The sequence below is a fragment of the Sceloporus occidentalis genome, unplaced genomic scaffold (genome assembly GCF_023333645.1).
Source record: "Sceloporus occidentalis isolate IW3139 unplaced genomic scaffold, rSceOcc1.0.p SCAF_40, whole genome shotgun sequence".
Classification (NCBI taxonomy): domain Eukaryota; kingdom Metazoa; phylum Chordata; class Lepidosauria; order Squamata; family Phrynosomatidae; genus Sceloporus; species Sceloporus occidentalis.
Window position 1 is genome coordinate 110628 of NW_028317020.1, and position 120748 is coordinate 231375.

Genomic DNA, 120748 nt, shown 5'->3' on the forward strand with positions numbered 1-120748 from the left:
CCGTAATCAGGAGAGGCGGCTGTACACTTTAGGCTGGATTTCTCTGCCGTAACACATACCCTGTACAAAATATCCTCAGAAACACAGAAGTGTTGGTGAAAAAAGCGCACGAAATTAGAGCAACGGCTGACTTTGGCAGTGATTGGCGGCCAAATGGTTGCATGGAAGTTGTCCAAATGTTCTTGATGAGATACACTGGGTTGTCTGCTTTACAGAAATATATACTTTTATGGGGGTATTTATAATTAGGGGGGTGCTAAGCAGCCCCAAATGAAACATAGGTCTACTAAAGCAAAATGTGAAAATTCCCTTTTGTGCCCTGTAAAGTCCAGAAAACCACAAAAAAACTAGGCATGTGGGGTATTTCCGTAATCAGGAGAGGCGGCTGAACAATTTAGGATAGATTTCTCTGCCGTAACACATACCCTGTACAAAAAATCCTAAGACTACTACAAAATACTAAGACGCGTTGGTGAAAAAAGTGCAGGAACTAATTTCTGTGGCCACATTTGACAGTGATTGGTGGCCAAATACCTGCATGTAGAATGCCCAAATATCTCTGATAGGATAGCCTGGATTTTCTGCTTTACAGAAATATATACCTTTGTGGGTGTTTTTGTTTTATTTGTTTAAAATTAGAGTTGCAGTCCCATCATACCTAATGTAAAACTTTAACGGCTTTGTATAAAGTAATGTACACCTTATAGTATGTTGCCTATGTGTGCTGGGAAAATATGGAAAATCTATATAAATTAGGTATTTCTGAAATCAGGACACCTGAATTGATAAATGTGGATGGAATTTTCTGTCTCTTTACCTAATTTTGTGAGGATTCAGAGGGAAAATGTAAAAAAACTTAGATGTTTTTTTCTAATTTTTGCTAGTTTTTACTAAATTTCTAATTCTAAATTTTCAGCTAATCATCCAACTATGGTATCAAAAGAAAGCTCTATCTCTCTTGAAAAAACAATATATAGTTTATATGGGTACACTATTCACAGGAAAAGAGAATCATCGCTGAACCGACATAGCGCAAAAATTGCTCCGGGCTTTGAGGTACCAAAAACCCCTGGGATTGAAGGGGTTAATAAGGCCATGACAAGTGATCAATAAAAGGAATACCCTACGCTTTCATATTGTTTGAATCTACATTGGACAATGGGGTGCTTTTCAATGAATACTAAACATGTTTGTTGCAATGGACAATTTTCATACAAAACTGTCCACACCTCACCCCCTGAGTATCTTAGTGGTTAAGTTCTCAATATGATGTTAACATATGTGTGTAGATTAAGAGGATAATTGTGTATCAGAGCATGATACTTAAATTTTCATAAACACACATATTCATTTAAAAGTCTATATTTAATAAACTGATATTAATAAAGACTGCAAGGCCCATAGCTACCTGATTACATTCTTTTAAAATGAATTAAATATTATATATTTTAATTTATACTTATATTTCCAGTTTAAACTGAATCACATGCGGCTTTCCAACTTCCCATAATATCCTTGTTATCTATTAATCTAGACTGTAATCTTATTTAAGAAAGCCCCCCTCACGTCCAAGTCCAAATTGTTAGGGGCAGTACTCTTAATATGAAGTGTACTCATACAGAGCTGCAGAATACGATGGGGGGTATAAAACAATAAATATTTCTCTTAATCTGTATACCGTAAAAATAGGCACATTACATGTGTTTTGCTGCACTTTTTAACATATTGACACACGTACCTTTGCTTGTACAGCATAAGAGGCCAACAGCACAGAGGCTTCAGGTGGACAATAGATTTTCTCCTCAAGAATCTGCTTTTTAACCTGTTAAAATTAAATTAAGAGAGATGAGTTCCGATACGTTAAATATATACAGAGCGGTGGAGGGATGAACATTTGTACCTGCAAGAAGAAGAGATGTTGGGTTATCTCCTGTACAAGCTCCTCCTCCACATTTTCAGGGTAAAACTTGGCAAGAAAGTAGAAGGTAACAGGTTCTTCTTTAGGAACATCATGGTCCAAGACCTGAAATATAATAAATAATTATATAGGCAAGAAAAAAAATAAAAATAAAATTATATATATATATATATATATATATATATATATACACACACACACACACAAAACCATTATAATATTATTCACCTTCTTATCCATCTTAAGCCATGCGATAGTATCCTTTACAGTATACTGGAGTCCAAAAAACCAGGTTTCCCTTAGACCAAGAGTACGGCACACTTGGTCAAATAGGTCCTTCCCTTTCCAGTTGACCTGCGTGAAGGAAAATGTCCTTATTAATTAAAAAGATCAATATTTTTAATAAATGTATATTGCCCTACCGACGTAACAGCTTGACACATTGAATACATCCCACAGTGTGCTGGCCAGCGTCTCTACAGAGAAAAGTATGAAGGTCAAACCGATACCCAACACTTATTGCTAGAAGTCATCAGCTAACGTCTGGAACCATTTAGACATTTTTATTACTATTTGGGGATTTATTTTTTTTTATTTTTTTTTTAAACAGGAACTATCAGCATTACAGCTTTTAGCATAAATATGTTCATTGATCAATATTAAAACTGCCAATGTTTCCTCTTAGATTGTTAATAGACGTAGTACCGTATTGGTTCAATTATAAAACGACCCCCTAAAATTTGAATATTAATTTGGGGAAAAAAGAAAAAGCCTAAATATAAGACTACACTATAGGCAAAAAAGTTTTATTAGTAAATATTAAAGTAAACTTTTCATATTTCATAAAAGCTATGATTGAGAAAAATTATTTTTGTTTCCTTTTATTTGCCACTCTGCCTCCCAGATATGCCTTTTAACCCCCTATTTGCCACTCTGCCTTATACACCATGTGATGCCGGCACTCCGTCATAGAAGCCCCAGAGGAAATGCCGGCAGCAGCAGATGTTGTCTGCACGCATCGCACAGACCTCCACCAGCTGTCAGAGAGGAGGATTCAGGTCCCCTGCAGCGCTGCGGGGGAAATCGGGATCTTAGTCTTGTAGCCAGACCTCTATTTGAGGTCTGATTAGAAGACGACCTCGAATATAAGACGATGGTTATTTTTCAGAGCATTTGCTCTGAAAAATACCTTGTCTTATAATCGAGCAAATACGGTACTTTCATAGATACATATGGTAAAAAGTTTCCACAGGGAAGCTGAGATCAGTGTATAAATACCGAACAGCTAACATTATCTCATCATTTTCCTGTCCTGAAATGCTTTCCATTCTCTTTAAGCAGCATTATAAAGGCTGTATGGACCAATCAACAGCTATCAGAAACTTAACAATAGGGTAGATATAACTTAACAGGGAAAAACAACAGTGCAGATCGTGAGAACAGGACGTTAAAACAACTGATCCCGCGATAAACAAATGAGGCGGGTTATCGTAATCTGTTTGCACACATTTTTATAGTGTACAGAACTGTAGCAGACCCAATTTAAAATTAAGGCTTAAAAATGTGGTTTTCAGGAATGAATATCTGCTCATGTTCACAGAGAAGTTGAAGGACTTGATTTGAAGGAAGCCTGGCGGTAGATAGGAGGACTGGCCTTCCAGCGGAAGCGATGGAGTTTCTTAGGCCATGAGAATGAATGCATGGTTTGGATAGGCAAAGGTTTCCCCAACAAGACCAACAACCAAAAAAGGAGAGGCCTCACAGTCGATAGGAAAAAAGTAGGTTAGATTGGCCAAATAACTCTAATCTACTCTCAAATTGTATGTTTTTGCCTCCGGAGTAACAGCTGAATTGATTTATCTGTTTAACTAGATCCCTTATTTTAAGTCACCACCACCTTGAAAGAAATCCACAAGTTATTACTAGTAATAGTAATATCATTGTTTATGATTCCTCCTCATCCTGATGTGATGAGACTACACGCTCTTTGATTCTGGCAAGCAAGAATCCAAAAGCCGTAAATGTATCATGTGCTGTTTCACATCGCGGACCCAAATGTTAGTGTACCTCACAGTTAAACTCCATCTCAGCATCCATGGTAATTATTCTGACATTGAAAGTCTTAGGCTGCTTTCGTTTCAGTGAACTGAAACTCATTTTCGATGCAATTGCCCGTGCCATTTTTTTGTTTTTAAAATACGTCCATCAATCGCTCATTACACCAAGAGCAAAGACAGCTTGAAAGCAAAAATCCACGAGCGCAAGAATCCTCCGCGTGCAATGTGTCTTTTTGGATTTCTTCTCATACAAGAAAGTTATCCTCATCCATGTTGAGATTATATGCACAGCACAGATGTCGTCACTGTTGGTCCACCATTTGCTCCATAGCATTTGCTGGGATGTCGTTATTACATATATATTCCAGGGTCTTCATCTCTATAAGAATCTACAAATGGAAAGCAAAAACATGAGTAAACAGGAAAGTGTGGATAGGCAGTGTATAAACACTGCATGTGAATCATGGGGGATAAAGCCTTCAACAGCAATTCTTTTTCATCATTGATAACATTCACCAATACCTAGCGTGAAAGCTTGCCTGAGTAGGACCCACTTAACCTTTTGTTATGTGGCCTACTACTTTTTATTTAGTGCTTGCCCACCGTACAGCACTATGGGAGATAATGATGACATATAAATCAATGAACGACATATTCCTCCCATATTCTTTAGTTCACCTTTCATAGTCCCTCTCCTGCAATACTAGCAGGGCTGGTCCCTCCCTTGTACAGCACTGTGGAATATGATGGTGCTATATAAAACAAAACAACTTATATACCACAGGATTGAACAGGAACAGCGTATACGGCATCCCAAGGTGTGTGACTGGTAACATAATATCCTTTTTAAAGAATTATATATTGCATTAATGTCCAGCTGGCACCCCTCCCGTCTGTAAGAAAACACCATGGGTTCTGCTGCATTACATCATTTAATACGGTTCTCCCCCTCCGACTATACTTGCGCACAGAATGCATCTGAAGTAAGAACGTTGGCCGAACGCCAGTATCTTATATCAATACACAAATAAAGTATGCTGTAACAATCGCAAACAGTATAGCGAAGGTAAGTCGTTCTGAAAGAGTTCGAGATCTTTCTGCATCTGGCCCGCAGATGTAAAAAGTTTGAGATACACCAGCAGAGACAATAAAACTCCATTACGAAACATTTACCCCCTGGTCGCTCCCAAGTAGTTTATTATGCCTTCTTTTCTGATCATGATAGCACATAATATACAGAGTCAGTGCAAGAATTAACCATTTAAGGCAAAGCCTTCAGGTCCACTATACTAAGTGCCCTCCTTCCATTTAATAGGAATAGGAGGCCCTATGGTTGTGATATAGGGTACACGTTCTTCTACACGAGCTCCATAATGAATGCAAGACACTGGCAGATTAATAGCCCTACTGACTACCCTGGGGACCTCTAGGTCACAGCGAATAGACTACCCTAAATAAAAAATCCCAGCGGAAAATGCATCATAAACAGACTTGCTCACAGATTTCAGGTTAGCAGAGAGAACACAATGCTCTGGAACACAAAGCAGCACAACGGTTTGGAAGGTGCACGCGATGGGCCAAAACACCAACTTAGCTGCTTGTACGGAATCATCAGCACCATAAACTTGCCTCATATGCAAACCGATGTCTAGTCTTTATGGCTCCTGTAACATATACTTACTTCTAATCTGGAGGGGAGCTGTCTCTTCCTCCCACTTACCCACAATGAGGGGAGCTGTCTCTTTCTCCCACAATGAGGGGAGCTGTCTCTTCCTCCCACAATGAGGGGAGCTGTCTCTTCCTCCCACAATGAGGGGAGCTGTCTCTTTCTCCCACAATGAGGGGAGCTGTCTCTTTCTCCCACAATGAGGGGAGCTGTCTCTTTCTCCCACAATGAGGGGAGCTGTCTCTTTCTCCCACAATGAGGGGAGCTGTCTCTTTCTCCCACAATGAGGGGAGCTGTCTCTTTCTCCCACAATGAGGGGAGCTGTCTCTTTCTCCCACAATGAGGGGAGCTGTCTCTTTCTCCCACAATGAGGGGAGCTATCTCTTCCTCCCACAATGAGGGGAGCTATCTCTTCCTCCCACAATGAGGGGAGCTATCTCTTCCTCCCACAATGAGGGGAGCTGTCTCTTCCTCCCACAATGAGGGGAGCTGTCTCTTCCTCCCACTTACCCACAATGAGGGGAGCTGTCTCTTTCACCCACCTACCCACAATGAGGGGAGCTGTCTCTTTCTCCCACTTACCCACTATGAAGGGAAATGTCCCTTTTCGCATATGCACAAGGAGGGGCTCGGCTCCATCACGACTGGAGGGGTAACTGTCTCACAGCCCGCTCCTTAGCGTTCACTCACCTTACGGCTCGTAGTATGTATCATTCCGTAGCGGCCATACGTATTTCCTACCCTACTCCCTCAAGTACATGCAATCGCTTTCAAAACAATCTTCCAGAATAGGCGATTAAATTTTAGGCCCACATACACAAACAACTAGCCCCGTCTCCTACTGGCTGAGCGGCGATCAATCACGTAGGCCCCGCCCACAAGAGTAACTCGTAAGCATTCTTTGTTCTGATTAGCTATTTAGGCGAACGTGATTGACAACGTTTCAGGAATGCCCTCCTTCTGGAACAATGCCGGACACAAACCAAAAGTAGGCGGAGCTTTAAACTTAAAGGGGCAGTTATACTTTTTATGATAGTGTAAAGGTTTTTTTTTTTTAAAGGTGCCGTTCCACTTGGACGGTAAAAATATCTGCAGCCTTTACTATGTTGAGGAAATAAACCCTAGAAAGCTTTCTTTTTGATCACATAAAACAAAACAGATTAAGAAACAAAATTACACATTATTAAAGAATACTTTCTGGGAAGGGTTCAGGCTTGCACTTTTCTTCAGGTATATTACCAGTACCCCATGCCCAAGTTGTTGGTAGTCTTAGAAGGCAGCACGTGTCCGGTCAAGTCCCCAGGTAATCTGTTCTAAACTATTCTGAGCTGGTATGAGGAGACAGGAACTAGTGGTCACAGGGGTCGCCCCAGGCCCCCTAGAGGCGCGGGCCCTGACGCAGTCGCAACCGCTGTGCCCCTGTTCCCACAAAGTTCGAAGCATAGCATTGTCCAAAATGTTGGATTACTGTTGTGTGCCAGGGTTGGAAACATGAGAGTCATGAGGAACCAATAGTAGTCGGGGCTACATTGTCAAGAGCAGAGATGAGGGTGGCGTTGTAGAGAGGCAGCACGGTTAGGGCATGATATGTTTGAGATGGGAGAGAGGAGAGCAGTGGCGTCGGCAGGGGGGGGCCAGAGGGGGCCATGGCCCCCCCTACATCATGCTGTGCCCCCCGGTGTGCCCCCCCAATTGAAACGCCGTCTTTTTTTTTTTTTTTTTTAATAGACCCGGAGGAGAGAGTGAGAGGCGCCGAGCGGTTGCTGAGGAATAAGTTCTCAGCAACCGTTTGGCGCCTCTCACTCTTCTCCGCGACCGCGAGGCCTCTTCCTGGTTCGCAGTGCCGGCATTTCAAGCCGAGCGCCGGTATATGTCGTCATATCCGGCGCCCAGCAGTGAAGCCGGCAGAACCAGGGATACAGAGACCTCGCGATCTCACCGCTGGACAAGCCCAAGGTAAGTGAACTTCAAAGGGGGGGTTAGAAAGTTAGGAGGGGGTTAGAGAGAAGAGGTAGATAGGAAGTGAGAAGGGGTAGATAAGGATAGATTGGGAGGGAGAGGGGGTAGATTGGGAGGGAGATGGGGGTGGATGGGATACATTGGGAGGGAGAGGGGATAGTTAGGATTGATTGGGAGGGAGAGGGGGTAGATAGGATAGATTGGGAGGGAGAGGGGGGTACATAGGATAGATTGGGAGGCAGATGTGGTAGATAGAGAGGCAGATGTGGTAGATAGGGAGGGAGAGGGGGTAGATAGGATAGATTGGGAGGGAGAGGTCTTTATGGGACAAAAACGGCGTACGTTCAGCTGTTTGGGGACAAAGTTGACATAATGTGTAACTTAGGTGCTGGTCAGGTTCTATGTGGGCAGTGTGGACACCAGGGTTGGCTTTGGGGTGTGTGACCAGTGATCTATGCCTGTAATTTAGGGGGGTTTATCTATACCTTTAATGCAGAGTTTATATGTAATTTCCAATTGATTTATATCTGCAAAGCTGGGTTTTGTGTCATTCTGTTCATCTGTATCGGCTATATTTCCATACATTATTAATGCTTACCTGCAAATATAGGATTTGCATGTCTTATTCAGTTGATCAATACCTGGAGTGCTGTTTCCATGTGTTGATTATTTGATCTAAACCTTCAGTGCTGAGTGTACATGTGATTTCCAGTTGATATATACCTGCAATGCTGGGTTTGTGTGTTCTGTTGGTTTATACCTGCAATGCTATGTTTCCATACATTATTTATGTATACCTGCAAATACAAGTTTTTTTTTTATCTCATTCAGTTGCATGTGCTGTTTCCATGTGTTGTTTATTTGATCTATACCTGAACTACAGGGTGTAAGTAAAAGAGCGCTATGATTTAGTGAATGAGGGGACAAAGGGACTCTGGGGATGATTACAGGGGAGAGGACCTCTCAATGTCACGGTGCAGTCAGAAGGAGGGAACACTGCACTGACTCTCACTGTCTTCCCCTGATCTGCAGTCAGTGTGGCAAATATATTGGCAGCAGGGTCTAATATTAATATATATTGGCTGCAGGGGCTAATATTAATATATATCGGAAGCTGGGACTAATGTTTATATATATCGGCAGCAGGGGCTAATATTAATATATATTGGCTGCAGGGCCTATTATCAATAAATATTGGCTGCAGGGGCTAATATTTATATATATTGGCTGCAGGGACTAATACTATATATCGGCAGTAGGGGCTAATATTAATATATGTTGGCAGCAGGGTATAATTTCTATGTATATCGGCAGCAGGGTATAATATAAGTATGTATCCGCAGCAGGGGCTAATATTAATATATATCCGCAGCAGGGGTTAATATTAATATATATCGGAAGCAGGGTGTAATATTTCTATATATCTGCAGCAGGGTCTAATATTTATATATATTGTCAGCAGGGGCTAATATTAAAGAATGAAAAATAACTGTCACTTTAGCTGTTATTTTGAAATCATATTTTAATCACAGTCTTTACTTCAAAGAGAAGTGCATATTATGTAGTTAAAAATGCACGTCTAACGTGTGTGTGTGTATATATATATATATATATATATATATATATAGTGTATATGTACCGTTTTATAATTGGCCCCCCTACTTTGGTCCCTGGCCCCCCATAAATATGAAACCTGGAGACGCCACTGGAGGAGAGGGAGTAAATCGGTTGGGAATTTCTGAGGATTCAAAGGTCTCTGGTTGGGTGAGGTTAGTATGTGTAAGTTTGTGTTAGTGTAAGTATGTGTGTTAGCGTGAGTGTGTGTAAATATGTGGTCCTGTATGTATATAAGTTAATTCCAGAGGGGAGAGCAAGGGACCAATGGGGCCACTTGGCTTTAACTGCCCCCAGGGCTAGAAGGTGCCAGCCCTCCCCTAACAACAAGATGGCTACATTAAATGTGTCAAGATACTCCCAGAGAAATACTGTGGATTGTTTACTTTTCTAAAATATGATTATCGTGTGCGGTGGTTATCATGTGCATATGAGCTTTCAAACACAGCCATAAAATAAAGTCAAACCAAACAGTCCTGCTTTGGGGTGCAAATCCCTCTTTCTTCTCCCGCTTCTCCCCCTTGTTTAGGAGCTCGTGATGTTTGGGTTTATCACAATGTTCTACAGCCCAAAAGTCATAATTAAGTCTCTAAAGGCTTGATAGGGCCGGCCTTCTGCTGCCACCCAGCTTCAAGACTTCAGTGTTGCTTTCCTTATTCCTTTAAGTTTTGAGAAACGGGCTGCAAGAAGAAGAGCGGGGATCCAGTTTCCACTGTGACTACACCAGAGTACTTTAATCTGCATTATTCTAGAGTGGACCCTTTAAGGGCTGCCTTAAGGCCTTGTTACTCTCTAGAGCCTCTGATGCCTGAAGATAGAAGTACATACACACTTTACAGGCAGTGGCCCATTTTTTTATTATTTTTTTTAATAAAGTAGCCAAAGAGGCGCTTGCCAGCCCTCCCTTGATATTGATCAATTAATATTCACATTGCACAGTTAAAATGAGGGTATATTAGCAAATCCGTTTAGATTTTATAATGGATATATTGAAAACTATAAAAATATTGCATGTTGTCATTACATTTCCCAGGAGTCTGATTGATATTTCTAAACCAAAATACACACAAATCACAGGCTTATTCCCACCTCCAGCCTAAGCCCCGCCCACTAGCTCCTCCCACCCCGGACAGCACGGTAGTGGCTGATCGAGGCTTCCTACTGCGTTCGCAGTTCGGGAACATGCTGATCCGAGTGACCCGAATACCGGGCTTGCTTCAGAGCTCAGGGCCGAGCCTGGGGCTTTGGCCCCAACACCTGTGTTGGTAAGCTATACGTGATCTTTCATATGTAGCTGTCACGTCAGACTGCAGATGGTTGCGCCTTGTCTTCTTGGTGTGAAACTGCAGCATATCGCATGTTTACCTTTCAGGGGGTTTGCAGGTGATCGTCATGATTTGTGCACTTATGGAGCTTTGTGTGTTATTATTGTTAGGCGAGTATGTGCCGCGTTACAAATGATATATAAAGGCACCTCCAGATTCAGTTGCCGGGTTATTGAACCCTTCCTACCAGATGTCATGGGGCTGCAGATTATCTCACCTGTCTCATCATGATGTGCAGGACTCCATTTCTGTTTGATTTCCCTTACCGCAGTGCAGGTGATTGCACTTTGACATGGGCTTGTTTATATTGCTGTTTTTGCATCACATGCTACGTGATTAATGTGCATTAGTGTTAGTTTCTTGCCATTGACCATGGAGCTGATGGATCCTTTTTAATTTTTCAGGTTGCTATTACCAGGCACTGATACTCCTCCTCCCTCTAAAGATATTTAGGCTTCCGTCAACCATCACCTGCCCCCATAATTGCTAAACTCTGTACATAGGTCTCCTGATGCAGGAGGTGGAGAAGGATAAAGGTCGTGCTTGTTTCGCAGTCAACAAGATTAACCCTATAGCTTCAGCATCTGTCGACTACTTCTTAAACGGTTCTTTTGCACTCAAATCAATTGGGAATTAAGAGGGGTTTATTCACTAAATGGGAGTGTTGTGGTTTTAACTTGGTCTCTTCACTATGCATCATGAAAGGCCAACAGGGCTCTGAGTAATTTAAATCGGCTGAAATCTCACTGATTTAAGTATACATTAGACAGGGTTAGTCAAGTCTTCCTGCCGCAGAAGGCCCCTCATAACTTATACAGAAGCCAAGGAGTTAAAGCCACAACTCTCCCTTTAGTAAATAGAATTAGGTGAACAGTCTTGTGTTCCTCCTAAATGCTGAATTATGAATTATTTGGTGGTTTCTTACATAAAAAGCCCCAATAATATGCTGTTTAGGTGATAAGATGACGAGATAAGTAAAGATGAGCTCTTGCACTGAAACAATAGTGTATAATGTATAAACCTGAATTGCGCATGCAGTACTGTTGATAGTTACTGATGTGGCTGTAAATATCTTTATTTTTTTTATTTTTTCTGTTTTAGGGCACGCTGTGTCCGCATTACTATATCTCTTTTAAAATATCATTTTTTGCATGTGACTGTCAGATTCTGGATAACATTGCTAATGCTTTCTGCGCAGGAAAGGAAAGGCATTTGCTCCATATGTATTTAAGTGTCATTTTTTTTTTATTGCTTATGTAAAAAGTCTAGACAGTAGGGTTTATTCCCAAAATTTTATCACTGAAATTAAGCCTTTTAGTTAAAAGCGTGCATTATTAAGGACCTACCTAAAGAGTATCTTCTATGAGCTGGGTCATCTTACTCACCAGGGTTAGCCGTGTGTGTGTGTGTGTGTGTGTGTATATATATATATATATATTTGTTTGTGGAATACCCTGTATTACATGGTGAGTTGTTTTCTTACTAAACATCTGATCCTAAAAGTTGAATTTTTACTGCATGTTTTATTTTTAATTTTTGTCAACCAACACCGCAGAGTTCAAAAGCAGTAAACATTTTTATTACCTATTTGTCATTAACATTCTCCCATTCAATTCTGTATTTTCAGTTATTCCTCGGACTCCAAAGAGAGCGGCTGGCTCCGTTCGCTATTCGTGCGGAAGGTGGATCCTCGCCGAGATGCACACTCAACTCTGCTGTCCAAGAAGGAGACCAGCGGCCTCTACAAGATGCAATGTAAGTATGTCAGCAAGTTTCATTCCTATGTGCGAAGACCTATTTCAGGGGTGTCCAACCTGCGGCCCTCCAGCTGCTGCGGGACTACATCTCCCATACTCCTCAGCCAGCACCTTAGCTGAAAGAGCATTATGGGAGATGTAGTCCTGCAGCAGCTGGAGGGCCACAGGTTGGACACCCCTGACCTATTTGGTACTGGGGTTTACTTCGTGCCGAGATGTATGTACGTGGCTTTGTTTAAGTTCAGTATTGGAAAACTTCCTAGTAGGTTATGGGAAGTGCGAATGCAATCCGCGGCATTGTAGGATGGACTGATCTGTCTTAAGGGCTATTTAACCATAAGACTTTTTATCTGGAGGATTTTATGTGAATCGTGATCTCATTCTGTGCAATCGCAGGCACTGTTCGGTTGCATAAATATATGGGATATGAAGTACTTGAGCTGTACTTCTTTTTCTCTTTGAGCGTGTCTAGCTAATGATAGGCATACATTTTGCAGGGACACAATTTCCTAATATTTTCTCTACTAAAGCACTTTTGCTATGATGTTCCTTACATCCCCTTGTCTCTGCAATGTATGCGTGTGTAAACGACTAAAATGCTGTATGCTGTAAATTGCTGGACGCGTCTTTCAAGTTGCCCACCTGCACTAATCCCTATCTGATTTCTTTCAGTTCATAACGTGAAACCCGAATGCCTGGACGCTTATAACAAACTAACGTGAGCATCCTTTAAAACGTTCCCCGCTCTGCCTTCTCTAATGAGCCGAATGCGTTCTCCTGATTGTTTAGTAGATCATGCGACAGAGTGGTATAAAAGTTGGGGGTTATGTGTGAAAAGTGACACTTATGCAAACTTTGAAAAGCGGGCTTGTTAAAAAAAAATGTTTTGGTAATGTGTTATACATTAGCAGATTTTGTTATAATTGAAACAGATGGCACTTTTAAAATCTATACTTTTTTTTTATGCCATTAAAAAAACAGGAAAAAATATATATATAAAATAAAATTGAGCGAATTCTCATTAGTTTAACTACAAAATAATTAACCAAAAAAATCTCAAGTTGATTTTTCAACTCAATCTCAAACTTCAAAGAAATTATCGGGAATTCCATCTTAAATGTTATCAATATTTAGTAGACATTTTTAGCAGTATAATATAGGTAATTTTCTGCAATCATTTTTTCTTTGAAAACTGTTACATTGCAAAAGCCTTGTGAATATAACTAGTGACTTTACACTGAACACTTACACGTGTACTATGTGCGAAAAGTAACCTGAGTAAGTTTTAAATTATACACTTTTCTAAGGTAGTACAGAAGACGTTAGTGATATATGAGCTAGTGGGCATGTAAGCATTCTGCTTGTTGCTTACTTAACAGCATTGGTTCCCTCCTGGGTGTTTATGTAGAGAGGAGGTGCTACCAAAGCTCCATCTGGACCCGGATTATCCCTGTGATCTTGTGGGCAATTGGAACACTTGGTATGGGGAGCAGGACCAGGCAGGTGAGCTGATGATGAACTGAGTTGGGGCAATGGGGACATTTGGTGCATACTTATCACCTGTAACTGTGCAACCTTCATTGCAGTTCACCTGTGGCGCTTCTCTGGGGGTTATCCTGCACTCATGGACTGCATGAATAAATTGCGCAATAACAAGGTAATAGAGCTCTTTGGCCAGTATTAAATTTACCGTCTATTCCGAGGTCAAACCAGCCATTCTTCAGCAGAACTATGATGCAGACGTGACCATTGTGTGTGAATAAAATGTAATATATCTGCTCTACAGGAATACTTGGCTTTCAGAGAAGAGAGGAGCCGGATGCTTCTCTCTCGTAGGAACCAACTGCTCCTCGAGTTCAGTTTCTGGAATGAACCTGTTCCCCGTAAAGGACCCAATATATATGAGCTGCGCACCTACAGATTAAAGGTCTGTGATAAAGGGGGGCGTGAGAGAAAAAGCTGGGTTCCACATGCATTAAGCTTTAACAGGGGATCATGCTAACTCTAAATGCAGTCATAATATGTGCAAAGTAATGCACCTAGGGCATAAAAATCCAAGGACAGAGTATAGAATATTTGATACTGTCCTAACCTCAATATGGTTTATTTTGGTACCCTTTGTGATGCAAAAAAATAAAACGCATAAATTAATGTAACCTCCTTCCCTTTCAGCCTGGAACAATGATTGAATGGGGAAATAACTGGTTAGTCAGATTATTCTAGTATTACTTTTGCTGTTTAACTCTCTCCATTCACCATCTTTGCCTTCCTTCTGTACCCCTTTTTACCTAAACCAAAAGAGGAAAGAAAGGGTTCAAAGAGCAAGACACAGATATAAATGATAAAATATAACTTCATTCATAAAGCTAAACGTTAAATGAATGGAATGAAACAATAATGAATAAACTCTCCCAAATGTGTATGAAATAAATCACTAGACACTGACACGAGAAATATGCACCGGGTGTATAATCAGGGCTGCATTGCCAAATTCATCTATTTTTAGCTATATTAATAAAAAGTAATATTTTATTATATAATTTATATCTGGGTTTTGCTCCTTGAACCCTTTTCTCTTTGGTTATAGTATCTGGTTGAAAGGGTTATCTCTGTATTCATTATCTAGCACCTCTTTCCTTTTTTATACCCATTTCTACTTTGTTTCTATGCCTCTGTTCACTCAGGGCACGTGCTATCAAATACCGCCAGGAGAATGAGGAGGCAGTGGGTGGATTCTTCTCTCAGATTGGAGAATTGTATGTTGTACATCATCTTTGGGGTAAGTATTAACCCCTTCGCGACCTTTCCCGTCAAAAAATTAAATAAGCTTAGAAAGTGATCAACGATCACTTTCTTCGCTTAAACGGCGTTACTGTAATGCCTCGATGTCGAGGCATTCAGTAACGCCGAGATCGGCATCGGGGGCCATGTCTGGCCCCTCCCCGGGGCGTCAACAGCCGCCATACATTGTATGGCGGCGGACGCCCGTTTTAAAAGCGTTTGAAATTCTAAACTTAAATGGTGTCGCTCGAATGCCTCGATCAGGAGGCATCCAGCGACACCAAACACTTACCTTTGGATGGGCTGTGACCGCTCCGGAGAGCGGTCACAGCCGCAGCTGCCGGTGATCTTCGCCATCAACAAGATGGCGGCGGCCCGGGAAAAAAAATAATAAAGAAGAAAGAGTTCGCTAGACGGTCTCCAGACCCTCTAGAGAACTCTGGCTCCACTTGCAGGTTAAATACAGGTACTGCATTCAACCAAGCAAGTCAATGGAACCCAGCTTTCTAATCACTATGTGATTAGTAAAATATTCAAAAAAAAAATAAAAAATGGAAGAAAAAAAATGTGCTAACATTTAAAAATAATTATGCAGTGATGTCACTTGATGAACCATCCAGTACCAGCAAAATGTATTATTAAAAAAATAAAATAAAAAAATAAAGTTTATTATTTTGAGCAAGTGCTAAAATTTCTCAAAAATCTCAACAAAGAGTTAAAATAAAAGCACTTCAAATACCCAAGGGGTGTCTAATATATAAAAAAAATGGCTGATGGGGTAAATTGGAGTGGCCGAGCTCAAAGATAGGGCATAGGTACAGACTGAACAAAATGGAGAAAAAAAAGCGCACTTCCCAAATGTGGCATTTTAAATCTCAAACAACCCAACAAACCCATGCATGTCGGGTATCACTGCACTCAGGAGATGTTTCTGAACACACATTGGGGTGTTGTTTGACAGTGACGTATACCAGAACCTGTATATCTATAACTAAAGTACAATTTGTGTGAAAAAAAAAATAAGTGTAGTTCTATAATTGGTGCATGGAAAGGGTTAAAATAACAGCATTTGGAATACCCTGGGGTGTCTAGTTTTCAAAAATATATGGTTTGACAGGGTTAAATTGAGTTAACCGGCTTCAAAGATGTTCCAAAGAGGAGATGGAGGCAGACTGACCAGATTTGTTAAAAAAGATTTGGAAATCATAAAACGCTGCTTGTACTTATTGCCCTATAACTTACAAAAAACAGCAAAAAAACATAAAAACATTGGGTATTTCTAAACTCAGGACAAGTAGTAGAATCTATTTAGCTAGTTTTTTTTACTTGCTTTTTTAGGTGAGTAAAAGATTTTTCAAATAAAAGTCATAAAATGTGTTTTTTTTTCAATTTTTCACCATGTTTTTTTTATTTTTTTTATAGTAAATAAGATGATAATGGTATCTGAAGAAAGCCCATCTTGTCCTGAAAAAAACAATATATAACTTATGTGGGTACACTAAATGGGTGATGAGAAAATTACAGCTGAACACAAGCACCACAAAAGTGTCAAAACAGCCTCGGTCCCACAGGGTACAAAACGAAAAATGAGCCCGGTCCTTAAGGGGTTAAAGCATTGGAAACCCAGAACTTAAGTTGACATTTTTACTGATACTGTATTTGATTGCAACTTTATAGAATCTTCTTAAATATACCGTATTTGCTGGATTATAAGACGACCCCGTGAAATTTGAATATTCATTTTGGAAAAGAAAAAGCCTGAATATAAGACGATGCTATAGGAAAAAAGTTTTATTAGTAAATATTAATTCACATGTAAACTATTTAAAAAAAAACACAAAAAACTATGATTGAGAAATCTTGCTTTTTATTTGCCAACCTGCCCCCCCCCCCCGTTATGCACATCTGCCCCTCAGGTATGCCTTATGTCCCCCATGCTTCAGACTCCCTGGTGTCTAGTGGGGGCAGCCGGTGGACGTCTGGCCAATGCTTCCGCCGGGGCTCTATGAGCACAGGAAGGCCATGTCACACCGGTGCCCCGTCATAGAAGCCCCAGAGGAAGTGCCAGCAGCAGCGGAGCAGCTATAGAATCTACAGGTGCTGTATAAATGAGATGTAATGTTCACTGTCCTATATTGTTTTTTATGCTCGTAGCATACAAAGATCTACAGTCCAGAGAAGAAACCCGGAAAGCCGCGTGGACCAAACGGGGATGGGATGAGAATGTGTATTACACTGGTAAGGTTGAAACCCCCTGTTTTCTGTTTAGGAGGACGTTCCCTTAGCCTGTCTATAATGGATCACTTTAGGGCTGCAACAACTAATCGATATAATCGATAATGAAAATCGTTGCCAACGAATTTCATTATCGATTAGTTGAATCGATTTTTGTCGATTATTAAATGAGGGTTTTTTCAGAGCAAACGCTCTGAAAAATACCCCTCATTATATAAACCGTTTCAGTGACTCACAGCAGCAGCTCCTACTTACCAGTCCCTCCCTGTAATCACTGTGACAACTGGCCCCGCCCCCTCCCTTCTCCCAGAAGGCCAGAACCACATGGCTGTGACACTCATCTAACTGTAAGTATAAAATTAATATTTGGGCTGCTGAAAGTTAGGGGAGGTGGGAGTTAATTTAGGGGCAGTTATGGTTAATGGGGTGTTTAGGGTTAATTTAGGGACAGTTATGGTTAATAGGGTGTTTAGGGGCAGCTATGGTTAATGGTGTGTTTAGGGTTAATTTAGGAGCAGCTGTGGTTAATGGGATGTTTGGGGTTAATTTGAGGCAGTTTTGGTTAATGGTATGTTTAGGGTTAATTTAGGGGCTGTTGTGGTTCATGGGGTCTTTAGGGTTAATTTAGGGGATGCTGTGGTTGATGGGGTCTTTAGGGTTAATTTAGGGGCAGTTATGGTTAATGGGGTGTTTAGGGTTAATTTAATGATGAGGACTGAGGGTTAATTTTATTAATTTATTAAAGTTAACTTAAGGTGCAGTTAGAGATAAAGGGGGGCAAACTAAGGGGAATCTAAATCCTGGGGGCAGTGAAGACTAACCCAGTACTTATTTATAAAAGTATGGTCTGTGACTCTATGAGGGGACTATGAGATATCTGGGGGGTATAAGGCATATCTGGGGAGGACGGAGTGACATATCTGGGGGTATAAGGCATATAGGGTAAATAAGGCATATGTGGGGAGGGCAGTGTGGCATGTCTGGGGAGGACAGAGTGGTGTATCAGGGTGTATAAGGCATATCTGGGGCCACAGTGGCATATCTGGGGGTAGAGTGGAGTGGCATATGTGGGGAGGGCAGTGTGGCATGTCTAGGGAGGATGGAGTGGTGTATCGGGGTATAAGGTGTATCAGGCACAGTGGCATATGTGGGAGGCAGCGTGGAGTGGTATATGTGGGAGGCAGCGTGGAGTGGCAAATGTGGGAGGCAGAGTGGCATATGTGGGAGGCAGAGTGGAGTGGCATATGTGGGAGGCAGCGTGGAGTGGCATATGTGGGAGGCAGCGTGGAGTGGCAAATGTGGGAGGCAGAGTGGCAAATGTGGGAGGCAGAGTGGCATATGTGGGAGGCAGAGTGGCATATGTGGGAGGCAGCGTGGAGTGGCATATGTGGGAGGCAGCGTGGAGTGGCATATGTGGGAGGCAGCGTGGAGTGGCATATGTGGGAGGCAGCGTGGAGTGGCAAATGTGGGAGGCAGAGTGGCATATGTGGGAGGCAGAGTGGAGTGGCATATGTGGGAGGCAGCGTGGAGTGGCATATGTGGGAGGCAGCGTGGAGTGGCAAATGTGGGAGGCAGAGTGGCAAATGTGGGAGGCAGAGTGGCATATGTGGGAGGCAGCGTGGAGTGGCATATGTGGGAGGCAGCGTGGAGTGGCATATGTGGGAGGCAGCGTGGAGTGGCATATGTGGGGGGCAGCGTGGAGTGGTATATGTGGGGGGCAGCGTGGAGTGGCATATGTGGGGGGCAGCGTGGAGTGGGATATGTGGGGGGCAGCGTGGAGTGGCATATGTGGGGGGCAGCGTGGAGTGGCATATGTGGGGGGCAGCGTGGAGTGGCATATGTGGGGGGCAGCGTGGAGTGGCATATGTGGGAGGCAGCGTGGAGTGGCATATGTGGGAGGCAGCGTGGAGTGGCAAATGTGGGAGGCAGAGTGGCAAATGTGGGAGGCAGAGTGGCAAATGTGGGAGGCAGAGTGGCAAATGTGGGAGGCAGAGTGGCATATGTGGGAGGCAGCGTGGAGTGGCATATGTGGGAGGCAGCGTGGAGTGGCATATGTGGGAGGCAGCGTGGAGTGGCATATGTGGGAGGCAGCGTGGAGTGGTATATGTGGGAGGCAGAGTGGCATATGTGGGGGGCAGAGTGGAGTGGCATATGTGGGAGGCAGCGTGGAGTGGCATATGTGGGAGGCAGCGTGGAGTGGCATATGTGGGAGGCAGCGTGGAGTGGCATATGTGGGAGGCAGCGTGGAGTGGCATATGTGGGAGGCAGCGTGGAGTGGCATATGTGGGGGGCAGCGTGGAGTGGCATATGTGGGGGGCAGCGTGGAGTGGTATATGTGGGGGGCAGCGTGGAGTGGCATATGTGGGGGGCAGCGTGGAGTGGAATATGTGGGAGGCAGCGTGGAGTGGTATATGTGGGAGGCAGCGTGGAGTGGTATATGTGGGAGGCAGCGTGGAGTGGCATATGTGGGGGGCAGCGTGGAGTGGCATATGTGGGGGGCAGCGTGGAGTGGTATATGTGGGAGGCAGAGTGGAGTGGCATATGTGGGAGGCAGCGTGGAGTGGCATATGTGGGAGGCAGCGTGGAGTGGCAAATGTGGGAGGCAGAGTGGCAAATGTGGGAGGCAGAGTGGCAAATGTGGGAGGCAGAGTGGCAAATGTGGGAGGCAGAGTGGCATATGTGGGAGGCAGCGTGGAGTGGCATATGTGGGAGGCAGCGTGGAGTGGCATATGTGGGAGGCAGCGTGGAGTGGCATATGTGGGAGGCAGCGTGGAGTGGCATATGTGGGAGGCAGCGTGGAGTGGCATATGTGGGAGGCAGCGTGGAGTGGCAAATGTGGGAGGCAGAGTGGCATATGTGGGAGGCAGAGTGGAGTGGCATATGTGGGAGGCAGCGTGGAGTGGCAAATGTGGGAGGCAGAGTGGCAAATGTGGGAGGCAGAGTGGCAAATGTGGGAGGCAGAGTGGCATATGTGGGAGGCAGCGTGGAGTGGCATATGTGGGAGGCAGCGTGGAGTGGCATATGTGGGGGGCAGCGTGGAGTGGCATATGTGGGGGGCAGCGTGGAGTGGCATATGTGGGGGGCAGCGTGGAGTGGCATATGTGGGGGGCAGCGTGGAGTGGAATATGTGGGAGGCAGAGTGGAGTGGCATATGTGGGAGGCAGCGTGGAGTGGAATATGTGGGAGGCAGCGTGGAGTGGAATATGTGGGAGGCAGCGTGGAGTGGTATATGTGGGAGGCAGCGTGGAGTGGTATATGTGGGAGGCAGCGTGGCATGTCTGGGAGGCAGCGTGGCAAGCCTGGGCTCAAACGTGCATAAATTGGGGGGGCTGGTTGCGAAATAAAGGCAAGAAATGCATTTTATCAAAGTTTTTTTATTATGCTGTCTGTATTTAATATAATTTGTTTATTACATTATTTTAAATAAATGAAAAATTTACATTCATTTTTTTTTATCCGATTAATCGATTAATTGAAAAAATAATCGGCCAACTAATCAATTATGAAAATAATCGTTAGTTGCAGCCCTAGATCACTTCCTTAGCTAACCAATCCTTAAATCTATTGACTAAGTGGGACAAGTGTGACATTCGAATAAAAATACACAGAAATAACCACTAATCCTCTGCTCACATAAAAACAGTATTTTCTCATGCTTGTAACGTACGTCTATTTTCCTCTTTTCAGTACCTCTTATCCGTAACATGGAGTCTCGTATTATGATTCCCCTGAAGATCTCCCCTCTTCAGTAAAGCACTCGTGCTCATCTCCAATTTTCTCCAGAGACCCAAGTGCAGGTTTCAAATATCTGACCAAATGACTTAATTTAAAAAGATGTTCTATGAACTCAAATATTAGTAATAAATGAAAAGGTTGCTGTTTCGACTGTACTCAGGAATCAGCTGTCTGGGGGCATTCTCCATTTCATGCAGTAATAAATAACTTGAACACAATGTTTCTGTTTTATTTAAATGTTATGATGTGTTCTACAGTGAATAACTGATTGATTTATCGGTTCTGAATGTGTGTCTTTGCTCCTGCTGTCTTTTACCATTTGCTGCTCTTGTAATGTTTAACAGACAATGTAAATAATAAAACTACTGCACTGTGTCGGCAGGTTTCTTCTTCATGTTGATGCGCAGTGGCAGCGTAAGCTTATTTGTAAGCCAGTTCTTGAACTTGTTTGCACAGCCTGGTATGTTCTTCATCGTGTATATGTGTTTTAAAGTATACAGTAGATCTCTAGTGGTCATTGAACTACAGCTCAGTTTCACTATGCTCAAAATCGAAAGAAGTACCGCGGACAAGACGGCTTTCTTCAGGGTAAAAGTACAGACCATTATCTTTTAATGCTGTCTGAGTATGATGGGAGATCTACAGCTTCCCCTGGCACCATCCAGTGTTATTTCGATAACACACACTTAAGCTCTGGGAGGGATGTGGACTTTTAATACAGCAAAGAATAGAACAGAGAGTAATCTATAGGTAGAAAGTCAGAGGATAGAAAAAGAAAAAAGTATTAAATGGTTGATATAGGGAACCCGATAGGTTCCAGGTATTGTTGAGAGTAGAAATGAGAATGAAACTGTGATAGATTTAAAAACAAATGATGCAAATGGAAACTGGCAGAACATAAGATGAAAACAGAATGCAGATGTCATAATGGTGCAACAGATTGATGGAGAATAGGCTTACTATGAACGGTGGTGGACATGTACCGAACCTGCAGTTCCAAAGAAGCCTGCAACTAAAATCATTGTGGGCTGTTGAAGCTGCTGTTATCACGTCTGATCTGGCATCTTGTGGACCCTAGATAACATGGCACAAAAAACAAGGTAGGTGGTCTTTGGGTGAAGCCCCAATATTTTGAACTCAAAGGAACTTCATTACGTTATTTCAGATTTGTTCTCAAGAACTCCATATGGTGGTAGATTGGGACCAAGTGTAGGTTCCCATCCGGCACAAGTAGGGCCGCTGGTTACCGAATCAACATACATACATACCTTACTTACCAGCCCATAGAGCATACTGGCAAGGATCCTATATTTGTGACAATACCTCTTACTGTAACAATAAACATAAAGCCAATCCATACAATAGAACAGCACAAAGTGAACAACCAGAATGTGTTAAAAGTTATATTTACTGCAAAAACATAGGTAACAAAAGAAAATGCCTATTAACTTTTGAACATAGTTTCATAAAAAGATATTTACAAATATTTTAATCTATACACTATGTATAGTCTATAGACTTATTACATTGTGTATTATATTACTATTGCAATATGAATATACACATTATCTATACACTATGCAAGTCTATAGACATACTGGATATACTGCAAAATATGTCACTAAAGGCAGGCTCATGCTGTCTCTCCTTTGCGTGTGCTTTGTGCCTTCTAATTTTATTAACTGCCATTTTACATCTCTGTAACTCGGCATAGTACCTGGGAACTTCTTCGCTCCGGCTACCCGGGGCCTTCCCTTGCAGTCCCACTGACATTGATGGGAGTTCCCGCTGACATCGGTGGGCGGTCCCTCTGATGTCGGGGGCATTCCCTCTGATGTTGGGGGTGTTCCCGCTGATGTTAGCGGGAAACACCAACATTTAAAGGGAAAATGGGACGGGAGCGAGCGTGTCAAGGCCTTGCTCCCACGACCTGGAGGATTCGGGTCTTGACTCGAGAACCAGAGAAGCGGTGCTTCACCTGGAGAGCAGGGGGGGTACATAGTGAGAAGGAGGGGAGAGGGAGTAGATAACTACATAGTTCATAAGGTTGAAAAAAGACTTAGGTCCATCAAGTTCAACCCTTCTACCTAAACTTCCTATTCTTGATCCAAAAGAAGGCAAAAAAACCCCTAGTTAAGCTATTTTAAATTCTGCCATCAGGGGGAAAAAAATTCCTTCTTGACTCCAAGAGGCAATCGGATTTCTCCTTGGATCAAGAAGCTCTAAAATATTAATATTATTCTATTTATATCCCTGTATATCATGCCTTTCTAAGAAAATATCGAGACCCCCTTTTGAAGGTATCTAATGTACTGGATAACACCACCTCCATTGGCAGTGAATTCCATACCTTTATTGTCCTCACTGTAAAGAATCCCTTCCTTTGTCGTATATGAAACCTGCGCTCTTCCAGTCTCAGAGGGTGACCTCTTGTTCTTTGTATATTTCTGTTAATGAACAGGTCACTGAAGAGCTCTTTATATTGGCCCTGCATATATTTATATAATGTTATCATATCCCCTCTGAGACGCCGTTTTTCTAGTGTATATAATTTTAACTTTTTTAGTCTCTCTAAAAAAGGGAGGAGAGGGGGTAGATAGTGAGAAGGGGGTAGTAAGAATATTGAAATAAAGAGTCAGAATTAATTAGAAAATTAATTAATGTGTGGATGCATTGTGTGAATGAGTGAGGAAATAAAAAATGTATGTGTGGATGCATTGAATGCATAATGAATGAAAAAATTATTGTGTGTATAAATTGTGTAAATGAGTCAGAGAATGGATTAATGTGTAAATGATTTGTGTGAATGAGTGAGAGATTAAATGATTGTGTGAATGAATTATTTGAATGAAAGTGTGAATTGGTGAGTGACTGTAAAAGTGTTTGTGTGTATCATAGATGTATAATTGATTTGTGGAAAGGCAGAGATGGCACAAGCAGGGTATTTGAGCCTTGGGGACCAAGATGGCACAGGCAGGGTGTTTATGGGGCAAAGATGCAACAGGCCGGGCTGTTTGGGGACAAAGTTGACTCATGCTGGGCTGTTTGGGGACAAAGATGGCAAGTCTTATGTGTGTTATCTGGGTGCTGGTCAGGATCTATGTGGGCTGTGTGGACGCTGGCTTTGGGGTGTGCAACCTGTGATCTATAACTTTTAATGCTGAGTTTTTATGTGAATTCCAATTGAGCTATACCTGCAAAGCTGGGTGTTTGTGTTATTCTGTTGATCTATATCTGCTATGTTTCCATACATTATTAATGTATACCTGCAAACACAGGGCTTGTATGTCTTATTCAGTTGATCAATACATGCAGTGCTGTTTACATGTGTTGTTTATTTAATCTATACCTTCAGTGCTGAGTTAACATGTGATTTCCAGTTGATCTATACCTGCAATGCTGGGTTTGTGTGTTCTGTTGATCTATACCTGCAATGATATGCTTCCACACAATATTTATGTATACCTGCAAATACAGGATTTGTATGTCTGATTCCGATTCAGTGTGGAAAATATTTTTTTTTATGCTGGAGCAAAGGGAGTGTGGAGCGGGGTCCAAGGAAATGCTTGCCTAGGGTCCTACTTTTTCAATGTATTGGGAGCAGGGTCTAATATTTATTTATATTTATCTCATGCGCTTCATAGTGCGTCCCCAAATGGCATAAATTAAATGTGGTCACCTTATCTGGGTATAGGCCAAGAGCGTTTTTGGTTATTGTGTTGTTGGTAAACTAAAAAAAAGAAAGACCACTGCCTGTTTTAACCAAGTTTGTTCCCATGTGTTTTACTTAATAAGCGTTACCACCTCTACTGGGAGAGTGTTCCACTTATACTCTGCCCTCTCAGTAAAATAAAATGAATGGGGTGTATGGTGACACAAGCGAAAATGGTTACATTAGTGTTACACATATGGACATTATACTGATATCATTCCTAAACGCTTCCCTCCTCATCCACAGATTCCACACTGAAATCTCATTTACAAGAGCGAACCCTTCTATCCACTGCCCTGCTCTGTGGTGTTGAGCACGTGAGCCTCGGGTGCTTCCGGTCGTGTGGTAGCGGCGACCCGGAAGGAGTCTTCTGAAACCCAATGAATAAGAGACTGTGAGGGCCACCGAGGGAACTGAGAAACGTAAGAAAATAAATGTATAATAATGGCTAGTTACATATTCTCTCGGTTTAGGTATCTCGTTTCTGGGTTCCTGGCGCCTTAAAGAATTCGTTTAACTCGCGCGTGAAAACTGCAATCTACTCATATTGCTGAGAATTACCGTATATCACCAGGTTCGGTTGGAAATAACGTCAATCCACGGGTTATCGTCGTCAGTGACGTTCTAGCAGCTAAAGTAGTACTTCTATCCTCAAATCCGTTCTCATACAAAGTCGTGGGTGGCAACGTTCAGGGCGGAATTTCTAGCGCGCATTGGCTAAACAATGTTATGTCATTAAACAGTTGCTGTAAGGATGCACAATGTATCCATCACAGCAGTGTAAAGGGGATCAGATGGTAGCTGAACAGGGTCTGAAAGAAAATGCCTGTAACTATGCCTGGCTGTTAAAACAAATGGTTAATGATTAAGTTCAGTACCCTCAACCCTGTCATGGTAGCTTGACAATAACTAGCCGTTGTAAACTATATCTGGTGACTTTTAATTACAATATTCTGGTAATGTATATGTATAGTAAGAAGGTATACGGACATATTTTTTAAATTAAAAAAAAACAAAAACCATTAGTACAAAGTACTAGTTTCAGTCTAATTACAAACTAAATTTTTGCCCCAATGAACAGCATTCCAAGGGAGAGAGCCTTGTGATGTTTAGGAATTGTTTTCTAGAATGAACGAGGTTGTTGGATGTTATTTTGCGTCCATGTTTGTTTCAGTAGTACTCCGCAGACATGTCTTCAGACACATCCAAGAAGAGGAAGCCCAAAGTAATCCGGACTGAGGAAGGAAAGAGAAGCCGCCATGATGAGCAGGTCATATATAATGTAATGATTATACCAAACTGGGCAGAAAAATGTATTTAAGGCTTGCCGTGTGTTATCCATATCGTGTTAAAAATCTCGGCTTTGTGCTTGTGATCAGGAGGGTCGATATTACAATGAGGAAGGAGAGCTGGATACCAGAGATCCAAGAAACGATTACGAGCTTTATAAAGAGACCTGCCAGGATTTGCAGAGACTTATGGCTGAAATCCATGACCTCAAGACTAGAGGCAGCAAAGATGGGGTATGTGTTGTAGAACAGTGTGCTGTAAAAAATATACATGGCCAACTATTTCCACCCCTACAAACTATCTAACAAACACAACTGTAGTATTCTAAGTATTAGCTACACTGTGACATTAACACCTGGTGTGCATGTGTTGCACAGTACTGTTTAGTAATACAGTAACTTTAATAACAAGACCATGCAGTGTGATATTTACCACATTGTATTCAAATCAAGCAGGGATTAACTATAGAAACATAGAATTTGAAGGCAGATAAGAACCAGTAGGCCCATCTTATCAACCAGTTTTTTTCCTGCTGTAAAAACTACAAACCTTATTTAACCATGACTTTTCTAGATCTTAAGGTAGACTTGAGGTAAACTACCACACTAAGTTATATCTACCCAGTATTATTCCCAACATAAACCTTTACAATATTCTCTCCCTCTCCAAGGCTGCAGAAATTGAAGAGAAAAAGATACAAAGCTGTGTTCATTTTATGACTCTGAAAAAACTGAACCGCCTCGCACACATCAGACTTAAGAAAGCACGAGATCAAACTCATGAGGTACCAATACTTTCTCGGATAACCACATTACTATTAATTTGTCAGCTTCCTCAGGGGGCAAAGGCAGCAATAATTGCTGTGCTAGTGGTTTAAGTCTCATTTTTTCTTCTAGGCCAAGCAGAAAGTGGATGCATATCATCTACAGCTGCAGAACCTTCTTTATGAAGTCATGCATCTTCAGAAGGAGATCACGAAGTGTCTGGAATTTAAGTGAGTACCAGCGAGCAGATGCTTAACCATTTATACAGGGATGTTCAGTTTTACCTTCAATGACCGGTTACATTAATAGTAAAGTCTCTATAAAAATACGAACAATATTAATTGTTGGTCTTAATCTTCAGTTTTGCGTGACCTCTGTAAGAACCACTTACAGTAGCGACACTGACCTCTGGCTACTTAAAAGCCAGTGGCATGACAAATGCAAGCTATGTGATATCTGTATGAGGCAAAGGTGTTCATTTTTTTTTTAATTAAGTGGCTTTATAAATTAAATAGAATGCAAACCAGGAAAAAAATACGTAGACAAATATCAAAATATTTATTTTATTATAGCCAAATGCCATGTGCTCCTATTCTCCACACTCCCTACCTATGGCATAGACAGACTAAGAAGCCAATGCACCTAAAGTTTGGAGGGCAAAAAAACCCCAAAACAACACTTGAGTACCTTTCCTGGTAATTCCAATCCTATTTCTTCTCTTTTGCTGATGGACTTTGAACTTGCTGATAAAGTTTCTTGCAATATCCCCCTATGCAGATCAAAGCATGAGGAGATTGAGCTGGTAAGTGTGGAGGAGTTTTACAAAGAGGCTCCAGCCGATATCAGCAAACCAGAAATTACAGTTGGTGATCCTCATCAGCAAACGCTGGCACGTCTAGACTGGGAACTGGAGCAGCGGAAAAGGTATGTGTGACCTCTATGACACCCATAGCACACATGCTTTTACAAACTTGTTACATAATTATTATTTGACACTTTTGTTTATAGGACTGGGTCATGTATCTTTGTAAAACACAGCTGTTCTGAGCAGCCCTGGCTTTTTAAGCTGTCACAGTCTATGTCCCTTTTTAGGTTGGCAGAGAAATACAAAGAATGCTTGACCAGTAAGGAGAAGATTCTGAAGGAAATAGAGGTTAAGAAAGAGTACCTAAGCAGCTTGCAGCCTCAGCTACAAAATATCATGCAGGTAACAACATATGTTGGGGCAAAGGAGATCAGTCCCAGTCTTCTAATGACTGCTAATTAAATGGGTATTAATGCAGCTGCAACCTCTAATAGTGTCCTCAGGAAAATTAATTAATATAACTATCACATGTTTTAGAAAGTAAATTACAAGAATATAGGTTGATGTATATAGCCTTAGTTCTTCATGTTGGCTTGGATACCAATACATATTTCTGCCCCTTAAAATACCTATAATGCAAACCTTTTAATGTATTCTTGTATTGCTAATAATGGAGGGAAACCGGACATTTGTTATATTAAATGTTTCTGAACAAATTAACATATATTGACATGTACAGCAGTGGCATATGTGTTCTTTTTTTACAGCTAATAAATAAAAACTTGCGTAGCCCTTGGAATCAGCAAAAGTTGTATTTTCTGTTTTCAGGCCTCGCTACCAGTCCAAGAATATCTGTCTATGCCTTCTGACTGCATGCACAAACAGTATGAAATTGCAAGACACCTTCCGGCACCCCTTTATGTGCTCTTTGTCCAGGCCAGTGCCTACAGCCAAGCATGTGGTGAGCTTTTGTTTTTATTTTGAGAATATTTGTGTAAAAGATGCTGAATCCATTGTGATAAATACATTTTTTTGTTGGCTATTATTCAGAAAGTCTGGCAAACCTACTCATCCTTATATTTAAGGCATGCCGTAGTGAGCCCTACTTGGGATCTGTGTTCTTCTCTGCCTCCTAGAATAATTATCTTCTACCATAAGCTCAATTATATGCAGAGGGCTTAATGTGCCTGCTTAGGTCCCAGGCCTTCCAGTAAAACTCTAAAAGGTCCTAAACTCGTGTGTTATAAAGAGGTAGACAAATAGCAGTTCCATATGTCGATGTGTGATATGCTATAACGGTAGAGATTATGCAAGTAAAAGTGGTGAAATTTCCAAAACAATGAGAGATTCTATGCAGTTTTACTTTATTTTTTTTCCTTCATTTTATATACATATATTTTTTTTTTTTTTATTAAGCTCTAATTCTAAGTGGGTTGCCCCATAATCAGGGTTTTAAATATACCTGACGCGGTGCCAGGTATATGTGCCACTTTACTATTACATGTTAGAACATAGATGAGAAATATTAACCTTCAGCATGTGGTACATACGATGGTCACATTTCTGAGTTACAGCAGCTTGTCAGTGCCGAAATGTTTCTCAAAAATTTGGCCTTTTCATCTGGAGGCGCGAGGATTTTAAGGGCATCGTTCTAGTCTGTCATTAATTTAATTCTGGCTGATCCACTGCATGAAAAAATCTACCCAGTCCTCATTTCCCATGGGTATGCATTTCATGTGCAGTGTCTTTACTGTTGTCACATACTCTTCTCGTCTTCTCTTCTATTTCTACCACTGCATTTTTTGTCTTCCCTTCTACATTCTTCTCCTTATTTATTTTTTGTTCTCTCCTGTGTCTGTTTCCCCTTTGCCCTGGTATTAGCTCACATGAAGAGTCCTGCCCAGCCCTATAGGCAGGGTGAGTACAGTTCCTCTGTAGACCACTTTTGTCTATAGTTTTAGCTCTGTGTGGTGTGGTTCTGTAGATGGTTTCCATTTCACTTGAAATCGCTTATGTGGCTGTCTGGAGGATGAATAGAGTGGACCTGGAGATCAATGCTTTTGGTGTTCAATTTATACATGTTTAGAATTAAGGATGCAAACTTGCTAACTTTCTTAATGTTTGTTGCTGCTTTTTTTCCATGTTTCAGTCTTAAAGGGGAAGTCCCGTTGGAAAAAAAACATGTTTTCTACTTGAGAATAAAAATACATTGCTGAATACAGAAATACAGCTTAGTTTTATTTCCTTTTGTAGTCAGTCCTGTAATATATTGGCTGACTTCCTTCTCAAACCCCAAGCTTCTGATGCTGACAATGCTAATGAATAGACTCCATAGACTTTCTTTAGACAGTACACCAGGCTGTGTGATTAACCCCTTGATGACGATGTGCACGGAACATCAATCAAGGAACTAAACAAGCTTAGTAAAGCGATCAACGGCTGGTGGTAGTCGATGGAAAGTGTTAAAACCATTTGAAATACCCTGAGGTGTCTTTTCTGGCTTGGTGGGGATAAATTGAATTGGCCAGCTTCAATGATGTCCCTACAAATGTAGTCCAGCCCTTAAGCCAACAAACCTGCGCACGGGTAGTATCACTGTACACAGATGTTGCTGAACACTTATTGTGGTGGTGTTTTTTAGTAACCCTTTAAATTCCCTGTAAATATATACCTGAATTGAAATCTATGTGAAAAAAAATCACTTTCCGCTATGGAAAAGATTGAAGGTAAAATGGGTGCTTGAAAAGTGTAAAAATATCCCAATTGAATACCATGAGTTGTCTACTTTTGAAAATCATGTACATGTGAATGGTGATTCAGGGGTAAATGACAGATATCAGTGTTTGTAACGTCACTATAGCGAACTTTGAAGAAGAAAAAATTAAAAAAGCAATACACTATTTGTACTTATTGCCCTATAACAGTCTTGTCACAAAGTGGGTAATACATTTATTTTTTTACCACAAGGCAATATGGTAAGGAGGCAGGGGGTTTTCCAGTAGATTATCCAAAGTTAACACAGCTTGAATACATGAAATAACTGATATACAGCTGTCTGAAAACAATAGATTACGCCGTAAATATATTTAGTGCCCAGAACTTATTTTCATCTGATCGTAGTAATAAGAGTAAATACATGTTGGAAATTTCCCTTTAAGAAACCCCATAAATTGGGGATTCCTTGCTTCTCTTTCCCTCTTTGATTTACTGTATTTGAATGTATGAACTGGTTTATCTGATGGGAGAAGGTTTCAGTGTTTTCGGTGTCCTCATTTAAATTGTTGAGAGGTGACTTGTTCTTCTATGGCTTCTGTACCTCTAATTTGCTAAAGTGTGCATTTTTTTATTTCTTACAAACGATATTTTGAAATTCCCTGTTTTGTTCTGTTGTAGACAAGAGGCTCGTTGTCACCATTGAAGGGAATGTGGAAGAGGCAAGAGCTTTATTCAAGCCTACAGAAGAATCACAAGGTGATGGCAGTACATCCATTATTGCTGTTATGGTGGCTTTAAATTAAAATGTCCAATCAATTATCCTGTAAAGAAGCTTTCTTGTACTGCTTACTGCCCCTAAAACTCTGTAGTTAAATATTTTCTTTTTTGTACTTTTGTTCCTGCAGATGATGAAAGCGATTCCGATGCGGAGGAGGAACAGACAACGGTGAGGTTTCTACAGTAAAGGCATTTGTTAAAGTGAATATGAAGGCTGGAGTGTCCCTTTAATGACCAATGATGTGCCAGGCATATTATGGAAAAATAGTTAACCACCGATCATGCCAGGCACGTCGTGGCATTAAATAAGATTGGTTTCTTTGTTTAAACAGCGTTGTTGTAATGCCTTGATGTATGGTGGGGTAAATTGAATTGGCCGGGTTCAAAGATGTTTCAAATAGGAAATAGGTGCCCAGGCTGACCAGATGTCAAAATGAAGGAAAAAAAATTCCCACCCCTAAACAACTCGACAAACCTATGCAAGGGTACTATCACTGTACTTGGAAGATGTTGCTGAACACATATGTCTTTAAAAAGGTTAAAAAAAACACACACAAAATTACCGCAAACTTTGACAAAGGCTGGTGGTAAAGTGTGTGGAAAGAGTTGAAATACCACTATTTGAAACACTCTGGGGTCTCTAGTTTTTAAAATTATATGGTTTGATCGGGCTGTTGAAAATTTGAATTGGCCGGCTTCAAAGATCTCCCAAATAGGACATGGAGGAAGGTTGACCAGATGTCAATGCTCCAAGTTGAAAAATGTGCACTTCCCAAATGTGGCCTTCCCAAACAACCCACAAAATCAATTCATGGGTGGTATCACTGTACTCAGGAGATGTTGCTGAACACATATTAGAGTGTTTGGAAGTGATGTACCAGGAGCTGTAAATTCATACCTAAAGTACAATGTGTGGGGTGGGGTGGGGGGCGACAACACAAAACATACTACTGTAAACTTTGTCAAAGGCTGGTCATGGAAAGTGTTAAAATACCACTATTTGAAGTACACTGTTTTGATGGGGTAAATTGAATTGCCAAGCTTGAAAGATGTCCCAAATAGGACATGGGGGCAAAAGGACCAGATTTGAAAAACACATTTATGATTTGAAATTGCAAATTATTGCCCTAAGGCTAGGTTTCCACTTGGGTTTTTGTCCTGCGTTTTTTTTCTTGATGAAAAACGCCAAGAAAACTGCCACTGCATTTTCCTGCGTTTTGGCGTTTTTTTCTGGAGTTTTTTCTGTGGAAATTGCTTTTTTTGACCTTAGGCAGTTTTTCCAGCCTTTACAAGTTAGAAGTTTCACCCAGCTAAAAAAGGGATTAGGATAAATGGCAAGTATCTGCCCCCTGATGTCATTTACTTGGTAGAGTTCTACTTAAACGCCCCGGCGGACCCTTTTGTCACTTTTCTGTGGTTTGTAAGGCATGCTTTATTCCGAATGTCTGCTCCTCTAGGAAGATTGGCCCCAAATGATGGTGCAAATTGTTTGCTGTTGCTTTTGGCACGCAGGATCCAGTTGATGCGTCGCGTATGTTTGTTTGTAATGGCATGTTTGTTCCAAATGGTGTAGAATTCAATATGAACTTTGTTTTGTGTGAAACTGTTTGTTTCCAGCCTATTTCTCGTAGGACACACAGATACTGGGTCCATCCTCTGCATTGTAACTGTGGAAAAAACGCCATAAAAAACGCCAAGGCAATAAACCCACATGGCTTTTTCATGGCGTTTTTTCTCTCCCATACACTTCTATTGGAGAAAAACGCCAAGATTTCCTTGCAAAAAATGCCAGAGTGTCAACATGCTGAGATTTTGAAAAACTGCCACAGAGCCCAAAAAAGCAGAAAAACGCCAAAGAGGACTGAAAAAACGCCAAACAGAAAAACGCCAAGTGGATATGGCATTGTGCGATTTCCTATTGAAGAACAGCTAACATCTGGCTGCAGCGTTTTTTCACTAAAAAAACGCCAGGTGGCGCTATTGGCGTTTTTTTGGGGCGTTTTTAGCCAAAAAAACCCAAGTGGAAACGTAGCCTAAAACTTCCAAAAAAAAACCTCATAAAAACTTTGGGTATCTCTTAACTCACGACAAATAGTAGAATCTATTTCGCTGTTTTTTTCATTAGCTTTTGTAGATGTGTAAAATATATATATTTTTTTAAAAATGTCACCATTTTTTATTTTTTTTACAGGAAATTAGTGGATATGATCAAAAAAATAGTATCTGAAGAAAGCCCTTCTGGAAAAAAAATATAAAACTTAGTTAATAAACATAAGCACTGCAAAAGTGTTTAAAACGGTTTCAGTCACAAGGGGTACAAAAAATGAAAAACATAAAGCTATGTAAACAATAGCAGACTTAAATAAATCATTGAGCCCATGTAACGGTGGGTCTCAATTAAACCGTTTGTTCTTATCTGCATGTTTCAGCCTTGCATTATTTAGGTGCTTTGGAAACTTTATTGCATATATGTGTAATGTATTTTTTCTTTTCTCTCAACATATTTACTTTTATCATGCTTTATTTGAATCAGAAGCGTCGAAGACCAACACTGGGAGTTCAACTGGATGATAAGAGGAAGGAGATGCTAAAGAGGCACCCACTGTGTGTGACACTCACAGTAAAGTGCAAAGGTAAGGGGTATATGAGGTATTTGGTGTAGACACAATGTGTGACTTGAATTTAAAGGTGTCAATATCGTTCTGTCTTCTTGTCTTTAGATGGCAGTTTTTTGAACCTGACTTTCTACTTTCTCATGAACCTCAACATCCTCACCGTGAAGGCTATAATCACCCCGGCCTTTGAGTTGTCCACCGCCATCAGTGCAGGGTAAGAGTCCAGAGAAGCCATGGAGAAAGGGTTTGACTATTATAGTGAAATGATTGTTTTTGTAATAGAATGTGTATTACCGTATTTGCTTGATTATAAGACACAGCAATTATATTCACAGCAAATGCTGACCTCAAATAGAGTGGCATATAAGGCATATCTGGGAGGCAGATGTGCATAACCGGGGGCAGGTTGGCAAATAGGAAATAAAAAACAAAAAACATTTTCTCAATCTTAGTTTTTATTAAATATGAAAAAAAAAAAGATTTGTATTAATTTTCACATTGTCAAATCACACTCTAACAGCTTGATGTTTAAAACGGTTTTTAAAACATTGTGTGCTCTCACCTTGTGTATTGTGGTGTTTTCCCAGATAGCAAATGCTGATATACTTGCTATCTAACAAGAAACTGGGTCTGTTAATAAGCTTGGTCAATTTGACTTGGGCTCTTTGGTCAAAGTATACAGTTGTCCAAGTGCCATGGACCTGTCTGTATTGGTAGCTTACACATTATAAGAATGTGATGTAATCCTGTTTGGTTGGAAATCTTGATATTTTATTTTGTTTATGGGTGAAGATATTTGTTGCTGTCTGGGTAGATACAGTCTACAGTCTGCAGAGTTCCAGATTGTTTTTCCGTCAATGACACATTAAAAGGAATTGACCTGTGTATGTTACAAATTATATTATATCAAATAAACCCGCAAACAATATTTAAAAAAACGTACCTGTCTTTCCTATCAAAAGGGATCTCTTGAACCCAGAGTTGATCTTGAGCTGTCTATATCCTGGTGACGATGGCAATAAAACCCCAAATCCTGCCAACAGATATCAGTTTGATAAAGTTGGGTAAGTTACATAGCTTTACTATTTGTGACAAATTAGAGTACTGTAAAAGCTTACATTACATTTATACTAGCATATTAGCCCGCCATTAAAATTAAGTGCTAAAAGTTTTTTCCCCTTGACATCTACAATAATGGAATTATATACATATAACACCTGCTTTTCTACATATCCTACACAAACATGGCTCCCCACTATCTCGCTGCTCCAATCATGCAACCGCCAATTTATCAGTCATGCTGGGAGGCGCTTTATGCACCAAATTAGTCCCGGTCTGGCAGCTGCATTGTTATTGGGCCTTTACCATAAATCACACAGAGAATCCCTACAGTGACATACCCTTTTATATTTAGAGAGATATTCGAGACATTGTTGTAATGAGCTGAAGCATGTGTTGTAATGTATTGATCACCAATGGAACTTTAAAGTAACTCTGATGGAATATATAGAATAGCTTTAATTATTTCCTATTTACTTGCAGCATCTTGTCCCTGAGCGATTACATTTCAGATCTGGGACACCCTTATCTTTGGGTGCAGGCAATGGGTGGGCTTCATTTCCCTACAGATCAGCCACAGGTAAGTTTATGTCGCCTGTATTTTGCATAATCCTCAAGCGAGAAATCCAAACTTTCATTTTAATGTAGTTTGGGATGTATTAACTAACGTATAGGGGTTTGCATGCAAGTTAAACATTTGGAGTCTCACGGTTTGTGAACGTACCTCTTGTGCATTCACAAATGTGTAGTATGCCTGAACTGGCCTAGGGAGAGCGAGAAAAAAAGTTGTAAAGAAAGTGTTGACTTAAGCCAGTTATCTTTTTTTATATGCAAGTCAAAATGGCATTTTTAGGAGATATTGTTTGAGTGTGACATTATACACACCTTGTGATGATTGTCTTCTCTGCATCTCTCCAAACAGCCTGCAGTCATGGCAGACAATGCTCTCAGTGCTAGTCACATGGAGAAGACCATTAACCTACTGCGTTCCAGATTGCTGTCACGTTTTTCTCTGCATCGGCAGTTTGCATCTTTAGGTATGTGTCCAAGTCTTTCCCTGCCTTCCAATTGCAGTTGCTGTGCATGATGTTACAGTACCCATCTCTTGCCATTTCAGAGCATGGTATTATTCCGGTATCTGCCGAGTGCCAGCACCTGTTTCCGACAAAAATAGTGTCAAGGCTGACAAAGTGGAGCGTCATCACATATGAAGATTACATAGTAGGTGAACATAGTTTTCCTTTTCTCCATCAAAATTCCTTTGATGGAGAAAAAATGTTAATATTTCTCTGAGATAGTACTAGCTAAGAGGCCATTAAGTTGGTAGTGAACAAGTTTTTTGAAACTGGTATGTTATGCTTTATATAGTTGCAAAATTTCATAAAATAAAGTTAAATAATCCAACTATATAACTACCTGTGTGCCTCGTTAGTCTTTTCAATGAGCTCTTTCTGCCAGAATATAGTTTAACATCCACTAGTAGGCTTATTGTTTGCAAGTACTGCCTTAGAGTTGTATAATAGTTAACCTATGAGCTAAGCTTTTTAATTGTCTGACAAGTGTTAATGATTCCTTTTCCTACAGGCATTGCCTTACACAGCAGAGGTGGTAACATATGGATTAGCAAAACCCACTGATCAATACTATTCCTTAATGATTGAGAGAGGAACAGGTACGAAACATGCAGTTATTTGCAGTGTTAATGCTAGTAAACGTAAAAGTGCTATTACGCAGAAAACACATAGTCAACCAAGTTTACCATTTTCACAGATGCTATAAAGCTTCTTCCTAGTGTTCCTTGTTTATTAAGTTAATTTCTTGATTTAGTACTGTTATATTCCAGTGCTGTAGAATTTTCTAATGTTAGCAATGGTTTGATTAGATTATCTTGCATAATTGGTATTTGCATGTTGGGCAAGCTATCTACACATGTGTGGATGGGTAGGGCAGGGTGTGGATGGGTAGGGCAGGGTGTGGATGGGTAGGGCAGGGTGCACCTGTTAAAATAAGGTTGTTATGAGGCGGCAGAACTTTCTGGTAGTGAAATCAGTTCTCATTGGGGATTTTATATTGTTACTGGTTTTCTGAATGTCTTTGTTTGTCACAGCCAAGCTGCATGCAGCAGTGGTTTTGAACCCTGGTTACTGCACTGTTCCTCCAGTGTTCAGTCTCTTTCTGAATTGGAAAGGAGAACGCAGCTCCAGCAATGATGAGAATATTCGAGTAAGTATTTATACAAGCTATGGTACGCCTCTTATTGTACAGGAGTGTCGTCGGTGTATTAAATAGCAAAACCTGTCTTCTTTTCTCAGGTTATGGAGAGTGAGATTAATGTCTTCTACAAAGAGCTGCATGGTCTTCCTCCAGGATACCAGCTCCTGACCAACCAGCTGCAAAGACTCTCCATGCTGCTGGACGTTTACCTGGAGACCGAGGGGCGTGATAATAGTGTGGAGGGACCACATGAGTTTCCCCCTGAAAAGATCTGCCTGCGTCTAGTAAGGTAAGGACAGGGATATGTTTGTCTGCAACTGGAGCTTTTATGAGCGTCCGTTTATAGCTTCCTCCTACCTTGTAACTTATTACTAGTTACAGTGGGGCAAAAAAGTATTTAGTCAGCCACCAATTGTGAAAGTTCTCCCACTTAAAAAGATGAGAGAGGCTTGTAATTGTCACCATAGGTACACTTCAACTATGAGAGACAGAATGAGACAACAAAGTCCATAAATCACATTGTCTGATTTTTAAAGAATTTGCAAATTATGGCGGAAAATAAGTATTTGGTCAATAACAAAAGTTCATATCAATATTTTGTTATATACCCTTTGTTGGCAATGAGAGAGGCCTGTAATTTTCACCATAGGTACACTTCAACTATGAGAGACAGAATGGGGGGAAAGAATACAGGAAATCACATTGTAGGATTTCTAATGAATTCATTGGTAAATTCCTCGGTAAAATAAGTATTTGGTCACCTACAAACAAGCAAGATATCTGGCTCTCACAGACCTGTAACCTCTTCTTTAAGAGTCTCCTCTGTCCGCCACTCGTTACCTGTATTAATGGCACCTGTTTGAACTTGTTATCAGTATAAAAGACACCTGTCCACAACCTCAAACAGTCGCACTCCAAACCCCACTATGAAAAAATCAACTGTGGGAGCAATTATTCGAAAATGGAAGACATACAGGACCACTGATAATCTCCCTCGATCTGGGGCTCCACGCAAGATCTCACCCCGTGGTGTCAAAATGATCACAAGAATGGTGAGCAAAAATCCCAGAACCACACGGGGGGACCTAGTGAATGACCTGCAGAGAGCTGGGACCAAAGTAACAAAGGCTACCATCAGTAACACACTACGCCCCCAGGGACTCAAATCATGCAGTGCCAGACGTGTCCCCCTGCTTAAGCCAGTACAGGTCCGGGCCCGTCTGAAGTTTGCTAGAGAGCATTTGGATGATCCAGAAGAGGATTGGGTGAATGTCATATGGTCAGATGAAACCAAGTTGGAACTTTTTGGTAGAAACTCAACTCGTCGTGTTTGGAGGAGAAAGAATGCTGAGTTGCATCCAAAGAACACCATACCTACGGTGAAGCATGGGGGTGGAAACATCATGCTTTGGGGCTGTTTTTCTGCAAAGGGACCAGGAAGACTGATCTGTGTAAAGGAAAGAATTAATGGGGCCATGTATCGTGAGATTTTGAGTGAAAACCTCCTTCCACCAGCAAGGGCATTGAAGATGAAACGTGGCTGGGTCTTTCAGCATGACAATGATGCCAAACACACCGCCCGGGCAACGAAGGAGTGGCTTCGTAAGAAGCATTTCAAGGTCCTGGAGTGGCCTAGCCAGTCTCCAGATCTCAACCCCATAGAAAAACTTTGGAGGGAGTTGAAAGTCCGTGTTGCCCAGCGACAGCCCCAAAACATCAGTGCTCTAGAGGAGATCTGCATGGAGGAATGGTCCAAAATACCAGCAACAGTGTGTGAAAACCTTATGAAGACTTACAGAAAACGTTTGACCTCTGTCATTGCCAACAAAGGGTATATAACGAAGTATTGATACGAACTTTTGTTATTGACCAAATACTTATTTTCCACCATAATTTGCAATTTTTTTAAAAATCAGACAATGTGATTTATGGACTTTGTTGTCTCATTCTGTCTCTCATAGTTGAAGTGTACCTATGGTGAAAATTACAGGCCTCTCTCATCTTTGTAAGTGGGAGAACTTGCACAATTGGTGGCTGACTAAATATCTTTTTGCCCCACTGTATGTGTTGTTCCTTTGATTCATCCCCCATTCTATACACAATAATTCAGGGGTGTTCACTAATTATAGTCATAGGCCCTAACCCTGTCTTGAAACTCATATCTGCCCAAAGTATATAAAATTCACAGTGCAGGGGCGTCCAACCTGCAGCCCTCCATCTGCTGCAGGACTACACCTCCCATACAACAAGCCCCTTAGCTGAAAGAGCATTATTGGAGATGTAGTCCTGCAGCAGCTGGAGGGCCGCAGGTTGGACACCCCTGACATAGTGTATACTTCTGCCTATTTCTGCATCTCCCATCTCAATCCTGTGTCTTGAGTCTTCATTCATATCTTACCTCTATTTATTTATCTCACACAGGGGACCAGGCCGTACAAAGCCATTCAAGTATAACCACCCTCAGGGGTTCTTCAGTCACCGCTGACTTCCAGATACCTCCAAATGTTTGTCCTCTGGACTTTAGTATAATTTTTGCCTCTCGACACAACGCATTATTAATATCTGCCTATTTTCATGTTAAATAAAAATGTTTTGCAAGGACAACTGGCTCTTAAATTAAAATAAACACAGCACTTCAGTTAGTATGTCTTGTGATTATATCAACAGGAAGTTTGGTGCATGGTATCGGTTAATCTTAACAATGCACTAAGAAGAGATTGTCTTAGAACGGTCAAGTTTTCTGGACACTTGGGAGTTTACACCTGGGTAGGTGGCTGAGGCATGATCAAGGTTGTGACTGCATGGTGGGGTGGGTTACAGGTGTCAGCTAAAAGATTAAGTAGAGGGGGGCACATGAGAGAAAGGAAAAATAATACAGAAGAAAGAGATGTAAGAGAGACATAAGAAAATAAACGTGACGAGGGAGAAGAGATGAGAAAGGAGGGGAGAAGAGAGACATGAGAAAAATGAGGGAGAAGACAAAGTAGATTAGAGAGAAAATAACAAAAAAAAAAGTATATAGGAACAAAGAGGGGCAAAGCCCACTTAAGAGTGATGTGATTTTGACACTAAGCAACTCCATCACACAAATCTGAAATATACTTACTACGTTTTAAAAGGAAGCCAAACCTGGCCCAGACAGTTTGTCAATATCTTCTTTCAACAGAATCTGCCCTGAATGTATAAAGGGTTCCGCACCACATTGTCTACAAATATCTATCACATTTAGATATTGTAGCTCAACATTCCTTCTCCACACTAGCACCGCAAGAGGGTGTGCACACTTATGCAACCAGGTTATTGGGAGTTTTTTACATTTTTTCCCCCTCAAAGATTTCAGTTTGTTTTGCAATTGAATTGTTCACGTTATAGGTCACATTAAAGGTGGAAAAAGTTCTGACACGATTTATCTTTGTCTCATTCTTTAACATCACAAGAACCTGACATTTTATCAGGAGTATGTAGACTTTTTATATTCACTGTATATGTCTCTATATGATTGTGTGACATACGGTAATAACAATTTAGTCCTGAATTAAGGGTGTCCAGGAATTCCCCATTAATATGGTGACCCTCAGGTCTTTGTTACCGTGTCAAATTTGGCAGAAGTGGTCTCATACATGTGTGTTTTCTGTTTACACTATGTCTTCGATTTTGTCCACTATCTTAGGGTCTGGCCTAACTCGTAACATTTGACACCTTTAATTCATGCTTAAATTGCGATAAAACATTTTCACACTATGCAAACATGGTCTTGGGGCAGTCTACTTCAAAAGACTGCCTGTGCCAAATGCTACATTTCATTCCAACACACCAAGAAGACACACAAGTGCTCTTTTGATCTTGTTTCACAAGCTTTGTATCTTGTGATTGTCTGCATGTTGCTGTATAAATGGTCAATGTCTGCTTCAAATGTGTAACAAGCCTGAAGAGGGGACCTTGATAGACCATAAAGCTTGCAATCTATTACCTTTATTGGCCAGCTGGCTAACAGACGTATTGTCCTGAATATAGGCTGCACCCCTAAAGTTTGATGTTAAAGAAAATGTAGTCTCTCTCTCACACTCTCTTAATGTCTCCCTACCTCATTCACTGTCCTCCGACTCTCCCCTTATGTCTCCTGGAGCGCTTCTGCAAAAGGGCCGAGCTTCCAGGCTCACCCGTTCCCCTGATTGGAGGAACAGGACAACGCTGCGCCTTTGACTTTGCTCTTTTGCGGAAATGCGCCAAGAAGAAGACAGAACATGATGATACAAAATAAAGAGCGCAACCACTAGAAAGGAGACAGGGACATGGAAAATATCTAAACCCTGACTATACGCTGCAACCCTAATTTAAGGGTTTAAATTAGAAAAACATGTGGCCTATAATGGGGACAATATGGTATATCAGCTTTACCAGTTCTGTAACAGCATTTTTTGGAACACAGAGCAAGGACACACATAGTGTAATCATTTTATTTATGTATATATGTGTAGCACAGATTTATAAGCAAGGTCTTTAGTGATGGAACAATGCGTCATAAACTCCCTTCTGTGCTAAACAGGTCTACTGATATGGACCATCAGTAACCAATAACAGAAGGTATTACATTTTTCTATGTCTAGCTGTCTGCTGTGAGTATATGGCTATTTAAATACCTGTGTTTCCTCCCTGATTCATTACATTCATTAAACCTTCTACAGATACCGGTGCTTACAAGGCAGTGTAGAGTAATGCATCACAAGTGCCCCACACCAGTGGAAGATTTAAAAGGCCTCTGTAACTGGTAAGGTCTACTTTATACCCTGAAAACTACTTATGTTAAAAGCTAAGAGAGCAGTTATTGCATGTGTGACCCCAGTCCCACTTTTGAATATACTTATCCTATCAGTGCAGTGCTATTAATATTCAGATCTCCATATAACATTACATTCTGCTGAGGCTATAATAAACAATACCACCCTTGTGTCGGCACCTAAAGGGCTGACAATGTATCACAGAGATAACTGACTTGTCCAGCTGGAGTTTTTTTATTTATTTCAACCTCAATCTTGGCACACTCCAAATTCTTGGTCATGTGGGGAAACGAGGCAATACATATTGTGATGGTTCTTTAAGATATGTCCACAATGTGTTAACAAATCTCAGAACTCTGGCATGTTAGGCACAGGGGTTGATACTAGCTGAATACTAGTGGATTAGAACTTGCAAGATTTGCAATAGCAGCATTTGAGTGTAGACATGGAAGCCCACATACTATGCTTCTACTCAGTATGTCTCTTCCCTGAAATGTTACCTTAACCACATCCTTAAAAGATCCGCTAACCAACCCTGTAATTTAATTTGATGTTATGATCCCCCCCACTTAATCACCATTAATATTATAACACATTGAACCAATGCCTCTTCTCATTGCAATAAGAGATACTTTTCAAGTTAGTCATATCAGTTATATATATATTTTTAGCTTGTCATTTAGCTAAACCTCTCTCCTCCTACCTCCATCCTATTACCACTAAAACTAGTTCTGAGCAGGTCTTTTGACTTATTCCCCTAGCACCTCCTATAGCGCAGCTTTTACTTGCACTCTTAATATACACCCCCAAGTATATTTGTGTGTTCTTTTGCACATAATTGTTCAGGTTTCTTTAGGTTAGGGTTGAACCACTACTTTAGAGAAACCTGGAGAGCTGCATCTGCTCCTAATCACTCTAGTATGCGGTTTGCTTAATGTCCATTTTGCATTGCAGTACAGTGGGTTCACCATTTCAAAACAGTCTCTGTGGTTGACAGTTCCAGAGTAAAATCATAGGCAGCTGGTGGCCTCTGGCCGTTTTCACCCTCTGTATGCTTTCATCAATAGCTTTATTACTTATCATCCTTTGTTTCCAGACTAGAGTGGGTCTCTGATGGATCTGTTCCAGAAGATTTCTCTGTCTTTGATTTTCCTTTTGGTGTAGGTTCCTCTTTTATTACCTTTGCTTCCTTGCCTTTTTGTTCTAACTTCTGACTCTCCTGTTCATCTTCTTTTTGAGGCTTCTCTGTGACTTGTGACTTATCTTTTTGTGGCAATTCTTCTGTTTTTGATTTGGGCAGATCCTTTGCTTTTATCAGCTCCTTATTTTCTGCATCTAGGGACAACTTCTCATCTGTCTTACCTGATGGCTTCTCTTTTGCTTTGCCTGGCTTTTCAACTACTTTGGCCGTTTTATCATCTGCCTTGGCAGGCTTGGTCTCCTCGGCCTTGGCAGGCTTGGTCTCCTCGGCCTTGGCAGGCTTGGTCTCCTCGGCCTTGGCAGGCTTGGTCTCCTCGGCCTTGGCAGGCTTGATCTCCTCGGCCTTGGCAGGCTTGGTCTCCTCGGCCTTGGCTGGCTTGGTCTCCTCGGCCTTGGCTGGCTTGGTCTCCTCGGCCTTGGCTGGCTTGGTCTCCTCGGCCTTGGCTGGCTTGGTCTCCTCTGCCTTGGCTGGCTTGGTCTCCTCGGCCTTGGCTGGCTTGGTCTCCTCTGCCTTGGCTGGCTTGGTCTCCTCGGCCTTGGCTGGCTTGGTCTCCTTGGCCTTCGCTGGCTTGGTCTCCTCAGCTGCCTTTTTTTTGTCTGGTTTTGGAAGCTTTTCCTCTATTTTGGGTGGTTTCTTCTCATCTGGTTTGTCTGGTGTCTCCTTAGCTTTTTCCACTTCCTTATCTGATTTATTTCCTTCTGCAATGGAAGGAGTTTTTTCTTCTGCTTTAGCTGGCTTTTTCTCATCTGCTTTAAGAGGTTTCTCACCAACCTTTGGTGTCCTTTCTTCTTCCTTGGCTGTTTTAATTTCTTTCTTAGATTCATTATTTTCTTCTTTCGTTCCTACCTTTTCTTTCTTTTCTTCTTCCTTGGAAGGCGCTTCTTTCTTTACAACCTCTGGTTTTTCCTCCTTTTTTGTAGCTCCAGACTTCTTTTGTTTATCTGACATCTCTTCATCTTTAGTAGACTCTATATTGTCTTCTTTTTTGGGTGGCTCTTTCTTTTCATCTTTAATGTGCTGCTTTGTCTCTTCTTTCTTGTGTAACTCCTTTCCTTCATCTTTTCCAACAGTCTCATCTTTCTCCTTTAACTTAGAAGGTTTAAGATCCGCTGCTGACTCATCTAGTTTCCCTGGCTTCAGTTGTTCCTCTTTCTTCTCTTGCACATTTGATGGTTTATGTTTTTCATCTTTGACTTGTTCTGTCTTATCTTCGGTTTTAGCTTGCCCATTTTTCTTGATTGGCCCTTTGCCTTCAAGTTCTGTGGGTTCTTTTATCTCTGATTCCCCTTTTGTCTCTTCTTTAGATGGTCCCTTCTCCTCTTTCTTAACTGGCTCCTTTTCCTTTGACTTTTCCTCCTTTTTGCCAGGTTCCTCTTTTCTATCTACCTTCTGTGTCCCAACATCTTCATCTTGTACCCCCTTAGGAGAGCCAATTATTTTCTCTTCCTCTGTCACCTCTTCAGTAACATGTGTTTCCTCGGTTTGTTTTTCTACAATAACGGTTTCTTTGTCTGATTTCTCAACAATTTTAATTTTCTCTTCCTTCTTTACTTTGACATGCTTTGGGGTACTAGGGATCCTCACTGTTCTATCATCAAATGGATAAAGATCAAATGCAGATCCAATTCGGCTTTCCTCTCCTTCCAGCAACTTTCTGAAGAAAAGCAAGTGGAATGACGAGCATTATTGAAAAGGTTGCTTATTAAATAACATGTATATTCTTAGTGCTAAAGCTATAAACATGACAACCTTTGCTTGTTCAATATATGAAAATAATTATGCCCATTAACCATCTATAACTTAAAAGTTAAATGGATTCTGTCACCTAAGCAACTAACATGATATCTAAATTACTAATTTTCCATTCTATTTGTTTATTTGCATCTGAAGCTATCCTGTGATGTCACAAGGTAACAAGCTAATAAATTAACTACATTTGCTTATGCTAGAACTGTATAGATTAGTTTTGTAATATTTAAATGTACAGCTTAATTAACATGAAGGTGCTTCAACCATGAGTAAAAATTGAGACGTAATTTCTTGACATATTCAGTTATTTTGTATATATCTGTACAGCAACATAATTCTTAAATTAATAATAATAGTCACAATACATTTGTCTTTTTATTTAGAAGATATGTACACTAATAAAAGGGAATCAATAGGGGCTGGATCTTTTATTCTATATGTTGGGAATGCTGAAAAGAATGGTGATCAGAACCCTAAAAGACATTGAAAGTAAACTTCTCACCTATATGCTGCAATCTCAATGTCCAGAGCCATCTTGACATTTAGCAGGTCTTGATACTCTCTTATCTGGGTAGCCATTTCCCACTTGGTATTCCTTAGTTCATTTTCCAGCTGTTGCAGGGTGTCCTGTGAATGAGAGAGAGATTTCAAATTGTGGCCATATTTCCAATCCAACAGAGGCTCTAAATTAGAAAAAGTTTACTGCATCTAGTTTGTTTTCTTTTTTGTCAAAGTTCTATTATATTTGTGTGACTTTTAGAGGAATTCTTGTCTCTTATTCCTCCCACATCCTTTCAGGGGTATTTTAGAACAATGGGAGCTTATATGGTATATAAGGTGCTTATACAGTAGCAAAACCTATGCCTTGACAAATAAAGACATCTGGCTACCAAAATCTTGTTTCCTTCCACTTGCCATGGCCCTTTTGAATCCTGCCTTGGAGGGAATAGTATGTTTTGTCACAGTTTTATTGCAATCATTATCCAGCTGGTGCAGAAACCCAAAGAATGAGAGAAGAAGGAAGTTGGTGTTAGGCTTACTTCTTATTTCATATGAGTCTATTGAATATGCCCCTCCAATAGCATCTAAGTGTTTAATCCTATGGCGTACTTTTTGGTCCTGTTACCTGGTATGATGCCATTTCAGCTTGGTGGCGGTCTTCCATATCCATGCATTGTCTCTCCAGAGATTGTTGAGAACTCTTCAGAACCTCCAGTTGGGTAACCTGGCTCTGAAGTTGGTGCCGATAAGTGGTGATCTCGTCGCTGGCAGAATGTATGGCTTGAGTATTCACATTGGAGGCCTCATTAAGCTTATCCAGTTTTTCTAAAAATTTAAAACAAGGACAGAAACAAGGAACATGTAAGGTACATCATAGAGAAGGGTCAAAGACTTAGGTAAACAGTGTAACAATTGTTTACACTAGAACAGTTGCGTACCTAAAGGGGGGCGGGGTGGGGCTTTTCCCCCTGGGAGCCACTCATCAGGGGGGGTGCTCGGTGGCGTGACGGCTGCCTAACGCTGGCCCGCACCTTACTGCTGTGGAGCTCGCACACTGTGAGAGGAAACTCTTTTCCCGCCCGGGTTCCTGGACCCCCTTGGCGGGAAAAGGGTTTCCTCTCATACAGTGCGCGGACGCCACAGCAGTAAGCTGCGGGCCTGTGTTAGGCGGCCGTCGGGCTGCATAGATGTCTGCACGGCCGCAGTGATGCTCGGCTGGCCCCCGGACCAGTAAAATCTGCAAGAGAGGTAAGGGGTTGCTGGAAAGTGAGTGAATGGGTGAATGAATGAGTTTTAAGAGGCAGAAATGGGACAGGCCAGCTGTTTTTAATAGGAGCAGAGGTGGAACAGGCATGCTGTTTCAGGGGCAGAGATGGAACAGGCATGCTGTTTCAGGGGCAGAGGTGGCACAGGCAGGCTGCTTAAGGGGCAGAGGTGGAACAGGCAGTTTGCTTAAGGGGCAGAGTTGGCACAGGTAGGCTGTTTGAGGGGCAGAGTTGGCACAAGTAGGCTGTTTGAGGGGCAGAGTTGGCACATGTAGGCTGTTTGAGGCATACAGTTTTCAAATTTGTGAAATAAATATTCTTGCCAACATTATTTTTTGTGTGTGTGGGGGGGTGCCACATGCAGGATCCGTCCCGGGTGCGTCCCTGGACTAGAGATATACAAATGAGTAAAATGGGATGTGTACTTCACTAGCAGGAACACCATCTTAGGTCACATTATTATTTATTTGGGCTTCAGTACTCTTCAGAAAAAAACAAGAAATAAGGTTAAAAACTGCTGGTGGGATGTGGATCAAAAAGGTCTTTAAAACAGGTCACATTCTTACTGTATATGGGAATCAGAACTGTGGTTTCACAATGCTAACTGCCTATAGCACTCATAGGGATTTCAAGGACAGACTTTAAAAAATATAAATTTCTACTTGAGCGTAAAATGCAGTGCTGCATATAGTAATGTAGGTTAATATTGAACAAAACTCTGGTTTCATATAATTTTCCTCCTAGAAACTTGCAGAAGTAAAGGTGGTATAGTCCTAGTCGACTGTTGTATTGACATCTGTGTACATCTCTGTAAAACATACACAGCAGGATGGAATTGCAAAGCCCTAAAAACGCACATTTTAATAAGTTAAAGGGGACATCTATTTACCTTAACACCACCATGGATATATACATATCAATAAATAGCACATATAGTTGGAGCTACCATATATTCAACTTGTGACGCAGGCTTGTCCTGATGATGTATAACTAGAATTTATTTTATTTTATTCTCTCTCTCCCTCATTAATTACCTTGCCCTGTTTTGGAAAACACTCTATATGGCTAGGATTTTCTATAAAACTACATATTAGTGAAAAGAACCCAGGGTGTTTTACATGGACCATTTTTACACTTTTCTGGTTTTCAAGCATGCTTTGCAATTTTGCTTTGTATTTGTTGCCCAGAAAATGGGCAGCTGCAGAAATCCACAAAATTTAGTAATTTGTCCCTCATTTCAAATCACTATATATTTTATATAGGTTTTTATTTTTACTTATCTATCTATCTATCTATCTATCTATCTATCTATCTATCTATCTATCTATCCAGTTTTAGGCAGATGCTATAAAGTAAGAAATACTTTCAAAATAGACATGTTAATAGGTTTTTAAAATCATTTAGCAAATTGCAAAGTGAGTGAACAGAAGAAAATTTAATTCAGTCGATATTTGGTGTGAACACGGTTTGCCTTCAAATCATTTCTAGGTAGACTTGCACACAGTTTTTTAAGGAACTCGGCAGGCAGATTGTCAGCTGGAATAGTATAAAACACACCGGACTCTGGAGCAGTGGAAATGTGTTTTCTAGAGTGATGAATCACGCATCACTATCTGGAAGTCTGATGAAAGAATATGGTTTTGGTGGATGCCAGGAGAATGCTGCCTAATGGAATGCATAGTGTCTACTGTAAAATTTGGTGGAGGAGGGATAATGTGAATTCTTTAGTTTACAAAGACATTTTAGGCGATTGTATCCTTCCAGTCTGGGGAAGGCCCTCTCCTGTTTCAGCATGACTGTGCCCCTGTGCGCAAAGCAAGGTCCATAAAGACATGGTTTGGAGAGTTTGGTGTGGAGGAATTCGAATGCCCCGCATCCCAGCCTTCCCAGAAGAGTGGAATCCTTTATAGCTGCAAAAGGGGGCCAGCCCGATATAAATCACCATGGTTTGGAATGGGATGTCCAACAAGCTTATATAGCAAGTATGTGTCCACATACTTTGGGTCATATAGTGTACATGTGCGTGTCAGAAATATGTGAGAATGATGTGTCCTGGAAAGCATGGCCTATGTGGTCTTCATAACAGACAGCAGAGTATTTTGGCCAAGGCCATCCAGTCATAGAGTGGCATGTTGGAGGGAGCAGCCACCTGCCCTCTAGTGATGTATAAAGTCACTGATGTGAACAGAATTTCCTTCCTGTCTTCTGCTGAGACTAACTTGAGCGTGTCATGTATCTGCTCAGCATCTGAGAACACAGTGCCAGTAGGAATTTAGGGTTATATATTATATTGGTAATTCCTGGTACTCAGTGAGTCTGGGGGAATGTTTTGGGAGGTGCCTGATAAGTCTGGCTGGCTAATGCATGATTTGGCAGGGGGTGTCTGATTAGTCTGATTTGGTGGGACAGGTGAGGGTGTGGTGTGGATGAAATACAAAAGCTAGATATATAACTAGTAGCAGAACAAGACAAGCATCAGCTTCTGTGATTGGTGCAAAGTATATCAAGTGGAGGATGCCAGAAAATGTGATGCAGTTATCCTAACTAAGAGCAAATTGCCAACAATCCCTGTTAATCTAAAGTGTCTATTACCTGCTCCTGCCTTTCACTGCAGCACCAATTTTGGCAATGGTCCAACTAAGGCCAGGACAACAAGCCAGATCCATGTTGGATTGATATGATATGTAATGCTGCAGTGCAAGACTGAGGGGTAATGGGAGTTCCCTGCCCTTGGGGCGCTTTAATTGCTGCATTGCAGTAGTGAGATATTTTTGTCCTGGCATGAAAACTGAAGGTGTCTAATTTGTCACCTCAATTTTGGAGATAAAGCAGATAAAGAAGACAACTTTCTGTCTTCCAGGACAGGCAATTTCCAGCATTCCAGATACAATCGATTACACCCACTTTATATCAGCCAACAGCCAGCTGGGCTAAGCATGATATAGTTGTAGTATATTGTCTTTTCGATGTTTCCAAATGTGTGCCTTCAGAGATGGTGGAGCCAAATCTTTCAGATTACAAAACAAATCACTCCCGAATTTATGGTAATGAGAGTAACGTATCAAGAGAAAGCTACAAATAAATGTCTCAAAAATTAAGAGAAATATGCCATCAAAATGTAAATATTATTCAATCGAAGATCTGTCGGTGCTAAATTAGGGATCTCTCCACCTAATGTATCGGTTTGTCTTAGTCTGTCAATTCTCGTCTTGTCATACCCCTTGAATATATGTATTGTATTAAGCGCTGCATAAATTGCTGGCGCTATATAAATAAAAGATAAAAATTAATAATAATATATTTATCCACGATGGGGAGCTTGTACCCAGGGGACAAAGAAAAATAGAAACACAATAATAGTCCAGATTGTATGAATATATAATAATATAAAAAAATATAACAAAACAAACCGGGGGGTATTGATTTGTTGTCTTTATGACTGAATTGTCACGAATATACTGATACACTGATTTGTTATAAGTGCTAAGTTACTGCCAACAGTGGAAGGAATAAAAATCTTTTTCATTTAATATGTAACAGGCAGTACATCACCTAACAATAAGTAACGCAGATGCATGAGTGGGGAGGTGCAGCTCCTAATATAGAACTCAACTGTGACTCAGGGATATCACACGCTTGGCATTTAACTCTTTGCTACCAGAGAAATGTAAAAAAAAACAACAAAGCACCCCGTCTGATACGTTGATAGAGAATATGCTTGAGTTAAAATAAAGTGTAATGCCTTAGTTAGTTTCTGTCAAGTACTACATTGTCACAAATTGAGGACCAATAGTTAACTAAAGGAAGTGAATCAACTCCCCTAATAATCCCAGATGAGTACTGGACAAATATGTTCAAACTGCAATTTCTAGACCATCTTTGGGTAATACCTGGATCTGACTAATTAAGAGGACATTACTACAACACTATAAACCGTGATTTAAATATGAGAAAATGAATCAATTCTGGTAATAGGCCCCTAAGAACTTTAGTCAGGTCAAGGCAGTGTGTGGTTGGCCTCTTTTTTGGCAGCAAACAGCCCGAGTATATGATTAGGAAGACATTTTCGGGATGATGACGTGATCTGACACTCTTTGTGTCTCTTTCATGCCCTCACATTTGTCCCTCTACTCACCTTGGAACCACTCCTGAGTCTGCAAGGTATTTCTGCCGATGTGTCCCTCCAGCTGTGCCCTGATGTCCTTTAGGGCTGATGCCAGATCCCACCCGGGCACCTCTCCAAATTGTTGTGTGGTCACTTGGCTTCCCTGTATCTGCGTAAGAATCTCTTCGACATCCTCCTGGTGGCTTTTGCACAGGTGGGCTGCCTCTTCCTCCAGAGCCTGCACCTTTTTGGCAATGTGCTCGCCATTTAGGTTACAGTCCTGCAGAAACTGCCTCAATGCCCTCTCTGCAGCCAAAGCTTCTTCCTTTAACCTTTGCTCTTCCTGGGTCTTCATCCTTAACAGCTCAATGTCTTCATTTAGTCGGTCCCTTTCCAACTGCTCTTGCCCATTTTCGGAGTTGATTTTAAGAAGGTGGTTACGCATCTCTCGGATCTCCCTGTCATATATTTGTCCCATTGCAGACACGCCAACCTGTTGTTTTCTTAGGGCAGCAGCTTCTTGTTGCAAGCTATGGTTCTGCTCTTCCAGCCTTCGCACCTTGTCTATGTACCCAGCAAACCTCTCATTCAATCCCTGCAAGGCCTCCTTCTCATTGCGGGGACCATTAGAGGGTTCTGGGCTCTCGCTGTAGGACGGTGCACTACGGCGGCTCCGAGATTGGGAGTGGAAGCTGCTGCTTCCACTTTGAGTGAGGGAGACAGAACTGGATCGAAGATAGGTGTCTCCTGGGTGCCTGCGGTAAGTGACAGGACCCGTGGAGCGTTCCAGGCTGTAGCTGAGCATCTTGAGATGAAGGACCAAATTACTGAAAAGAGGAGGGTAGAAAAGGTCCTTATGGATAATGATAGCAATAGTATTGAAAGTTGAAAGAAGCAGGATAAGAAGTATGCAGTGATGAGGAAGGAAAACCTGTATTGCCGAGATATACTCAATGAGAGAAATGGAATTGTAGCAGTGCTGGGAGCTCCGTAAATCAGATGCACTCAGTGAGAGAGAAATGCAGAGCACTGCGGCAGACACAGGACAGCATCAGCATTTATACTGCAGCAAACTTCTTAACTCAGCACAGAAAAGACACCACCCCTGCATCACATTCATTACCTTCCACCCCGACCCCCAGCCCAGCAGTACTGATTCATACAATAGCAGAGCATCATCCCTGCATGTAGGACTATCTACTGCCACAAAGAAGAATTAAATAATGCATAAACAAAAGGGAGAATATATAGCTGGGCTATGCATTAAACCAATTAACACTGTCTTGTCTTACAATTGCCTACTCTACAACTCCAAGTGAGTCTACATTGTGATAATCTTGTCTAGAGGGCAAAGTGGTGTATGAAAATCCTTCATAATGCTTAAATAACGGGCAAGCATCTCTGCTCTGTTTAGAGCTTTAGTTTTAACAAATTCACTGCCAGAACATTCAAAGCACAACCCAGAGGTAGCATAATCCAGTTACAAATACATTATAAAGTTTTACATTGTGTATACTGCCAATTCTCAGCCTCGCCCAGCACGATCCCGGCCCTAATCAAGGTGTAACAAAGCATATATTCTAGAAGAGGAATAGGGATGTATGACCTCCAGCTGTACCCGTCACTGCAATTCCAATTTACACTGTGGTCTCATACTGCATAGCGTCATATAGCACAATTCTGCTGCCGTACACCCCACACTGTTCAAACCCAATACGCTATGACAAATTCAATGCACATCATTACATCTAACATGACACTGCACAAAATATACTAAACAGCCATATGTCGTTATATTATACTATAGTTACACTCATCACGTCTTACCATGAACATTAAAATATGTTACTTATGAATTCTGCATATTTTCATTTTTTTTATTAATATTAATGAATTTTGAAGACTTCTCAATGAATTATTCCAGATTAAATTAATAATCCTTGATTTACTGAACTATGTCAACTAATGTTTTTGTTTTTTTACATTAAAGAATGTAATGAACTTATCACCTGGATGATCATTGATTGTGAATATATAACAAATCAGTCAAATTAATTATCTATGGATTGATTTTTATTTTTTTCTATAAAAACTATCTTTAAAGGAGAAGATTGAGATAACTATAACTAGCAGATACATACATATGGACATAATTTTTGTATATTTTTATTTTTCTCTTTTTTTGCTTTTTTATGACATATTGATTATACATTACGGTATTTGCTCATTGATAAGACAAACCTGATTATAAGACGACCCCCCCAAAATTTGAATATTACTTTAGGAAAAAAGAAAAAGCCTAAATATAAGACGACCCTAAAGGAAAATTAGTGAATATTAATTCACATATAAACTGTTTTTTCATATTTAATAAAAACTATGATTGAGGCACAGTGGGACAGTAAGGGAATTTAAACATATAAATTGATACATTGGATAAGTAGACAGGTGTCCTGAATCTAAGACAAGACTGATTAACTGATCAAGAAAAGGAGGCAGACTATACAGCCCAAATAGTTCTTATCTGCTGTCAAATTTTATGTTTCTATGTCTAATGCCTAAATGGCTGGATATATGTGCTGACTATAAGTAGAATGAAGGTAAAATACCGCTAGAGAGACACGCAAGAAATATAGATTTATGGTCCTGGGTCAGATCACCCCATAGTTGTATCCACTTAATCTGTAATAGTTACCCTTCTGTTCTGATCAAACTCCCCTTGCATGTTTCGCTTTCCCCTTTCTATGTTCTTTTTCAGCAACACAGTTTTTGATCTCTTTTACCAATGTCTGTAACTCCTGAACTAAGGAGGGATTATGTATAAAGTGCAATATTGATGCAGAGTGGTATGCTTTGGGATGCTTCCGCTGATTGAGCTACTTTTATCACAATGCACCACAAATATTCATTAGCAATAGCCCTATACATTTTAGTGATAGCACCCTATGTCTGTCCAATATAGAACTTACCAAGCAATAGGGGTAGGGTGTACTTACATAAATCCTTTTACAAAGGCGATATTATAACATTGGAGTGTAACATTAGTGTTTTATGACGCATCCACGTGAACAGGATGAAATTTAAAATATATTTCCATTTGGAGGAAGTGCAGCATGGAAACTGCTGATTCACTCTCTGAGGATGCATGAGTGCGCGCTCGCCCCGTTAAGCCTATTGCTGAAAACGGATTTAATATCAGCATGTCCCTGGCAACGGATAAGTGGGCCAATGTCCACTGCAGCACCTAGTGGCTGACAAATGATGACCAGTAAATCCATGTATTCTTTTTCAAACACTTTTACAGTTTTACAAAGAGGGGACAAAGCAGATCCATAAAATTTTTGTGCACATAAAACAAGCAGCAATAAGGAAAACAAAGATTGGAAATGTAATTTGTAAACATATAGATGTCCACCTGTGCCACATAAGAAATACATGCGATCTGAATCACCCCCATTGTCACAGACACCTCCTTGGTGCACCACCTGTGCACGCAGTGGTCCACATCCATGAGTGTGCGCCAGCCGGTGGGCATGCTCAGGTTAGCAGGGGGGCATGGTCTGCACCCCCCTCGACATGCATGTTAAGTGGAGACCAGGAGGAGACGTCCATGGATCCAGAACATGCTGCTGGGGAGACTCTTCCTTTGTTACCCCAGCAACAGGGGCATTCCTGCTCACCTGGAGCTATAAAGCCCCAGAGCATCTCCAGCTCAGTGCCAGGTTATTCTGCAGCCCAGCTACCTGCGCCCTGTACCTGCGCCTCGGTACCCAATTGTGGGTTCCTTCCAAATGTTTTCTGTATCCATTCTCTTTGATGTTTGGAGTCTGTTAAAATAGATCTGTCCGTTTTATACAACTTTCCATTACTCAACATGATATACCTGTCCTGTATGAACATAAATTGTAGTAAATAAGATTATTTGAAAACAGAGCAAAAAAAGAAAAACATTTTACATTGGTCCACCACCGCAAAACCTAAGCATTAATAAAAAAAACATAAATAACATTTAAAAAATTTTGGTACCCTATGCTATTATTCACTACAATACGTCACTCCTAAGAGCATATTCAGATCTGAGGAGGGCTTGAAAGCTTATGCAAATGTTCAGTTTGTCCTTTGATTATATTGGACTACTATAAATGATTATTGCACAATAAATAACAATGAAAGCTTAAAATAGGCAAAGGTACCATTTTGCACAGAAACTAATCCTAGCCAAAGCCCAAAAAAGACAGAAATGTCGTGATATGGACAGGATTAGAAAAGCAGAGGCTAAGCAGAGCACAGCACGACTCCCCTAAACACGTCATCCTCTGGCATAGTGAATAGTGATTGATTGCAATAATGATGACAAGCATGAATCTTGAAGCAGTGGCTTAGTATTCCTGCTAGTAATTATATCTGTGAACATTCCCATTATCACCTGGCAGTCAAATTGCCATGTTGTATGAAGTCGAGAGAAAAACACGTACAAAAATAATTTACGTGCATTTTGAGAATATAACATTGTTTAGAATATGGGGTTAAATTATGATACCGTTGCAAAATACATTCATTAGAAGAGGAATTTCTTGATGCAAGTATAAAGTCTGCTGTGTCCCTTGCTGAATATCTCATAGTGTGATTGCTATTCTCAAGGTATTGGGACCACAGTTATTAGCAACACAAATAATGTACTTTACAGCAAGAACCTAAGCAATATAATACATGCTTTTTGGAGTACTACGAGTCCAATGCTTTATACGTTGTTGAAAAGTCTCATTTTGTGTGTATATGTATATATATATATATATATATATATATATATACAATTATGTATTGTCTTTCATATTATGATCTGCAGAGAGCTAAGTCTTCCATAATGATAGAGTAGTAAGGTGATGCTAAAAACTCCCCCACGTCCAAGGTGCTCTGATGCATAATGCAATTCCTCCCCTAATCCTGCAGCTGTCCTGTTCTCTCTGCATCATCAGTGCCGCATTCTGATCACATCCACACCCCTTCCTGCGTCCTGATGTCTTTAGTCTGCACCGGACAACTCTCTTACATAGCAGTGTTCACTCCCCTAAACGTCCAATTCACGAGAAAATGCCAGCAAGAACATTTTTGTACCAATTGATCTCTCTTTCTCACATTGATCAATCATTTCCTTTCTGCCATCGTTTTCCCAGATCGCTCACTGTCACTGTGTCAATCACTATTCACGCAGATTGTGGTATTATATATTGATATTATATTGTTAGATTTGACATTAATTTGTTTCTCATTTGTAATATTGTTACTATGTTACCCATGTGTCTATATACACTAATGTTTTGATGCCTAACCTTTTTAATGCCTCATGTCTTGCACTAATAGCGTTAACACTGGCTTATAAAAATGTTTCTGTGGCAGAATGCCACTCAGAACGACATTGAAGCACAATGCTGGATTTCCCTTGTGCTAGGATGTCTGTGTGTATATATACTGTATATATACTGTATAGGGCAGTAACTAACGATTATTTTCATAATCGATTAGTTGGCCTATTATTTTATCGTTTATTTTTAAAAAAAATTGTTTATTTTATCAAAATTTTTAGTTTATTTTAAATAATTTAATGAACAAACAGGATGTTAAAAACAAACAGCAGAATAAAACACTGAGAAAAATGCATTTCTTGTTTTTATTTCCCAACCTGCCCCCCAGTTATGCACATCTGAGCCCAGGCTTGCCACACTGCCTCCCAAGTATGCCTTATACACCCGCTATGCCATAGTGCCCTCTGATATGCCTTATACCACCCTGATAAGCCACTGTGCCCTCTGATATGCCTTATACCCAAGATATCCAACTCTGCCCCCCCACATATGCCACTCTGCCCGCTGATATGCCTTATACCCCCTATATGCCACTGTGCCTTCCTGATATGCCCTATAACCACCTATATGCCACTCTGCCCCTGATATGCCACTCTGCCCACCTGATATGCCTTATACCCCTAGATAAGCCACTCTGCCCCCCCAACTTACCCCCCGTGGCCCAGACTCCTTGGTGTCTAATGGGGCAGCTGGTGAGCGTAGACAACCTCTGCAGCTGGCCGGCACTTTCGCTGGAGCTTCTATGACTGAGTAACAGAAGGTCATGTGACGCCAGTGCCCCATCATAGAAGCCCCAGTGGAAGTGCCGGCAGTAGCGGAAGTTGTCTGTGCACATCCCACAGATGCCCACCGGCTGCCAGAGAGGAGGATCCAGGGCCCCTGCAGCACTGCAGCGGATCCTCCTCTTTGGCAGCTGGCGAACGTTGCGCAACGCGCACAGACAACCTCCGCTGCTGCTGGCAAGTACTTCTGATGCACAGTGTCAGCTGACTTCTGGCAAAAGGTAATCAATGAAATCTTCCGCGCATGCACTGGGCTGTTGAATTAATTGATGACAGTTGAGAGGAAAAGCTTCTCTATCAAAAGAAACCTGCTGTTTACTTTCTGAACTTAATTCACAGCATTCATGTGATTACTTCAAAGGAGAAACAAAATTTAAAACTACAATGTCGTTTTAATTGGGAGACCAGTTATTAAAGTGTTTCAGATTGACTCGCCTGAAACCATCATAGCCTTCACTCCTTGGCTACAAAGAAGAAATAGATCTGGGTTGGCTAAATAGCATTATAAAGCACAACCCTTCTTTATTTTATTATATCAAGAAATCACACATGCCAGTATTACGGGCCAACAGGTACAAAGCAGGAGCATAGACTATGTAACCTCTTCATTGAAGTCAAACTTTAAAGTTGAAATTTGTTTGAAATGTGCCAAGAAATGGGGCTAAGACTTGCTGATGTTTATTTTTGCTAATGCCGGCCATGAATATTGACAAAGATTTTATGGCCTACTGGACAGCTATATTTTGGTAGAAATTATATACTTCAACAATATTGAAAAATAAGAATTCTCTTGATTCCTAAGTAAACTTTAAAGCTAGTAAGTAACAGCAAAAAAAACAGATTTTCTGTTGAATTTAGTGGCCAGTCAGCTCAACAGCTGAACTTGCGGAAATCTTGTGGCAATCAACTTTACTCAGAAAAAACTTTTCGTGCGCTCTTTTATTGTAATCTCTCAGGTACCTAGGATTAATGCTAAACTTGGCATTGTCAATTATAGTGCAATTCCAAGGAGACAATTCTTTTCTTTTTAACTGACAAGTTTTACACAAAGTTACACAAAATTAGGCCATAACTCTTAGTAAATAAGATGGTTAATTGTTGTTGTTACATCATTGTTAATTGTTGTAACTTTTAAAAACTTAAATATCAACCCCACTTAGAGCTTGTCTTCATTTGTTATGTTTGCTATTATAACTTTTGCCCAGATGGGGGTGCCCACATACAGTTTAGTAGTACTCCATTCAATTCTTTATCTCAGCATAGACCCACTTAGTCTCAGCTCTTTAGAATATAGGACACCTATATATAACCTCAAGATATTTTGGGGGCCTCACACAATCATGGGCGCACATATTAACTATATTATGAAGTGTACTAATTGGTACCCTTGAACTGATCAGTAGTGCTTGAAGGGTCTTGTTGCCCCCATGTTTACCCATCTATATAAAACAGCAGCAACCACATTTTCCTGTCTCATCGTACCAGTTCAAAATAGTTTAGGTTGGAAGGATCCTGTACATAAAGGATGTTTTTTGGAACAAAAAAGAGTTTGTCACATTTTCATCAATGCTAACTTGCATTACGGTATACAACACTGTATTTTATGCTCAAGGGAAAAAGTGCACTTTCAATGCTCAACAAACGAAGGAAAAGCTTTGAGTACTGGAAACAAGCTCTAAAGTCAGGCATAACATAGGTTACACTTCTTGCAGTCCTCAAACATGGTTCCCTCATTATGAATGCCTGAGTGGATTGTTAGCCTTGCATTGTCCCACTGAAGCGGGGTTATACCCATGGGTGTGTAACCATTCTTGGTACACAAGCGGACCCTTGGAAGCTAGTTGATGTCTACTGTTATTTATTACCAGAACGATGAAAGGTGTGTGTTATTACTTATCAAACATATTTTGGGGCAAAACTGGCATATTGCATAGTGTGAATGATTGTCACACACGAGCCATTTAGATCTAAAACTCTAGAACCAAGGATGTCTCCCCCATGTCATGGACTTTTTGCAGCTTGGTCTCCAGATTGGATGTAACAGTGCTCTAGCTGATTTAAATGCCTGAAGGAATAGATTAATTCACCATGCAATCCCCACGATGTGGCAGGGATTCACTTGGTCTGTAGAGACCCCTGATCAAGGAGAATCCCACTGGGGAAACCTCTGCTGTAAAGGGGATCCCTACAGGGGAACACCCTGATTTCTGTACATAGCTGATCTGTTGTGCACTGCTCTCTGATAAACAGCAGGGTAAAAAAGTAAATATTTGAAAAAAAGTACAGTGTGTTGACCTTTTTTGAAAAAACAAGCTTTTTTATGCATTTGGACGTTTTCTGGGCAAGAAATAAAAAGCAGAATTAAAAAGAATGAGTGAAAACGGGAAAGAAAATATAAGTTACCACCAACATTGAAAGAGTTTCGTGATAATATGGCCTCCTAAAAAGTGTCAAAATGGCCCTAGTAAAATACCCCAGGGTGTTTCTTTTTCATTAACATATGGTTTTAAGGGGCAGGTTTGATGTCTGTGACCACTATCTGTCCCACCATGCTAAATTGGAAAAAAAGTGATGCGCATCTTGTAATATTTGGCCTATAATGGACAAAATAGATGAAAAACTTGGGCAAATCAGGACAAGTTAATGAATTTACCGTATTTTGGGTATTTTTCCCCATTGACTGTGTGTAATTTATGTACATGTAAAACAGTGGACCCCCCCCCATTTTTTTTAATCATACAAAATAATCTCTTTACATGATTATGGTTTCAAAAAGAAATCCCTGTTTCTTCTGAGAAAACAATATATAATTTGTGTGGGTACGGTAAATGAGAAAGAAGAACATTACGGATGAACACAAAAATTACTGCTGTCCTGTACTGTAAAAGCAGTGGTCCTTAAGGGGTTACGCAACATTTTTGCTCCTTTTTCTTTTAATCTGATTATTTCAGCTAAATCTACTTCCCTTCACTATATATTACAAAGAGACAACCTCAGCGAGCCTCCACAACAGGAAGAATTTGGTTGGCTTTATATCGTTAAAAAAAACAAGATTTCTTGTTAAACATTGCGTTATGCATTATACAGGTTCAGCTTAGCCTTTCTTGCTGGAGGAACTTGCTAGTGTCGGTCCTGAACATTGAAGCAAGGCGTCTGAAGCCACAATTCTCCTGCAAACTCTCCCTTCAATGCATAAACCCATGTGAATGTCAGCTATAAAATGCTGCATCCTATACACTAAGCCCTACTTTTACCCCTTTTCCAAAATGTTATTTATAGGATATTTTGTCTCGAAGAAGCTCATATTCAGGTACTAAGATTTTATCACAGGTGGTGGTAATTTCCGGTATTAATCCAAAATCTCCGCAATAACAAATAATGGATTTTAAGCAGGAAAGGCTTATTTTGTAACCATGCCAGAGCTAGTGGGGCAGGAAACGTTGTGCTGTGTATGTTATCAGTGGAAATGGTATGTTGGGAGGTCATTTTTTTTCACATTTCCTTTTCTTTCAAATTCTGTTTATCCAACCATTTAGATTGTTAGCACAGCAAATTTAAGACACTTTAGCAAATAGGTTTAGGTGAGTTTCTTAAGTGAACTTGGAAAAAATGATGGTGAGGCCAAGGGGGTCAGCTGGCCTTGTAGACATCTTTTACGGATTAAAGAAGAGCAGAAAACAAAACGCCTGTGTATCTCCATTTTAATTCCTTCCATTAATCAGAATTTTTTTTTTAACTTCTAACATTTTATATGCTTACTCATAATCTGTAGTATTTTGTCCCATTCAATGTAACCCCTTTTTTAATGACTTTGAGACCGATTTTCTTATGGGATCACCAGCTTCAATTGGTGCGCTTTTGATTATACCAGATTTTCGGCCAATTTCCGAGAAAGTTATCCGGTGCAGACCTTTCTAAAATAATGAAATAAATAAGGAACTGTGATGTTTTTACATATTCATTTGTTTTAGCTGCACTTAACCCTGGCAAAGGTGGTGGGCTGACCAGGGAACCCAGCAAAGCTCCCAAGTCTAGTTGATAACTTTCCTACATAACCTTTGAGAAAGATTGATAGGTTTAAACCTGGGCTACAGTCGCTCCTCTTCTGCTTCCCCCCTCTGTGAAACCCTCCACTGGCTCCCAATTACCTTTAGAATTAAATTTAAGATCCTGGTACTGACATATAAGGCCATCCATAATACTGCTCCTCCGTACATTCTGACCTCATTAGCAAATACTCTCCTACTCGATCCCTACGTTCCTCCCATGGGCTAAGGCTCTCCTCCTCACTCATCACCTCTTCCTTTTCCCGTCTACAAGATTTCACTCGAGCTGCCCCATATCTCTGGAATCTACTCCCAAGGAACCTTCAGCATTCTCCCTCCCTCCCAACTTTCAAGAAACATCTAAAAACCCACTTCTTCAGAGAAGCCTCATCATCTTAGCTGCTAGATCTTCCTTGTCATCGATACAACCCCCACAATACCTCTCACCCTTTCTCTGTGCCTTATGTTTGTCACCCCATTTCCCTCTAGATTGTAAGCTTGCGAGCAGGGCTCTCTCCACCAAATGTATCGGTTTGTCTTAGTCTGTCAATTCTTGTCTTGTCATATCCCTTGAATTAATGTATTGTATTAAGCACTGCGTAAACTGTTGGCGCTATATAAATAAAGGATAATAATAATAATACATTCAAGCGGCAGAGCTCTATTATACCAATAACGGCGGCTCTTGTTGAATTGATGCGGACAAATACAATAACGATATATTATATATCATTGAAGGTTTCACTTACTGCCCATACATCAGAGCGCTGATGTACAAAGTATGGATCACTTACAGGGCTAAAAGAGCAAATAATGAGATTGGGACAGGGTTGGGCTGGCAGGGTGGGTTATTATTCGTTCCTCTGCCTTAAGCCTTTTTTGAGTGCTTTACTTGTAATTCCACATACAGCCACTAGGTTATCTAAGGTATTTCTGTGCGGATTTTACGGACTTTTTACGCAGCCAATTTCTGCAAATGGATTGTGTGGGTTGAGTATTATTGTTCTTGCCACTGTTGGTCAAATGCTTGAGTTAAACAGTGCTAGCCGATTCCCGACACGCGAAAGGTTTAATAGCATTGTCGTACATACATCTCGTGTAGGTTATCTAACATTGCAGAGACTGTTGTCATGGTAACCTCACGCTGGAGACGTGTACTGTAAGAACCGGAAGCTCCCTGTCGTCGCAGTCATTTCCTGTGGCAGGTGACAGCCATCTTTGCGGTGCAATATACCGGGAGGGGGGTGTCTAAGCTGTGTGCAATAAAGATCCAAGCCATCCGCGGACACCGAGCTCTAGGACCGGACACCGCGTGTTCCGTACAGGTAAAGCTGCGGTCTCGTGTCGTTATTTTTTGTTTCGGGATTTAAGATCGAGCGGAGGGAAGGAAGCATAGGAGCCGGAAGTAGATAACCAGCTGATGGTAGGAAAGTGACAAACTCCTCCCATCGCAGTTCTTCTTGGCATAGCTGTTAGGAAAGGGTTAATCCCTGTCATAACACCGTGGCGACCCCTTAAGCGTTTACAAAAACCCACCCGTGGCTCTTAAATAACCTTTCTGTTGGACAGCTTCATTCATCCCAAAATAATACAATTGATGATAAAAAAAAACAAACAATGAATCCGGGATTGTATTTGTTTTTTTTCCCGTCACAGTGGGGTTTTTCATTGAAGTATGGCATGGGTGGGTACTTTTGCATGGCATTTTTTGTTGTAAAGCCCCTGTCCTTACTGTTAATAAAGCTGGAAGGAATTGAAGGCGTTTGGCCAGGTCAGACTAGCAGGCTCAATGTCAAACCCCTTCCTGGATTTAATCCCATGAGCTCTAGTTAATGAGAAATCATTTCTCCTCACGTTCCCTAAAATTGGGTTTACATGGTTACTTTGTACGCAGAGCTGTCAACCCCCCCCCCCATCCGCCCATAGATTGTTATAAATAATTATAAAGAAAGCAATAATATCCATGAGCTACATACCCAAAAGAGTTTATTAGCGTATCGCCCACTTCCCTACTCGTTTCAGCACAGAGCCAATATGCAGCGTTAAGATAAAACGATTTTGCTGGAGCTGTGACTCAGCTGTTACTTCTTGTCTTCTGTTACTTTTTGGATAATCGATGGTCTCGCCTTCTGACATCATTTCAGTAATAGATCTGATCAAGGGACTTTTAAGAGAGGTTAACAGCGATGGCTCCTATCCCTTTCACGTGATATATTTTCCATATAGATATACCCCCATTGCCCACCTGCCTTGTTAGGACGTGGCAAGCAGGGCTTCATTATAGTGTAGATGCCTGGAATCGGGGTAATTAAAACAGACAATATCGTTAGGGGGTAGTGCTAGCGTTATACGGCAGTGCCCTGTTTATTGTTAGAAGCTCTAACTAGCCAAACTTGTTCCGTCAGCTAATATTGCGACACTGCTTGTATTTTGCTCTCACTATGGATGGTCCATTTGCCAAATTGTGAGGAATTTGACCGTTTCCGCCAATTTATAATTAATTTTGCACAACTTCTTTATGAAATACATTTTAAGTTATTATTATTATTTGTTTTATATAGCGACATCAGATTCCGCAGCACTGTACAAAAGGTAGATGGGGGGGGGGTCTTTCTATTCTTGCTTTGTACTTCTATTGTCGGCGCTAACAAAAAATGGTTTATAATCTGTGTGCTGGACATAGTCCAGCAAGGTAATTGTCAGTTCCTTATAACTTTGTTCACAGAAAAACCCAGAGGTGGTTACACATTTAAATATCTTACAACATGCAGACAGGGAAGACCTCCTCTCACCCGGCTCTCTAATTACACACTACTGATGTTGTGCAATTGCTAAACAGCCATACTATAATTAATTCAAACCGGCTCATTTGTAGACTTTTTCAGACTGGCTCTGGATACTAGGAGTTTTAGTCCTGCATCAAGTAGAGGTGACAAACATCTCCACCCCTGATCCATTGATTCGTAGTGTTAGAATAAGTATTATATGAATACACAAGGCTATGCAATAGCCTCATTTGCTAAGTCCCTGGAGGATCTCTTGGATTCCTTCTATCAGCAAATGTTTGTATGTGTAGGTTTGTGCCGTTACTGGGTATGATCTACCCTTTGTGCCCCCTCCTTCCCCCTCTCCTCTTTTCTTCCTGTTGAATGGGACGTTGTGCTGTTTCTTTCCTTCCTGTAGCCTCAACTGACAATTCTGAAGATTATCCCTTCACAGTGTGTCCCTCTCTCCTCATTGCAGCACAGTGTGAATTCCCGCAGCAAAGATGACGGACTCTAAGTATTTCACCACCACCAAGAAAGGTGAGGAAGAGAAGGGATGTTCTGGCGGGGAAGGGTGTTCCCAGTATCATTGGGAATAAATTATTCTAGTGATGCTTCAATTTGACGGATGTGCCTGTTTGTATATTTTTTTTTTTAGGTGAGATCTTTGAGCTCAAAGCGGAGCTAAACAGCGAGAAGAAGGAGAAGAAAAAAGAAGCTGTTAAGAAGGTCATTGCTTCCATGACAGTAGGGAAGGATGTCAGGTACACAGCGGCAATTGGGTTTCACTGTATTGCATCTTATCGTTTATCTGTCGATTAAGGACTGTTGACACTGAATAATTGCAAAAAAGATGGGGAAAAACTTTATTTTAACATTTATCCTGGTTGAGTGCAAGTATGCAGGCAAGTTGTGGCTGAACTTGTAATTGTGGGATCTGATTCTCTCTGCAACAGTGCCTTGTTCCCAGATGTGGTGAATTGCATGCAGACAGATAATCTGGAGTTGAAGAAGCTTGTATATCTGTACCTGATGAACTATGCCAAGAGCCAACCTGACATGGCCATTATGGCCGTCAATACCTTTGTTAAGGTAAGTTTTGATAGCCAGACAAATTTGCGCTACACTTTACACACATAGTTGTGTAAAAAATGTTTTATCCACGGTGTTCCCACATATATATCTATATATTCACAACGTGGTAAGAGTAACATAGAAGCTGTTGACCTTCCTTTTAATGCAAGTTTTGCTCTAAGAGCTTGTCAAACATTCTGGAGGGTCTAATGAGACCCCCCCCCCCCATGCACATGCACATAAAGCGACTCCACTGATTTCATTGGGAGTGCTTTCCTGCCAAGTAGTAAATGAGAGGCGCAAAATGTCAGACTCAGGAGCTGCAGCTTCTTCCTAAGGTAACTATTATTATTATTTATTATCATGCACAGCAGTCGGAAATAATTAGTAGCTTGTTCCACCATAATCTCAGAAGCCTCCAGTTGAGTCATTTGTTCTTTGTGTAATTTTTCCTTCAGGACTGTGAGGACCCTAACCCACTCATCCGTGCGCTAGCGGTACGTACCATGGGCTGTATCCGAGTGGACAAAATCACAGAGTATTTATGTGAGCCACTGCGGAAGTGCCTGAAAGATGAAGACCCGTATGTGCGTAAGACCGCTGCTGTTTGTGTGGCCAAACTACATGACATCAATGCGCAGCTAGTGGAAGACCAGGGATTTCTTGACACCCTGAAGGATCTCATCTCTGACTCTAACCCAATGGTAATCACACTTTTACTTTCTTCTAAAACAAATTGTTTCTAAAAGATGTATTACAAAATGGACTGTTAAGTTAAAGTTGGCAACTTTTACTGGACCAATGTAGAAGAATATATAAAGTTACATGAGCGGTTGGGATCCTAAAAGCTTTTGTAGCTTTACATCTTTTTTTTTTTTTTTTTTGTGATTGCAAGTTAAAAAGTGTCATCTGTAAAACCAGCTCATGACAAAGTTTCCAAAATGGCAACAATCAATGGTGTATATTAATAAACGCGAGTAAATGAATATGTACTTTTTAATGTAGTAAATTAAGCATTTGTAGTAGGTAGTACACTGAAAAAAAAATTCTGAAAGCTTTGCCAAACAATAGCTGCAGTTTAAATGATCTAACATTAATTTTAGCATGTGTTTTTTAATGTGCCTGCCTTATCAATTGGCATTTAATGTTCTTGCCCTCTCTTTCGGCCCAGGTTGTAGCTAATGCAGTGGCTGCCCTGTCAGAGATTGCAGAGTCTCATCCAAGCAGTAATCTGCTGGACTTGAATCCTCAATCCATTAACAAACTGCTCACTGCCCTGAACGAATGCACTGAATGGGGTCAGATCTTCATCTTGGACTGCCTTGCGAACTACATACCGAAGGATGATCGTGAAGCTCAGAGGTAAATTCTCCTTTTAAGTATGGAGGCCTGGAGGGTCCATAGTTTGAGATGGAGACAAATGGTCTATTGCAATGAAAGGAATTCCAATATACCGTTGCAAACTGTTTCAGACGTGCAATGTAATTGCATGATAGCCTAAATTGTGACCTTCATTTGTGTATTCTTTAAGTAAAACTATGCCTGGATCAAGTGTGTTTCTGGTACCATAAGGGTCAAGGGTAACAGAGGCAAAGTAGGAAAAGTAGTGCTGTATGGTGTTTAGAAGTAATGGTTGTTATCTAGATGAAGCAACTTGTAGTCTTTATTCCAATGACAACCTTGTTCTCTCAACAGCATTTGTGAACGAGTGACACCTCGGCTCTCTCATGCGAATTCAGCCGTGGTCCTGTCTGCGGTAAAGGTTTTGATGAAGTTCATGGAACTCCTTTCCAAGGACTTGGACTATTATGGGACGCTCCTAAAAAAGTTGGCCCCTCCTCTGGTTACCCTTCTCTCTGCAGAACCCGAGTTGCAATACGTTGCACTGCGCAACATCAACTTGATTGTGCAGAAACGGTAAGAAATCCATCTAGCAGTACTAGGGCAGTAAGTGCTTTCTCCTGCCGTACCTAAACCAATGCTCGTGTTCCTCACAGACCAGAGATCCTAAAACACGAGATGAAGGTTTTCTTCGTGAAATATAACGACCCAATCTATGTGAAACTAGAAAAGCTAGACATTATGATCCGCCTAGCCTCGCCTGCAAATATTGCACAGGTCAGTATGTCTCTATTGTAAAGCATTTATACAAGTGCTCCAGGTTAATAAAAAAAAAATATAGGGTGTGATTTATATCAACAATGTGTAGTGTTATTCGTTATAAGGAAGTCACAGTTATCACTCATTCATCCCTTTCGCTCAGGTTCTAGCAGAGCTGAAGGAATATGCCACAGAGGTGGATGTGGACTTTGTTAGAAAAGCTGTGAGAGCAATTGGACGATGTGCCATTAAAGTAGAGGTAAAAAAAAGGCATATATATATATAATGTATGTATGTATGTGTGTTTCCCTGTCGCCTTTTATGTTATTTATGTTATTTCCCCCATGTACTCCATATCCCTCCAGCAATCTGCAGAGCGTTGTGTCAGCACCCTGCTGGATCTCATCCAGACAAAAGTGAATTATGTGGTACAAGAAGCCATTGTTGTGATAAAGGACATTTTCAGAAAGTACCCTAACAAGTAAGCTATTTTTATGTGTGATACCCGCTCCGAAACACTGTTGCTCTGGGAAGTGACATACACTTACCAGTGTCGCTTATTGCGTTTCATCGGATTGTTTTTATTTTCCTTCATTAAGGTACGAGAGTGTTATCTCAACATTGTGTGAGAATCTTGACTCACTGGACGAGCCAGAGGCAAGGGCTGCCATGATATGGATAGTGGGGGAGTATGCGGAGCGCATCGATAATGCTGATGAACTGCTGGAGAGCTTCCTGGAGGGGTTCCATGACGAGAGCACACAGGTGTGTGTGTGTGTGTGTGTGTGCGCGCGCAACATTGGCACACTGTATACTTGCTTGTATTTTAATAAATATTGCCTGTAATGCAAGTAGATTTATTATGTTTGTGTTGCAGTAGCTTCCGGTAATTGATGAGACTACACATTTTTTTTTCTTTTCCTTTTTTCATTGCTCTCAATCTTTCCTATATATGTTGTGCGTCACTCTCTTTAGCCATTAGCTGTGTTATACAGCAAGATGTGTACAATGCCACTAGTGTTCCATGTGCAGTAAAGTTTAGACAGCTGAACTCCAACTCTGGTCAGCTTGTCTCCATTATGACCCTGCTGAGAAATTAACACGATTGTATTGCAGTCATAATAAGGGAGACTTGCTGAATTAGGCACTCATATGGAACAACAGATCAAGGTGGCCCAGGGTAAAACAAGTCTTTAGTAAGAGGACTCTCTTCACTTGCTGTTTTCTTTGGAACTTATTTATTATGTGATCTATTTGCACCTTTTCTCCACCTTAAAGCATCTGAAGAGACATCTTGCCATAGGGCTTCTAAGTCTGATGACTGTATTCATCTTTCATGTTGATGATCATTATAGATGTGTCCGTTCTAGAGAATGTGTGTGACAATCAAGGGTGAGAAGTTGATATGATTTAATAATATAATTATGATGTGTACACAAGAGCTTTAAGCATTATCGGATTATACAAACTATTTAATCTTTGTCCTCTGCTCAGGAAGTATGGATTTTTATGTCTAAAAAGATCCCTATTTTATATTACAATGAGTTTAGTGGATTTAAAGCTGGATTTAGGAATTGAACTGGATTTTATACTTTCCGGTGCAGGTGCAACTACAACTTCTAACAGCCATTGTGAAACTCTTCTTAAAGAAACCAACCGAGACCCAGGAGCTGGTGCAACAAGTGCTAAGCTTGGCAACTCAGGTGTGTCTGGAAATACTTGATTTTTGTAGTTTAAACATACTGTTAAGTACATTGTAGGGTAATTTTGGTGATTTCAATAACTATTTTAGCTAAATTTACACATTTGTCTTAATCCTGAGGCAAAAGCATCAGGTTTCTATGCTGTCTACATAGGAATAAATATAATATAAATATATATATATGTGTATGTATTTGTACTGGCGAGCGGGGGGGGGGGTGCTAGGATTTGTTTCCATGTATATTTGCAGGTGTTTTTTTGAATAGCCAAACCATTTAGTATTGCGATCCTTGAGAATATGTGGCTAATTTATAAATCTTTTTACTTTAGGATTCAGATAATCCAGATCTTCGGGATCGTGGCTACATATATTGGCGACTGCTCTCTACAGACCCAGTTGCTGCCAAGGAAGTAGTACTGGCAGAGAAACCTCTGATCTCCGAGGAGACTGACCTCATTGAACCCACTCTTCTGGAGGAGCTAATCTGTTACATTGGGACTCTAGCCTCCGTCTACCACAAGCCTCCTAGTGCCTTTGTGGAAGGCAGTAGAGGAGTTGTACCCAAGAGATTGCCGCCACGCGCAGGCTCGTGAGTATTACATGAAGTTGCTTGTAGTTCTTAGGGACATTGTACGCCACCAACTTCTTTTAACATTTTGGTGTACTTGTTTTGGTTTTTTTGTATTACTTTATCAAGAATGCAATAGACATTTGTTCTATAGTATATGTGTCCTGGATTCAAATACTTTGGAGGGGGGAGGTGATACCTTTGAGTGTCTGAAGACAGGCCAGTTTTTTTGTGTGTAGATATCAATGTTAACCAAATATTCAGCAAGTGAACTTTTGGAGCCACAGTCACTAATGCTGACCCTGCTGGAGTGGTAGAACTTGATGCGCATGTCATAACATCTTCACTCGTTATGCATTCAAATCTTTAACTTGAATGTTAAGTATTTGCAAAGCTGGCTCACATTTGACTAAATTTCCTCTTTCCAACAGGAGTGAGAGTGCGGAGAGCCCGGAAGCTGTACCTGCAGGAGCTCCACAGTCTGAAACTCACCCTTCAATCATCCCATCACAAGGCGATCTGTTGGGTGATCTCCTCAACCTGGATCTGGCCCCACCCATCAGCGGACCCCCTCTAACCACCAACTCTGTACCTCTTGGTGGTGTGGACCTCCTGGGTGGAGGCCTGGACAGCCTGGTATGTAGTAGAGTACCATTATATTAGTGGGAAAGGAGTATGAAAGGCATATTGAGAGCCATGAAAGAAACTCTCATGATTCACAGTTTGAATAGTTTGGAGAAGAAAATCCCTGTCTGTTTTTCAACTTCTTCTTTTTGGAGAAACTTGTCATTGTTCACTTTTTAGTAAATAAAGTAACCACAGAGTTCGAATGCATTGTTACTGTAGCTATTTGATGCTACTGTAAACATCAACCAAGTATATTGGTTGTGCAACCCAGAGGTATTTCACCATATACAAAATACTTTTCTACCATAAATGACTTATCTTAGCAATTCCTTTGTGTTAAATAGAAAACTGATTAGCCTTTCTTACCAGTCATGGTTATAAAAGCCTGTTGGCACATCTCCCATACTCTGTGCTGGTCCCTCACTACCCTCTTCTCTTTTTCCCCTCTCTCATTGTTGTCCTGTTGCTGTCTCCTACTGCGGCTTTTGTGTGTCTCTCTTTGCTTCTTCTCTGGCTGCCTTCGCTCTGCTTCCCCTCCCGCTTGCTCCAAAGATTGTGGAAGATACAGAAGGGGTATGCTAGGGGATTGTTTTATGCATTGCATGGTTCCATGGGTTTTTTTACTCGTAGTTCCCAGACACATCTTCTGGGGGCTTCATCTAACAGGTCCCCCTCCTCTCAGAAACATTTGTTATTTCCATCACAAACTCACTATTGAGAATCCTTCAAAAGACTACCAGGTGCATGTGACGTTAAATCTTGTAGCATTTAAATTTCATTTTTATGACACTTGCCATCTTTCTCTCTCTCTCTCTCTTATCTCTTCAGCTGGGAGGAGACACCAGTGTGAGTTTGGCTGTAAGTATTTGTTACCTGCAATTTTTTTCCAAGCTTTCATTTTTAGAGATATTAGTCCTTTATCCACAAACCTTTTCTCTGTCTGATTTATTCTTCTAAATATGTAGACCGGGGGAATCCGAGCTTTCACTTGCATAAGCACAAAAGAGCAGATCTTTCTTGCTTTTGTAACCTTTATCTGCCTTTCTGCTTGTCTGCGCATCAATTCCCATTTACTGTAAAGATATGTGCGCTACGTAATTTGATGGCGCTATATAAAACAATAATAAATAATAATAACCGACTGACAAATGGATGTAAACAAAATGACAGGTGTCAGTGTTATACATTGTACCCTCCTTCCTACCTTGTTTACAAAAAATACACATAACTGCAATACACCAAATGTCAGACGCAATCATGTAAATCTAATGACTGCGTGTATAAGATATGCGGTGTGGAGAGCAGTATACACCGGCAGCTGTGTCTTCTGGGATAAGTCTGAGCTTTTATCATACACGGCTTTACCAAAAATAGACTGACTTAATCTGCTGTGCGCAGTTTGATCTGTGTGCCAAATAAAAACATCCCTGTAGTCCAACAACAGATTGTATGGTGAGCAAACCTGCGATGTAACTTTACAGCCCCTTATTACACCTTCATACACGGAAACCGGGACATTTACACAAGATGGCATGCATCAAATGGCTTGCTTTATGGCTGTTGGCTGTCTTTATTGCTCTTGAAGATAGCGCATGGCTTATCTAAACAGTATTCTCCCATACATTTTTTATTTTTTGTGACTCCTTAGTTGAACATTCTTTTTGATTGCGAATGTCTCCATGCAGTAGTTTGCATGTATCCTTGGAGGAGTGGAGAGAAACTTTCCTCCATCTTTTTTTTGAGTGGGTACATTTTAACTATTTATAGTGTTTATGCACAAATGTTTCTACTGGGAATGCTTTTTTACAATGCCAGTCTAAGGGCTTGGGTCATGTATGGCCATTTATTTCCCATTAGGTCACATTTTTAGTTTTTCACTTATTTTTTTCTGGCTGCAAAAGCCACGGTGAGTCTAAGTCTCAGTGCAGTTCCTTATTTTGTTGGGAGTGTTGGGTGCTGGCCTTCTGGCTGCCTCCCCTCTTCAGAACAAGGCCAGTCCAGCTATGGGGGTTCCTGGGATATATCCGAGCATCCTGCCTGGACTTCTGCTCCTACGTGGATGAGGAGGGGGACTGGGACTCTATTGTGGCTTATCATCCAGCACGGGATCAGTAGTTAGGCATGTGATACCAAATCTTAGTTTTGTAAAATCTTTTATTTATGTGCAGAATGATTTCACGATGATGTAGGTGTGATTCTGGGACCCCAGCTTATATAGAACACTAATATTCTCCTGTAGCTGAGGCACCCCTTTATTGTCTTTTACTAAGATAAAATGTTTCCTCGTTGTTTTGTGTCCAGTACTTCTCAGCTTTCCTTGTCACTAAGGCAGTGATGTACCATGTTTTATCCTTCTCCATCAAACTTGAAAGTGATACTGTAACAATAGTTCAGTCATTGTTCCTTTGTTGTTGTGTATTCGATACATGTACCTTTTGTAACCTTTGCCAAATATAAATGAATGCTTAGAATTGCTCTGTGGAAGAAGGATAACGTGGTGATAGATTTATCATCATTAACTGCACCATGCAGAGTTTCGTACCCTTGGATAGGTTGTGTGTATTATTACATTGCCGTAGTTTTGCTATCATCCTCGGTCTAGATTTTAGTGTGACGTGGCTTTCCCCCTTCTTGAAACAAATATGTTACTCTGTTCTAGTTTACCGCAGAGGTGCTTTTTAGGTTTAACCAGAAAAGCAAAGCTGTGATTAGAGTTCTGTGATTATAGTACGTTTAGTGTATCAGGTGTAATTAGTACTTGTGTGCAATATTAATGTGTCATTTAGACCCAAGTTGTGCATTGGTATTTTTAGACATTTTTAATAAATCCAATGTGAAATTGTTTAGCACTGACAGTAACTGGTTAATCACACAGGTACAAGAACATTTCAACTAGTCTGTGCTCTGTTTAACTAATGGAATCTATTTATTAAATATTACATCTATTTATCTGAGATATATTTAAGATGCTCCTATTTGGATATGGTACACCAGATGTTACAGAAAACATATAGAAAGCAGGTTCAACAGCACACTATACGTTTTAAAGGCATATAATTTTTTTATTTTTTTTTATAAAGAAAAAAAAAGGTTAACTAATGCCAAGAATATCATACCAGATTTCTGCATACAATATTTTTTCACCAATATAGGCCATCCTTTGGGACTACGTTATCTTGAACATCATTAAGACCTTAAGCAACGCCTTGCTAATGTCATTGTGCCTGATTCTTCTTGTCTAGAATCCATCTGGTTTCGCGGCTCCTCCAGTGGCTCCCAATACCCTTGGCTCCTCACTCGCTGGAGGCCTTGGCGATCTCTTTGATTTGGGCAGTGGAACTGGTATAGTCACTGGATCTTATGTGGCTCCAAAAACTGTGAGTCCTTCTGCTTCTTTATGTCTGAAACACTCTCCCCTCCCTGTTCCAAGACAAAGTAGCCTGTTAGGAAGAAAATGTTGTTTGCACAGCTACATAAATTGGCATACGTGCTTCTGCAGTTGTGTTTTTATCTTGAAAGTGTTTTGTTTTTCACTGTTCTCATGCTCTGGTCCAGTTACAGAAGCAGTAGTCTAATATATTATAAGAGTAACCCCCACCCGTTTTAAAAATCAGGCAAGCTTTAATAGCTTTGCAGCACAAAAAGGGAGAGAATTCCACAGGAGCCAGCAAATAAAGATCCAATGTGCAAAAAAATGTATTTATTGCAGGTTTGTAATGCACCGCATAGCACACATCAGGGGGATATCGCCCACAGGGGAAACATGGTCTTACATGCCTAACGCGTTTTGCGTTAAACTTCTTCATAGGCAAGCTTTAATAGCTTTTGTTCATTTTCTTGTTGTGTGCAAGGTATGGCTGCATGCCATGAAAGGGAAAGGCCTGGAAATCAGCGGCACGTTCGCTCGGAGATCTGGAGCTACATTCATGGACCTACATTTCACTAATCGGGCCCTTCAAGTCATGAGTGACTTTGCTATCCAGTTCAATCGAAACAGGTACGGAAAAAGAACATTTCCAGAAGCTTTTGAGACTAATAAAATGCTTATATTTTATACCCTTCTTGTGTTCGCTTCACTTTGACAGTTTTGGGCTTGCACCTGCTGCTCCACTCCAGATACCCACACCATTGGCCCCCAACCAGTCCACAGAAGTCTCCCTCCCGCTAAACACTATTGGATCTGTCATGAAAATGGAACCTCTCAATAACTTGCAGGTATAGATTCATGCCATCTTTCATGACTTTAGTGTTATCAGTTCATATGACCCTTATTTACAATAATTACGCAATGAGTGATATGCATGTGATATGTTCTGCTTGGTTGATGTGTAACACCTGTGTTTTTTGTATCCCTTGACAGGTTGCTGTGAAAAACAATATTGATGTTTTTTACTTCAGTGTTGTGTATCCACTGCACATCCTGTTTGTTGAGGATGGAAAGATGGGTAAGTGTTCGTTAGAGCTAGGCCATGATGTACAGGTCTTGTGTTGGTGCTTGACGTGCTGGAAGACTGCACAGGGAGTGATGCGTTTCAAGACTTCATGAATTTTTTGCATTACAGAGGCTGACTTAACTCTCAAGCTTGTTGTATGTCATTTTAACAGCAGTGGTTTGTTTTACTCGTGACCCTTTTGTCCAAACTTTTTATGATTGTCTCTATTTTCAGAGCGACAGATGTTTTTGGCCACCTGGAAGGATATTCCTAATGAAAATGAAGCACAGTTCCAGATTAGGGACTGTCCCCCAAGTGCTGGTGAGCTTTTGTGGTCCTTTGTTAACTGCTTATTTAATTCAGAAACAAGTGATGAGTGTGTCTTTCAGCTAATTGTAAAGTAAATTAAAGGTGAGAGACTAATCATATCAGCTGCTGAATACAGCTATATAGTCAGATGAAGAAAAGCTTAAGTCAGCAGTTTTCCTGTGTATTGCTTTAGAAAAAAGGCAAACTTTTTTTTTTTTTTTTTTTTTTTTTTTAGAAAGCACACAGAACAAAAATACATTCTTCCAAGACTTTTTTACTTTCTTTTTCCAAAGTAATCTGTTGGCACATATATTGATTCAAATGAACTTTTATTATCTACATTAGCATCCATTTCTTTGAACTTCTGATATTTATTTTAGTAGTGGCCAAAATACAATGTTGGCCAGTGACACATCATTTTTTGGGTCTTTTTATTTTTATTTTTTTTTGCAGCTCGCTACTATATTTGGTGACCCTCAGTATTTTAACATTTTCTTTATTTCTGTAGATATTTATTTATTTTAGAATTATTAGTGAAATAAAATGTAAAGGTCTTGATAAAACAAGGCAGAGGGCAGACCGCAAAAATAATTTATTATTGCGGAGCAGGACTCCACCAAATCCCCATAATCGTTAAAATAACGAACGTCGATCGAATTTGATGTAACAAGGCAATCCTTTGTCCTTGACATCATCAAGCTTGTTAGTCACAAAGAACAACACCTTAAATGATTTGCATGGCCAGAAGGGATAGTGTGTTTGTGATCACCATGTTTTTCTTTCTGTCTGCAGATGCTGTCAGTAACAAGCTTCAAGCCAGTAACATCTTCACAGTGGCCCGGCGCACAGTGGAAGGACAGGACATGCTGTACCAGTCTCTAAAGCTCACCAATGGCATCTGGGTGTTGGCAGAGCTGAGGATGCAACCTGGAAGTCCTAGCTGCACTGTAAGAATAAATTTATTTTAATGCAATGCCACATCAGCACCAAACAATATATATAGTAGTTTATTAGACTATTCATATTCATCAAAATTTGTCCAACATTTTCGTTTCTGCAAATCTCTTTTGTTCGTCCAGTTGCCATGGAAACAAGAAATAAACGCATAGAAGAAGTTGAATAAGAAATTTGAGACCAATGGATGGAAGATAGAGGGACAAAATTAGCTTAGAGTTATAGAGTTAATGATAGTAGTGGACTGGTTAAATGATCTTAATTAACTTAATCAAGGATCTTAATATAAATCAAAACTTTAGAGACTCTCGCTCTGTAACTGATCAGATGCAGCACAGCAGTGTCCGTGAAATGAACGGATCCCCTGCCTGCTCTGCTCTTATATAGGCTCTTCATTACTAGTCGGCTTTATTTTTTCTTTGAACGATGCAGCACAGCCATTGGACAAGCCCTCAGCATGATGTGACGGGAGTGAGCTGATTGGACAAACAAAGATCAACTCCCTCAATGTCCCTCCTCTTAGTGCAGGGAAATTGGCGAGATTCTCCTGCTCTTAGTGTAGTTAAAATGACATAGACGGAATGAACGAACAAAGATTTTCGTGTTGCGCACGTTCGATTTTCGTTTCTTCCGTCTAATGTTGCTTCCGTTATGCGGACGAATGGACAAAACGGTAATGTTTGGCACAAAAATGAATACTCAAGTCTAGTAGTTATAGGAGCAATCTTTTTCTTTAGTCTGCCTAATGTGCATTGGATGCTAGATGCATGGAGCAGCTAAACATTATGATAACCTATGCACATAATGGTGTCATAATATACATATGTAGCATAAATCTCTTTGACTCGGTTTGTGGTTCTTTTTCTTTCCAACAGCTGTCTTTACGATGCCGAGCACCTGAAGTCTCCCAGTTCATCTTCCAAGCCTATGAGATGGTACTGAAGATGTAAGTCTTCCTTTGCTCCACCTGACCTCCTGTGGTTCGGCAGAGGCACCATCCTTCTGATGCAGAGGTTGGCCGTGGAGGAAGAAGGCCGTTTTGTGCATGTCTGTGCTCCTTCTCTGATTAGGAAAACCAAACATGGACCAAATATTGAAAAGTGTTGATTTTATGCTCATATTCCAAAACCTACCATATGTAACTCCTTTACTGGCACTCTTGATAGCAAAGTGGTTACATGATTTACTACTCTGGATATGTTTGCTAGATGCTTAATTGTCTCATAAAGGTTAGGTTCTGTGTACTGCAAAACATGTGGACCTTGGATTAAAAACGTGTAAATATATAAAACCAAAACAAGAAAACCTCTTTTATATTGGCTTGTTTGACTGTAATTTTGTAAATGAAGATATTGTTACGTAAGGGGTTCTGTTTGATTGAAAGGCTGTAGGTTTGTAGAACAAGCAAATCGCAGCACTCCTTTTAATATATTAAAACACACACATTTTATTGTGATCCAACAGTGGCAAAAAAGGCATTTGCAAGGAAATAGGGCTTTATAGCATTTAAAAATGATTTCGTAATATCATCACGTAGTGTTTTCACAACCCCCTTTACAATGAGATTTTTTGTTCTTTACGCTGTTCAACTTATTGTTGGATGTCGGTAAAAACAGTAAAGGTTTTTAACAAGGTGCTTAATGTAAAAAAAGAAAAGTATGGCAGGTGAGTGTAATTGTATACATTGTTACATAAAAAATGTCTTCACATCCACAGGAGAAACCAACGCGTTTAGTTCCTTAACCTGGTTAAATATCTTAACCCCCGACACAATAATTGCCGTTAGTCAGCATTTGCCTTTCCAGCAAATGAATAAATATGCATCACGTTAAAGTCATTTCTAGGTACACTGAGTGAAATTAAGTCATTTTGGGTACACATTGTGAAAAATTAGAAATCAGGACAACTTTCTTTTCATCCTATTATCTCTCTGAGCCATGAATAATATAGAATATATAAAGAAATATTATTGTCTCCTGTTCTGTACATTGATGACATTGAATAAATGTGACTATTTGTAGTTTAAGTGCTGAAACTGAAATTTTGTTATGGGTGTCTGAAAGTTGAAGCTCACATTTTGTAGCTGTACTGTTGTCCTAAAGCTTTGTGATGCTATGAGGGGATTTAACAAAATTTGCGTAATATTCCATCATGGAAATTTCAGTAATTACCATCTGTGGGGATTGTATACTAAACCAATTGAGGTTGGACTTTAATAATATATAGTGAGACTCTTGGGTTGAAATTATTTAATCTGGCTGCAATTCACTTGGAACTTTGTGATTGGGTGTATGAGCCCATGAACTAGTTCTTACGTGTCATGGAAATTATTTCAATCAATAATTCTTTTTTGGGGGATTTTGTATGGGCTTGTCTGCTATACAATACCATACTTATTAGTCAGTCTGATAGACAGCTATATCTCCCTTTGTGTGTCATTCCCTCTTTATCGGGAGTTTATAAACTAAGTTTGAATGAACTAGTGTGTTCAGTTTCATGCTTGGCATTAATCTCCGGCGACTTGCTGTTACACCCATACTTATCTTATGCAGTCTTTGTTAGCCCAAGAAAAGGCTTCACCTAATCTATATATAATAGAAAATTATTGGAGTGGCATAGGCTTTCACCTAAGCTTCAGTTTGATCCATACAACCCTAGGGCTTTTTTTCCTAGTTACATTATCTTCCTGATCACCATTTTATTTTTTTAAGGGCAGAATTAGGCATACATTTTTGAAAGCAAAACGTAAAAAAAAAAAAAAACAGTCCACGCTCCAGACAATGTATATTTCAAGTTGAAAAACTGGATCTTGGTCTGGACAACATAAAGTTCAAAAAGTGGTTGTTTCCACTGAAAGTGAAATCCCTGAAGATCAGGCTGAAATCCACAGGAACATCTGGAAACACTTAAATGTCCCCTACAGCTCATCTTCTTTTGCTGTAGAATATGAGCTTCAGCAGTTGTTATGGAAACAAGACATCATAGTGTTAGCTTGATTGAACAGGGAATTGAGAGGGCCCTAATGAGGTCAGTCAGCTATTCGGGAAAATATTTTGTGTTGGCTCCCACTATGTGCCTTTTTATAAATTCTATGGAGTCCCTGCCCTAGCACACACACCACATTACTGTCATCATGGGTTTGGACAACCAAGCTTCTGCATCTGTACATTGGCTCCATATACCTTCCCCTGGTGATCATAAACAACAATAGATCGTATTTATTATCCCATTAACCCCTTAAAGACAAAGCCCGTACATATACGGGCTCAAAATGCATTGTTTTCAATGGGTTTAGGGACCGCCCATTGTCATTAAGGGGTTAAAACGGGTAACAGTATTGTTTTGTGTACAATTTCATGGAGCTTGTATGTTTAGAACCCAGATACATTTGCTATAATACCCTTTGGGTTCAGTGGTAGCAGACTATGTACAAGATGAATGTTTATTGAGATGTGAGGAGCCGCCTTGCCTCAAAGCAACTACTCTATTTCCTTAGACGTGTACCAGCAGAAGCCCTTAATCCCTTAGGCATGTGGCAAGTTTGCACACTGCTGATGTTGGCTTGCTTATGGCACACGCAAAGCTCACTTGGCACATCGTACGCTTTCCTGTTGCAGCACATTCTCTGTTGCCCAAATGAGCTATTTGGTTTTGAGGTGAAATATTAAATATGGAATAAACCATTCCTTTCAGCAACGCAAGATGAGTCACTAGGTAGTAAACAATTTCAGCTATTTACTACAGTGAAAATGCTATACAATCCTATTTATATCCAATGCTCATGCAAGAACTGTGTATATCAAGTCAACCCATTCACCATGTGTTAGTTACTGTTCATTCAGGGCGAACAGAAGGCGAATATTTTGATGTATATTAAATCCCTGCTTCATTGCTACCACAGCTGCCCATAAAAGCATCTTTGGTATCTGTAAGCAAGTTGAATATTTCAGTTCACCCGCTACAATATGCATGAAGAAGGACCCGTATTGCTGAAGTTCTGTAAGTGTCTCTGTGTGGAATCAGCAAAATGGTTTTAAGGGCAGGAGAAGGTCACTGGGCCTGGCCCTTCATGACACATAAACGAGTTACTGAGTCAATGTTTTTCAAAACTTGAGTGTGCGTAACTATTCACCCCCCTCTAAAGCCACCTTTTGCAGCAATTACAGCTGCAAGTCTCTTGGGGTACGAGTTTTGGCGGGCTGCTCTCTCTTGGCAGGTGTATATATACTGAGATCATGTGACAGATGATGTGACACTTAGGTTGCACACAGGTGGACTTTATATAACTAATTATGTGACTTTTGAAGGTAATTGGTTGCACCAGATCTTATTTAGAATCTTCATACCAAAGGGGGTGAGTACATATCCATGCACCACATTTTTATATTTATATTCTTAATTTCACTTCCCCAATTTGGACTATTTTGTGTATGTCCATGACATCAAATCCAAATCCATTTTAATTCCAGATTGTAATGCAAACAAAAATACTTTTGTAAGGCACTGTGTGGTGTCCTCTTTTCTGGTCACCAGGATATGCTAACTCTAATCTCAGCATGGTATTGTCAGACACAATGGTTCATGACTAAAAAAATAAAGGCTTAAAATAAATCACTCAGAGAACGAAATCGTTTAAAGTTTCTGTAGAACTGTACACAGCTGTGATCACATTTCCCGTGTGTAAATCCCGGGGATTTGGATGCTGACTTATAAGTGCCACTGGGACAGAGCGCTGCTTGGAGTCACATGAGAGGCAGCGAGCAGTGAATTGAGGGATGGATGATGGGGGCTGATGCTCATTTGTATTCTGCAGCTGTGAGGCCCGGAATCCTGCTGTGCTCAGCACTAATGTAACAGGAGTGTGTGAGGAGAGATGACGGAGAGAACGAGCTAGAGATAGATGGCTGGAGGCTGGGGGTGCTGCTGCTGTCCGTGGTGCTGAGGGCTTGGGGACAAGGAGGCAGAAGTGGTAAATACAGCATGTCTATAACATATCTCTGTATGTTGGGTGTTCAGATCAAATCCCATAGCAGGCGCTGAGGGTGAAGGTGAATCAAAGACTCATGTTGAAACCAGATCTGCTTATGTCGGAAACAAAGCAACGTGTAGTGCAGGCATGAGATTCTCTATATGTTGACACAGAAGGTCATGTTTCATCCTGTTCCGTGCCACCACCAGACACAATCCCTGTGTGGCGTCCACTACAGTGATGTGATGTCATGCGTAAACATCCAGTGACCTTGTTATTATTAAATCACATGACCTTGGATAATGACCTTTCTTAACTGGCGTCTGTAGAACGAGGTTTCATTAAGTGTCAATTTGTCAAAAATTGTGTCATCTTTTGTTTTGTCTGATTTTTTTTTATTTCATGGGTTTAAAAAAGAATATTTAATTGACATAGAAAAACACTGATCTCTTAACCTTCCTGTTCTTAACCCCTTTTTTTGTATCCCTTTCAGTGCCAGAAGAGCATCTTGCACTGACAGAGTTAAATTGTTTAAATTATATTCTGGTGGCATTTAAGGGGTACAAAGTTGACAGTGGTGTTTTTTTTTCCTATGTCAATTTTTCAGTGCTGATGTTTTATAGTGAATAGCATAAAAATGAGTAGTTTAAGATTTTGTGGAATGCTATCATGCGGGCTCACAATCCCTGCAGACACCTCATTGTCCAGTCCCTTCAAACCTCCGCACTGCAACTTGTTTGTCCTTGTAAAATACATGCTCTGTGTTTGCTATTTTTGTCAATGATTTTGTGTTGAAGGCGGTGTTTTGCCCTTCTAGATGCCATAGTGTGGGTTGCCTCTTGAGATCCTGATCTGGTGGGGGTAAGAGCGGTTCAAAGACAATGGATCAGTGTTCATGCTAATCATGTAACTGGGAGGCCAGTGTTGGATGACCTCTGGTAATCATGGTGCAGACAGTGCAGGTGGCAGTACTGGGGGCACCTGGAGTTGGCAAAACCTCCATCATCCGACAGTTTGTGGCACATGAATTCCAGGAGGGATACACACCGACGGAGCAAAGGGAGCTGCACCGGGCCACAGCTGTCCTAAGCGGCAGGATGTATGAGCTTCACATTCTGGATCTTCCCAACATGCCCAGATACCCGGGACCTGCAGGACAGGTAAGACATAGGGGCGCCGAAGCTCTGATTTTTATTTATTTACAACAATGGGTGGGATTTAGCAGCATTGACACGAACAGTATAAGAAGAATACTGAAAAAGGTAAGAAAGGTGGTAAGCTTTTCAAGGAATACAAAACTGGGTTCACTAACATTTTTTGGGGTAGCCATTTGGTTTTACTGGGTGTATACTTTTATTTATTTATTTGAATGTATGCTTTTATGGTATAAAACTTGTGTTCAAAACCGTTGCCACAATGTCGTGTTTATATGGGCAGGAGTTCTATAAATATTATATATATATATATATATATATATATATATATATAAAAGAAATTACCATTTCCAGGATCATGTATAATATAACATGCCATATTGGCAAAGACAATTGTTGATAGGTTATATCAATAAATCAAACAATGGACAATAGTTCTATAAATCTTTTTGATTTTTTTTTACATTGTATTCTCAATATAAACACTTGGGAAATTGTGAAATCAAACTGTAGAAGCTTAGTGGGAAAAAAACAAGATGAAAAGATGGGTGGTATCAGCAAATGCAGGTGATGAAAGAATCAAAAATCGAGATGAATATTGCTTGTGGGGATTATTATATGTATTTTATTGATACCTGCCTTTATCTTGGAGAAAAAGGATAGCCTGTCTATATCACAAATCAACTGTGGAAGTGGACCACCCTAGCAATAATAAGAATAATGAGTGTTTGGGTGGGGGTGGTAGAGATGGAATTAATCATAGCAATCAACACTAGATTTTCACTTCAGGCACCCCACAATCTGGGCTGGACTGGCAACATCCAGGGACCAATGACATAGTTATGCTGTGGGATGCCACTAGACTTACCTCCACCAACATCGGGTAAACATTGAGTAGTATTCATTGAGCCTAAGTATATTTTTACATTGCATGGCCACCCAGCATCTGCTGATGAACAGGACATATGGTGTCAAAATGTTCAGATCAGTCATACTTCTTACAGTTATATTTCCAGATGTTACATCTGAGTTGGATCTATCAAAACAGGATAATAGTAGATGAATCTGTGATAATGCAAATTAACAGTAGCTATCCAACTCAACACAATTTCCTTCATGTGATTGGTTGTCTACATCGCTAGTATTAACATGATTGGTATCGACGTTTATCAATAACAATTACTTAGACTTATTATTTAGGTCAATGTGATTTTGTTTACAGATTAGTTTATGTAGCATGGGTGGAAGAGGCATGCAGTGTAAAACTTCAGGAGTAAGTAGATCCTGTATTCAACTCACTTTATCTTCCCATTCCTTTCTCTTATGGCTGAACCAGTTTAAACCAAAGGGGAAATGGCTTAAAAGGGCAGTCGTACGTTTTATTCAATGTGAAAAATTATTTATCAGGCTGCAGGATACTGAAATGTTGGCCAATAACCCTGTTACATCATTGGTATTTAGACAGGTATGTGGCACTAGCGTTACCATATTAGCCACATTTTCCAGGCCCTGGATAAAATGTCCAGTATGGCGACCCTCATGTGAACAAGCACTGGCTTGGAGGATACATGTACCCCATAGCTTTTCAACCTGGTGTTTAGGTTCACTAGGATATATTTTTTTAGAGTTATTTTAATAAGTAAAGTTGATGCCACTGTTTTATTAGATAAACCAAATAAAATGTAGCTTTAGGTAAAATGTGGCTAGTTGACTTAAATGTTCAGATACATTTGTTTAATGCGGAGTCTATTAATACCTATATTTTAGGTCACAATAAACAAAGCCTTGTGTTCTATGTTGACTTGGCTCTATCCTTTTCTACTCTTCCAGGACTGGTTAGACCCGCGATACCGAGGCCTCAGAAACACTAAGGTCTTCATTTTGGTCTTTGATATCTGCAGCCCTGAGAGCTTCCATCACGTCAAACAACTAAAGCAGCAGATCATAGAGAGGTTAGCAGGATTTCTTTGACAGACCGTTCATTTTTTTCCCACTAACTAGTGAAAAATGCATAAAATACAATAATTATTAAAGTGTATAAAGTTGAGCTCAACCATATCCACAATATCTTATAATCGCACGCTGATTTCAAAACACATGTTGCACATGATGTGGTATTCAAAGTGACTTCAAAGTTGGATTTCCATACCCTAGATGAACATTTCTCGAAATTACATTTCTAGGCACTTTCTTGACCATACATCAGTCTCGTTGCTTTTTAGTCTTTTTCCTAAAGATCTTGGCATATGTAACAAACAAAGGTGGATCCACTAGAAAGACACTAGAGTGTCTGACTGAGCCACCTGTGCCGACGTAAGGAGATATTAAAATCCTGAACTGTCCAGTGAAGACTAGTTTTGGGAACCATTCCTTGTTACTTCCCAGGTATGCCATCAAGAAGAATATTGCTCTCTGCGAGGGAGGTCAGCGCTTCACTTGTGACTAATCTTCCTTCTCTGAGAGCCCAAGAAAGCCGACTATTATGAAGCGGCACAACAACTGGAATTACCCAGTCATTTTGAAGATTGACTGTCAGTAATGACTGGTTACAAAATGTTGGCTAGCTGTGCTGTAATAAACAAATGTAAGTTATTTTAAGACTTGGATACCAGTCCCATGTAATTTGTCTACTTTGATTTAAAGTGAGAGAAAAGCCATCCTGTCCTTTTCTAGCATGGATCCAACAGCCTCTGAAACTGTAGTTTGAGGCTTCAAGTGTTCCAGATAGCCCATGCAACATTTTGTTAACCAGCAGTGTTGAGGCATACACATTCTAATAAAAATAATATGAAGGAAATTTGAAAGTGTTTTGACTTTGCTGGCATCCTGAAAATTAGCAACTTGGCTAACCCTAGATTCATTTGCAAGGGGGACCAAATAAAAGTGTAAAGGGACCTCTCGGCTATCATATGCATTAAAGTTCATATGATGGATGGAGCGTCCCCTTATCAGGGCTTGCTATATCTTTAGTCTCTAGCAGGTTCTAACATTTGGTCCATGTTTGTGCTTTTGCTCTTTTCTATACAGATAGGGCACACTGTCTCATTATTTACAGACGGTTCTCTTTTCACCTCTACCATTCTCTTTCTGTCTAGAATTACAATTGCCAACGTGTCGTCTCTACATTCTGTCCCCAGTTAACTCTTAAATGTAAATCTCTATTTCTATTTGTTATCTAACCCCTGTAAGGAAAAAATGCCTGCGCCAATTAGCATTCAGTGAAATTAGAAGGCTAGCCTGCACCGTATCATTTGCCGTGAATTACTTCCTATATCTTTAGGGACAGCCCTTTAAAATCTCTTGTTTGTATTCTCTCTGGTACAGTATTTGTAAAGATCCATCTCCGTTGCTTGAGAGCAAACAGGAAACAGGACAGAGTATATACGATGACAGCTTGATCGTTCATCGGCAGTTAATGACCGCCGGCAGGGAATAAACTTCACAGTCATGCTCGTCGTTGCTGAAACAGGCTCGTAGCTTGTTTTGCTGGTGATAAAATACATTTCACGACCAGTAAATTTTGTGACTGCTCCTCTTCTGTCTCCGCAGTTCCAGTGTGCCTCCGTTGATAGTGGTCGTTGGCAACAAAAGAGATCAGCAGAAGCAGCGTTTTGCCCCACGACATGTTCTGTCCATGCTGGTAAAGAAGAATTGGAAATGTGGCTATCTAGAGTGCTCAGCTCGCAACAATTGGCACATTCTCCTTCTGTTCAAGGAGCTGTTAATCAGCATGTCAGCCAGAGGCAGGAGCGCCACGAGCAGTATCTGCCTGCAGGGGGCGCTGCACCGGGAGCGATGCAGCATCATGTAAGGGTGGAAGGTTCCAGAAAATGCCCCCATTCAGCCATATGGCTAAATGTTACATGCATACATCCACACGAAACAAAAGGGCTTCTCCATTCCGTCACACACATAATTAAATGACCCCATTAACCGAGTAATACAAAGAAGGCAAAGAGTTTCCAAGCAAGAAGAGCTCCGGCAGTCCCATGGCCCATTGCTATCATGCATATTAAAAAAAAGACATCTCTTAGGTCGGTTCTGTGACCCAGCTGTACATAGTGGGCCTTCTTGTAAATGCCGGACAGAGGGGTTTATTCTAAAACTATGCATTCTGAAAGACCAACTCTGGTAAATCAGTCCTGTGTGAATGGTTGGGCTAGCCTTGCATAATGCGTATTTAAATTGGTGAGATTACATATATGTGATGTCACTGGTTATCTCACTCAGCCCAGCAGTGGCACATGTATGAAAAGGCTTCCCCAGATCTAGGTTATTGCCCCACAGTCATGCTTTCTGCTGTCACCACTGTTGCCATTCCATACACAAGACACAAAACGGCATTGGAATTCTCCATACAGTTTAATCAGCAGCAAAATCTTAGACATACGTGTCATCTGTTAGCATATATTCTTATGTTAAATACATGTGCACTAACTCCAGCCCACAAACAAGCTTGTGTATACACATATACAAAAGGTGAACATGTGCTTGTGCAAAAACCACATTCAGTGTACACAGAAACTATGAGCATTGTGTAAACAGTCACAAATCCTTGTTGGCTACACAGTCACCACTGGAAAAACTCCCGTCAGCAAAGCCTGGCCGTGCCCCCTCAGGGAAACGCTACAAGGGGTAACAACTGTTTGATTTGTAGGGGTGAAATAACAATGATTTGGATTTCACAAGCAAAAATCAGTGGTGTTTACACACCTACAGGCAACATAAGGAAAAATTAAAAATCAGATTCACTGTACTTTATACAAAAGTGGTAGGCTTGTACACACAAAGCCGTTTGTATAAAGTTATTTTCCCCTTACACATAAAAAAACTACTCTAATACAATAGAGATCTGGGTTGGGATTGTTTTCTAGTACTGTCAATCAACTTTCCTACTTGTCAATTACCTTTGATTACGATATCCTTTACCCCGATGTCATCTGCGTCGTCAAATTCAGCTCTATTACAGGTGATTTCTGGGAGTATTAAGACCGTCAGGTTGTCTCGTATCACCAAGGCTCTATAGAGCCTCTGCCTATTTAATGCAGTTTTGTCCAAAATGAACATATACTTTTTGACCAGATATTACTCTACATAACATACCCCTATATCCTATCTATAGTTCTATAAAGCCTAACTCTATTGCCACATAAACCACCCTCCCCATTACTACTACACCATATAACATCTCCATATACTGCTTCCTGCTCCTATAAGTGGTCTTATTGCTTAACCTCATTCACATATTTTTCCAAATACATTCTCATATTATTGCATATAACTGCATCCCTGTACTGCCTCACTGAGCGCCTGGATTTTCCCATTTATATAGTTATGTCATCAAACTAAAAATGGTTTCTCTGCATAGAAATAACTAAAGCAGCACTGTTACTATGGCCTTCCAAATGACTTCAATGTAAGCCTTATATTTGTCTCCATAACTCCTCATTTTCTGCATTTTTAATGAACTTTTAGTGTGTGTGTGTGTGTGTTTTGGGATATCTGTACTGCCCTTAAAAATAAAGCAATATTAAAGAAAAGTGATTGTTGACTTCCAACAGGACCGATTTAACAAAACCATGGATATAACCAGAACAGCCTCTCATAAACGCACAAACATTACATACTTACACAAGTGAGCGAAACGCCAAAGAAATCTCTTATAAGGTTGACTTAAACCCAAAGCAGATCGATCCTTGGTCCACAGCCCCTTCCAACAGAGATCTTAGTCCTATATGCTAGTAGTGAGGTATAGCTAACAGACATATTTTCTATAGCAGACACAAGAGAAAAAAAAATAGGCTCTTTGGTACAATACAAATTAGGATGGCTGGTTTTTCCAGGGATTTTGTTCAAGTACAGGTGATTGTGTCTCTAACAGTAATAAAACAGCACGCTTTGCCTTAGACGATACTATCCTGAGTATAAATATATTCGATTGTTTTTACAGCTGGTAGATTAGTTGGTATAAGGGTCTTATAAGGGTTTTTTTTTGTTCCCACTCCTTTGTCAAAATGTTTTTTTCTCTCTATTTCCATAGAAAGAGATCAATAAAACTAATGTGAAATTATTTTGAGGTTAAAGAGAACATCAAAAAATGACTAATTAAAATGAGTAATTAAAAAAATTATATATATATAAATATATATATACACACACACACAAACACTTTATTTTGATAAAGACTTCCTTCCTTATTTTCCTTACTTGGGAGTCCTGTGCATTTAATTTCTTGGATTTTTTAAAATAGATATATATATATACTATATATACATATGAGTGTATACACTTTCTGATGGGGCCTCAGCAGGAGGTGGATATAGTAAGCCTTGAATATCCTTTTATTGCCTGGATAATTACTATAATACATTATATAGTAGTTACAAGACCTACATGCCACACTCTATGATCATGCGTTGCTGACCAATGACGACCACGGGAAATGGAATCATGTTTCTATATCCATGCTCTTAAGCAGCTGAAACTCTGTGTCCTAAGTGCTCATGCTAAGTGTAGTTCTAGAATTGTATTTGTATGAAGAAGCCTTTACTCTTATCAGAAGCACAGAAAAAACGCTAGAAACTCTGTCAATTAGCGGGAACGCAGAGTTCTAAAGCAATTATCTATCCAGTAAACAAGGGCCAAAGTGCTGTTTCACCCATATGGATGCTCGGTCTGGACTCCTGAATCAGAGAAGAAAGCTGCTTGCAGGGCTGTCCACGATAGACGATTGGGATTCATTTTAGGAGGTGACCCAGCAGTTCTATAGGAGAGTGGGGTGGGGATGCGAGAGGGCAACTTGTCTGGCTGTATATCAGCCCGAGGACGGATTTTAGGGCGGAGTTTTAGTTTGTAAATGGAAGGAACTCTATCTGGGCGTTTGGAGGACTTCTTGGCTCTTAGAATAACACCTTCTGTCTCTGTACTAAGATTATGGGAATCATATGACTCTTCATTCTCGGCAACCTCTTGCTGGTCCTCAGGAGCTGGAGGACAAGAACTTTCGTCAGAAGAACTGGACAGAGCTGGAAGCCTCCTCCATGATGACGCAGGTAGAATAACTGAATTCCCCTCTGTACCTTGTTCCCTGCCTCCTCCACCCCCTGTGATGTAGAAGTTGAGTGAGGAGGAAGAAGAGCTGGAAGAACAGTAGGCAGAGTCTACTGGAGCTGGATCACATGATGGCGGACTCACCAGAATCCCACATGCCTGTGCTGGCTCAAAAGACTCCGCTGACCCCAACAGCCGTGAATTTTCCAGAAATTCCTTTTCTAAGCTATGATAAATTTGCTGCTCCTGGTTTGCATTTAGTGGCTCAGGTGTGTACCTCAACTGTCTCCGTGAATGAGTCTTTAGGGGCTCCGTCTGGGTACGAGGATTAGGTGGCTTGGATGTGGATGCCCAAGAGTGCTGTCCATCTTTGTCTCTTGAAATAATCAGAACTGTTTTCTTGTTACTGGGGGGACCCTGGCTCCGGGCTCGTCGATTCTGAAGGCCAACTTGGGACGTGGTTTGTGTTCTTCCACGATCCACAAGGGGAGACTGTGATGCTTGAGTGCGACAGGGAAGAGGTCCCCGATCCTGGGACTGGCTGCGTGTTACAGAAGCACGATTTGCCATTCTCACCCCATCCACAGATTTCCTGCCGGCGGGGGCACTCTGAACTGAGGAGGCAGAAGAATCACTATCACCAGAATAACGGCGAGAACGAGGGGGCCTAAGAAAAGGAATAGTAAAAAAGGTTTATGAAGAGAATAGTGTCAATTAATATGGGAAAAAAAAAAAGAAAAAAAAAGGCCCCGAATTTGGAAGGTGAGAGCAGAATGTTTGACAGTAGATACTAAAATAAATACTAAAATAAATAGAAAAATTTGCTAGTAAAATACGGAGAACAACAACAGTCTGGTTTCAAGAAAACTAAATTTAACTTAAAATCAGTATAACGCTCACAACTTTACAATAATAATATAATACATACTTGAAGTATGACTTAGGAAGACCATAAAGATTGGTCCTCGCAGACACAGAAACATAGAATTTGATGGGGAAAAAGAACAATGCCTATTTTTCCCGATGTACAGACTCAGACCTTGGTCCCATCTTCAGGATAGCCTTATGCAGACATCCACAATATCTTGTGTCAAGTGCTAGAAACCAGATCACGGATGTCGGGGTTAGACCTTTTTTAATCGACACCATATTTACTATTATGTCAAACACCTATGTTACAAGGAAAAATACTTATTAATGGAAAAACTCCAGAACTGCAGTTCCATTATTTTATGATTTCTTGAGCCCGCAGTTCCCAGATGATACAACACCTGAAGTCAGTTTCCACAAGTCATAGCTTCACAAAGCTGCAGAACATATAGCTTCCATAAAACAGTCCTTTACCCTGGGGGCAAATATGTTAATTTCACACTCATTCCAAGTTGGAAAGCTCTGTGAAAAGTGTAAAAATAAGCAAACTCAAAGAGACAGTGTAAAAGAAGGAAAATAAGAAAATCATACGTACTTAGAAAAGGATCTATATAAATGACCATGTTATTAACAAAAGCTTAGCTTGTGCATAAATCAAAGAGGCCGACTTATGGGAGCACATTAACACACCTGAATGAGTTGATAGTTTGGGTTCCTGGACGTTCACTGCGAGGAACTGAGGCCCTGGGAGTGCTGTGCCGTGGAGGAATGGGTGCTGGAGTCATGCGGGTAGGGGTTCCTTGTGGAGGGTTAGAGTCTGGCTGTAGTTTTCTGGCAGATCCCTCAGATTTGCGTCCTTGAGAAGAGTTTGAGACAGGTGAAGGGGCAAGACTGGGCGCCCGTTGAGGCGAGAATGTTGAGGGTCGTGATGTCTGAACACGATGGGCTGCAGACAGAAAGGAACCATGTGTATTGCAGAGATAATCAGAGCAATGACACACTGGGTAGACAAGTGCTGTGTAGGGAACTTACCAACAGAATGACATCTGCAAGGATCATGCTTGTCCAGGTAATGCTCTAGAGTGTCCCAACCACCACCAACTCGCACCATGACATGGCTCCGAAGTACCTACATGTAAAAATAACAAATTTTGGTATTCATACATATTACAGCGAAGATAGGAAAACACAGAACTATGTCAGACGAGGTATCACAGTCAGCAGGGGAAATATTGGCTACTTCTAGGTCAAAGATGAGACTGATAAGCATAGATGCACATCCGTTTCTATGAAGTAACTACCCAAATTTGGTCCTAAATCTATGTTTCTGTACATGCGTTTGCAGAGGGCGGGCAGGTGTGTGCGCTACAGTTTATCATTGATCAGACCTTAGAAATCTAGGAAATTAAACAATCTTCAATTTTGACTGGAAAAATAAGTGATCGAAAGTTTATGTTACTGCTTATTGCCCTGAAAAATACTAGCAAAGCTCAGTAAAATCCAGGTTACTGAGATAAAGACAGAAATTCGAGAGGCAAGACCGGATAAAGAGATGGTAGCTTCTGTCATTACTGCTTAATAATGTACAACCGCCTTGTCTTGTGTTACACAGCTTCTGTTTCCGCTCCAAGAACCCCACTAGGGAGATTACTGTTTCACCGCAGGATCCTGTGCATGCCATTTGGGGCTGACATGTCAAGCGCGTGCCGCTAAAACCCTCAAGAACAAAGTGTTGCCCCCCCCCCCTCCCCGACCTGGTATATATCAACACATCACAATGTAATATCGGACGCATATTTTATGAAAGGTAACTTCTTTTGAAACAGACATAATGGATTCATACATGGTAGCCTCACATTAGAACTGGACGCAGAGCATGTATTTATCTTAAAAAATATATATAGAGCGAATATATTCTTTTACATTTGATTTATTTTTGAAGAAGCTCATTTTTTAAAATTTCACTTAGTATTTCTAAAAACAAAAACAAAAAACCTCAAAACTATTAACCCCTTCAATCCCAGGGGTTTTTGGTACCTCAAAGCCCAGAGCAATTTTGCCCTTTTTGGGGTATGTCGGTTTAGCGATGATTCTCTTTCCCTGTGAATGGTGTACCCATGTAAACTATATATTGTTTTTTCAAGGAGAGATAGAGCTTTCGTTTGATACCATAGTTGGATGATTAGCTGAAAATTTAGAATGAGAAATTTAGTAAAAACTAGCGAAGATTAGAAAAATAAACTAATTTTTTTTACATTTTCCCTCTGAATCCTCACAAAATTAGGTAAAGTGATGGAAAATCCCCTCCAAGTTTATCAATTCAGGTGTCCTGATTTCAGAAATACCTAATTTATATAGATTTTCCAGACTTTCCCAGCACCAGGGAGCATACTATTAGGTGTACAATTTTGTATAATTTTTATGCCTATGGCTTAACGGGTTTGGGGGTTGTGAACGGGGGCAGGAGGGTTATACTGGCTAGATGTTATGCTAGGGCAATGGGATGTAATGTTTTTTTAAGAATTTTTTTTATTATCTTTTTTTATATATTTTTTTTTTATTTTAATTTTTTGTAAATTTTTTGTATTTTTTAAATTTTTTTTTTTACACAGTAATGGTTAGAGGTCCTCCTAGGGACCTCCTGAACATACCAGTGATGTCACAGTGACATCACAGCTCATATTATAATTTTTTTTAGTATTATTTATATTATTATTTTAATGATTTATTTAATATTATTTTTAAATGACTAACCGGTTTTTTTTTTTCCAGCTTTTCTGTTACAGGCCGGGAGGGGGAGTGAGAGAGATGGTTTCTCACTCCCCTCCCCGCGATCCCCCTGCACCGATCACACTGTGATCTCTATGCAGGTCCTCACAGACCTGCATAGAGATCGCAGCGTCTCTGTGCCTCATCGGAGGGCAGGATATCCCCGCAGGGGATATCCTGTCCTCCGATGACCTTCCGGGTTACGTCAGCAGTGACGTAACCCGGAAGGGAATGCCCGATCGCGCGTTTGCAACCGCGCGATCGGGCAGTTTACCGGTAACAGCTTACCGGCTTTCATGCCGGAAGCTGTTACAGGCGATCGGACAGCAGAAAGCTGGCAAAGCCGGCTTCTGCTGTCAGTGGGGAGTCCAGGCTGTCAAACGACAGCCTGGTCTCCCGTGCAGCGGCAGGGATGTGTCCCTGACGCTGCATGAAGGGCTGGACGTACCGGGACGTCCATAGGGGTTTCTTTGTGGGCGTTTTTTGGACGTCCCGGTACGTCTATAGGGGATTGAAGGGGTTAACCTGCTTTCTCTGAGTAATAAGCACTGCCTGCACCCAGATTAGCACGCACTGGCCCTTTATTAAGCACGGGATCTTATCAAGATAACCTCTGCTGATCCAAGGAGAAAGAGCTCTATTAATTGAATAGTTAGAGATATTATTATTTCGATTTAATCCAAAACTATTCATTAAAAAGTTAGAAAATAGTGTGTACTTTTTAGAATTCTGCTTAGCTTTCTGATGACTCGAGCTGATGGGATTACAATGTGCCTCTCACAGAATTCTAGAATATAGCCTTTTCTAAAGATAATTTCCTTATTCCAATATTTATCCCGGTTGCTTCATAGATGAGCGTGTTACTAGATGTGGCGTGTGACTGTAGCATTATGTACATGTTCATATCGCTTTAAGTGTCTTATCACCCAGTAGCATCAACAAGCATAACACACGACTAAACCACATGCATGCAATATAATTACCATTTTGGTTTTCAGTTACAATTCTTGTGCAAATAGCCACACAACATAGCACCAGAAATGCACTATGTCTATACAAGACAGTGATTATCGTAATGATTTAATATGAGACGTGGTATTTTGGGCACCTGTTTGCTCTGAGGTCATGGTATCTTACCCGCACAAAGATCAGCGTGTTACTGTCCCCGACCTGATATTTTCCCTCGGATATTTTTATCATTGGGAACTGAGATGGGCATCTGCAGCATCCCAGTATCTCACGAACCTGAGGGGAGAGGGGAAAAAAAAAAAAAAAGTATTGTACATTAAGCAACTAGCGGCTTTATCAAGATAAAGGTATGTTACAAATTGTGTACAATCTGCATCCAATCCACAATTTTAGTGATCCATTGTTATGCACACAAGAGCAGCACTTAAAACGGAACGCTTGCCATTTTTTTATTGCCAGAATCTGATTAAAAAATGTTTTCAAAAATATCATGCTGTATTCTTTTATAAAGCAGTCATAGTATACTATAATGTATTCAACTGCTGCATATCAGCTGTTAGTATGTGTCCTAGCTCTGTTACCTAATCCTAATCTCCTAGAGAAACATCCTCAATTCCTATACTGCCTGTAGTACACGATAGAATGACTAGGTCTTAATGACACCATCACATACTCTGACTAATGAAAGTCTAAACAGGAACAGATTTCATTAGCAATGCTATAAACAATCAGCTCCGTGTAGTGTTTGAGCAGGGAAAGTCATCCAAAATGTCACACGACCGACAACAATGGATGACTCCAGGTCTGCTGACGAGTAAAAACTCACCGGGCTTGGCCTTTGTAATAAACAGTTAATGATTACAGAATATATTATACAAGGTGGTGCAAACTGAGTGTAAAAACTTGAATAAAGGGGTAGATTATATATTTGTCAGTGTATAACCATTGATACGTATACATTTGTGGGCCATTCACAGATTAAAAGTGCTGTTCCACCTAGACCCCCCCCAACTTTCCTAAGTACTTAATTTACTATGTGCTGCCCTTCCATACGTGGCAACTAACATAATTCTGGTTTTAAAATTATGGCCATTTTTCTTTAGTTACTTGTTGAAAAACTTTCAATGGGGCCTCCTAATGTGTTCCCTCTGCACTGCTCTGGCTCCCTGCCAATTTCTGACATCACCGAAGGGATGTTTGCTTGGAGGGCTTCTTGTTTAAAAGGGGACTGGAAATTGTTGCAGGGGGCTTTGGAACAATAACAGGATTCTGTTTCTAAGCAACTCTAGTATCTCAATAAACCCTTTAATGAGGTTTTAAGTGGCAGGGAGGTTTCTTTGACCTCTTTGTATGATGGGGATATTTAATGATGCAGCCTACATGGAACAGCACCTTTAATGTGCTTCTGAGAAAATAGACAGGAAAATACTCACTTCCTTGAACCCTCTGAATGCCATAGACATACAGGCTTTGCGGCGCAAGCGGAAGTCCCCTGTATGTGTGAACATCTGCCCAGAACAACATATAATCCCTTCATTTTATAATATATATAATTATATATAGAACAAAGCTACCAATTTATATGAAAATGTGGGGGGATGGGAGGCTCTGCGTATTTTCTTAACTTGTAGATATTTTTTAATCAGGTCATTATGACGGATAATTTAAATTAAGTTAGCAAACAGAATTATCTATGGGGGGTTGGCAAGTAAGCAATGAGAGAGCTCATCATACAGGTTGTCAAGAAGAGAAAGGATATAAATGACTGGAAGCTCCAGAGGACCAAATCACAACTGTCATGCTACCGTAATAAAAAACATGGCGGCCGCTGTCCCCACACCCGCTGTGTCTATTTCTGACCGCTCTGTTCTTTGAATAAAATCCAATGTGAATGAATCTCCTCAATAAAGATTAATAGCTTCAGGTTTGTTACACAGTTCTGACATTTAAGGAGTTAGTCACTTTAGTCTAAGGATTGTTAAGCTGGAAAGGAGTGAACGTCATAGTTAATCAACCCTTTATGCACAAATTTGAAAAACAATAAAGTAGTCTGGTTGGCTGAAAATATAACTGCTGCTTATCAGCGTGTGGAAGAGAATCGAAAGCCACAAAGGATGCTTTCATTCTAATATACGGTGTGATTCACATGACTATTAGCTGCTCCCTGCCAAATGGGAGGAATCCATAAAGGGTAAGACTTATTGCAAGTGCCATTTAAAATATATATATTGTTTACGTACGATTATTATAAAGGCCAAAAGTCTAGACCCATTAATGCTCTGTAGGTTTACTAAGTAATCAAGATGTAGCAATAAATATACTCTTTCCGTGAATGGATGGGAGAATAATGAATTGAATTGGGTCTTGTGTGGCGTAACGAAGGGACGTTTTACAAGGAAAGGGACAGTGTGTTTAGGGTCTCACCAACTCATCCAAGTTCTTGAGATCACACAGGGTACGGGCGGACCGGTGAGGTAATTTAACAGGTGGGTAAGATGCCTGCTCAGTGTTTCTCCTCCCGCGGCTCAATTCTTCCTCAATCTCCTCTTCCATTTGGATAAGAACCGGCGCAGGCATGCCCAATCTGGCACCCCTTCGGGCCACCTCGAGTAAACATAGAATGAAGCTCTTCTCTCCTTTTCTGAGCACCAAGTCATTGGTCTCAAACATCAAAACCTCTGGTATCCCAAGTTCTTGCCGACACCAACCAATAAAGTTGGACACATTATCTCGGGCCAGGAATGAGCCTGGAACGGCCCCCTTCACCTGGAATATCACGTCTTTCTGGGGCAGCCTCCTGCTTGCGGCAACTTCAGGGAACTGCTCCCGGAAGTCTCGTGTCAAGCGGTTCAGATTGTTGGCATGTTGGCAAAGTGTGTAGCCTGTCTCAAGAGACTCCATAAAGTTGACGGCCTCCATGTCCAGGTCATATAACATATTGAGCCAGTCGGTCAGATCTTCTTTCATCGCCTCCAGGTACTCCTCACTGGAGCGGAACGGCCTGATGCTTTTGGAAGCGGACGATTGAATTTGGCTTTGATCTGCCATCTCTCTTCATCCCGCGCGTCAATCACCTTGATCTGTGCAATATATAACATAGAAGATAGGTTAAGAGGATATTCTCATCATCCTGTGCTTATGGGATCACAGTGCACCGAGTGGCAAGTAAATTATATGGAGAGTGAAATAGAAACAATGTCCCGGAGAAGGAGATGAGCAACCTTAGGAGTTATCTTGTGTCCTTACTATGGTAGAACAAAGACAAAAGGAGTATTATCATCTTTTATTTATATAACATCAAGAGATTCTAGAAAGAGTTACACATAATAAATTATTCCAATGAAAAGAGGCGGAAGGTGCAGAGTGACCTGTCCCCAAGAGCTTACAATCTAAAGTGTATGCCGAACCCCCCCCCTGAGAGCAGAGATTAAATACCTGCTTGACCACAGTTATTTTGTTTACTTGTGGCTCTGCGTTATTTTGTTCAGCTTGTTGGTGACGTATGCAGGTCTATGCCGATAATGCTCTTATGATCAGCTCAATCGGCTTAATGTACAAAATATGAAGTGCGTATATTTACTAAACTGCTGTGTGATAAGACTATAAACATCAGCGCTACGGAATATGATGGCGCTATATAAAACAATAAATAATAATAAACAATACGTCGTCAAGTGGCTACTTTGGGTGAGTGTAGTGTATGCTCAGGGTTAGCAGCGTATACTTCACTCTGTCAGTCATATACAGCAGCGGTTATACGGAGCCATGGAGAGTCTTCCTACCCCCCCTGAGAGCAGAGATTGATCAGCCCTCACAGGAAGGAGACCGGAACACCGGACCGGTACTTTCACTCACCTCAAACTGGCGCCTTTCATCTCTTTGGGGGCTCTGGTCGGTTTACTCCCCCACCCCCCTCAGACACAGTGCAGGGAGTGGGGGGTCGCGCCATATGTCACACCCCAAAAGTGACTCTCTCCGTGGATCATGTTCTCGCTTGACTTCAATGGAATGGTTTAGGAATCGCCCCGGGAATCCTTAGCTCTCCTTCCTCTGTGCCGCAGTCGGTAAAAGTTGAGATTGGAGGCGGGAGGCAGAATGTGTTCCGGATCCCCGCAGTCCGGGCAGGACAAGGCTGGAGGTGGAGAGAGACGGGGAGAGACGGAGGCGGGAGAGTGTAAGAAGCGGAGAGCCTCGCCCTCCGCACAAGGTTAATGAGGCAGTCTAATCCTCACTACAGCCTGTCTGTAGGCTGCAGCACCCTCCAGGCCTCCGCTGTCCCTCACTGGCTTAGCAGTAATTACTCAGCACTCTCTGCCGGCTTCCGCCGTCTCCTGAGTGTCATGCTGTCACTCCCAGCATCCCTGTCACTTCAGCTGTCTCCTGGACCACAGGACAGGAAGCCCCATCCCAGCACTCCCTGGCACGAGAAGCTGCCTGTCTCTCCCGCCCTTCCCTTATTCCCTGGGAGGGACAGCAGCATCTAGAAGAGACTTCATTACAACTTCCTGCCGGCCCGGGGACTTCACTCCATTCATTTGGAAGAAAGAAAGGGAGGGGAGAAGGGGGCATTCGGACCAACGTGGATAAAGGAGGAAGGGAGCCGAGTCGGTGACTAATGAAGCCCGTGTGGGCGGCTGCGCGCTTACATGTGTAATACATGACTATCCTGGGGGCTCACATACATGTGTCATGCACCAACTGCTGTCACATCGCTAGCTGAATAAATGATGCATTGTGTTCTATTCACTCTTGTAAAGAGACTTTAACGAATAGGTCCGGTTGTAATCCGCAGAATCCATTATTTATTATATAGAGACTGGCTGTCCCAGAACAACACCGATGAGGTAAAAAAAAAAAAAGGTGATGTCATTAGTACACGCTTTCAGTACCAGAAGTGCACAGCTTATTTTATGGTATCAAGTCGCATCTGTTAGAATTGAGGGAATGCATCGGTGCAGGGACTTTGCTTTGGGACAGATGGTTGCGCTGGCCTTCAAACGAAAGGCTTGTGGCTCTGTGATTTACGTTACAAAAGGAATGAGTGGCCATTGAGTGAAAATTCCATATAGGCATTTCCCAGCTATCATTCTAAACCAAATTCAAATACTAAGTAATGCTATAGGAGAGCTGCGCGCCCTTTTTAAACAAGATGAAGCCCTGGGTGCCGGGGCCCTCCTCTGGAAATGAGTACTGTCACTTTAAGGATGAGCTCACTGCCGGCAGGGAGGGTGAGGCTGGCTTGTATCAGAACTCCAGACTATTTGGCTTCTGGCCCGAGTTTAAATATTTTAACGTCTTGCGGAAAAAGACAATGACTCTGCTTTTAACCTCTGGCTGACTGAACTCTGCAGCCATACCTGTTTTCATACAGGGAAGGTGCAAGTTAGACATTTTCCACAAACAGAGCTTTGATTTGATGTGTCATGATACACAATACATTTGTGATAAAACGTGCAAAGTGATAAAACCGGTGCCATCGCCACAATGGCTGCTTAGATGACGTTCCACTTTAATAACCCCCAGTGCAAATACAGATAAAGAGTTAATGAATAGCACATACCAGGCCAGACTGGCCATGACTACGCAACCCTGGCACATACACCCAACGGTGCAGGACCCGATGTGCTGCTGGAGTGGCAGCGTCGGTAAGTTATGTGTACCTGCAGAACACACGGCACCGGGATGCATCCATGGAGGCCCCACCTCGCAACTTACAGGACTTAAACGATCTGCTGTTAACGTGTTGGTGCAGATACCACAGCACACCTTCAGAGGTCTAGTGGAGTCCATGCCTCGACCGGTCAGGGATGTTTTGGTCATAATGGTGTGTGCGTGCGTGCGTGCGTGCGTGCGTGCGTGTCCATATTAGTCCAGTAGACACAATGTCAAAAAACAGAGTATTGCAGTGATACCTTTTTTTTTTAGTGATGGTATTCTCTAATACCATCACTTGTTTTAAGTTCTAACCTCTATCATGTTGATCAGTATTGCTAACGCTCGAAAGCTTGTCTTTTAAATATGTTAGTCCAATTAAAAAAAAGGCATACTCCGCAATACTGCTTTTTGACTAATATATATATATATATATATATATACACACACACAGTATCTCACAAAAGTGAGTATACTCACATTTTTGTAAATATATACACTGAAGAAATGACACTCTGCTACAATGTGTAAGTAGTGAGTGTGCTCCCTGTATAACAGTGTAAATTCGCTGTCCCCTCAAAATAACTCCACACAGCCAATAATGTCTAAACCTTGGCAACAAAAGCGAGTACACCACTTCAGTGGAAATGTCAATATTTTGTGTGGCCACCCTCTCCCACTGCTCAGCACAGGGATAACCTGACAGATCTGTCGTAAGGCTGCAGCATACACACACAGGCTGGTCATACATTGCGCGATTAGTCAGTGAGTTACTGTGGCAGGAGACCCAATTGGGGTATCTACAGATATCGAAAATGCCTGCCACAACAGCAATGCTGCTGCCAGAAAGAAATCTCCAATCTTCCATTTAAATCCACGTTTAACGTGACGCTACATATTTGACAGCCTGATCTCCCGTTCACCGGCAGGGACTTAACGTCCATGATGTAGGGGATTTTCCATGTCTTCTAGGACCCATCTTTTGTGACATAACTCCCACGTTCCAGACTGCAAAAGGGGGGGGTTAAAGCAGATGTTGGTTGGAAAGTTTGCAGAACTGTGGTTTGGAGCCCAGTTATTTAGTATGCATTATAAAGGGCCATCCCTGGCGCTGCACAACACTCATAAAACCTCACTTGTTTACAAATATTTTTACAGGAACAGCCATACTATTAGAGCTGTATTTAAAGCTCACTTAGCTTTGCTATTCATAATCTAATGTGAAGTCACAAACAGCAACAAGCTCCCTAATTAGAGAACACAACTGTGCTTAATGTACGCTTTATAGATCTCACCTGATCCTTGATAAGGTTTGGGTTGACAGAGGAGCTCTAATTTGCATTAAAATGTATGTATAAGGCTAGGTTTCCACTTGGTTTTTTTTAGCTAAAAACGCCAATAGAGCCACCTGGCGTTTTTTTGGTGAAAAAACGCAGCAGCCAGATGTTAGCTGTTCTTCAATAGGAAATCGCAGAATGCCATATCCACTTGCCGTTTTTTCAGTCCTCTTTGGCGTTTTTCTGCTTTTTTGGGCTCTGTGGCATTTTTTCAAAATCGCAGCATGTTGACACTCTGGCGTTTTTTGCAAGGAAATCTTGGCGTTTTTCTCCAATAGAAGTCAATGGGAGAGAAAAAACGCCATGAAAAAGCCATGTGGGTTTATTGCCTTGGCGGTTTTTATGGCGTTTTTTCCACAGTTACAATGCAGAGGATGGACCCAGTATCGGTGTGTCCTACGAGAAATAGGCTGGAAACAAACAGTTTCACACAAAACAAAGTTCATATTGAATTCTACACCATTTGGAACAAACATGCCATTACAAACAAACATACGCGACGCATCAACTGGATCCTGCGTGCCAAAAGCAACAGCAAACAATTTGCACCATCATTTGGGGCCAATCTTCCTAGAGGAGCAGACATTCGGAATAAAGCAGGCCTTACAAACCACAGAAAAGTGACAAAAGGGTCCGCCGGGGCGTAGAACTCCACCAATTAAATGACATCAGGGGGCAGATACTTGCCATTTATCCTAATCCCTTTTAGCTGGGTGAAACTTCTAACTTGTAAAGGCTGGAAAAACTGCCTACGGTCAAAAAAAGCAATTTCCACAGAAAGGCTAAAACGCCAGAAAAAAACTCTAGAAAAAAAACACCAAAACGCAGGAAAATGCAGTGGCAGTTTTCTTGGCGTTTTTCATCAAGAAAAAAAACGCAGGACAAAAACCCAAGTGGAAACCTAGCCTTATACTCACCATTTTAGGATGCATATGAAAGTACCGTACTCCAGGTGCTTTAATATGCACTCAAGTGGGGCTGTCAGTTGAACTGTCCCTTAAAGGCAGGCGACTGCTTAGATCACTGGCTTAAAACACCAAGTGCACTTGGGACGTACAGATACATCCTTAACTTATAGCAAGAAGCCCATTAGGATGTTACGGGGACAGCCTGGACAATTCCATCCGGTGACTGATCATGTGTAATGGTGCTCTCTATGGCGCTCTGCATACAGATCACATCGGCACAGAGAGGGAGAAAAATAGTCTCCCTCCTTCCAAATTCTGTATATAAAAAAACCTCACTACCCCAAACCTCTTAAGGCAATAGTAAAAAAAAAAATAAATGCATTGATGTGGCCCTCTAGAACAAAAGTAGGGACTAATTTCATGTTGCTTAACATAAATTGGTGCTTACAGTATAGAAGAAAATGTACGACTGCAAAAATGATTAGTTTTTTTTAATCTATATGTTTCATGTATCCCTATGGTGAAATGTGATTTTAGCAACACTACGATTCAAACAACTTTACCAAAACCTTTTAATTGTGGAATATATTGTGATCGAGCAAACCGCAAATAGAACCATATGGCAACCCTTTGATATAAGGGCCAAGGCCCCAAAACTTACTGTGGAAAGTGTTGTAGTCTGCCATTTAGGGATAAACGTGTGCATGTGTGATCATTTTTCCTTTTGCTTGCTTAGTCCCAACAAAATGGAAAGGGCTCTGCAAGGGTTTTTTATTGTTTTTTTAGACCTAGGGACATTAGGTATATAGCAGCTACTTTTGGACCAGCATCCCCCACACCAGACTACAACAACTGCTGCAGGAATACTTCACCCATAGTTATGAGAACAGGCATGCTTTTATTTCCTAGATTTGATCCGAGACTGCACAAAAGGCAATGCAAACTGCCTTAACACTACCAGGTTAGAATGACGATTTAAGATCAAGTAGCCATTTACATTTTATTTATTTTTTTTATAAACGAATTTCAATACACTAGTTTTAAGACTTGCAACTTGAGTAACCTCCAACTTTACTGATCTGAGGGATCTTTAAACTGCACCATCTACCATTACTGCATTATGCAGGGTATAGTGAATTTATTTAGCACAAGAGGGTCCCCCAAGATTACCACTGAAAGTTGTGTACATGAGAGACCAATGGCAATAGTGTAATTTTCCCAGTGACAGCGTGGTTGTGCAGTCGGAAAATAAATGAGGTCACTTTGCTCAGCAGCCAGACTAGGGCAGGGCAACGGCTGGAAGGAAGTGTGCTAAGTGCAGACATCGGGTTTTGGACACGGGATCTTTTCCATTACTGCAGGGTGCCGAGAGAATATAAGAAGCGGTAAGCTTCTGTCTATTGATCCTGGAGACTGCAAGTCAGTGCCTGTGCAAATTAGGAGGCCACACGTTTACAGAGCCTAGGTACCTACTCAAACGCATATGTTAAAAACTCAGGAATCAAAATGGACCCGTAGCCTGGTGTCATGTTAATATCAACACAGTATGTAACTACTTTTATATAAATTAATTTACAGTGCAAGGGGTTAATGTGAATTGCAGTCAAATTTTTTTTACTGAACTGCAAAAACAAACAGTCATCCTTTAAATAGGCTTTAAACAGTATTTTATTACGGCATTGTGGGATTCAACATGTTTGTACAAGCCAGAGTATAAAATAATCCATATATTCCCTCTACGACATCCCATTTTTCCAGAAAAAAAAGGTATGCCCCACTTTCCTGTCTTTCCTTCTAAAGCAAATATATACATGCTGTAAAGGAGATGGCACTAGTGACCCAAAAAAGCTCAACACAAGATACAAAGTCACTAGCAGTTCACCAACACTCCCATTCTAGCCACATTTTAAACCCACAACATACGCCACACTCCTACAAAGTCACTTCTGCAAAACATGGGGTGGACCTTCAAGGAGCATACCTAGAACTTTATAGTGGTTCTTCAAGAAAATTAAGGGGGAGGGGCAGAAAAAATAAAAATACATTGGTACTACAGTCAAACTATTTAATATCTCCACAAATTGTGAATACTAAAGTTACAGACAAAGAATAACCATAATGTGACAGAGAATGAACTCTGTAGACATTATAAATATGGAATTATAAATTTAAAACATTTCTGGTTTAAAAATAAATCTGATCATAAACAAGGCTCGGCCTAGTAGGGTCTTTCTCTGCGCTCCTGGCGATGCTCGCTCCTACAGAAGAGGAAAAAGGATTTAGGATTAAGCATATCACGCATCTTTTACTAAAAGCACACATTGCAAAAGGCCAGATACACACTTATCCATCTTTCCAGGTCCACCTCGCCTTGCTCCACCACCTCTTCCACCTCCCATTGGCTCCATAAGAGGTCCTGGGGGACCAGGTGGTCCACCACGCCTTCCTCCACCAAATCCTCTGTCCATTCCACGTCCTCTGAAGCCTCCTCTATCTCCTCCACGTCCACCCCGGAACATACCAGGCCCACCACGGTCCATTAAACCACCTCTGCCACCTCTCATACCAGGTCCTCCTCTTCCTCTTTCAGCGCCTGGTTAAATACATTCAAGAACAAGGAAAAAAAAGTCTAACTTAAGCATTCAGTACCATTTAAGTTTTTCAAGGGAAAAGTCCGGTTCTTTATGAATTTAGGACATATGTGAAGATTGTACAAAATGGTACTAGTGTAGGGAACCCTTCAATTTAAAAAGCTTCACTAGGATACAGGATACTTTTTGTACCCCCAGACACTATCGCTTTCATTTTCTCTAAAACATAAAAAGCCATGAGAGCTACACAGTCTGTAAAAGAAATATGAATGTCTAGCCATGAAGTGAAACTTGTTTCACTCTATGTGACAAATGAGCAGCATTGGAGCCTTAAATGTGCAGCTCAGCAAATACTTTAGTTACGTAATTACATTAGACAGCAAGCTTAAAGCAAACATTTGTGCAAACACTGATTATCTTATCTTCAACACAATCAGGGTTACATCCCATGACCACTTCATTATAGTTAGTCTTATCTACTCAAACCAAGAACAAAGGGAAAAGGAAATGGCTCATTTATCCACAATGGGTGCTAAGAGCTTTCCATAGAAACAGAATCAAAACTCTCCTCCTTGCATGATAAGACATTCAGCCCTGGAGTGGCAATGCCAAATGAACATACCTGGAGGCGGGAAAGGGGGAGGAACGAAGCCCTCAGGTTTAGGAGCCTTGCACTGGTTACACTCTGTTCTCCAAGCAAAATTTTGGTTTCCACAGCTCCTTAAAAAAAAAAAAAAAAAAAAGTGTAGAAAAAAACTTGGAAACACACTTATGGCAGGGTTCACATGCAAAAAGTGATTTTGTATACTTACGGGTTCGGGCACTGCCAGTCCCCGGCTCGGTGCTGTACATTGGCACCAACTGGAGCTCCACGTGGTCCTCTAGGTCCTCTTGGCACAAATCCTCCGCGCTCGCCACCTCTGCCACCCATTCGTCCCATAGGTCCTGTAAGAACATTGTCATTACTCTTTTGATCAATTTATTTTACCAAGTGTATATTACACCAGTTGTCTGGACAAGGAAAGAACACCTGGTGCCAGTATCAGGGCTATACATGTAAAGATTAGCTTTTCTATGGCAATGGGCATCTGGAAGGTGCCCAGGGAAGATCCAAAGCCTTCTGGCCAGGAAGCAGTGCAAATGCCTTGTGCTTGTCAACAACTGCTATGAGGGCAGTTAAAGACATGCCTTTTTGGCCTGAGTTTGGGAGGGGGACTACTTAGTCTAAGTCTACTGTGGTCACTGCATTAGGTGCCTATCTCGGAAATGCCTTTTGCTTTCTACGGAAATTGGAATGCAGCACTTCTGGCTTCCATATATTTTCAGCTGCACAGAAAAGCTTTACCCTATATAATGCAGTCACAAATGCTTCCACCATGATGTATGGCTGCCACACAACCAATTCATATATTTATAAAATGCATTATACAAAATCATCTTCCTATGCAAATTCAGGATAGAAAATCTTACCGCCACGCAAAAGTGGTGGCTGTCCTCGGCCGTCACGTGGGGCGAAGCCACCTCTGTTACCGAGCAGAGATGACTTTTTGCGGGCTAATGACACTTTCAAGGCAGTGCCCTGAAATTCTTTCCCTAAGTGGAAGAGTAAAACATTTATGAACAGCACAAGCTACACTTTCCAAACCGATATACATTCATAGTGACCAACACAAACGGTCAGCAAAATAGCAAGTCCACAAACACCTGCACGTGCTTTTGAGAGTTAGTGGCAGTGCATTATAGATATGCATGCAAACATTATGCAGGGTGGATATCTTCCTGACCCCCTGACTGTCCTCAAATATCACTGATAAGGAGAATCTGAAAGTATTGGGAACATGAAAAATAAACCACTTGCAAGGTGCCTGGGACCAGTGGCAGACCTTGCAGACGAGAAGGACTAGATTGGAATACGGGCTAGATATACTTCAAGGACAGAGAAAGGTATCAAAAGTTGTTTGTTTTTAAACACAAAGCAAAATGGTTAAACTCTTCAGACTGAAGGTCCAGAGGCTCAAGGGATCACATCAAAAAGCAGGCTTCCTTTTAGTAGGGCAAGGATTTGGTAGACAACTGTCAATCTTAAATTGTGACATTTTCCATGATGTATGCAAGAACCGTATGCATCTTACAGGCTTAAAATTGCACTTTGGTCATGAACCGTAATCAACTTCTAACTAGCAAGCACAACATTTATACCCGCCAAAAGCACAAATGAAAGATACTACTGATTCATATTTACAAGAAATGAAGCTACACAATGTACATACGAAACATCTGAAGCCAAAGTAACACTAACCATCACACAGCTCAACAGCTGTCTTTGCTGAAGGTGGGTCCTCAAAGGAAACCGTCCCATCTCCCTTTGGCTTTCCAGTCTCTTTGTCTGTAAAGATGTTGACAAATGGCTGGCCAGTCCTCTTATTCATCTGTGTAAATAATCAACATTATACATTAATGACCTACAGTTCACAATCAAAGAAAAAATTAGAGCCTACGGCTTTTGAAAGACTACCAATTAAACAGTATCCAACCAAGAGAATGTGTACACACACACACTATCCATGTAAGATTATAGCTGTACTCATACACTTTAAAACCAGTATGTATACCATGGGAAGCAGCTACCTTCTGTAGACCTCAGACGATTCTTCGCCGTTAAGTTATTGCTGCTTTTTTGTTAAAGGCAGCCTAGTGTCCTGGAGAGCTGGGAGTATTGTTCATGCAAACATATCCCAAGTAAGACCTAAGGCTGGGGGGAATCGTAATTAAAGAGGACACTCTGCTATGACTGGAGTGTCTGTTAAGTTTCCATATCACTGCTCTTCACTGGTCCAAGCTGACTTTGCACGGTGGTGAGAGAAAATATTGTTTAGTGTCTCCAGCAAGGTGGTCTGAGCTGGCTATATTTTAGTTTAATGAGATAAAAGACTGAGTAAAGGTTGGCAGATTAAGTGTAGATCAGACTCGCCAAACTTGGGGTACTTTGGCATAGTGGCGGCTAAGCAATATATGGCCATATAGTGTGACGGAATAGGCGTTTTGTTGAAGGGTATTCACTGTGCATGTGCTGAATGCTTGCTTTGTGTACTTATTGGGCATTCTAACAGCAATCTGGAAATCAATGTTTATGCCTTTTAGGCTATGCACTACCCTATTTTTGTACATCACTTATTTTGCTTTAGAGTACAAATATTAAATTTATATTTGCTTTTAATGCAATGATAGCTTTCTCCTACATGTAAGTGGTTATAACACTAGCAGTAGGCAGGATGGTGCAGGAAAGTAAAAACTTCGTGGACTTTGTTTTTATCAATAGGCTTTTTAAGATTTTCATTGATATAAAATATTTGACCCAACACCTTTCTATTGTGGAGTCGAACACATTTGATAAGCGTTCTTGACTTCTATATTTCCAGGTTTCCACGTAGTTACATTTTATGACCAAAGAAGTATATGAACAAGTACTTTACTACTTTAAGCTTCCGTTGTTTTCAGACTATAGGCAATACAAACACTTGCGTCCATTTTTGTAGAGCGCAGAGGGATGTTGCATCATGACAGCTATGCAATCAAGACAGTAACATAGGTCACAAACCTTGACTTCGCCGCATGTCTTGAAGAATTCTATTATGTCTTCTACAGTGACATTTTCATTGAAACCTTGCACATATATCGTGTTGTTTTCTGGTTCTTCTTCTGGCTCCATAGGGGGTCCTACATTGAATAAGCCTTTTTAAAATGAACATTCACTACATTAGGATACTGCAAACAGAACGCAAATGCGAAGTGCAGCTTGTAATGACATCAACGGCAACATTTGACAATAGAAATGGTCAGTCTATTGATATAAATGACAGGTGTGCTACATGTTACAATGCATAGGAAGCAAACTGGCACTTTTAAATAAATCTATCCACTATTATACTGCAAAGGGGTGGATAACATTTTGCAGTTAATAGCAGGAGTTCAGAATTGTAGCTCAATAAGATCACACCGGACAATGTCCTTAAGAAAGGTACCCACCTAAATCAAGATCTGGGCCATCATCCAAGAGTCCTGGTAGATGAAAGCAAAGAGAGTAGTTAGTTTACAGTGTCATGTGTCCCTGTGTACACAAACATCAAAATTACTTAACACCGCAGTGAAATGAAGGGGCCTCAAGGGCACAGCTGGTGGGCAGATTTGCAATTTCCTTATACCTTTAATTGCCACAGGGCTTGTGATACCCCCCTCTAAAGGTGGGGTGGGGTGTATGGCACCTTCATTGTAACCCACTAAAAGCAGCATGGTAGCAATGAAGGAATGCACCAATTAAGGGACAGGGCTGGGCCAATATTTACATTTTCTCATTTGACAAACTGTATCACGTGCCCATTGTCATGCTTTCAACCTCTAGCTCATACAGAAACCAATTTCATATCGTAAACAGAACTCTTCCCCACATTACACACACTTCTAACAGTTTGTTTGTCTTTTTCCACTGTGCAACCATTTATACCCCTACAAAAAGCCGGCCAGGCCCTTAAAATTCTGCACACGGAATTATAAACCATAGTATGAGGGTGAGCGAATACAGGTAATGGCTAAAGTTACACAAAATTAAGAGGGAGAAAAGGGGGCATTTTGTTATACTACCCATTGTAATACTCAAAAACTTACCACCAGGCTTACTGAAGCCAGCTCGCTCTCCACCGCTGCTGGGAGAATAAAGGTGAAGAAATGAAGGCCTTTTTCCCTTTAAAGAGCCATTTAGCATTCTGGGCCTCGAATGGGGTTCAAGGGTACAGAGCCGGCAGTGGCTTAACATCTCCATACAAAGCATCTGTCTCAGCGTGGCACTAATCTTCAAGGGTGTTTTTTGTGTATGTATATATTGTTCTAAATTTATACAGATATCTGCAGAAACCTTTATCTGATTCAGTGGCTATAGCCCCAATAGTATTAAGCGTGCAATGCTACTTGGACAAAAAAAGGCTTAATATGTAATAACTTCTTGTTCTGCCCATTTTTAACATGTTATACCAGACTGTCTTTGCATTGCAAAATTCAGATAAAAATGGCAACTTTACAGCAAGTAAGCTCCAAGAGCCGATTATAACCAAATTGTTAGAACTCGGATTGTTTGAGACCCCTGAAAAAACTTTAGCTGCTGTAGAGTCACATTGAAGAATGTCTTAATATCCGCTACGGAAAGTCGTCCCCTACCACGGAAAAAGTTAATGTGGTTGTGGTCCCTCAAACCTGTTTGTAAGGCGAGGACAGCGACGGCTATGCAAGCATTGCACCTTTAATACACATTTTATCTTGTAACTCATATCTTAGCTGTCATTAGCAGCTATCAACCTTAAACACCAGAAGAATATACAGGTTTACAGAACAAAATGATTTTTTTTACACAATGAAATATTAAGCTTGTTTACACCATATAATTTTGCTACTTTAAATTACAATGATTAACAAAGTCTGTTCTAGTTTTATTTATGGCCCGATATAATTTTTTCCTCTCCATTTAGACACCGAGTCCCACTTTTCATTATGCTGCCGGCTGAGTGGGCACTTTTTAGAACTGAAGTGTTCTATACAACGCTCTCACTTTGTTACCTGTGGCATATAAATTTGACAAAGCATGTTAAAATATGGGATTTTCAGGTACATCCAATAAGAGAATCACATAACCAGATATTTAAGAAAATGCATAAATCTTCCAAATAAAAAGGAGTTGAATGTTGCTATACAAAAAAAAAAAAAAATTCAACTTAAAAACCGGAATCAAAAAACCACTTACCTTGGAGATCAAAAAACCTGCTTGGTGCATGAAGGTATAAACCGATTCCTCGCCGCAAATATTAAAGGGGGTCTTTAGATTTTGACAATTGCATTTGATTAAAATAAAGGGTCTCAGTTAATTTGGTATGCGTATTAACACTATGCTGTAATGAGCCTACATTGCCCAAAAATAAAGGTCCCCTCAATCGTATAGATTGGAGAACCAGCCGATGGGAGCAGCCTACTTGCCTTTTACATTTAAAGAGGTTTAATTTTGTTCCGGTTATAGAAGAGGCAGCATCTGGGGGAAATATTACTACTTCAACATATTACTCAAGGCTGGTCAGAAGAGATGCGAGTCACCAACTAGCCATCAAAACTTTCAGCTAGCTGCTGAACTTGTATTTTAAGAAATTACATTTCCACATTCATGTTTAGAGTACATGGTATATGGAAAAGTTATTGCATGGACACTGCATCAGATCTAGTACAGCAACAGCAAAAGTATTACAGTTGCAATATGCTGACGCAGTAAAGAATGTGAAATGCATCCATACAAAGAACTGAGGTGACCAAGCAGGTTTTCCAGAACTTTTACTCAACATATACAAGTTTTTATCTGAAGACAAGGTGCCAACAAGAAAATAGTACATATATATTGGTAAATATAATGGAGGTTCAACTCTGCAAGGTGTGAGATTGGCTATGCTTGTTCTAACCAAATTAAAAAATCTCAAGCATAATAAAGCACCATGACACCACCTATAAATCTTAAAGGAGCTCTGTCACTTTACCCAAAACCATATACCATTGTATAGTTTTGTACAATAGACACAACCTTTGACATATTAAGATATAATTCCTCTTCTCATGATCTCCATGAAACACCATGTTTTAGTTGAAGTATTGATCTGTTCAGGCATCCTTTGCAAGGGTGTATAAGGAAAATGGATTGGATAATGCTGGCCCTACCATAGACTGTAGCAGACCTCAGTTTCCATTTTATTAACCTTAAAACCGAGTCTGAGTTACACTGACCACCAAAAAAGTTAAAGTTTTAATTAAATTTACTTTGTTAAAAAGAGCATGTGACAGTTCTCCTTTAAGGTAACGTGAAAATACATGTGTCCGTTATTACTTTGACATGTCAAGTGAAGGAATGCATAACGTGGGTGGGTGTTGGAAATAAATTCAACACTTAGTTTGCTGTAGCGTAAGACAAGCGAGTGATTAGGCTTCATCCACATCTAATACAAGACTTCAGATAACAGTTTATACCAAAGCAACTTTTCAAGATCCCCCTTCCACTACACAAAAATGGCACTCCTTTAGGTAAAACACTCCAAAGGGTCTTTCTTTTCGGGTTTAGTGCATGTCTACCTAGTTGCCTTATAAGCTAAAAACTGGGAGAAATCGGGTTAGTTCAGAGATAAAAAGGTTTTCTTACCCCATGCCGCCACGGCCTCCCCGCCCACCACGACTCATGCCGCCTCTGTCAAACATGCCCCTGCTTCTGCCGCGAGAGTCAAGGCCTCCTGAAATGCGGCTGTCACCAGAGCCTCCATAACCTTGATGAGGTTCCTGGCCGTATGAGCCTTTGCTACCAGGATGGTCCTGACGATAACTGCCTGGATAAAGAAAGCCAAATGTTAAACTTCTAAAAACAGACTTTTCTCAGTCTGTTCGCGCCATGTCCAATTTGGAGGTGATTGAATGCAATGTGTCTTTTTGAAAAGTTAACTACTGCTTTATGCGCCATAAATCGTGAAGTAACTTACTCTGCTGACTGTAGCTGCTGCTCGGTTGGCCATACTGGCCCGACTGCTGGCTGCTGTAGGATGTAGCCGGAGGTGGGTAGCTAGTTGGAGGGGGTTGTTGCTGCTGCTGCTGTTGTTGTTGTTGCTGGTAACTGTTCTGCTGTCCATATCCACTTTGCTGTCCATAGCCACTTGGCTGCCCATAAGAAGTCTGCTGGGAATATGGGCTCTGTTGCCCATAGCTGCTTTGTTGTGAGTAAGAGCTAGGCTGAGAATATGAGCTTTGCTCGTAGCTAGTCGGTTGGGAGCTGGAATAGCTATGGAATAAAAAAAATGCACTATGAAGCTGTAATTATCAAAAATGATGCTCAGAGGCATCCCTATCCATGTGAAATAATATCACACGCTCAGTAAAGTGTGTTCCATTAAACTCATGTGGTAGAGTTATTTGAGGTATACCAATGATTGAGCACAGGGGTAAAGTTAGTGGCCCCTGGATCCAGTGTTTTTCAGCCCCAACCCACAATAACTGAAATCCATGCACACAAGCGCCAACAACCACTCACTCCACAATACATACACATCTTTCTCCCTTACACCACCAACCCTATCTGGCACATTCAACAAGGCCTCCAATCGCCCTGCAGTCAGGGCAGACTAGCAAGACAGCAGACCCAGATTGTGGCGGGAATTTGCTGCGTTTGGTGAAAGTAGTTATGTAATATAGCCTCGACTTAAAGGTGACATATCCCCGGTCCTTAAGGGGTTAAAGGATGTTTGCCTACGTTTTTAGTTACCAAATATTTACAAACAGTATTTGATGGCAGATAAGAACCATTCGGCAAATAGTATGTCCATTTTTCTGAGGTGGGGTACTCAAATCCCTATTAGTCCTTGGTCTGGCCCCAAAAATGTGAATAAGGGCCCAAATCACAACAATATAGTGCACAAAAGCGTGCACTAAAATGTATCAAGAAAGCGTGTGAAAAGCCCCAACAAAGATCATTAACCTTGTCTATGAAATGAAACACTATCATGTATTCATTCGAATACAGTATTTACCATCTATTTAAAAAAAAATGCTGTAAAATGTTCAGGATCTTATGATGCACCAAGAGGTAGATACCTTCACAAAAAAGAGGGCACACTTGAAGTGCAATATGTGCACATAGTACGTGAAACTCCTTGGTAGAGTTACCACAGCTTCATATTGGACCATCTGCAGTTTTAACCCCTTGATGACAATTGCCGGTCCGGGCACGTCACGGAAATTCATGTCGATAACGACAAATGACGTGCCAGGACCGGCACGTCATTAAACGGGTGCAGAAAGCGATCTATTTTCGCTTTCTGCACCGAAACGGCGTTGCTGTAATGCCTCGACCTCGAGGCATTCAGCAACGCCATTATCGGCACAAAGGGGCCATCTCTGGCCCCTCCCTGGGGCGTCAACATCCGCCATACTTTGTATGGCGGCGGACGCCCGTTTTAAAAGCGTTTAGGAGGCGATCAACGATCGCCTCCTAAACTTAAATGGTGTCGCTGGAATGCCTCGATCAGGAGGCATCCAGCGACACCAAACACTTACCTTTGGATGGGCTGTGACCGCTCCGGAGAGCGGTCACAGCCGCAGCTGCCGGTGATCTTCGCCATCTGCAAGATGGCGGCGGTCCGGGAAAATTCAATAAAGAAACAATAAAGTCTAAAAAGTTCGCTAGACGGTCTCCAGACCCTCTAGAGAACTCTGGCTCCACTTGCAGGTTGAATATAGGTACTGCATTCAACCATGCAAGTCAATGGAGCTCAGCTTTCTAATCACAGTGTGATTAGAAAAAATAAATTAAAAATAAAATTAATAATTAGAAAAAAATTTGTAAAAAAAACAGTAAAATGTAAAAATAATTTCCCACTGATGTCACTATCAGGGGAACCTTCAAGTTGAAAAAAAATGTTAAAAAAATAAAAAAAAAAGGCAAAAAAAAAATATATATATATAAAAAATATATTTTTGTGAGCAAGTCCTAAAATTAGCATATTAGCTTAAAACAATTCTCGCATGGAAAGAGTTAAAATACTGGCATATTAAATGCCCATGGGGTGTCTACTTTTAAAAAATGTATGATTTGATGGGGTAAATTGAATTGGCCGGGTTCAACAAGGTCCCAATTAACACGGGGGGAAGGATGGCCACACATCTAATTTCCAATTAGAAAAATGCACACGTACCAAATGTGGCCTTTTAGTTCCCCCCAAAAATGACAAACCCATGCATGTGGGGTATCACTGTACTCAGGAGATGTTGCTGAACACATATTGGGGTGTCGTGTGACAGCGGCATATACCAGGATAAAGTACATAAAGTAGGTGTGTGTGGGAAAAATACACACACAAAAATACTACTGCAAACTTTAAAATGCTGGTGGTAAAATGTGTGCATGCAAAGAGTTAAAATACCAGCATTTAAAATACCCTGGGGTGTCTAGTTTTCAAAAATATATGGTTTTGTTGGGCATACTGAAATAGCCCGGCTCAAAGATGTACCAAATAGGGCACGGGCAGTGGATCCCCAAATGCCAAAGTTCAACATTGAAAAATGTGCATGCCCCAAATGTGGCTCTTTTGCCCCCGAACAGCCAGGCAAAATCATTCATGTGGGGTATCACTGCGCTCAGGAGATGTTGCTGAACACATATTGGGGTGTTTTGTGATAGTGACATATACGAGAACTTTTTAATTCATACCTGAAGTAAAATGTGTGTGACAAAACAAATGGAAAAAAATGACTATCACAAAGTTTGTCAAAGACTGGTGGTAGATATGGTGCATGGAAAGAGTTAAAATACTAGCATTTGAAATACCCTGGGGTGTCTAGTTTTCAAAAATATATAGCTTTATTGGGCACACTGAAATGGCCCGGCTCAAAGATGTACCAAATAGGGCATGGGCAGTGGATCCCCAAATGCCAAAGTGCAACATTGAAAAATGTGCATGCCCCAAATGTGGCCCTTTTGCCCCCAAACAGCCAGGCAAAATCATTCATGTGAGGTATCGCTGTACTCAGGAGATGTTGCTAAACACATATTGGGGTGTTTTTTGATAGTGACATATACCAGAACCTGTTTATTTATACCTAAAGTAAAATGTGTGTGAAAAAACAAATGCAAAAAAATTACTACCATAAAGTTTGACAAAGGCTGATGGTAGAATAAGTGCTTGGAAAGGGTTAAAATACCAGCATTTGGAATACCCTGGGCTGTCTAGTTTTCAAAAATATATGACTTGATGGGGTAAATTGCATTGGCCGGCTTCAAAGATACCCGAAATGGCACATGGGGGGAAGAATTACCAGATTTGGAAAAAATGGCTTTGAAATAGCAAAACGGTACCTGTACTTATTGCTCCATAACGCGCAGAAAAAAGCAAAAAAACAAAAACATTGGGTATTTCTAAACTCAGGACAAATAGTAGAATCTATTTAGCAGGTTTTTTTATTACCTTTTATAGATGAGTAAAAGATTTTTCAACTAAAAGTTAGAAACAGTCATTTTTTTCTAAATTTTTCACCATATTTTATACTTTTTTTAATAGTAAATAATACGATACAATCAAAACAATGTCATCTAAAGAAAGCCCTTCTTGTCCTGAAAAAAACAATATCTAATGTGTGTGGGTTCAGTAAACGGGAAAGAAGAAAATTACAGCTAAACACGAGCAGCGCAGAAATGTTAAAACGGCCATTGTCACGAAGGGTACAAAAAGTAAAATCAGCCTTTGTCACGAAGGGGTTAAGGAAGGGTAGTTGCCTAAACTTGCAATTCAGTACAGAACAGCTGACCCCAAAGGGGGGGGTAACCCCTGTGGACTTGCTTTTCAAAGTCTTTTTTTCCCCACTTCAGGCTCAGCTGTTTTTTCCCTGCACTGCAAGTTAAGAGACTCTGCCCCTTCCATGAAACTGTAAATGGCCCAATATGAAGTTGCGGTAACTACTGGGGGACTGCTCACGGTGTTATTGGAAGCGCACAGCACTTTATTATTAAAGTGCCATCTTGTTTGTGATTTCAGTTATTGAAAATTTTCGCCACCTCCTTGTCTATTCCCAAAAGGTGTAATTACACTGCTTTTTATACACATAGCTATATCTAGATCAGAAATAATGACTCCTAAGTCCCTCTTTCATTGTCACTGACAGTACAGCACCCCCCCTGCTATATTTCTGCCTTGGGGTTTTTACATTTTGCATTTAATGCATCTGCCACACCATTCTAGTTTACTTAGTGTCATTTGACTTGTTCCACCTGGAAGGACTACTCTGTTGCAGACCAAATTGGCCAAAAATACATACTACACAATATCATGGTAAGATTAATAAAATTAAAATGTACAGGTCAATACTGACCCCTTGAGGTACCCCACTAGTAACAAGCCCTTCCCTTCAATATACACCACTGATTAAAGACTTCCATTTTCTGTCACTCAACCAAACAACTTTGCATACCTGGTGGGTGGGTAGGATGGAGGAGCGCTCACTTGCTGTATTGTGTAGCTGGCTGGGGCTTGAGGATAATTATAGCTGCTTTGACTGTAGCCCATGCTGGCTTGAGGATACGTGGCCGTGCTTGGTGGTGGTTGGCTTGTATCAGCTGGCTTGCTTCCATCTTGAGGTCTAACAAGGCAAAGCAAGGACTGGTAGTACCGATTCAAGACTAAATGCTGCCCATATCTCCATGTATAAGAGCATGTATAAAGAGGACTGCTTTTGAAATGAAGCATTGGAGACAATGTATTGCATGACCCAAAACAGACAGCTAGCTATAGAATATATCTAGAACCTTTGTGGTATAGAATTTTGAAAAACTGTTACCATTTGTTTTTGTGAAAAAACCATTAGTCCTTTCAGATGCCAACAATTCTTTTAATAAACCCAATTACCTTGTTGGAGCAGCACTGGCAGGCTGCTGTCCATAGGACGCATATGCAGGCTGAGATCCGTAGGCAGATGGCGCTGCATAAGACGTCTGGGTGGTGGTGGCGGCTGCGGTGGTGGTGTCATAACCTGATGATCCATATGCTTGGACCGGTTGGCTGTAAGCTTGAGGAGCAGCTGGGGTGGTGTAACCTTCAAGCATAAACAAAAAAACCCTGAATATTTTTTAAGTTAAAATTGTTTAACGCTACACAGAAACAGAATTAAGCAGCAGGTAAGAATAACTGGGTCAAAGTGTTCCATTCATAGGGTAGTCGCACCATTCCCATTCATGTTAATATTCCCTCAGTGCCCACGCTCTGTTCCACCCCCCCATGAAATTAGAATCAATATCCATTTCAACAACCGCTCCCTCCACAAAATGACTCATTTTTCATACTACAGGGCACAAGAAGTTCAAATGTGATTTTAAGCATGTAGATTGCTTTATGGGACATGTATTTATAGACTACCAACATTTAAGCACATGCACTGGTTGAATTGTCACTGAGCAAGAGTGACTGCGCACAGATGCAGAGAACACACGAAAGAGTAAATATTTAATTTTAAAAACCCAGTACAAACCAGTTAATCCACTTGGCTGTAATATGGGACTAGCCAGTCATCCTTTAACAGGGACACTATTTTGTTGCACTGTGATGGCTAAAGATTTATGCATACCCTAATGGTTTGCTTTCTCTGGGGTTTTAAGAATGAACCCAAAGGAAAGGCACATCTAAGCTTTTTTGTAGCCTGCTTGACAAGGAAGGCTATGTCCAGCAAAATGTTAGAAGTCTATGTGGCCCCTGGCATTTATTCAGGCCTGAATCAAACTATCCAAAGCAGTGGACAAAATGTACAGAAACCCACCAGCAACGTGTACAACTGCCTGAGCAAAGTTTTAGATCCCCATGCTCAAAAACAAATGTACAAATGAAAATTAGACTGATGTTGCAAAATTACTTTGTAAAAGTGTGATAAAACAGCTAGCATTCAATGTACTGTATGTGAATGTGCAACATCAACCCCCCCCAGGCTTAAGTGATTAATGCGTGAAGCCAACCTGTGCTTGTCGCTTCTACTGCGAGCAAAATCAAGAAAGTGAAAGTCAGAGCAAGATTTTACTTACGCAAAAAAAATACCAGAAGAGCATTCTCTTTTATTCTGTACTAGCCACTTTTCCTTGTGTCTGTACAGTCTTACTGGCACAACATTTGTACTTACTTATTTGGAACATTCCCACCATTTCTTACATGGTACTATAGTAATCATTAGGACAGTGGCAGAACACTAATTTAGAAGAGATTTGCATGCAATGTTGCTAAATGGAGAGAATGGCAGCTGGCGCAAAGGAGTGGTCCTGTCTATATGGATATATATGCATAATTTACATATATAAGTACTTTAACCATTAGCACCTTACCGGTTGGTGGTTGTCCATAGGAAGCAGCATATGCTGACTGGCCATATGCGTTTGCTGTTGCTTGTGTCTGTGTATAGCTGGAATCACTTGGTTGGCCATAAGAGCCGTAGCTTTGCTGTCCATAGCTTGCCTGCTGAAGTGAAGAGTGGATACCATCACAATACTCACATGTTCCCCTTATTTTTAGTGATAGAGACCCCCCCTCTAATATTTACATTAGTGTTTGTTAAAACATCTAACCAGTCCCGTGAAATATATGAACATGGTCAAAATTCAATGGACAATACAGCATAAGTGCAACAAAGTTAGGTATACCAGTAATAGGACTGACATATTACCTGGGCAGTCTGTGTGTATCCTTGAGCAGGCTGGGCAGTGTAAGCTCCGTAACTGCATTAGGGGAAAAAAAGAAGAAAAACAAGTGAAGCTTCAAATCACAGTTGCCAATGGGTCTGACATTGGCAATAAGAAAAAAGCCTCCACTTAGTTACTTCAGCTCTAAAACGCCATCAGTAACCAAAAGCCAATATAACAGAAGTACTAGAAAATCCATGACAACTAAGAAGAACTTACCTCTGCTGGGCTCCAGTCTGGCTATAGGTGCTATAATCTAAAACAAGAACAAACAGGACTTTAACGGACGGCAATACGCCAATGCATACACAAACCAATGCATAGTTAAGCATAAGATACCTATCTTCTTAAATGCACATCAGTTGCCACAACTTCTGCAAAATATTTTCGCAGTACACAAAACCTGCATTACAGACGGCAGTTTCGCTGTTAAAATGTATATTGGAGTCAAGGTTGCAGGAGCTTCCTCTTCCCATTTTCATAGTCCCCCAAAAGCCGCCCGCGCAGAACAGGACGTACACTAACCGGTTATAAAGCTACCCCAGTAGGACATTAAAGTGTTTTGATTGATGAATCTTGAGACTGATATAAAAAGCTCAGTAAATGTATGCCAGGGTACAGCGGTTTTCAATGAAGCCTTGACATGACAGGCCAGTCCAAGATTGTTCAAACAGGTGCAGAGACGGGAGGACAGTCGAGTCACGTTAAATGAGCCGGCGGTAATATCGCGACTGATGGGGGAAGGTTAAATGAACGCACAAAGACTCACATGTGCTCGCTGCTCAGGACACTTCCTCTGACACAAGGCCGGCTTGTATAAAAGGGGGCCTTTTCATGTTTGCCCAAGGACAACTCTATGTGGATAGACCGATGGGTCAGTCACAATTCAGTTAGTGCTGGTTATGCCAGTTTCCATTTCTGCTCATCAGAACTGGCAAGTTACTGAAGCCAGAGAGAAATTGTATTTTGTGTGAGGCTACATTGACGCGCTACCCAAGATATCGGCTCCACAATGGTAAGCGCTAGAAGACTACATTTACCTTACCTCTAGTAGTAGTTAGAGACAGTTTACCTACCTGAAAGCAGCACTACAGAAGAAAGGTTATTAAAGTACTAGACTAACATGCATTGCTAATAAAAAAAATTGAAGCAGCAGATCATAGGCCGGAATAGACCCCAAATAAAATCAATGAGGCTCTTCCCACACTTGGGGTCTGATCAACCCCCCCAGCCACACCATTCACCAAGCCAGCTCATGGGAAGTACATCACGTGCATGGACGTGGGTTTGGCCCAACAGATCCCCTGCATGAAGAACGCTTGGGAGTGAGGTGCAAACATACGGGATATACCTGCAAGGAGGATGCCACAAAATGTAACGGATCCACACAGCTACCGTCTGATTTAGAGGGCATAAGACAGCCGGACTCCTTTAATTGTGCCAACACACAAAACTGCCAATGGGGCCACCATTACTGAGCTAAAGCAGTGTATGAGACATACTCCTCACAAAATACTAACATATGATTCAGGGCACTATTAACACGTGTACACAGACGCATCATTACACATACTTAAGCGCAGTTCGAGGCTCCTTCCCACATCTACACTAAGCCTGCACGAAGTGAAGCACTCCCAGAAAGCACTCGCTCTGGTCGAGCAACAGGCTGCTTTTGCATTCACTCCGTCCACCAAGATGAAACCGCGCGCGATATACAAACAAGCGGATATCACAATAATGACAGAGCCTAAACATACTGCCCATCGCCTTAGATACTAACCAAACGGCCTGAACCTGGGTACTGAATGAGACGTTTGGGCCTAGCAGACAGGAAGAAGCCGTGCGAGCTAAGGAACCTGGGGGTAAGGCAGGCAACAAACAAGAGCCAAACAATCCCACATCGAGGTAAACGTTGATAAAGGGCAACGCTGCTAGTCCGCGAAAGCCCATTTAATTATATTTTATAATTATTAGCAATATCCGTTACTCACCGGTAGACGCCATTTTGCACACCCTCGACTGCTTCAGCGCCTGTATGTGGGGAAAGCGCGCTGCGCATGCGCAAGCATTACACCAAAGGGCCATACCACTTCGCAGCCGGATTAGGGTAAGAAAAAACCTTCCTGGAGCTGACATCGCCAAGCATAAACGGAACGTAATGATTTAGAAAAGCGACATTGAAATGGTTAGACTCAGGTTTATTAAGTGTAACATCAACTGTTAGAGAAGTGAATGGATACTGGGCTCAATCCATCTGTAGTTCCCCCCTGAAAGTGAGAATGTGGTGTGACCCACTAACGTTAGGGGTACGACACCGAAGGTGGGCGTTGGGTTAAAATGGCCGCGTAGGGGGGGGGGGAGGTTCGGTTGTAAATGGGAAGCAATGGCTTTAAGAATATTGTAAGACCATGTTGGTGAAAGGAGCGCTGTTATGCAACAACGTAACCATAGCCAACGGGGCTGTGGGCGCCTATTCTTTAGAGGGAGAGTTGTGGTCTTAACCGTGAAGGGCCATCGCTAGCAAGTATGTTTAACAAGAAGGTCTGAGCTGGCCCTGTATAATGCATAATTCATTGTGTAAACAGACTTTTAAAAACCTTCACAGACTTGATTATGCATTATACAGAATCAACCATACCGTTTCTGGGCTGGAACCTAGAAGAAGTTGGCCTTTGATAATATAAAGTAAAATAGAGGTATCTCTGATCTTCCTTTAGTGGATAGACCCCCTTTATGTTATGCCATGGCGTGGCATACGTGTAATTGGATTACATTTTACACACCGGTTTTGCGATGGCCTTTACATAAAGGAATGCTTACATAAGCACTTTTTGCCGTAGATGCCATTGTTTTGCTGTAACTGCCAAGAGAGATGCTATAACCCAAAGAATAA

The 120748-nt window shown here is 40.9% G+C and overlaps 8 protein-coding genes across 20 annotated transcripts in view; 4 read left to right on the forward strand and 4 right to left on the reverse strand.

The window, feature by feature from the left end:
• LOC149290147 (merlin-like) overlaps positions 1-4099 on the reverse strand; it is a 22360-nt gene extending 18261 nt beyond the window's left edge. Inside the window, exons 1-4 of the mRNA XM_089489630.1 lie at positions 3986-4099; positions 2147-2272; positions 1901-2023; positions 1739-1822 (exon numbers count right to left, since the gene is read on the reverse strand). Of these exons, the coding sequence (XP_089345756.1) occupies positions 1739-1822; positions 1901-2023; positions 2147-2272; positions 3986-4099 (447 nt within the window). The remainder of the gene's footprint in view (positions 1-1738; positions 1823-1900; positions 2024-2146; positions 2273-3985) is intronic.
• A 6297-nt stretch (positions 4100-10396) lies between these two features.
• On the forward strand, positions 10397-21064 carry LOC149290148 (protein NipSnap homolog 1-like). Its single transcript, XM_089489598.1, has 10 exons — positions 10397-10479; positions 12167-12294; positions 12969-13014; positions 13705-13799; positions 13883-13953; positions 14083-14223; positions 14469-14500; positions 14981-15075; positions 17232-17315; positions 21000-21064. Exons 1-10 carry the CDS (start codon positions 10397-10399, stop codon positions 21062-21064), a joined length of 840 nt encoding a protein of 279 aa, XP_089345724.1.
• A 4884-nt stretch (positions 21065-25948) lies between these two features.
• LOC149290149 (THO complex subunit 5 homolog) lies at positions 25949-39483 on the forward strand. 3 transcript variants are annotated; one of them, XM_089489604.1, is made up of 20 exons: positions 25949-26029; positions 26139-26282; positions 26720-26833; positions 26946-27043; positions 27591-27737; positions 27906-28020; positions 28447-28579; positions 29500-29535; positions 31012-31089; positions 31239-31279; positions 33644-33743; positions 33831-33939; positions 34688-34789; positions 35268-35364; positions 35707-35821; positions 35902-36005; positions 36369-36456; positions 36892-37007; positions 37097-37287; positions 39420-39483. In XM_089489604.1, the coding sequence occupies exons 1-20, from the start codon at positions 25949-25951 to the stop codon at positions 39481-39483; spliced, it is 2073 nt and encodes a 690-aa protein (XP_089345730.1). The 3 variants fall into 3 exon arrangements, with proteins under 3 accessions (XP_089345730.1, XP_089345731.1, XP_089345732.1); XM_089489605.1 differs by lacking the exon at positions 29500-29535; XM_089489606.1 differs by lacking the exon at positions 29500-29535 and having other exon boundaries at positions 26142-26282.
• A 3365-nt stretch (positions 39484-42848) lies between these two features.
• LOC149290150 (uncharacterized) lies at positions 42849-51402 on the reverse strand. Its single transcript, XM_089489415.1, has 5 exons — positions 50628-51402; positions 45853-46052; positions 45229-45353; positions 43869-44631; positions 42849-43769 (listed from the first exon to the last, which is right to left on the reverse strand). The coding sequence occupies exons 1-5, from the start codon at positions 51400-51402 to the stop codon at positions 42849-42851; spliced, it is 2784 nt and encodes a 927-aa protein (XP_089345541.1).
• Positions 51403-64056: 12654 nt separating this feature from the next.
• On the forward strand, positions 64057-76270 carry LOC149290151 (AP-1 complex subunit beta-1-like). The gene is made up of 21 exons (XM_089489416.1): positions 64057-64093; positions 64212-64317; positions 64510-64645; positions 65086-65331; positions 65799-65989; positions 66323-66544; positions 66625-66745; positions 66891-66986; positions 67093-67208; positions 67327-67492; positions 68332-68430; positions 68759-69018; positions 69429-69633; positions 70453-70482; positions 72867-73001; positions 73476-73621; positions 73710-73839; positions 73985-74069; positions 74292-74378; positions 75159-75313; positions 76196-76270. Exons 1-21 carry the CDS (start codon positions 64057-64059, stop codon positions 76268-76270), a joined length of 2844 nt encoding a protein of 947 aa, XP_089345542.1.
• Positions 76271-81233: 4963 nt separating this feature from the next.
• Positions 81234-85254, forward strand: LOC149290152 (ras-like protein family member 10B). The gene is made up of 3 exons (XM_089489671.1): positions 81234-81449; positions 83274-83395; positions 84993-85254. Exons 1-3 carry the CDS (start codon positions 81234-81236, stop codon positions 85252-85254), a joined length of 600 nt encoding a protein of 199 aa, XP_089345797.1.
• A 2843-nt stretch (positions 85255-88097) lies between these two features.
• On the reverse strand, positions 88098-96149 carry GAS2L1 (growth arrest specific 2 like 1). Its single transcript, XM_089489417.1, has 5 exons — positions 95526-96149; positions 93270-93377; positions 90396-90492; positions 90054-90309; positions 88098-89160 (listed from the first exon to the last, which is right to left on the reverse strand). The coding sequence occupies exons 1-5, from the start codon at positions 96147-96149 to the stop codon at positions 88098-88100; spliced, it is 2148 nt and encodes a 715-aa protein (XP_089345543.1).
• A 7067-nt stretch (positions 96150-103216) lies between these two features.
• On the reverse strand, positions 103217-119859 carry LOC149290154 (RNA-binding protein EWS-like). Of its 11 annotated transcripts, XM_089489394.1 has the most exons (18): positions 119847-119859; positions 118075-118111; positions 117840-117891; positions 117502-117631; positions 117142-117159; positions 116045-116231; positions 115611-115778; positions 111137-111432; positions 110806-110986; positions 108252-108286; positions 107616-107648; positions 107188-107306; positions 105889-106018; positions 105060-105182; positions 104402-104534; positions 104212-104309; positions 103342-103591; positions 103217-103256 (listed from the first exon to the last, which is right to left on the reverse strand). In XM_089489394.1, exons 1-18 carry the CDS (start codon positions 119857-119859, stop codon positions 103217-103219), a joined length of 2043 nt encoding a protein of 680 aa, XP_089345520.1. The 11 variants fall into 11 exon arrangements, with proteins under 11 accessions (XP_089345520.1, XP_089345524.1, XP_089345522.1 ...); XM_089489398.1 differs by lacking the exon at positions 117142-117159 and having other exon boundaries at positions 104263-104309; XM_089489396.1 differs by lacking the exon at positions 117142-117159.
• Positions 119860-120748: the final 889 nt, after the last annotated feature.

Bases quoted from the DNA above. Each gene is read 5' to 3' on its own strand.
- LOC149290148 (XM_089489598.1), top strand. From the start codon at position 10,397: ATGCTGATCCGAGTGACCCGAATACCGGGCTTGCTTCAGAGCTCAGGG. The intron at 10,480-12,166 runs GTAAGCTATACG...CTGTATTTTCAG, and splicing joins TGGCCCCAACACCTGTGTTG to TTATTCCTCGGACTCCAAAG. The intron at 14,224-14,468 runs GTCTGTGATAAA...CTTCCCTTTCAG, and splicing joins TGCGCACCTACAGATTAAAG to CCTGGAACAATGATTGAATG.
- LOC149290149 (XM_089489604.1), top strand. From the start codon at position 25,949: ATGTCTTCAGACACATCCAAGAAGAGGAAGCCCAAAGTAATCCGGACT. The intron at 27,044-27,590 runs GTGAGTACCAGC...CCCCCTATGCAG, and splicing joins ACGAAGTGTCTGGAATTTAA to ATCAAAGCATGAGGAGATTG. The intron at 27,738-27,905 runs GTATGTGTGACC...GTCCCTTTTTAG, and splicing joins GAACTGGAGCAGCGGAAAAG to GTTGGCAGAGAAATACAAAG.
- LOC149290150 (XM_089489415.1), bottom strand. From the start codon at position 51,402: ATGCTCAGCTACAGCCTGGAACGCTCCACGGGTCCTGTCACTTACCGC. The intron at 45,354-45,852 runs GTAACAGGACCA...TCTCATTCACAG, and splicing joins CTGAAATGGCATCATACCAG to GACACCCTGCAACAGCTGGA. The intron at 43,770-43,868 runs GTAAAGAAAGAA...AAAACAGCCAAG, and splicing joins AGGAGGAAAAACCAGAGGTT to GAAGAAGAAAGGACACCAAA.
- LOC149290151 (XM_089489416.1), top strand. From the start codon at position 64,057: ATGACGGACTCTAAGTATTTCACCACCACCAAGAAAG. The intron at 64,318-64,509 runs GTACACAGCGGC...TCTCTGCAACAG, and splicing joins ACAGTAGGGAAGGATGTCAG to TGCCTTGTTCCCAGATGTGG. The intron at 67,493-68,331 runs GTGTGTGTGTGT...TTTCCGGTGCAG, and splicing joins TCCATGACGAGAGCACACAG to GTGCAACTACAACTTCTAAC.
- LOC149290152 (XM_089489671.1), top strand. From the start codon at position 81,234: ATGGTGCAGACAGTGCAGGTGGCAGTACTGGGGGCACCTGGAGTTGGC. The intron at 81,450-83,273 runs GTAAGACATAGG...CTACTCTTCCAG, and splicing joins ACCCGGGACCTGCAGGACAG to GACTGGTTAGACCCGCGATA. The intron at 83,396-84,992 runs GTTAGCAGGATT...CTGTCTCCGCAG, and splicing joins AAGCAGCAGATCATAGAGAG to TTCCAGTGTGCCTCCGTTGA.
- GAS2L1 (XM_089489417.1), bottom strand. From the start codon at position 96,149: ATGGCAGATCAAAGCCAAATTCAATCGTCCGCTTCCAAAAGCATCAGG. The intron at 93,378-95,525 runs GTGAGACCCTAA...CTCTCCCCTCAG, and splicing joins TCAAGAACTTGGATGAGTTG to GTTCGTGAGATACTGGGATG. The intron at 89,161-90,053 runs GTGTGTTAATGT...TCCTTTTCTTAG, and splicing joins CAAACTATCAACTCATTCAG to GCCCCCTCGTTCTCGCCGTT.
- LOC149290154 (XM_089489394.1), bottom strand. The intron at 117,632-117,839 runs GTAATATGTCAG...TCACTTCAGCAG, and splicing joins GATACACACAGACTGCCCAG to GCAAGCTATGGACAGCAAAG. The intron at 103,257-103,341 runs GTGTGTATCTGG...CCTCTTCTGTAG, and splicing joins GGACCTGGAAAGATGGATAA to GAGCGAGCATCGCCAGGAGC.